At 37.8% G+C, this 144,179-nt stretch overlaps 8 protein-coding genes and 2 long non-coding RNA genes across 19 annotated transcripts; 6 read left to right on the plus strand and 4 right to left on the minus strand.

The window, feature by feature from the left end:
- Positions 1 to 45,303: 45,303 nt before the first annotated feature.
- Positions 45,304 to 52,106, plus strand: LOC122002423. 4 transcript variants are annotated; one of them, XR_006117649.1, is made up of 4 exons: positions 45,304 to 45,517; positions 46,409 to 46,620; positions 46,692 to 46,790; positions 51,921 to 51,967. It is a non-coding gene; the product is annotated as an uncharacterized LOC122002423 (long non-coding RNA). The 4 variants fall into 4 exon arrangements; XR_006117648.1 differs by having other exon boundaries at positions 46,409 to 46,825; positions 51,921 to 52,106; XR_006117647.1 differs by lacking the exon at positions 46,692 to 46,790 and having other exon boundaries at positions 51,921 to 52,092.
- Positions 52,107 to 55,070: 2,964 nt separating this feature from the next.
- LOC122000473 (auxin-responsive protein SAUR23-like) lies at positions 55,071 to 55,765 on the plus strand. The gene has a single exon (XM_042554864.1). It carries the CDS (start codon positions 55,132 to 55,134, stop codon positions 55,573 to 55,575), a length of 444 nt encoding a protein of 147 aa, XP_042410798.1. The 5' UTR covers positions 55,071 to 55,131; the 3' UTR covers positions 55,576 to 55,765.
- A 357-nt stretch (positions 55,766 to 56,122) lies between these two features.
- Positions 56,123 to 57,100, minus strand: LOC121999706 (agamous-like MADS-box protein AGL80). Its single transcript, XM_042554351.1, has one exon. It carries the CDS (start codon positions 56,792 to 56,794, stop codon positions 56,123 to 56,125), a length of 672 nt encoding a protein of 223 aa, XP_042410285.1. The 5' UTR covers positions 56,795 to 57,100.
- Positions 57,101 to 78,435: 21,335 nt separating this feature from the next.
- Positions 78,436 to 85,307, minus strand: LOC122002424 (DNA repair endonuclease UVH1-like). 3 transcript variants are annotated; one of them, XM_042557586.1, is made up of 9 exons: positions 84,366 to 85,307; positions 83,994 to 84,133; positions 83,672 to 83,760; positions 83,145 to 83,312; positions 82,244 to 83,047; positions 81,277 to 81,387; positions 80,949 to 81,209; positions 79,416 to 79,639; positions 78,436 to 78,867 (listed from the first exon to the last, which is right to left on the minus strand). In XM_042557586.1, exons 1-9 carry the CDS (start codon positions 85,238 to 85,240, stop codon positions 78,657 to 78,659), a joined length of 2,883 nt encoding a protein of 960 aa, XP_042413520.1. In that variant the 5' UTR covers positions 85,241 to 85,307; the 3' UTR covers positions 78,436 to 78,656. The 3 variants fall into 3 exon arrangements, with proteins under 3 accessions (XP_042413520.1, XP_042413519.1, XP_042413521.1); XM_042557585.1 differs by having other exon boundaries at positions 83,994 to 84,220; positions 84,366 to 85,303; XM_042557587.1 differs by lacking the exon at positions 78,436 to 78,867 and having other exon boundaries at positions 79,445 to 79,644; positions 83,994 to 84,220; positions 84,366 to 85,304.
- LOC122002426 lies at positions 85,285 to 86,719 on the plus strand. Its single transcript, XR_006117650.1, has 4 exons — positions 85,285 to 85,854; positions 85,959 to 86,044; positions 86,144 to 86,246; positions 86,350 to 86,719. It is a non-coding gene; the product is annotated as an uncharacterized LOC122002426 (long non-coding RNA).
- Positions 86,720 to 88,462: 1,743 nt separating this feature from the next.
- On the plus strand, positions 88,463 to 98,306 carry LOC121999707. The gene is made up of 4 exons (XM_042554352.1): positions 88,463 to 89,170; positions 89,472 to 89,608; positions 97,980 to 98,046; positions 98,193 to 98,306. The coding sequence occupies exons 1-4, from the start codon at positions 88,463 to 88,465 to the stop codon at positions 98,304 to 98,306; spliced, it is 1,026 nt and encodes a 341-aa protein (XP_042410286.1).
- A 942-nt stretch (positions 98,307 to 99,248) lies between these two features.
- On the plus strand, positions 99,249 to 101,779 carry LOC122002427 (pentatricopeptide repeat-containing protein At5g48910-like). Its single transcript, XM_042557588.1, has 2 exons — positions 99,249 to 99,428; positions 99,505 to 101,779. Exon 2 carries the CDS (start codon positions 99,511 to 99,513, stop codon positions 101,413 to 101,415), a length of 1,905 nt encoding a protein of 634 aa, XP_042413522.1. The 5' UTR covers positions 99,249 to 99,428; positions 99,505 to 99,510; the 3' UTR covers positions 101,416 to 101,779.
- Positions 101,780 to 105,317: 3,538 nt separating this feature from the next.
- LOC122002428 (cyclin-dependent protein kinase inhibitor SMR6-like) lies at positions 105,318 to 106,131 on the minus strand. The gene has a single exon (XM_042557589.1). It carries the CDS (start codon positions 105,869 to 105,871, stop codon positions 105,554 to 105,556), a length of 318 nt encoding a protein of 105 aa, XP_042413523.1. The 5' UTR covers positions 105,872 to 106,131; the 3' UTR covers positions 105,318 to 105,553.
- Positions 106,132 to 111,262: 5,131 nt separating this feature from the next.
- Positions 111,263 to 118,553, plus strand: LOC122002429 (VIN3-like protein 2). 2 transcript variants are annotated; one of them, XM_042557591.1, is made up of 4 exons: positions 111,263 to 111,661; positions 112,439 to 113,130; positions 116,714 to 117,021; positions 117,102 to 118,553. In XM_042557591.1, exons 2-4 carry the CDS (start codon positions 112,643 to 112,645, stop codon positions 118,322 to 118,324), a joined length of 2,019 nt encoding a protein of 672 aa, XP_042413525.1. In that variant the 5' UTR covers positions 111,263 to 111,661; positions 112,439 to 112,642; the 3' UTR covers positions 118,325 to 118,553. The 2 variants fall into 2 exon arrangements, with proteins under 2 accessions (XP_042413525.1, XP_042413524.1); XM_042557590.1 differs by having other exon boundaries at positions 112,452 to 113,130.
- A 5,608-nt stretch (positions 118,554 to 124,161) lies between these two features.
- LOC122002430 (U4/U6.U5 small nuclear ribonucleoprotein 27 kDa protein-like) lies at positions 124,162 to 138,685 on the minus strand. Of its 4 annotated transcripts, XR_006117654.1 has the most exons (4): positions 137,933 to 138,637; positions 124,811 to 124,912; positions 124,676 to 124,729; positions 124,162 to 124,604 (listed from the first exon to the last, which is right to left on the minus strand). XR_006117654.1 is itself a non-coding variant. In XM_042557592.1 (2 exons), exon 1 carries the CDS (start codon positions 138,593 to 138,595, stop codon positions 137,960 to 137,962), a length of 636 nt encoding a protein of 211 aa, XP_042413526.1. In that variant the 5' UTR covers positions 138,596 to 138,685; the 3' UTR covers positions 124,679 to 124,912; positions 137,933 to 137,959. The 4 variants fall into 4 exon arrangements, 1 of the variants encoding a protein (XP_042413526.1); XR_006117653.1 differs by having other exon boundaries at positions 124,676 to 124,912; positions 137,933 to 138,645; XR_006117652.1 differs by lacking the exon at positions 124,162 to 124,604 and having other exon boundaries at positions 124,679 to 124,729; positions 137,933 to 138,685.
- Positions 138,686 to 144,179: the final 5,494 nt, after the last annotated feature.

The following is a 144,179-nucleotide window of genomic DNA, read 5'->3' on the forward strand; positions in this document are numbered from 1 at the left end:
TTAAGTTTCACACTTTATGCCATGACATCATGACATTGGCACATGTTTTTACTTATGAAATCATTATATGCCATGTCATCATCTTGTGCATTAATGATCAATGAAATTGATTTAAGGATAAAAGCACATTTTGATATTGAGATTAAATTGGTGTTTAGAAAATGCATGAGAACTTAGTCTAAGTTGACCTTAACCCATATCTCACATCAAATTGACTTGAATGTGGTTTGATACATCTTAGATGTGTGTGAGATATTAGGATCATGAGTTAGGATCAAGGTGCATTGTCCTTGTACCTAGATGACCCTAATTCAAGAAATTAAGGATCATAGGGAAAGCTTGTGTACAAGTCATGTACATCTAGCCCTAAGATTATGGTCCTAAATTCAAATGGTTTTAAAAGCATTTTAAAATTGATTTGAAAAACCTTGATGAAGATTTCCTAGTGATAGCATTCATCATTGAACATTGTGATACAAAGTTGAGTTAAACTTGAACTATTTCAAAGTTTTTGAACTTTGTATCAAGATTGGAAAATGGAAGTTATTTTCAAAGAAAACTATTTTTCCATGATAGTATATGTTATGAGGAATGTATCCTCAAAATTTCACAATTTTTCGAATTTTTTGGAATTTTCTAGGAGTTTCTGAATTTCGGGAAGGAAATTTCAGAAATCTGCCTATCAGAGTCTGGATCGGTCTGGGGACCGATCCAGGTAAGTCCTGATCGGTCTGTGGACCGATCCAGTGAAGCATGGATCGATCTGCAGACCGATCCAGTAAGAACCAGAGAGCTTGGTGCGATCTGGTGAAGGCCTGATCGGTCTGGGGACCGATCAGAGCGTGCCAGTTTCTGATTTTCAGCTGTTGGTCTGAAATTTCAGCTGGAAGTTGGGTTTTGTGGATTTCTAAAGGTTTGGAACTCATAAAGACATTGTTGGTGCAATGGTCAAGGGGGAGTTTTACCTAATTGTCAAGGGGGAGTTGACTGTTGGGGGGAGTTTTTACTCCTTAAGACTTTTGAGGACTAGTGATATTGGATTATCACTAAGTTGATTGTTAAGTTTAGTATCAAGGGGGAAATTAAGAGTTTCAATGAAAGGTATAAGACTTTCATTAGGAAGAAACTCTTGACCTTGATACTCTCCTTTTTCTTTTTGATGTGTGTCAAAAAGGGGAGAGTGTTCATTGGAGAATTATTGGAGAACCCAAGTTAAGTTATCGGATTAACCTAAGCTAGGGGAAGAATGTCAAGGAATGTTCGAGGAAGAACATTGGAATTCTTTTTGATGTGTGTCAAAAAGGGGGAGAATTATTGGAGAACCCAAGTTAGGTTATCAGGTTAACCTAAGGGGAGAATGTCCAGAGAATGTTCAAGGAAAGAACATTGGACATTGGAAGATGGATGGAAAACTTAAGTTAGGTTATCGGGTTAACCTAACTTGATTATGGGTTTTGTCAAACATCAAAAAGGGGGAGATTGTTGGTGCAACCTTAGGTCAAGGTTGACCTGGTTGACCTGACTCGAGGTGACTTGACTCGAGTTGTATTTTGATGTTTGACTTGGGAAGATTGTCGGTGCAACCTTAGGTCAAGGTTGACCTAGTTGAGTTGCATGTTGATGTTTGACACTCGTGAGAGAGTTCTATTCTTGATATGGGACAAGAATAGATGTTTGGGAGGTTGTTGGTGCAACCGTAGGTCAAGGTTGACCTGGTTGATCTGATTCGGGAAAAGTCCAAGCAGGGAGCTTGGCACTGGAAAAGTCCAAGTATGGAGACTTGGCACTGGAAAAGTCCAAACAGGGAGCTTGGCACGCGAAAAGTCCAAGTATGGAGACTTGGCACGGGAAAAGTCCAAGTATGGAGACTTGGCACGGAGAAGTCCCGTGAGTGAAGCCAGGCATGGGAAAGTCCTAACGGGAGGTTAGGCGGTTGGAAAGTCCCGGTGAGTGAAGCAGGTGAAAGTCCTAACTGGATGTTAGGCGGTTGGAAAGTCCCGGTGAGTGAAGCTAGGCAAGGAGAAAGTCCTAGCTGGGATGTTAGGCGGTGTGGAAATCCTGGTGAGTGAAGCCGGTGAAAGTCTGGTAAGTGAAGCGGGCAGGGAAAATCCAGATGGATCGAGGTGATCGGACATCCGGTGATGGGAAGTCCAAGTAGGTCATAGGAGTGACCCGATACTTGGTACGGAGAGAAAAGTCTAAGTGGGTCAAAGGGATTGACCGGACACTTAGCGGGAGTCCTAGCAGGAGGGAGTGACGGATGCTAGGCGCAATGTACCAACAGTCAAGATTGACCGGATGTTGGTTTGGACTTGGTTTGGGCGAAACCATGAGTGGAACGATCCGGTGATCGATCCAAAGGATACCGAGAATATTCGATCGGTGCGGTGACCGATCGAACACATCGAGTATATCAGGTTAACTGATCGATCGGTGACCGATCGTGAGTCGATCGGCAACAAGATCGAGGCGCAAGAGGGGCTGATCGGTCCCTCAGGCTTAGGCCGATCGGTCCCCGGACCGATCAGAGGTTCTGATCGGTCCATGGACCGATCAGGATGGAAACAGCGAGCTTTTTCCGATCGGTCCGCGACCGATCAGATGTTACTGATCGGTCCACGCATCGATCAGGTTCTAGCTGCGACGCAACGGCTAGTTTCTTCGTTGTTTCTTCTTCTTTTCTTGGGGTCGAGGGCTGCTGCTGTATACTCCTCCTTCTTCCTTCTTTTCTCCCTTCTGCTGAAGATTTGTGGGCTGCGATAAGAGGTCTGTTGAGTTCTTCCGAAAGCTTCGCGTGAGCTTCCCCGACTGGAACAGCTGCTAGCTGTTGCTTCATCGGACTCCAGTCGACGAGAAAGCAAGATTGGTAGAGTGCTTGTGTATTCTTATTGTATTTCTTGCTTATTCTTTGTACTTGTACTCCTGTTTGCTGTTGCAAATAAGTGTGGCGAGGTTTCTCCACCCAGAAGGAGTTTTTATTAGCCGGTTTTCCGGGGACTCATCCACCGACGGATTGATTGGGTTCGTCCACCTTACGGACACGCCGAGGAGTAGGAGCATCATCTCCGAACCTCGTACATAGCTGTGTTAAGGTTTGATATTCTTCCTTTTGTTTCTAGTTTATTTTTCCGCTGCGCTAACGAATTGTAGGAAGAAACGAGCGATTTGGGGCGGCTATTCACACCCCCCTCTCTAGCCGAGTACGAAAGATCCTAACAATCATTTCCTAGCAACTTCTGAGCTTTTCAACGAGTGTAAGAGGCTTTTCCGCCTTCAACGAAGGAGATTTTTATTGCGCTTTCACTTGCCTTCGATTAACAACCATCTAGGTTATAACTAAGTAAACATTGTGCCTCTTCTTTCTAGTTGTTATTTTAATTTATCATTATTGTTGCTTTTAATTAGAGTTGAAAGAATGAGAAAGGTATTATTTGTTGGCGTAGTAGGGTGGCAAGAGAGGGGTGAATTGCTTGAAATAGAAAAATAAAACCCCTTCCTAATCATAGGACTTAGACTAGAAACACAATTAAAAATAGAATTAACAACTTAAAAAAATAAGTAAAAGGTCATTATTTACTTGGTTACAACCTAGTTGGTTGTTAATCCAAGCAGGTTGAAAAGCTCACTAAGAATCTCCTTCTCTGAAGGCGGAGAAGCCTTTTACACACACTGAAAGCTCAGAAATAACTAGGAAAGTGATTATAGAAGTTGTTATTCTATTTCCTAGCTCCAGGGGAATTTTTCTAGCTCTTGGAAATCCTATCTATAGCTTGAGGGTGCCTCCAGCGAGGCGCCAAGGGATAGAGTTTTATCCCTTGGCAACGGTCAGTTTTCCTTTCGAAGGCACCTTCCATGCTCATGGTGTAAGGAACTAGCGCGCTAAACATGCGAAAGCGCAGCGGAAAACTTCTAGTTCCTTTATTCAACAGATCCATGCGAAAGGGAAGAATCATTGCTTAAAACAATCTATACTAAGTTTTCATGATAGTGGTTATACCTTTGATGCGTGCTCATGAACTCCAGACAGCTTAGATCTCAACACGATCACACGTTCGCGCCTCTACAGTATCCACACGAACAAGTCTTGCCTTCGTTTATCTCACAAACTCACAAGAAAGAGATGGAAATCACCTAAGGTTGTGCTAGCAACCACAAGAAGGGTTTCGCCCAAGAGAGGGAAGGAGGAAGAAGAAGAAGACTAAAGGTTTTCACATAATGAAAATATCATCCAAAATGATATATATATCCATCTCATGAATACCAAAGGATTTTACCCTTTCATCTTCCAATCCAATGGCTCAAAATTAACTATTCAATCCAATGGTTCAATTTTGACCATTCAACTTCCTTGGTGAACTCAAGTTCACCCAATGAGTCAAACTCATTGATTCTCATGTAATTTCAAATTCAATGAATCACCATTTTAATCATTTGAATTGATTCAATGAGTCTAGTTTGAATTATACTTAATCCAATAATTAAATCCAATTGAGTCTTACTTAATTAGTCCAATTCGGATTAGACTTAATCCAATGAACCCATCTCCATATCTACTTATTCTTTGTGTGTGACCCAATAGGTTCTCATAACGTTAGTAATGTACCCAAATCAACAATTAAATACATAAGCAATGAGTGGCATATAGTGTTGGATCGAGATCGCGCTAGAGGGGGGGTGAATAGCGCTCGCGGCTATTTTGTTCGACTATCGGAATTGTAAAACGTTCGTAGAGTAATTAAAGCAGCGGAATAAAAGAAACAAACACAAGAACACAGTCGTTTACTTCGTTCGGAGCCTAGGTCGACTCCTACTCGAAGGCCCGCGATCCTTGATCGCTTTCTGTGGGCAACAACTATAATTTCGTATGGATATTACAGATGAATTACAAAATGTAACTATAATTAAAATTATACCGACAACAGTAGTAGAAAGGTAATCTGAGCTCCGGGTCGTCGGAATATTGCAACAGCACTTCGGAAGCAGCACTAGAGCAGACCACAGCAGAATGGAAGCTTGTGAATTTTTTCTCAGAGCTGCTGGTCGAGACCTCTTATAAAGAGGGTTCAAGGCGCCTTACACTGTTCATCAAGGCGCCTTGAACGAGCCGAGTCACCCGCGTGGATCAGCACTGACCTGGTCGAACTCTATCTGGTTCAAGGCGCCTTCATCCTATCCAAGGCGCCTCCAACCCCGGTTCAAGGCGCCTGAACCCTCCAAGTCGCTGCGCAGCCAGCTCTTCCTCTACACCCGAGGCGCCTCCAAGCTCCATGGAGGCGCCTCGGACACTGCTCATCCGAGTTGTAACTTGCTCCTTTGTTCCTGCAAAATGTGTTAGTCCCAAAACACATACCCTGCAAAACAAAGTTAGCATAATAAAATAAAGTATAGACAGTCTCCGGACTGTCCGAGTCTGACTGGTTTCCGACCGGAAACCCTAGGTCGACCCGACGCCTACTGTTCCCTCTACGGGAACGTGTCCTCACCTACTCCACTCGGAGATTTACTTGATGCAGCACGATCCTCCAGATCGACGGACTTTTGCTTGGCACTCGATGCTTCCGGACTTTCGAACATCCACTTCACCGGCCAGTTCAGACTTTCACCTGGTTCGCGACACCAGGACTTTCCACCTAGGGTTACCACCCCCTAGGACTTTTGCCTGAAGCCATCGACCTGCCAAGACTTTCCGCATAGGGTTACCACCCCCTATGACCTAGGGTTACCACCCCCTAGGGTTTTACCTTGCCTAACAACAGTTAGGACTTTCCTGAAACACTCAGCAAAAGCTGTCAGATAACAACGCACCTTAACTTTGAATCCTTTGCCATTATCAAAACTTAGGTTCGATCGTCGGATGCTTCCCGCACCAACAATCTCCCCCTTTTTGATTATGGCAACACGTAATTCAAAGTTAAGAAAAATAGGATATGTAATAACTGCATAAAGTTAACCAAGCTTAAATAAACTTCAAATGTAATAACAGTTAAGCTGGAAACTTTTAACTTTGTAATATTAGACTCCCCCTTAATAAAAGCCCTCCTTTTATTAAATACTTTGAATTTTCCTTTAACTTTAATTACCTACTCTCCCCCTTTGCCATATATCAAAAATAAACCAGTTTGAGAGTAGACAGGGAAAATATTCAAAGAGGGAAAAAGATAAGTTTTCTTCTTAGCAAAACTACTTAGCCTTTTGAATTTTGGATTTCGCCAAATTTGAAAATAGTTAGCTATATTTTTAGCTTTGAAATGATCTGTCTTGAGAAAATGTTTTGCCAAATAGCTAAGTTTAGAGTACAATATAACTAAGTCTAGTTAAAATAGTCTTTTAAAAAAATAGGAGTATTTGAATTTTCAATAAAAGGATTTGTTTAGAAGTTATAAAATATGAAGTCACTTAATAAAAACTTTTAAACGGTTACAAAAAGTTGACTAGATTTGAAAATAATTGAATATTCACTACATAGATAAGTTTTCTTAAAAACTGTAATTAAGTTTTGAATACCCATTTTTGAAGAAAATTTGATACTAAGGAAATATTTAGTTTTAGGACAAAGGGAGTAGCAGTAGTTTGTTTTCTAATCCAAGCATGAGTCAAATTAAATTATTGAGTTTAATTTGATTAAGTATCAGAGCCTTTAAAATAATCAGGTAACGTAATTTGATTAGAACCTTAAGTACTATCATGCTTGACCAAAAATTGAAACATACTTTTCCCAATTGTCTAACCTTTAGCTACTAGCTGATTGCCTAGAGGGCAGTAGCTTTCACATGGTTAGTCAAGTTAAGTCCTTTTGTTCCAGTTAGATCTAGAGTGGAAGACTTGACTTGATTACTCTTTATGATGTGTTTAACGCCCAGACTCATATTGATGCACAAATATAAGCATTCCTGAGTCTAGGCTGTACCCTATGCATCTCACGCCTTTCTAAGTTTTTCAAACACAAGCAAGGTAGACCTAGGTGTTTGTGAGATGCTCTGGTTTTAATCTAGGGGTACATGATGTCTAGGGGGAATACCTAAGCTAAATCCAAATTGAAAAAATCTAACAAAATTGGAGTTTTGAAAACTGTTTCTCCTAGAATTTGAAAAGCAAATGATAACTGAACATTGTCTATTCTACCCAACACATTCCTATTTGTCTTCTAAGTGAGCTAAACTCAAGTTCAGGTAAGGGCTTTGTGAAGATGTCAGCTAGATTGGATTTTGAAATAATTTTGAGTTTAAAAATAATTTTGAATTTGAGTTTTAAAATAAAGTTTTAAAATAATTTTGAAATTAAGTTTTTTTTAAAATAATTTTGAAATTGAGTTTTAAAATTAAGTTTTAAAATAATTTTGAAATTAAGTTTTTTAAAATAATTTTGAAATTGAGTTTTAAAATTAAGTTTTAAAATAATTTTGAAATTGAGTTTTAAAATTAAGTTTTAAAATAATTTTGAAATTAAGTTTTTTTTTTTTAAAAAAATAATTTTGAAATTGAGTTTTAAAATTAAGTTTTAAAATAATTTTGAAATTAAGTTTTTTTTTAAAATAATTTTGAAATTGAGTTTTAAAATTAAGTTTTAAAATAATTTTGAAATTGAGTTTTAAAATTAAGTTTTAAGATAATTTTGAAATTTAGTTTTTTTTTAAAAAAATAATTTACTAATGAATGTTATTACTTAGTCATCTCACCCGATCTAAATTTTCAATCAGGGAATCCTATGATTGATGTGAGATGATTTATTGTTGAATTCAGGATTTTGGTTTAACTTGTGTTAGATTCAGGTTTAGCTTTGGGTTCAACAAGTAAGCATTCTTTGGATAAACTTCTGGGCTATGGTGAGTCACAAGGAGCTCATTAAAGTAACCATGCCTTCGAGGTTTTCCAAATAGTCCTACCCATTGAACTTAATACCAATCCTTGGTCTAACTAGTCAGGATCCATTTAGGGGTAGCTTCGGTCAGTTCCACTTGGCCAAATGCACCAGGTCGAAGCCATATCTTCCTAGACATGCGATGCCCAAGCTTCCCTAACGTACTATCATCCAAAAATTTCACCAGTACTGTGGTTCAAGTTAACCTTAGTCCGTTTTAATCTAACCTTAATTACCCTGCCGGGTAATCTACTCTTGTTTTACCCATTTCGGGTAGATTAGGTTCAGTTACCCTGCCGGGTAGTTTAGTTGGGGTGCCAGCGAGTCTGGATCCCTCATCTTTATTTTGAGTTTTACTTTCGAATTTTGAATTTAATTTTGAATTTTGAATTTTGAATTTAATTTTAATTTTGAATTTAAATTTAATTTAATTTTAATTTCGAGTTTTTAAATTTAATTTAATTTTAATTTCAAATTTTAAATTTAATTTAATTTTAATTTCAAATTTTAATTTAATTTAATTTTAATTTCAAAATTTAATTTAATTTTAATTTTGAATTTAAATTTTAAATTCTTAGGATTGTTTTTCTTTTTGCTCCCCCTGGATCATGGCCTCGATATGGTCTATCGAGGTAGTATATTTGATCCTTTGGAACCCAGTATTGTCCAAGTCCAACTTGATTAACCAAGTTAGACTTGGAGACCCATGCTTGGACTGTTTTATTACTTTGTTTGTTTATTAATGATATATAAGATTTATATTTACTTTTGTAACCCAGCCCAGTTCTGTTGTAGATGGCTCTTTGTGTCCCAAGAATCAAGTCCAAATTCTTGGAGCCCAAAGTAAACCGTTCTAAGGTATTTTCTAAATCTTTAACCCGATTTGTTAGACTTGAATTTTCTTCCTCAAGTTTTTGAACTTGAGTTGGAAATTCAGTCTGACTCTGGTCAGGTAAGGGTTTGGTGTTAGCCACTTCTTTAAGGACACTTACTTCCTTTAGAAGTGACTTAACCTTCAGGTTTGACTTAGCTAATTTGCGCAATAAATAGCTAACTAAAATGTTCAACCGGGAGATACTTACAGCGGGGTCTGGTCCTTCGGAAACGGATACGGATCCGTGGCTTTGCTCGGACTCTGCCTCAGACTCGCTCTCGCATCCGGATTCGACGACTTGGTCCCGGGCCATTAATGCAAGTAGACTCGTTTGTTCGAGCTCGTCGTCGTCGTCCTCCGATGAAGATTCGTCCCATGTTGCCTTAAGGACCTTTTTCCTTCTTTGCTTTTTGACCTCCTTCAGGTTAGGGCAGTTGGTTTTGATGTGCCCTTTTTGGTTACACCCGTAGCATGTAACTTCAAACTTCATCTTTGTATTTTGTGGGCCTTCCTTTGATTTTACTGCCTTCTTCAGATCTCTTTTGTCGAATCCTTTCGTCTTGTAGAGCTTCTTCACGAGGTTTACCAGCTCGGTTGTAATGTCACCTTCTTCATCGTCAGAGTCTGGTTCAGCTTCCGATGCTGGTTCGGTTCTCCGTCGTGGTCTCGGTTCCCGGGTTCGGCTTGTACCTGCAACCAACGCAATACCTTTCTCGGTTGGCTGTGCATTAGTCTGCTCATGAAGTTCAAATTCACTAAAAAGTTCATCTAGTTTTAAAGAGGATAGATCCTTGGAAACTTTGTAGGCATCTACCATTGATGCCCACAATGTATTCCTTGGAAACGAGTTTAGGGCATACCTTATTACGTCCCGATTTTCTATCTTCTGGCCAATTCCGTGAAGAGAGTTAAGGATGTCTTGTATTCTTGCGTGAAGAGAACTCGCCGTTTCGCCTTCCTGCATTTTTAGATTATATAATTTATTAAGTAAAAGATCTCTTTTACTTACCTTGGTGTCATCAGTGCCTTCGTGGAGTTCGATGAGCTTTTCCCAGAGCTCCTTTGCAGAGGAAAACGGGCCAACTCTGTTGAGTTCTTCCTTGGTAAGACCACACTGAAGGGTGCAGGTAGCTTTGGCGTCGGCTTCTACTTTTTTTATTATAGGAGCGTCCCACTTCTCGCAGGGTGTGGTTTTGCCGTCGTCATCGACTGGCAGTTTCAGTCCTGTCTTTATGATCATCCATGTTTCAAATTGTATCTTTAGATACGTTTCCATTCTTCCCTTCCAGTAGCCAAAATCCTCTCCGGAGAATAGCGGGGGGCGTACAGTGCTGAAACCCTCTTGTTGGGCCATTTATAATATGTAACAACAAAGAAAGACAGAATATGTTCCAAGACTAAGTCTTGGATTAGTAGTGCTGGAATAAGGAATAATAAAGACGAACTCGAGTGGTGTTGCACCTACTTCGAGCAAAAGTCGATTCGAGGGAAACAAAAAATTAGAATATAGCTATAAGGCTAAATTCTAATTCGACTCCGAAAACAAAACAAAAAAAAACTGCGAAAAATTTGTTTTGAAAGGTGGTTGCACCAATTCAAAACGACCCCGCTCTGATACCAATTGTTGGATCGAGATCGCGCTAGAGGGGGGGTGAATAGCGCTCGCGGCTATTTTGTTCGACTATCGGAATTGTAAAACGTTCGTAGAGTAATTAAAGCAGCGGAATAAAAGAAACAAACACAAGAACACAGTCGTTTACTTCGTTCAGAGCCTAGGTCGACTCCTACTCGAAGGCCCGCGATCCTTGATCGATTTCCGTGGGCAACAACTATAATTTCGTATGGATATTACAGATGAATTACAAAATGTAACTATAATTAAAATTATACCGACAACAGTAGTAGAAAGGTAATCTGAGCTCCGGGTCGTCGGAATATTGCAACAGCACTTCGGAAGCAGCACTAGAGCAGACCACAGCAGAATGGAAGCTTGTGAATTTTTTCTCAGAGCTGCTGGTCGAGACCTCTTATAAAGAGGGTTCAAGGCGCCTTACACTGTTCATCAAGGCGCCTTGAACGAGCCGAGTCACCCGCGTGGATCAGCACTGACCTGGTCGAACTCTATCTGGTTCAAGGCGCCTTCAGCCTATCCAAGGCGCCTCCAACCTCCGGTCCAAGGCGCCTTGAACTCCATTCAAGGCGCCTCCAGTCTGCTGCGCTGGCCTTTTCCTGGCTCGCACCCGAGGCGCCTCCAAGCTCCATGGAGGCGCCTCGGACACTGTTCATCCGAGTCGTAACTTGCTCCTTTGTTCCTGCAAAATGTGTTAGTCCCAAAACACATACCCTGCAAAACAAAGTTAGCACAGTACACATAAAATAAAGTATAGACAGTCTCCGGACTGTCCGAGTCTGACTTCGGGTTTCCAACCGGAAACCCTACCCTCTACGGGAACGCGTCCTCACCTACTCCACTCAGGAGATTTACCTGTTGCCAGTACGATCCTCCAGATCGACTGGACTTTTGCTCGGCACTCGATGCTTCCGGACTTTCTGCTGAACATCCGCTTCACCGGCCAGTTCAAACTTTCACCTGGTTCGCGACACCAGGACTTTCCACCTAGGGTTACCACCCCCTAGGACTTTTGCCTGAAGCCATCGACCTGCCAAGACTTTCCGCATAGGGTTACCACCCCCTATGACCTAGGGTTACCACCCCCTAGGGTTTTACCTTGCCTAACAACAGTTAGGACTTTCCTGAAACACTCAGCAAAAGCTGTCAGATAACAACGCACCTTAACTTTGAATCCTTTGCCATTATCAAAACTTAGGTTCGATCGTCGGATGCTTCCCGCACCAACATATAGCAAGGCATCATTGCTACCCAAGTGACGAGAAAGTCGAGATCCGACCTGACCTGTCCGTGGCTATTATCTTGTATGACTTGGTCCCTCTATCGTTGATATCTAGATTGATCAATGAGGCATAGACCGTGTCATCCTCTTAGCAACTTTTGTGTTTCTTGATCTCTAAGTAGACACACATAATCAAATAAGCTCAATATCTAATATTGACTTATTTATGCATGACCATGTTTTCTTGTGTTCTACTAATCAAGGGGCTCACAGATATCGCTTCCATTATATGGAATGGATAGATCCCATCTACATCACTCACATCCCTCCACATAATTCATTGCATACCCAGTGATCGACTTTATTGTCCACCTTGTTATAGATAACGTTTGTCGATACCAAAGTATACAACTCCTTATGTAGGAAACCGTAGTGACTTCAGGTCAAAGGATTAATCATACCAATAGTCACATGCGAATATTTATGACACTCATATAACGATCCATGAAATATTCTCATGATGGGTCATTCAGTATATATTCTCTAATATACGCCCATGTGTCAACCTGATATCTCATATCCATGACTTGTGAGATTAAGTCATTCGTTGACTTACATGCTAGTCTCAACGCATTAATATTGTCCTTTTATATTAATGCTTGACTAGGAATAGTTAAGAGTAGTGTTCTATGTACATTTACAATATCTCACTATCAATTCAACCAATTGATATGCTGTAGATAAGAACCTACTACCCAAGGATATTATTATACTTATTCATCCATCACTGAATTTAAATAAATATAATAACCAACTTTACCTTTTATTAGTAATGAAATATGATACAAAATGAGTCATTTACAATCATCTCATAATTGGTACTAGGGCTAATACTAACAGATGGAGGGCACCTTCCATGCTTACGGAGGGTGCCTTCCATGTTCATGGGAGGTGCATTCCGCCTGAAGGTGGCAGAGGCGCGTGGGCGCCTTGGAGGCGCCTTCAACTCCTATTGAGGGTGCCTCCAGTAGTCTTCATCAGCTTCTTTCGCTCTTCTGCTGCTCTGATCACCTGGGTGATTACGGCCAATCGAAATAGGGCTCACCCGAACCCAATTTACTGTTGGATCGAGAAGTGCTAAAGGGGGGGTGTGAATAGCGCTCGTGGCTATTTCGTATGATTTAGAAATAGAGTCGGAATATGCAGCGGAAAAATAAAAGCAAACACACACGCAAACACAAGTTGTTTACTTGGTTTGGAGCATGTGGCGACTCCTACTCCAAGGCCCACGCTCGTTGAGCGTTTATGGTGGGCAACACTTATAATATCGAAAAGATGTTACAATTTAAGTACAATAAACATAAATTAAATATACCAACGACACTGGAAAATAGCAGATTCAGAGCTCCGAGTCGTCGGGATGTTGTTGCAACACTTCGGGATGGACTCGTTAGAAGCTGGATGCAGAAGGATTGCTTTTTCGAAGATGTCCTAGACTGCTGCTCGAGACCTCCTTTTATTCACTGCTGAAGGCGCCTTAAAGCCCATCCGAGGCGCCTCCAACCCGCCGAGTCAGCCGCGTGGATCAGCACTGATCCGGTCACACCTCATCCACTTGAAGGCGCCTTCAAGTCACTCCAAAGCGCCTCCAAGCCGCGGTCCAAGGCGCCTTTAGTCCCCATGAAGGCGCCTCGAGCTCCTCTGCACAACTGGCTTCGGCTTGCACCCGAGGCGCCTCGGACACTGTTCATCCAAGGCTTAACTTATTCTTTTTGTACCTGCAAGATATGTTACTCCCAAAACAACACCATACCCTGTAAAACAAAGTTAGAACAGATATAAACATATAAATTAAGTGGTTGACAGTCATCGGACTGTCTGGGTCTGACTTCGGATTTCCGACAGGAAACCCTAGGTCGACTCGATGCCTACTGTTCCCTCTATGGGGAGCGCGTCCTCACCTACTCCTCTCAGGAGAGATTACTTGGTGTCAGTCCAGTCCTCCAAACCGACTGGACTTTCTGCCTAGAGTTATCACCCCCTAGGGATCCACCTAGGGTTACCACCCCCTAGGACCTAGGGTTACCGCGCCCTAGGGTTTTCCTCCACCTAGGGTTACCATCCCCTAGGACCTAAGGTTACCGCCCCTTAGGATTTCCCTTCACCTAGGGTTACCACCCCCTAGGACCTAAGGTTACCGCCCCTTAGGTTTTTCCACCTGCCTAACCGCAGTTAGGACTTTCCTGAAAACCTCATTTAAGCACATTAGATAACAAGGAATCTTAACTTTGAATCCCTTTGTCATTATCAAAACTTAGGTTTGATCGTCGGATGCTTCCCGCACCAATAATCTCTCCCTTTTTTATTATGACAACAAAAAAATTCAAAGTTAAGTAAAACAAGATGCACAAATAAACATAAGCAAGCTATAAATAGTTTAAGTGCAAGCATGATTTAAGCTAAAACATAGTGTATAAGGATCCCCCTTAATGAGAGCTTTGTTTTTCTTATCACTTAATTTGAATTAGTATTTTAAATTTGTCCTACTCTCCCCCTTTGCCATATATCAAAAACCTTTGTAGGAAGAAAGAGACAAGATGAAAGGTCTAAGTTTTTATGACCAATAAATTACGTTTTCAACCAAAAAGTTTTACTTTAAAACAACATTTCTTGTAGGTTTTACTTTAAAATTACTTTAGTTTTGAAGAACTCTTTTTACTTAGCCAAAGTTTGTGCAAAGTTAGGTTAAATTTTGAAAAATTGGAACAAACGATTTTCGAAGGGCAAGTTTCGAAAATAGTAGGCTAAGTTTTGCAATTAAAAAGATTTTGAAATGCTTTTTTGAAAAAATATTTCATTAAATTCTTAAAGCCTTTTAAAAACTATTAATTTCGAACAGCTTTTTAATAATTTTAAAAGCTTCTAAAAAATTGGGTTAACTTCAGACCTTAATTTTTGAAATAAAATTCAAAAAGTCTTTTGATATGACTTAGTTAATTTTGAAGACGACTATAGAAGTCAAAAATTTAAAATTTTTAAGAATTTGAAAATCCTTAAAGGCAACGGAGGAGCAATAAGCTTAAAACCCTAATGTCCAAGCATGAGTTGAGTTAAAAAGATTGTAAATTAATCAATTTTCTTTAGCAAGGTATCAGAGCCCTAAAGTGCAAGCTGAGTCAATTTGAAATTTTAAGATCCTTAACCAACTGTCTAACCTTTAGCTACTGACTGAATACCTAGAGGGCAACAGTTTTCACTTGATTAGTCAAGTTAAGTTAGTAATCCAGTTAGATTTGACTAGGGCTTGATCATTTAACTTGATTAATGTAAAGTTAGTTTTTAACGCCCAGACTCACTATAATGCACAGAGATAAGCATTCTGGAGTCCAGGTTGTACCCTATGCATCTCACGCCGTTCTAAGTTTCTTTCAAACACAAACAAGTTATATCTAGTGTGTTTGTGAGATGCTCTGACTGAAGCTAGGGGAACATGATATCTAAGGGGAAAATCCTAAGCTAAGTCCAAATTTTGAAAAACTAAAAGGATTGGGATTTTGAAAACATTATTTTTCTTAGAATTTTGAAAGATAATTTTAAGATGAAGCAATTTTGAAGATCAACAAATTTTTTTAAAAATTAGATGTAAGAAATTGGTTTGAAAGTCAAGATCTATTCTACCCAACACATTCTTATGTGTGCATAATTAAGCAAATAAAAGAATAAAAAAACTGGTAAGCAGAAATAAGCAGAGTAATTGAATTCTACTAAGCACAAGTACAACTATACTAGGAAATGAAAGTGGATGTGTCCAAAATCCAAGGTACAATGCATGAAATGATAGTGTCAAAGAGTAGGATCATCAGCTGGAGGGTCGTCAGCTGGAGGTGGTGCAAGGGGTTACTCGGGTGCAGGCTGTCCCTGCCGACGTATCTCATCCTGGAGAGAGGCAAATCCGGCAGCTATCTCAGATCGGAGGGATCGGAGGGATCGGAGGGAGTGATGACTATCTAGAACAACCCGTCGCTCTGAATGGACTGAACCTCGAGACGAGCGAGTTTGTCCTCGACGGAGAGTGGTGCCGAAGTCGAAGGCCCGGCTGAAGTGGAAGGCTCGGCGGAGGTGGAAGGTAATGGATCTCTGAAAAACTCCTCGACTAAGAAGTCGGGCCACTCCTCTCCCTCGCCCGAGACAATGTCGGGAGGTGCATCCTTGGCCTCTGGATCAATTGGAGCAACGGCTGGCTGTGGTCGACCCCTCCAGGCTAGAATCCCCTCATCGGTGATGTGAACATGGGCTAATCTAAGATTGCGCTATCCAAACTCGTCATATAGGGTAAGAGGGATCACTGTCTCTCTGGTCGTGTCTATCCTAAGGGTCGAGAAGATGTAGGTCAAAACATGACAGTAGGGCATATGGACTACATGGGATGTGCTGTACTAGATGCATAAATAATGTTCTGGAACATATGTAATGCTATGTCTATGTTTAAACGACTCAAGGCATACAAAAGGAATGAATGCCATGGTCGCATCTTCGGGGCGTCCCGAGATGAGATCGGCAAGATACAGGCTGTCAGGACTCTATACATCACATAGTCCTGAACCCTAAGAGAGATTGACTTGAACTCAATCAAGCCAAGTGGTCTCTCCTCCCTGAAAAAGTACATATAGATGGTATCTAATGTAATATGGGAGTAGGGGTTGCCAAATGACAGATCCCTACTAGGGTAGCATAGAAAGGGGCATGTAGATGCCCTAAGCTCTAAACTAGTGCGGATGAGTGAGGGGTAAACTGGATGTCTGTCCCACCAACTCTGGTAGAATAGGTACTGTCATCAACCCTCTCGAGGTTATGATAGAACTGTGCACATAAATCATTATTTACTGCATTACTGTAGTAAACTAGTCTACCTAGTTGGTAGTACTCTATCATCTGGACTGATAGGTGACAAAACTGATCAAAAAATGACCTTCTTAGATACCAAGGTTTGATGGTTTCAAATGTGTATCTAGCAAAGTTAATCCTATGTTGTTCTGAGGGGAATCTGAGATCCGTGGATGGGGTTCTAGCCGGAGTGGGATCAACATTGCGACGTTTCCTATTTTTGACAATATACAAGAAAAATAGCAAAACTAGCACTAAAATCATGTAGGAGATGATTAAGAGTAGTTTAAAATATACCTAGGAGGCATTGCTAGGTGTAGAAAGGGAAGAGTTGGGTTGAAGGCGCCTTGGATGATGGATTAGAGGCAAAATCGGCATGGGAAACTCATGGAGAACTTCGGCAAAAACGAACAAAAAGACCTCTGTTCGTGGAGAAAACTTCGGGTTTAAGGCGCCTTGGATGCGTTTTAAGGCGCCTTAAACAGGCTCTTTGAGGTGCCTTATCTGCTGTGTTAAGGCACCTTAAAGGGAGTCGGTGGGAGTTTTCCCGCCGCTGTCGAGGGCGCCTTCCTTGTGTGGGAGGCGCCTCAGATAGGCTTTAAGCTTTTTTTTTTTTTTTGAATGATGAACTTTTTGGTTAATTTATTTTGAAAGAATTTTAGGTTACTTAATTTTGAAAAATATAAATCTATTAAGTTAATTAAATTTTGAAAAAATATTAAGTTAATTAAATTTTAAAAAAATATTAAGTTAATTAATTAAAATTTGAAAAATATTAAGTTAATTAATTAATTTTTGAAAAAATATTAAGTTAATTGAATTTGAAAAATATTAAATTTGAAAAATATTAAGTATGAAAAATATTAAGTTAAGTTAATTAAATTTGAAAAATATTAAGTTAATTAAATTTGAAAAATATTAAGTTTGAAAAATATTAAGTTAATTGAATTTGAAAAATATTAAGTTAAGTTAATTAAATTTGAAAAAAATATTAAGTTTGAAAAATATTAAGTTAATTGAATTTGAAAAATATTAAGTTTGAAAAATATTAAGTTAACCAATTTTCAATTTAATTGAATTGAATTAATTTATTTTCAATTTAATTTAATTTAATCGAATTTCAATTTAATTTCAATTCCAATTCTTAATCATCTCACCTGATCTAAGTTTTTCAATCAGGGGATCATATAATTTTGTGAAATGAATTAGGTTCAATTATAGGGTTTGGTTTAACTTTATGTTAGATTCAGATTTAGCTTTGGGCTCAAAAAATAGACATTGTTTGGATAAACTTCTGAGTTATGATGAGTCACTTGGACATCATTAAAGTAACCATGCCTTCGAAGTTTTTCAAATAGTCCTATCCACTGAACTTAGTACAAAACCTTGGTCTAACTAGTTAGGATCCATAAAGGGTAGCTTCGGTCAGTTCCACTTAGCCAAATGCACCAGGTCGAAGTCATATCTTCCTAGACATGCATAGACTAAGCTTCCCTAACGTACTATCATCCAATACTTTACCAGTATCGTGGGTCAAGTTAAACTTAGCCCTTTTTATTCTAGTCTTAATTACCCTACCGGGTAGGTTGCGTTTTATTACCCTGTCAGTAGATTCCTTTTGGAGGTGCCAGCTATTCTGGAGCCTCCATTATTGATTTTTCCTTTTAACTTATTTAATGTTTTAATTATATTCCTTTTAATTTTATTTGTTAAGATAATTTTTATTTATTAATTTGTTAAGATAATTTTTCTTTATTTATTTAATTATTTATTAGTTAAGATAATTTTTCTTTTTACTCCCCCTGGATCATAGTCTCGATAAGGTCTATCAAGGTAAGGTACTTGATCCTTGGGAACCCAATACTTACCAAGTCTAACTTGATTGACCAAGTTAGACTTGGGTACCCATGCTTGGACTATATTTGGTCTGTTAACTAAGGATAGATAGGATCGATATTTCTTCTTGGTTTTGAAACCTAGTCTAGTTCTATTATAAACGGCTCTTTGTGTCCCAAGAATTAGGTCAAGGTTCTTGGACCCCAAAGAAAACCGTTCTAAGGTCTTCTCCAAATCCTTGACCTAAGTTTTCAGACTAAAATTTTCTTCCTCAAGCTTTTAGACTTGAGTTGAATTTCTAGTCTGAACTAGGTCAGGCAAAGTTATGGAGTTAGTCGCTTCTTTAAAGGAAGTTACTTCCTTTAGAAGCGACTTGATCCGAATTTTAGATTTAGCTACTTTATGCATTAAGTAATTAATTAAACTATATAAACGACATTTACTTATAGAGGAGTTTGGCCCTTTGGAAACAAATGCAGATCCGTGGCTTCTCTCGGGCTCTGCTTCCGATTCGACCTCGCTTTCAGATTCATTGGTGTAGTCCCTAGCCGTCAATGCGAGAAAGCTTGCCTTCTCGACTTCTTCGTCGTCGGATTCCTCGGAAGATGACTCGTCCCAAGTTGCCTTCAGGGCCTTTTTCCTCCTTGGTTTCTTTGGATCCTTTTGGTTCGGGCAGTTCGTCTTGATGTGCCCCTTCTGATTGCACCCGTTGCAGGTCACCTCGAATTTGACCTTTGAGTTTGGTTGGGCTTCTTTAGACTGGATGGCCTTTCTGACATCCTTTTTGTTGAAACCCTTCTTTTTGTAGAGTTTCTTTACCAGGTTGACTATTTTGGTTGTGAGCTCATCGTCGTCGTCCGAATCTGGTTCTTCTTCTGACTTTGGTTCGGTTCTGCATTTTGTTCTTGATTTGCGCGCTCTGCCCGTACCTACAACCAAAGCCAACTCTTTCTCGGCAGGGCGTGCATTAATCTGCTCATGAAGTTCAAATTCTGCAAAAAGTTCATCTAATTTAATGGTAGATAGATCCTTGGATACCTTGTAAGAGTTTACCATTGATGCCCACAAGGTATTCCTCGGAAAGGCATTTAGAGAATACCTGATAATGTCCCGGTTATCTACCTTCTGTCCAATTGCATGAAGCCCGTTGAGCAGATCTTGTATCCGGGCGTGGAGTTGGGCAGTCGTCTCACCTTCCTGCAATTTAATATTAAATAATTTATTGAATATTAGGTCTCTTTTACTTACTTTGGTGTCGGACGTTCCTTCGTGAAGTTCGATGAGCTTCTCCCACAGCTCCTTGGCACTGGTGAAGGGGCCGACGCGGTTAAGTTCTTCTTTTGATAGGCCGCACTGGAGGGTGCAGATCGCCTTGGCATTTGCTTCCACCTTCTTAATCAGCAACGCGTCCCAGTCCTTGTATGGTAGTGGCTTGCCAGCGCCATCAGTTGGTAGTTGGAGCTCGGTTTTGACGATCATCCAGACTTCAAAATGAGTCTGGAGATACGCCTCTATCCGACCCCTTCCAGTACCCGAAGTAGTCTCTTGTGAATAGCGGGGGGCGAGCTGTACTGTAGCCTTCTTGAAGGGTCATTTTAGATCTAGTATGTAGAAGATAAACAACAAAAAAATTCCAGGACTTGATCCTGGATTAGTAGTGCGGGAAGTATATGAAATGAAAAACGAACTCGGGTGGTGTTGCACCAACCTCGAGCAAGAAATCCGATTACGAAAGAAACGGATTAGAAAACGGCAAGAATACCGATTTCGATCGACTCCTAAAAACAGAAAATACCATGAAAGATGCTTGATTAGTGGTTGCACCAAATCAAAGCTACCCCGCTCTGATACCAATTGTTGAATCGAGAAGCGCTAGAGGGGGGTGAATAGCGCTCGTGGCTATTTCGTATGATTTAGAAACAGAGTCGGAATACACAGCGGAAAAATAAAAGCAAACACACACGCAAACACAGGTTGTTTACTTGGTTCGGAGCCTGTGGCGACTCCTACTCCAAGGCCCACGCTTGTTGAGCGTTTACGGTGGACAACACTTATAATATCGAAAAGATGTTACAATTTAAGTACAATAAACAGAAATTAAATATACCAACGACACTGGAAAATAGCAGATTCAGAGCTCTGGGTCGTCGGGGTTGTTGTTGCAGCACTTCGGGTTGGACTCATTAGCAGCTGGATGTAGAAGGATTGCTTTTTCGAAGATGTCCTAGACTGCTGCTCGAGACCTCCTTTTATTCACTGCTGAAGGCGCCTTAATGCCCATCTGAGGCACCTCCAACCCGTCGAGTCAGCCGCGTGGATCAGCACTGATCCGGTCGCACCTCATCCACTTGAAGGCACCTTCAAGCCACTCCAAGGCGTCTCCAAGCCATGGTCCAAGGCGCCTTCAGTCCCCATGAAGGCGCCTCTAGCTCCTCTGCATAGCTGGTTTCAGCTTGCACCCGAGGCGCCTCCAAGCTCCATGGAGGCGCCTCGGACACTGTTCATCTGATGCTTAACTTGTTTCTTTTGTACCTGCAAGATATGTTAGTCCCAAAACAACACCGTACCCTGCAAGACAAAGTTAAAACAGATATAAACATGATAAATTAAGTGGTTGACAGTCATCGGACTGTCTGGGTCGGACTTCGGATTTCCGACCGGAAACCCTAAGTCGACCCGACGCCTACTGTTCCCTCTACGGGGAATGCGTCCTCACCTACTCCCCTCAGGAGAGATTACCTGGTGCCAGTCTGGTCCTCCAGACTGACTGGACTTTCTGCCTAGAGTTACCACCCCCTAGGGTTTTTCTCCACCTAGGGTTACCACCCCCTAGGACCTAGGGCTACCGCGCCCTAGGGTTTTCCTCCACCTAGGGTTACCACCCCCTAGGACCTAAGTTACCACCCCTTAGGATTTTTCTTCACCTAGGGTTACCACCCCCTAGGACCTAAGGTTACCGCCCTTTAGGTTTTTCTACCTGCCTAACTGCAGTTAGGACTTTCCTGAAAACCTCATTTAAGCACATTAGATAACAAGGAATCTTAACTTTGAATCCCTTTGCCATTATCAAAACTTAGGTTCGATCGTCGGATGTTTCCCGCACCAATAATTACGACATTCTCCTCGAGCAGGCTTTCGCTCTGGCTAGCTTCGCCTGGGTGATTGCGGGCATACATTCTTCTTGTCCACTGGTGTACTCTTCCATAGCACCTCGTCCTTCGGATGCACCGAGCCTGTCAACTCCCTTTTCGTGTGATGCTTCTCGCTAATTGCGTCTTCCGCTCGACTTCCTGTGCTCCTAAGCTCCTGCACACTTAGACACAAGGATCAAACCAAAACAGGACCTAACTTAACTTGGTTGATCACACTAAAACAACCAAGGGGTCCAATAATCTTCCTCCTTTTGATGTGCATCAACTCAAGTTCAAGTTAGGGTAATAACGAATAAGATGCAATAAAAGAATTTGCAAAGCAAACATTTTAAGCATAAAGTTGCAAATAAAAGAAATGACAACATTTAATAAAATAGAGTTAGTAGAATTCAAAAAATTTTAAATCCCCCTAAACTTGTACCTATTCCTCCCCCTTTGATCACATAAAAAAAACCACGGGATCCAACAATAAAAACATAATAGAGTTAGCAAAATTTAAAAAATTCTAACTCTTCCTAAACTTGTATCTATTCCTCCCCCTTTGATCACATCAAAAAAAATAGGGTATAATAAGAAAATAACTTGATTTTTTTAAAAAAAATTAAAATAATTTCTAAGTTATGAAGTTTTCAAATAATTGATAAAGAATGAAAACATTTCATTAATTTCACAAGTTTATCAGTTTGTCAATTAAATATTCAATTTAGTAATTGGCTTCCAGGCTATGGCGAGACACTAAGCCTTCTTGATTATTGGATTATCAACCACTTCTAGACAAAGCCTCTTAAAGAATTTAAACATTTAACTTTTTTGAAAGCCTTATATTCAAAGAAAAAAATATTAATCTAAGTATGATTTTGGAACCCAATATAGGCTCCTTCCTACTGGGTTAGCTAAGAATGTAGGGAGTACATATCCTTTGGGAATTCTTCTAAGTTGTCCCAGATGTTTTCTAATGTATCAATTTAACCTTCCATAAATTATAAGTTTTGATTTTTGAAAATTATTTGGTTTTAAGCATGCACCTTTTTTTTAATTTTTTATTTGTATTTTCAATTTATCATTTTCTAACTTTAAATTATTAAAAAATTCTAAGGGGCATGTCTTAGCTAAGTTCAATTTTAACTCAACATTTTTCTTTTCTAACTTCACTAAATCTTTAGAAAGAATTTTGATAAAGTTAAAAGATTGCTTGGAATATAGAACACGTACCTTACTTACCTCAATTTTTGATGCTCCCCTTCATCACTGCTTTCTTCTGGTGACCCTTCCCCTTCATCGATGTTCATCTCTGAGTTGGTTTCATCTTCTACTTGATGGTTGGCCATTAGGGCTAGTCTTGAGAAGGCCTCAACCTTGGACTCAGAGGATGATGATTCATCTTATGTGGCCTTTAGGTTCTTGTGTTTGGAGGATGTTGGTCTTTTGTACTTTTCCTTTTCCTTCTTCTTTAGTTTAGAGTATTCATTCTTGATGTGCCCTTCTTCATTGCAGTTGTAACAGCGGACCTTCCTTTTGCTTTGATAATCCTTATTCGTCTGTGATTTAAATTTATTAGATCGAATATAGTTATTAAACTTTCTTACCATTAGGGCAACTTCATCTTCATCAATTGATTTTTTGGAGTAGGAATCGTTCGTTCTTACCTTTAGGGCAATGTTCTGGCTTGGTCTCTTTTGTCCTGCACACCGAGATCCGTGTAATTTAAAAATGGAAAGGAGATTGTCTAGTATACTTATCTCGAGATCCTTTGAGATACAGTAGGGGTCTACTATAGATGTCCATTCCAGTGTTCTTGGGAACACATTTAATGCATATCTTTGTGCGTCCCAATTCGTTACCGTTTCTCCGAGGTTTGATAATCCGGTGATTAGCTCCTTAAGTCTTTTGTGTAGTTGTGCTACTGACTCTCCTTCTATCCGGAGGTTCGTCAGTTGATTCCAGAGCACATCTCATCTCACAAGCTTTGTTTTAGAAGTTCCTTCGTGCAATTCTAGGAACTTCTCCCAAAGTTCCTTTGCTGAGTCATAATCTCCGATTCGATTTACTTCCTGGGGTGGAAGGACGCTGAGTAGGTAGAACTCGGCTTGTTCGTTTGCTACGAAGTCTCCTTGCTCCTTCTTGGCCCACTAATATTCTTCTTTTTCTTCTCCTTGGGGGATTTTTGGAGCTACAAAATCATATTTAATTATTAGTAATATTTCAAAATCGATTTTGAAGAATACCTCCATTCGTTTCTTCCATGACACAAATTCTCCCTCGAATTTTAGTGGGCAGATTGTTGATCCGGCCATCATCTTTGATCTTTGATACTTCAGTCAGCGATTAGTCCTTCTGAGGCGGTTGGACTCTGATACCACTTGTTGGTACAGCGGGCCGGCAAGAGGGGGGTGAATTGTCTGAAATAGAAAAATAAAACCCCTTTCCAATTCTGGGACTTAGACTAGAAATGCAATTAAAAATAGAATTAACTTAAAGAAATAAGTAAAAGGCCACTATTTACTTGGTTACAACCTAGTTGGTTGTTAATCCAAGGCGGTTGAAAATGTAACTAAGAATCTCCTTCTCTGAAGGCGGAGATGTCTTTTACATACACTGAAAGTTCAGAAATACTAGGAAAGTGATTACAAAAGTTGTTATTCTATTTCCTAGCTCTATGGGCCTTTTTATAGCTCCTGGAAATCCTATCCGTAGCTTGAGGGCGCCTCCAAAGGGCTTCGAGGGTGCCTCCAGCGAGGCGCCAAAAGATAGAGTTTTATCTCTTGGCAATGGTCAGTTTTCCTATCGAAGGCGACTTCCATGCTCATGGAGGGCGCCTTCCATGCTTACGGAGGACGCCTTCCATGCTCATGGGAGGCGCCTTCCGCCTGAAGGCGGCAGAGGTGCGCAGGTGCCTTGGAGGCACCTTCAACTCCTGTTGAGGGCGCCTCTAGCAATTTTCATCATCTTCTTTCGCTCTTTTGCTGCTCCGATCGCCTAGGTGATTGCGGCCAATCGAAATAGGGCTCACCCGAACCCAATTTCTGGTCTTCTCCTCGAACAGGATTCTGCCCTGGCTTCTTGTCCCTCGAACGTCGCGTACGTTCTTCTCATCCACCAGTGTACTCTTCCGCAGCACCTCGTCCCTTGGATGCACCAAGCCCGTCGACTCCCTTCCCGTGCCATCATTTTCGCTAGCTGCGTCTTCCTCTCGACTTCCTGTACTCCTAAGCTTCTGCACACTTAGACATAATGATCAAACCAAAATAGGACCTAACTTAACTTGATTGATCACACCAAAATAATCACAGGGTCCAACATTATTTTCTTTGTCAGACAATTCACTCCTCTCTTGTCGGCCACCAACGGTATAACAAGTGTCATCATAGCCGAACCACCACAGAAGAACTAACCGCTGACTGAAGAATCGAAACAATGGCCGGACCGATAATCTACCCGCCAAAATTCGAGGGAGAATTTACGTCTTGAAAGAAATGCATGGAGGTATTTTTTTCAAAATTGATTTTGATTTATTGTTAATATTAAAATATGAATTTATAGCACTAAAAGATAAAGAGAAGTGTCAATGGACCAAAAAAGAGCAAGCAAATTTCGTGGCAAATGGATGAGTCAAATTCCATCTACTGAGCGTGCTACCTCCGCTAGAAGTCAACAGAATCGACACCTATGAATCAACAAAGGAACTTTGGGAGAAGTTCTTGGAACTACACGAAGATACGTCCAAAGCCAAACTCGTAAAACAGGATCTACTCCGGAACCAAATAAACAATCTCTGAATGGAAGAAGGTGAATCAGTTGCTCAACTACACGGAAGAATCAAGGAGCTAATCACAAACCTAACAAACCTCGGAGAAACGGTAACCAATCGAGGAACGCTAAGGTATGCTTTAAATGTGTTCCTGAGAACACAGGAATGGGCATCTATAGTAGACTCCTACTATATCTCCAAAGATCTCGAGATGAGTACTTTAGAAAACCTTTTCTCCACTTTTGAATTACACAAATCTCGATGTGCAGGACAAAGAAAAGGGCTGAACCAGAACATTACCCTAAAGACAAAAATGGATTATCCAGACTCCGACGAGTCAATTGATGGAGACAAAGTAGCTCGATGGTAAGAAAATTTAGTAGATACATTAAATATAATAAATTTAATAAGTCACAAGCAAAGAAGCACCTTCAGAGTACAAGAAAGGTCCAATGCTACAACTGCCAAGGGGAAGGACACATCAAAGATGAATGCATAAACTAAAGAAGAAGGAGAAAGACAAGGGCAACAAATCAAAGCACAAGAACTTGAAAGTCACATGAGATGAATCATCATCCTCTGAGTTCGAGATCGAGGCCTTCTCCGGACTAGCCCTACTGGTCGACCACCAAGAAGAAGATGAAAGTAGCTCATAAATGAGCATCGATGAAGGGGGAGAATCATCAAAAGCAAGCTACGATGAAGGGGGAGCATCAGAACATGAGGTAAGTGAGATACGTACACTATCTCCCAAGCAGTTGTTTAATTTGATTAAGATTCTTTCCAAGAATTTGGTAAAATTAGAAAAAGAGACCATTGATTTAAAAAGACAATTAGATAGTTTAAAACTAGAAAATGATAAGTTGAAGATGCAAATCGAAACTTTGGAAAAAAAAACATGCATGTTTGAAATTAAGTAACTTTCAAAAATAAAAAATTAAAAATCATGATAGGATAAACTAGTATTCATGATTTCACAGGGGCCAAATTAGAAAGATCCCCAAAAGTTATATACCTCCAAAATTTCTGATTAATTCAGTAGATAGAAACCTATATTGAGTTCCAAAATCATGCTTAGACTAAAATTTTTAAAATAGGGTTAAAATATCAGAAAGGAAATTAAATATTAATTTCTTTAAAAGGCTTTGTCTAAGAAAATGGTTGTTGTTCCAATATCTAAGAAGGTCTAGTACATCTCCATATCCTAGAAGCTAATTATTGAATTTAATGTTTAATTTACTAACTGTTAAATGATTTACTATTATAATCATTTAACAAATTTTAAATTTTTTTTAAGGATTAGTCGAGTCTTTAAAATTGATAAAATGGTTTCTTTAAAATTCTTTCTTGTCAAATACAAAGTATAACTTTATTAAAAAAATTTCAAGTCCCCTAAAATTTATTTCAAACTTTCTAACTTTTTATGTTATTTTTCTATTTTTTATATGATCAAAGGGAGAGAAATATGCAATAAGCACAAGTTTAGAGGGAGATTTTAAAATTTTGAATTTTGCAAATTTTGAATTTTGCTAAAATTTTAAATTTTGCAAATTTTGAATTTTGCTAAAATTTTGAATTTTGCTAAAATTTTGAATTTTGCAACATTATACTTAATGTTCCTAAAATATTATTATTGCAATTTCTTTATAATACTTTTATTGCATTGTTTTTACCCTAACTTGAACCTAGGTTGATGCACATCAAAAAGGGGAAGATTGTTGGAACCCCATGGTAGTTTTGATGTAATCAATCTGGTTAAGTTAGGTCCTGTTATGTTTGATCCTTGTGTCCAAGTGTGCAGGAGCTTAGGAACATAAGAAGTCGAGCAGAAAACGCAGCTAGCGAGAAGAATGACATAAAAAGAGAGTCGACGAGCTCGATGCACTCGAGGGACGAGGTGTTGTAGAAGAGTACACCGGTGGACGAGAAGAGCGTGCACGACGTTCCAAGGAACAAGAAGCCAGAGCAGAAGCCTGCTCAAGGAGAAGACCGGGAAATGGGTTCGGGTGAGCCTTATCTCGGATGGTCGTGATCACCCAAGCGATCAAAACAGCAGAAGAGCAAAAGAAGGCTGGAAATACTGCTGGAGGCGCTCTCAAAGGGAATTGAAGGTGCCTCCACGCGTCTCTACACCTTCATTATAAAAGGCGCCTTCCATGGCTAGAAGACGCCTTCGATGAATAGTATGAAGATGTCTTCCTGCACTATGGAAGTGCCTTCGACCGAGCAAAATTTATCGTTGTAAGAAGATAAGGTTTTATCCGTACTTACTTTGCTGGAGGCACCTTCAAGCTCGTTGGAGGTGCCTTCCAGTATCAGATAAAGTTTCCCAGGGATTAGAAAAAGACCCTTGGACCTACGAAATAGAGATCAACTCTTATAATCATTTCCTAGCAATTGTCTGAGCTTTTCAACGAGTGTAAGAGACTTCTCTTCCTTCAACAAACAAGATTTTTATTGCACTTTCAGTTGCCTTGGATTAGCAATCATCTAGGTTGTAACCAAGTAAACTTTGTGCCTCTTCTTTCTAGTCATTATTTTAATTTATCATTATTGTTGCTTTTAATTAGAGTTGAAAGAATGGGAAATGTATTATTTTCTTTGTCAAACAATTCACCCCCTCTTACCGGCCACCAGCGGTCCAACAATAAAAAATCCAAGCAATTTGCCTACATATCTCACATTATTTTATATTTTTGAATGCACAATCAAGGGAGTCCTAGTATGTTTATGAGATGCTCAAGTCCTAGATCTATAGGATCATGCTTTCTATGGATTTGATCTAGACTAAAGCTAAAATCAATTTTTGAAAACCTAAGGAATTGGAAATTTTTAGAAAAATAAAAGTAAGAAATTTTTCCTATAATTTGCAAATTATTTGGAAAATATTTTGAAAATAGCAAGTCTAGTCTCATAGACATAATCCTAAATTACCCAAATAAGATGACAAAATGTGGACAACTATATATATCCAATCAATTAAGTATATAAAGTATGATAATGTACTAAGATAATCAAGTCTGGTCCTCATCAGCTGGAGGGGGTGGGGACTGCTCAGGTACTCGTAAGGCTCATATAATCTGCTCAAGTCCGGTGGTCATCTCCTCCCTCCGGGAGGATAATCCGGTGGTCATCTCTTATTGAAGAGTGTTGAATTCGTCCGAGACTGACTACTGGAGCTGTACGGAAGACTCCTCAAGACGTGCTAGTTGGTCCTCGACAGATAGTGAGGTCGAGGGCTGGGTCAGAGTCAGAGGCTATCCAAAGAGCTCCTCGATCGTGAATATGGCAACTCCTCTCCCTTGGTCGAAATAATAGGTGGGAAATCATCCTCGGCCTTGCCTGGTATCTCTAGTTGTAGTCCCACTATCCATGCTAGTCCCCCCTGAGCAGTAACCTTTATATGCACTATGCACTAGTACAAGCTGTTGCTGACCAATCTCGTCATATACGCTATGTGGACTGAATGTACCCTATGTCATATCTACCCCTATGGTCGAGAATATGTATGTTAAAATGTGACAATAAACCTGACTTCTGGTGATGAGACTGGATGCATGAATGGCATTATATGTGTGATGCGATATCGATGTCAAGACGCTAACAAAGTGCATATAGGAAGGAGTGAGAGGATTGTATCATCACAATATCGCGAGATCTGATTTGCAAAATGTATGTGATCAGGACTCGATACATGACATAGTCCTGGACCCTAAGAGAAAATGACCTAAAATCAGTCACAGTAGGTAGTCTCTCCTCAAAAAAATACATGTAGATAGTATCTAATATAATATGGGAGTAGGGTTCGCTAGATGATAAATCCCTACTAGGATAGCATAAAAATAGAAAGGATGACCTCCAGAGTCCTAAGCTAGCTATCATATAATAGAGTGGGGGAGAAGTGAAAGTCATTTCCACCAACTCTAGCAGAATAAGTCTGGTCATCAATTTTAACAAGATTGTTATAAAATTATGCACATAAGTCTAGATTTACTACATGGTTACAGTAAACTAGTATATCTAACTAGTAGTAATCAATAATCTCTACAATAGGTGCACAGTATTTGTTGAAGAATGTCCTACTCAAAAACTTAGATTTTAGTGCAGCATATGTATGCTGTAGAAAATCTAACCTAAGTCGTCTAGTGGGGAATATAGCATCAACAGATGGGGTATTACTAGAGCTAGGATTAAGATGTCATCATTTTCTAAAATAATTTATATATGCAAAATATTCATATAACAGTAAATAAATAACCAAAAGGAGTTATATAGTTAAGTTAGGGTGTACCAAGGAGACATTGTTGAGGTTTTGGAGGCGAAAAGATGAAGAAGTAGTGGAGAATGACGGTGGAAGGTGCCTTCTCATGGCTAGAATTGTGAATAGAGTGTCACTCTGTTCGCTGGAAAAATAGAATTGAAGGTGCCTTTAGCCTCATCGAAGGTGCATTCAAGGGGTTATGGAAGGCGCCTTCAACCGACTGAAGGCGCCTCTAGTTGGTCGGGGTGAGAAATATCTCGCCCTTGTGAGGGTGCGCCTTTAGTGGCGCAATTTTTTTTTTTTTTAAATAATTTTAATATAAATTTTAGATTCTTAATTTAAGTTTTAATTTAATTTAATTTTAATTTTAGTTTTAATTTAAGTTTTTAATTTAATTTAATTTAATTTTGAGTTTTAATTTAAGTTTTAAATTTAATTTAATTTTAGTTCAATTTTAATTTTAGTTTTAGTTTTAGTTTTAAATTTAATTTAATTTTAATTTAAGTTTTAAATTTAATTTAATTTTAATTTTAGTTTTAAATTTAATTTAATTTTAATTTTAGTTTTAATTTAAGTTTAGATTTTTATTCATCTCACCCAATCTATATTTTCAATTAGGAAATCCTATAATTTTGTGAGATGTGTTTAGGTTGGATTTCAGAGTTTAGTTTAACTTTGTTTTAAATTCAAGTTTAGCTTTGGTTCAACAAATAGATATTTTTAGGATAAACTTCTAAGCTGTGGTGAGTCACTTGGACATCATTAAAGTAACCACGCCTTTAAAATTTTACAAATATCCCCTATCCCCTGAACTTAATACAAAACTCTGGTTTAACTAGTTATGATTTGTAAGAGGTAGTTTCAGTTAATTCTACTTAACCAAATACATCAGGTCGAAGTCATATCTTCCTAGACATGTATAGGCAGAGCTTTCGTAACCTACTCTCATCCAAAACTTCACCAGTACCATCTATCAAGTTAAACTTTTGTCTCTATTTAGATTAGCCTTAATTACCCACCCAGGTAAGTTGTTGATTTTAGAGGTGCAAACTAGTTTGGAGCCTCCCCCTGAATTGTTGGACTTTAAGTTTAGGTTTTAGGTTTATGTCGATTTATTTTATAGTTATAGTAGACTTGGTTATAGCTTGAGTTTTAATTAATTTTGTTGTTATTTAATTTAGATTTGGTTATTAGTTTGTTTGATCTTATTGAATTTAGTTTAGTGGGTTTAACTTTTGAGGTTGACTTACTTGCTTTATTTGGTTTTAGATAGTGTATTGTATTTTTAAGTGCGTAGTATTGATTAATTCCTACTTGCATGGTTAGACACACTTTCGGAACCCAAGCCTTGGTTTGAGTTTTATTTTGATTGACAAGAGTTATAAAGGTTTTGTTAGATAAGCTGGACTTATATCTGAGTCCGGATTTATTGTACACAGCTCTTTGTGATCTAAATATCATATCCAGATACTTAGATCTTATTGTGAATTTTTCTAATTGTTATTTTAGTTCAAGTATTTCACTTTTCAATATGGAATTATCCTCCTCAAGTTTTACAACTTGAGTTGGGATTTCAGGTTGAATCGGCTCGGTCGTTGAGATAGATTTTAGTTGATTGTTAAGTATTTTATTTTCCATACTTAGTTTGTTTATTTTATTTTCAGACGTACTTAATTTTTTATCTAAACATGCAATGATTTTAAAAAATTTCTTGCTAAGAGTAGACTGTACCTCATCGGAACCTTCGGAAATGAGTGCAGACTCGTGGCTTGATTCGGGTTTAGACCTGTCTTCTGATTCACTCTTTGACTCTGGTCCATTTGCCATTAGCGCGAGGTAGTTGGCATGCTTTGGTTCATTACCGTCTGATTCCTTTGCAGACAATTTATCCCACGTTGCTTTGAGGACTTTCTTTTTCTTGAGATTCAGGCAATCATTCTTGTAGTGTCCCTTTTTATTGCATCTAAAACACGTGACGTTCGTCTTATTGTTGTTGGAGTTATAAGTAGAGTTGATCTTCTACAGGTCCTATTTGGTGAAATTCTTCTTTCTCCCGGTGAACATTTTTCTTACCAGGCTCACCAGGTATTCTTTATCATTTGAGTCTGGGTCAGACTCAGCTTCGGGTTCTGGTTTAGTTCTTTTTTTGACGTTCCTGCAACAAGAGTAATACCTTTCTTAGGTTTGGCATTAGTCTGTTCATGTAACTCTAATTCATAGAAAAGTTCATCTAATTTAAGTTTAGATAGATTCCTCGAGATTTTGTAGGCATCCACGATGGATGCCCACAATGCATTTCGAGGGAAGGTATTTAGGGCATACCTTATCAAGTCTCGATTCTCTATCTGATGACCAATTGTGTGGAGCCCATTGAGGTGTCTTTTATCCTTGCGTGAAGCTAACTAGTGGATTCTCGTTCCTACATTTTGATATTAAATAATTTATTTAAAAGTAAGTCTCTTTTTGTTACCTTTGCATTACTGGTTCCCTCGTGTAATTCTACAAGCTTGTCTCATAGTTCCTTTGCATTTTCATATATGCCGATGCGGTTCAGTTCCTCCTTCATTAGTCCACACTTGATGGTGTTGAGAGTCTTGAAGTCAATCTAGGCCTTTTTCTTCATCTCCGGATTCCAATTTTCTAGGTCCATTGGAATTTCAGTGTTGTAGTCGGCTGGTGCCTTGTATCCTTTAGTGAGCTGAACCACTATTGAAAGTCGATCTTCAGGTAGACTTCCATCCACTTCTTCAAATATGAGAAATCGTCCCCGTTGAATAAGGGCGGGCGAAGAGTGTTTTATCCTTCGTTTTGAGTCATTTGTCACTGGAATATAAAACTAGAGAAAAGTACCAAGACTTGGTCTTGAATTAGCAGAGTTTTAAAAAAATAAAGTATGTTGAGGAACTTGACTGGTGTTGCACCAACTTCGAGTAAAAATCAAACGAAAAAAATTATTTGAAGAGGTAAACTTTTACCGATTCAAATAGAATGCGAAAAATTGAAATCCAAATAAAATAAATCAATTCCCCCTGGCTTGATTGGTGGTTGCACCAATTCAGAGCAGATCTTGCTTTGATACCACTTGTTGGATTGAGTCGCATGTGAGAGAGAGGGTGAATCATGTGGTTTTTAAAAATAAATCTTTTTCATTTTTAAGAACAAAGTGTGCAACGGAAAACTACTCATACAAGAGCAAGTACAAGAGCACGCGTTCAGTTTTACTTGGTTCGGAGCCTTCAACGACTCATACTATAACACTCAGGTCCCACGGACCTATTGATGTGTAATTCACTAAACAACCTCTTCCGGTACTCCCGGAAAAGGAAATTGAGTACAAAGAAAGACATAACAAGTGCAACACACTGCAGTTGTCCTTTTTACAGATAAGTAAGTACACAAATTACAAGTTCGTTACCCAACACCTCTGAAGATTGTTAGCTTAGGCTCAGTGTCGATTGGCTCCTCAACAGTAGTCGAGCATAACAAAGTTGTAGCAGAGTCACAACAGGAAGCCGGAGTAGTTGGAACCTCAAATGGACGCGTAGAAGCTCGTATGGAAGTTGTTGTTGAAACTTAGGTCGAGAAGCCCTTATAAGGGTTGTAGAAGGCGCCTTTAAAGGCTTTGAAGGCGCCTCCAATGTGGCAATTCTGATCCTGAACAAGATGCCCCTTATTTGCAACGAGGTCTAAACTTTATCCTACGGAAGGTGCCTTCCATGCATTGAAGGCGCTAAGGCACCTTTAATCCCTTGGAAGGCGCCTCGGGTAATGTTCACCCGAGGTTTTTTGTGCTCTTCTTATCCTGCAAAGCGTGTTACTCTAATAAATCAAATAATAACATACAAGATAAGTGTTAGCACAATAATACTGAGTAGTAATTAGATCATGTTTCTCCTGAGACCAAGATCTAGTCAAGTTCTCAGTTTAGGGATCCGAAATGGACCTAAACTAGACCGACGCTTATTGTCTCACAACCGGAATGTGTTCTCACCAAGTCACTCTCCTCCAGTGACTTACCTTTATTTACCAACTTGTAGTCGGTTGATTAGCCTCTTGACTCACCAAGTCTTCATGTCAGTTGTCAGATCCGTAGACCCAACTGAACTTCTGCCGATTGTCCACCAGACTTCCTGTAAGATATCAAGTCGGCTCGTTGGCCTATCTGGACTTTGCACCAGCTATCCAGTCCCATGGACCTAGCTGGATTTCAGCCCAGTGTTTGGTCCTTCAGACTCGTCAGTTTCTACATGCTTAGTAAAGCACTTAGATCACAAATACACCTAACTTAACTCATTTGTCATTTATCAAAATCTGAGTTAGACCGTTAGTACAAACTGTACCAACACTAATCACTAGATTAATGAATTTTGGAGAAATGGTAACTAGTCAAGACTCACAAAGGTATGCATTAAATGTATTCCCAAGAACACCGGAATGGGTGTCTATAGTAGATTTTACTATATATAAAAGGACCTCGAGGAAAGTACTCTAGAAATCCTATTTTCATCATTCAAATTACATGAGTCTCGATGTGTAGGACAAAGAAAGGAGTCAAGTCAGAACCTAGCTTTGTAAGCTAAGAAGGACGAACCAAATTCTAACACATCCCCCAATGAAGATGAAAGAGCATACATGGTAAGAAAATTTTCAAAATTATTTAAGTCTAATAGCTTTAACAAGTCATAGGCTAAGAAACTTTTTTGAATAAATGGAAAATAAGATGCTACAACTACAATGAAAAAGGACACGTAAAATATAGCTACCCAAAACTGAAGGAGACACACAAGGACAAAAGGCCAACACAAACAAAGCACAAGAACCTTAAGCGATGTGGGATGAATCGTCATCATCCGAATCAGAGGTCGAAGCATACGCCGGACTTGCATTGATGTCGAGTCAGTAAACGGAGAGCATCGATAAAGGAGGAGCTACTTCAGAGGAAAGCAACGATGAGGGAGGGGAGAGTCAAACTTCGAGATAGATATAATAAGTAAGGTATATCTTCTTCCTCCTAACCAACTTTATGAAGGTATAAAATTAATATCTGGATCTTTATACAAACTTAAAACTAAGAATAATAAATTAAAAAGGGAAAATTTAGATTTAAAAACTATTTTAGTCAAAGCATGTCCCTTAGAAAATTTAGATAAACTGGAAATTAAAAATGATAAACTAAAAGAGCAAATAGAATTACTGAAAAAGAATGATGCAGAAATAATGCATCACTAAACTAGTATTTTCAATATCACAAAGGTCAAATTGTAAAAGTAACATGAAAAAATATTTCAAAAATTTATCTTATTAATCTATTAGGTAGAAACCTATATTGAGTGCCCAAATTATCATGTTTAGTTTAATTTAATTAATTTTTTTTGCATGTTAAAATAAAAATTTAGTTTAATCTTGTTATTGATTAGGAAAATTAATTATTTCATATACCTATTGTTGATGTTTTCTATTAAATATTTTTTTTTGATAATAAATTCATTTTCTATTAGATTAAATTTTTCCGAGATTGTTTGGTAATTATCTAATTTTTTAATCAAAAAATGTAATTTAAAATTTAAAATTCTTTCTATGATTAATTTTGAAATTTTTAATTTTTCTAGAGATTACCTTCTATTTTGAACATTGAGAAAAATAGTAAGATTTTTTAAGTTAAAAATATATTTTTAAACATTTAAATTTAAAATAATTAGTTCTATTTAAAAATAAGTATTTTAGTTAAAATAAAAAAAATTGTCATAAATTTTTTTTCCTAATCCTAATTTTTTGTATGACCATGACAAAATTGTTTAGCATTTTTTTAATACTTAAAATAATTTTTAAATTATTCTTTTCAAAAATAAGGTTTAATTGACAAAAATTATTACTTTTAAAAATTAATTTTGAGAAAAAACAATATTCCTGAAAACTCTATTTTAAACCCCAAGATTTTTTTTTCAAAATGTTTCTTTAAGTTTCATATTTTTTTTCCTTATTTTTTGATATCGTCAAAGGGGAAGAAAATTTAGGGAGAGATATTAAAAATATTTTTTACAAATTATGTTTGCATTATTGCAATTTCATTTTTGTACTTAATAATTGCAAAAAAGAATTTACTTAATATTTCATATGTTATTTTATTATTTGTTATCCTAACTTAACTTAGGTTAATACATATAAAAAAGGGGAGGATTGTAAATATCCCGAGTTGGTTTTGATGTGATCAACCAACTCATATTAGGTCCTGTTGTATTTAATACCTTGTGTCTAAGTGTGTAGAAGTTTAAAAACACAAGAAGTCGAGCAGAAGGCGCGGCTAGAGAGAAGAATTGCACGGGAAGCGAGTTGATAAGCTCGGTGCATCCGAGAGGCGAAGTATTGCGGAAGAGTACACCGGTGGAGGAGAAAGACGTATATGACGTTTGAGGGACGAGAAGTCGGGGAGAAAGCTTGCTCGAAGAAGGTCGAAGTTGGGTTCGGATGAACTCAACTCCGAATAACCGGAGCATCGCCCAAGCGAGCAGGATCAAAGAAGATCAACTTGGATGTTGATCTTGAAGATTCGAGGCACCTCCCTTGTGATAGAAGATGCCTCTATTGAAGCCACCCAACAAAGGCACGAAGGCGCCTCTAAGGTGTCTGAAGCGCCTCGGATGAAAAGGCACAAAAACGCCTCAAGCAAGATCGAAGGTGCCTCAAGCAGAGGCACAGAAGGGCCTCCAATGACATTAAAGGCGCCTCCAACCAGTCAGTAGCTGTTAGGCTACCGTTGAGAAGAGAATAAAAGTTTATCCTCTTGGAGGCGCCCTGGATCCCCTTGGAGATGCCATCAAGCAAATAGAAACCTTTTCCCATAGACTATAAAAAATCCCTAGAACTAGGAATTATTCAACAACTTTTGTAATTAATTCCTAGTTATTTTCTGAGCTTTTCAAAGAGTGTAAGAGACTTCTCTGCCTACAACGAAGGAGATTCTTTTAGTGCTTTCATTACCTTAAATTAACAATCAACTAGGTTGTAACCAAGTAAACTCTGACCTTCTTACTTATCTTTAAATTGTTTCTTTTATGTTAATTACTAGCTTTAATTAATTATATATCCTTGCTAAGTTCGAAAAGCAAGAGAAAATTCTAACTTACTTGCAGGGTTATTCACCTCTCTCTAGCCGGCCTACGCAAACCAACATTTACTAGCTGCCTTGAGTGAGAATATTACCCATTTGATTTAGTTTGATTTTTGACTCATGTATCGCACTAATATTGTTTGTTGGTTGGTTTAATGTTGTAGGTTCTGAAATTGTGTGATTTTGAGGTAAAATTTGACAACTCTAAAATTATGTCGAATATTTAGTTGTAATTATTTGAGTTGCAATAATATTGGGTGATGATGTTTGTGAATTTTCATGTTAAGATTTTTATCCTAAAAATTTATTATTACAAATTTTGGAAAAATAATTCATTGGTAGCGATATTTATTTGATGAGATAAATGGAGAGAGGAGGACACATAGAAGAGGGGGTATATTTGTAAGTTCATCGTGCTCCTCTTTTAGAGTTGAATGACGAAGGAAAAAAGGAGGTTGGCTTCATTTTTTTTTTTTTTTTTTTTTTTCGCTTCCGTCGGATCTCCCTGTCCCTCCTCTCCAATGTCTACATACATCCACCCGCGACCTCTGTGCCATCAAGAATCGGCCATCGAAAGCCTCCTCTTCTCCCTCTCTCCCAAGCGCACCACCACCGCATGAGATCACTGTTGCCTCCTCTGTCGATGGTCAGATATACTCTCTAGTCGTCAGCTACCGTCGAATCCGCTCCATTGCCTCTCTCTCTCTCTCTTCCTTCTTATGCACATCAGTAGTCTTGCGCAACCTCCTTGTTTCTCATGTCATTGGACACCACGAACGTCCTCCCTCCTTGCCTTATGCTCTCTGTCAGTAGCCCCTTTGCCAGATCTGCTCTCTAGCACTGTCACCGCCACTGCGACGAGGAGGCCCCACAGCCGCTTGCCTAGCACTGCCACCTCCTTCTCCCCCTCGCTCCAAGGCCTCCGTGAATAGCCCCGAGTTGTCGGCCACGCCCGCACTATAGCTCCTTCCCCTGACTGCTACCTCTCTGGCAGTCGTGGTATCCTATCCGGCCTTCAGGCTGTCATTGCTATGCACCCCCTGAGGTGCTCTACTTGACTACCTCATGTTGCTTCTGGCACCTCCCGCCTTCCAATCGGACCAGTCGACAACCACCGTCTCCAAGCATTTGACGTCGATTCGACATTGTTACCATCCAACCTTCATTCTGCTGCTGATGTGTGTTGGTGCATGGAGCATCAAACGATCAAATCTGTGTTTTGATAATGACAAAGAAGTTCAAAGTTAAGCTGTCCTATTGTTTAACAAGTTGAACTAAGTGTGCAGGAAAGTCCTAAGTAATCTTAGGCAAAGGAAAGTCCTAGTTGGGGTTAGCCAGTGGAAAGTTCTAGCTGCAGTTAGGCAACAAAGTCCTGGTCCGGGGGACTGGGCGAAGTGTTGGCGGGTCGAGAGTTTTGGGTAAAATCCTAAAGTCAAGGAATCTAGGTGAAAATCCTGGGGCTCGTGGACACCAAGTAGAAAACTGGACAGATCGTGGATCAGACATTCAGCATGAAGTCCTGAAGTCTCGGACGCTGAGCAAAAGTCCAAACGATTTGGAGGACCGTTCTGGCAAAAGGTAATTTCTCCTAAGAGAAGTAGGTGAGGATGCGTTCCTTGAAGAGAGAACAGTAGGCGTCGGTCTGAACTAAAGTTTCAGCAAAAAAAGTCAGGATTGGATAGTCTGAAGGCTGTCAAATATTGTTGTTCTTTACATATTATTTGCCTAGACTGACTCTGTTTTGCATGAAAGAGGTACCAAAAAGGGGAGTCTGGGCACTCGGAAGGGATCCGGGCACCCGGACCAGTTTTGTCTGGGTGGGTGCCACATACACTCAAGCAGTCTGGGCGCTCGGAGCTGGTCTTGGCACCCAGACCAAAAAAGTTATCCCGAAGTTGAGTTGGAGCGCAACGACTGGAAGAACCCATGTCAACTGTCTAGGCGCCCGAAATGGGCTATAAAAAGAGGCTTCGACCAGTGGCTCAAGTACATATTATTTGCCTAGACAGACTCTTTTTTGCAGGAAAGAGGTACCAAAAAGGGGAGTCTGGGCACTCGGAAGGGATCCGGGCACCCGGACCAATTTCATCTGGGTGGGTGCCACATACACTCAGGCAGTCTGGGCGCTCGGAGCTAGTCCTGGCTCCCAGACCAAAAAAGTTATCTCGAAGTTGAGTTGGAGTGCAACGACTGGCAGAACCCATGTCAATTGTCTAGGCGCCCGAAATGGGCTATAAAAAGAGGCTTCGACCAGTGGCTCAAGTACATCAATCCAAAAAAGTTCTTCTCTTGCGGGCTACTCAGAAAAAGCTTCCACGTCGCCCGAAAGTTGCTCCGACGATGACTACATTGAAGATTTCACTCCAAAAGTTGTCGATATTTTTATTGTTCAAATTATGTGTAATCATTAGAAACTATACTTGTACTCATTACGATTGAGTAGTGATTACCCATCAAAAGCACTCTCATGTGCTGGACTTGGAGTAGGATTCGTCACAAGCTCCGAACCAAGTAATTCTTGGTTGTGTTAGCGATTGAATTGTTTTTGTCTTTATTTTGCTGCCTTTACTCCGATTGATTTAAACAAATGTGAAAGTCACGAGTGTTATTCACCCCCTCTAGCACATCTTGATCCTACAATTTGAATCAGAGTCCGGACTGCTAGAATGGCTAATTGTAGATTGTGCATAAGAGTCATGGTCCAATCAAACCATGTAAATGGAGTATTGACCTCGAATGAAAAAAGTGGGGGCTCCTGTGTTCAGATCAAGAGGACTAGATACCAGGCTAGTGCCCGACCCGAAAGATTTTTTGGGCAAAACTTCAGACGTTGGCAACAACGAATAAAATTTTGGCTTACTACACTAGGGCTATTCTCCGTTATAGAAACAGACCCTCCTTCACCCAATGAAGAGGAACCTGCCCGTAGTGTTGTCTTAGAGAGGTTTAAGCAGAGGGATTATCTCTGCCATGGGAGAATCCTAGCTGCCCTCTCAGACGCACTATTTGATGTGTACTGTTCAACCGCTTCAGCTAAAGAGCTGTGGAAATCTTTAGATAAAAAATACAACTCTGAAGATTCTGGTTTAGAAAAGTACACTGTGGCAAAATTCCTAAACTTCAAAATGGTTGAAGGTAAATCTGTGATAGAGCAGATACATGAATTCCAAGTCCAAATTCATGGTCTTGCTGAAGGAGATATGCCATTACCTGAAAAATTTCAGGTCTTGTCAATCATCGAAAAATTACCTCCGAGTTGGGAAGATTTTGGCATGACTCTTAAACATCGGAGAGGTAAAATCTCTCTCGAAGATTTGATGATTGCCTTAAATATCGAAGAAGAACATCGGAAGCAACATAAAAATGATGATACAAGAATGCCTATGGATTTTATTCCAAAGGAGAATGTAGTAGTCTCATCTGACAAGAAGAAATTCAAAAAACAGAAAATGAAAAACAAGATGAAACCCAACCCAAAGGTTCAAAAGAAAACTGGAACCAAACCTAAGCCTTGCTGGGCATGTGGACAGGTTAGACATTATGCCAAATTCTGCCCTAAGCGAAAGGACAAGGAGAAAAACCAAAGTAGTACGTCCAAGGCACAAGTAAATGTCGTGACTGCTAGTGACGACACCAGCGATAGGTTTGTTACCTTCAAACCCGAACTAAACTTGATTTATCAACCCAATGAATGGTTAGTTGATACAGGTGCTAATGTACACTGTTGTGCTGATCGCTCAGCCTTCCTTACTTATCAGGTAATTGAAGGCACTTCCGTGATCATGGGGAACCATTCTGCAGCTAGGGTGTTTGGGATAGGACAAGTTGACCTGAGGTTCACCTCTGGAAAAGTCCTGTCACTGCATGAGGTGCATCACGTTCCAGCGGTCCGTCGGAATTTGATTAGCGGATCAAAGTTAGTCCGTGCTGGTTATGAGTTGAACTTTAAATGTAATAAAGTTGTAATATTACATTTAGGAACCTTTATTGGAAAAGGTTACCTTAATGAAGGTTTATTTAAACTCAATGTAGAAAATGCTACTTTAAATAAATCTTCTGATATTGGTTATTCATATAACATTGAGTCTTATGATCTATGGCATGATAGATTAGGACATGTCAATTTTAATACCGTAAAAAGGATAATGAATCTTGACATGATCCCTAAGCATGCTATAAATGATAAGAAAAAATGTGAAATTTGTGTGCAATATAAACAACCTCGTAAACCCTTCAAATCAGTTGATAGAAATTCTGATATTTTAGAATTGATTCATACTGTCTGTTGTGAGTTTAACGGTGTAATAACGAGAGATCATAAAAGATATTTCATTACCTTCATTGATGATCACTCTCGTTATTGTTATGTTTATTTGCTAAAAACCAAGGATGAAGTTTTAGATAAATTTATGATTTTTAAATCTGAAGCTGAGAATCAAACCGATAAAACTATTAAAAGGTTAAGGTCGGATAGGGGTGGAGAATTTACCTCGAACCTGTTTCAAAAATTTTGTCAAGATACAGGTATAATCCATGAGGTAACTGCTCCATATAGTCCTCAATCCAACGGTATAGCAGAACGGAAAAATCGAACCCTTGAAGATATGATTAATTCCATGTTAGGCAGTTCTGGGTTACCCAACTTTATGTGGGGGGAGGCTCTATACACTGCATGCCATGTGCTAAATAGAGTCTCAATGAAGTCAATGGATAAAACCCCATATGAGCTTTGGAAAGGCCGAAGGACAAGTTTGAAATACCTTAAAGTGTGGGGGTGCCTGGCAAAGGTACTAGTACCTGAACACAGAAGGAAAAAACTTGGTCCAAAGACCGTAGATGGTATCTTCTTGGGTTATGCTCAAAATAGTATTGCATATAGGTTCCTGATTATTAAATTAGAAATTCCTGGAATAGATGCAAATACTATTGTAGAACTTCGCAATGCTACATTTTTTGAGGATATATTTCCTATGAAGACGAGAACACCTCAATCTAGTATTCCTACTAGAAATGAGCCTTCTTCCGTAGAGGTCCCACTATCCGTAGTGGGTACACCTTCCTCAAGTCACTCTAGACTAGATGAATCTAGTGAGTATACAGAACCAAGAAGGAGCAAGAGGCAACGTGTGTCTACGGATTTAGGCCAGGACTTTATCACCTATAATATAGAAGGTGATCCTGTGACATATAGAGATGCTATGGCTTCTCCTGAAGCTAAACACTGGAAAGAGGCCATTAAAAGTGAAATGGACTCTATTATCTCTAATGCCACCTGGGAGTTGGTAGATTTACCTCCTGGGTGTAACACTATAGGATGTAAATGGGTGTTTAAAAAAAAACTAAAACCTGATGGGTCAGTAGATAAATTCAAAGCCCACCTAGTTGCTAAGGGATTCAAACAGAAAGAATGGATTGACTATTTTGACACTTATTCTCCTGTTACTAGAATTACTACAATCCGAGTGTTAATAGCATTGGCGTTCATATATCATCTTGAGGTCCATCAAATGGATGTCAAAACGGCATTCCTTAATGGAGATCTTGAAGAAGAGATATATATGGATCAACCTGAGGGATATGTAGTTTCTGGAAATGAGAACAAAGTCTGTAGGTTAGTCAAATCTCTTTATGGTTTGAAGCAAGCCCCAAAGCAGTGGCACGAAAAATTTGATAGAGCTATGTTATCATTTGGCTTTGAAATGAATAACTCTGATAAATGTGTGTATGCTAAAATGAAAGGTGATAATTGTATTATCTTATGTTTGTATGTAGATGATATTCTACTGTTTGGTTCTAACATTTCTATTATTAATGAGACTAAGACCCTCTTAAGTGGTAAGTTTGATATGAAGGATATGGGTTGTGCTGATATGATTTTAGGGCTGAAGTTGACTCGTTCAACTGATGGAATAGCAATTTCTCAATCACTCTATATTAAGAGAGTATTAGAGAAATATGGCTATAGCCAAGTTAAATCTATAGTCACATCCTATGATCCTTCAAAAACTCTCCACAAGAATAAGAGTGGTGTGGTAGTGTCTCAATTAAGATACTCACAAATAATAGGTAGTTTAATGTATTTAGCAAATTGTTCTAGACCTGATATTTCTTTTGCTATATCGAAATTGAGCAGGTTTACCAGCTGTCCGGACAGAACGCATTGGGATGCATTAGATAGAGTACTCAGATATCTGAAAGACACTATATCCTTGGGCTTGTGGTATGGGAGATTCCCTGCAGTCCTGGAGGGATATAATGATGCCAGTTGGATAGCTGACACTGCTGAGTGTAAAGGCGTTACTGGTTATGTCTTTATACTTGGAGGCGGTGCAGTTGCTTGGAGGTCTGTTAAACAGACGATTATAACCCGTTCTACATCTGAGGCAGAATTGTGTGCTTTGGATACCACAGTAACTGAAGCTGATTGGCTTAAGGGTCTTCTTTCTAAAATTCCCTTAATGATGAAGCCAATACCTTCTATTTCAGTGCACTGTGATAATCAAACAACAATAGCTCAGATTAGAAGCTCCAAGTATAACCAGAAACAGAAGAGACATGTACGAATAAGATTGAAATCTATTCGTGAGCTAGTATCTCTTGGAGTGGTGTCATTGGACTTTGTAAGTTCAAAAGACAATATTGCTTATCCATTCACTAAAAGACTTGATTCTGAGAAAATCAAGAGATCCAGTAAGGGAATGGGACTGAGGCCTATCCTGGTTTTATCTATAGCGGCAACACAACCTATTTGATTGGAGATCCCAAAAAGTAGGTTCAATGTGGTACAAACAAGCTATAAGGGTGAAACGTAAGCATCAAATTGATTGAGATGTAATCTCATAGTCTCTTCCCTGGATAGATGCTTGACTGCTAGTAAGGATGAGCTTAGGAGCTCTTAATGAGTTCAAGGTCTTAATGACAGGATGCTTGCAGTACATCCTTGGAGAACTCACCTATGTAAGTGTAACTGTGAGGCCGCAGTGTGGGGGGTCTAGGCAACTCTCCTTAGCACTTATGAAACAAGATTTGGTGGCATGGTCGTAATGCACCAACCCAGAAGGATTCAACCGTCGCCAGTGATGAGTTGTTACCAATTGATCTTCACATATAAAAGGTTTAAGATCAAGACTCTGTTCTCTTCAAACCTATGTGAATAAGATTGGTGTATTTAGGTGAAAATTCAAACCGGAAGGTATTTTCACTGAAAGCTCATTGCAACCAAGTCTCAGAACATATCTTTGTTTTTGACTAAAATGATTTGAATTTGTGGGGGATTGTTGAATTTTGTTTTTAAATTCAAAGCATTTTTTGTAGTGTTTTTAGTCCCACATTGCTAAGTGGAGAAGCTTGGAAGGGCTTATATAGGAAGCCCTTCCATCCTTGCTTAGCAATGATAAGAGGACCTACACGCATGCGCGGGCCAAGCCCAAATCGAGTGGATTTGGGGGGTTCGAGCCGGAAATCCATAAACCGGGCGTCACGTGCGCGATTAACGCGCGCAGGGGGGGTGCAAATCCCCAACCCGTGGGCCTTGCGCTCACGAGCGGCCCGATCTGTTTTTGCCGGTTTGGTTCAGTCTGAACCAAACCAGTTTGGTTTCCGGTTCTGGTTCGATCTGAACCAAAACCAAACCAGAGTTTGGTTCCGCGTAGCGCTTCGGTACTGTCCGCGACGCGTGAGGATGCGAAACAACGCATCCGCGCGTGAGAAGAGGAAGCAGAAGCAAAGTGTGCGTCCCTTCCTCTGCACTGCTTCAAGTGTATAAATACACTTCCTCACTTCCTTCTCAACTCACTCCAGAAAGCAAAGCATTCTTTCTTCCTTGCTTTCTACTTCTTCTTCCTTCTTTCTGAGTTCTGAGGCTTGGTTCGCGATCTGAGGTTGAGTCCGAGTGCGACGCTCGTTTTGGAGTGCACCTACGAGCGACGCGAGCGGTTGTCGGATCTTGGGAGGATTTTGTCGGAGAGTCTCTGCACCGTGGGCGGCAATCAATTCTCTAAAGACAGTCGGCACGTCCGACGCTTCGACCGGAGATACACAATTTCTTAACCCTTACTGTTATTAACGTTTATTGCATGCTCGTCATTTATTGGTGCAATTATAGATTACTGTATTAGTGTAATTAGTTCTATTTTGGCTTACTACACTATTTTCTAACAACTTTGCAGGTAATATTGACCGAAGATTTTTGGACACCTTCGGCCTTGCTCTTTTTTGGAGGTCTAGTGACTCAGTCAATATAGAAACAACACATCACTCCTTTCCCCTCCAGATCATGATAACTCAGTCAATATTCTAGTCACATCACTGACAAATTTATCCTTATCAATTTCTAGATGAAATCAATATCGTTTACATATATATTGAATCTAATATATTAATTTAATTGGAAGGTTGATTTGTCTTGTTTTAAGACTTCCCATTTCAATAATAATAATGGAATGAATATTTTTAACTATAAAACTTATTAAAATAATTTTTCATAATAAAATTAAAAAAAGAATTTTTAATAGATTTTATGATTTATATTCAACGGGAGTTAGGTTGAAAAGATTGATAATAATATAATAATTAATAATTTTGATTATAAGATGGTGAATTTTGAATCTGGCTTCTCTCTATCTTTTAGATTTATCTTGATGGTTAGGTTAAAAATAATAATAATAATACCTTGTAGTTAATAAACATGAGATTAATACTAAAATGATTAGCAATTATTGAACCTGATTCAGCCAAATTTAGATAGTCTCTCAGCGCATCGACTCACATACAGGGCAAAAGTCGAAATGCTGAAGATGGACAACAGCATTGAGGTTGCAACGTTGCGACAGACCGCAACGAGGAGAGGCGCCAGAAGACAACGGCGACAGAGAGCGCCATGAGAACAACGGTCTTGGCGATCGGTCTCAGCAACTCGCCAAACCCTCAATCGCCAAAAGCTCCGGGTATTTTGTCTTTCTCGATCCTGCTCTTTGAATTTATTTTGCTCTTTCCCATTTCATTTTCAAATCTGAAGTGGGATATTAGGGCATTTTGAAAACTTTAAAAAGTGTCTAGAGCTTCTTATCCATCGTAATATTTCTAATGAAATATTAGGGCATTTTGAATAATGAAGCAGAGTTTCGTTTAGCCTGCTACTTATTAGCCTTCTCTTAAAGCACAGTTTAGCTATCCCTTCATGCATTTATAGGCCGACCACAGATGTTTTGTTGTCATTGTTTCTTTGTTCAATAGCCTTTGTTCTTTTGTTTATAAGTTAATTTGTGATGCCACATTATATCAGTATATACCAGATTCCAACGTATAAAGTGGTTTAGCCTGGTTGGTTTAATATGTACTGGATCACCAGTGCGTGAACTATAAAGAATATATCGAGCACAAGTTTATAGTGGAATTTATTTGGTGATTTATCTTTTTGTTATCTTTTGATTTCAAGATTTTGAATTTCCTATCCCACTTTCTTCACTTGTGTTTTTGTACTTTCACTGGCTATCATTTCAGTAACTCGTTGAATGTTCTAAACGTCACTTTGGGGTACACTATTTATCTGAAGTTCCTTTACAACACCAATGTTAATCATTACGTTTTTTGCGTTCAGATTGAAGTTAATAAATCTCATTATAACTTCTTGGAATTTTCCTTTACATATACTAAATGTGACCTTTTGTTTGTAACTGAACTTTTTTAATTGTGATAGATGTTAGCATATTCTATGAAATTTCTTTATCTTGGTTTTTTATTTTTTATTTTTTTTTGTTCTTAAGTTTATAAAAATTCCTTAATGCATCACTTTTGGTCGTGCTTTGTTATTGACCAACATTTCCTATCTGTCGCAGTGGGCTCTTATGACACTTCAAGATCCAAAGGCTAGTTTAGCTAACCTGATTTACATTGGATATACTGGTGATCCTGCTTCAGTATTTCATGTAACAAGAAAAAGGCGTTTGGATCGAAAAAAGCTATGTACACAAAGAAATGTTTTTCAATGCTTTGTCTTTGTTCCTAAACATGCAGGGAAAACCACATTGCTAAATTCCTTTATTGGAAGGTGAGCCTTTACTTTTTTGATTTTTTGAATAATTGATCAATTAATGTCTTGTTGTCTCATACTGTTCACAGGTGCAGGAAACTGCTCACAAAGTTTGTTATCTTTTAACATGGCTTCTTAAGGATTATATCTTTATTTCATCCTTTGTCACGCGGGACATTATCTGAGAAGTACTTCTACAACATCTTATTATAAGTATTCTATGGTAATTTTGATATGATGAATCAAGTTAAATTAGATTCTGTTGTGCTTTGATCTCCGTATGTCTAAGTGTGTAAAAATTTAGGAGCATAGGAAGTCGAACGAAAGACGTAGCTAGCGAGAATGATAGTACGGAAGAGAATCGACGGGCTCGGTGCACCCGAGGGACGAGGTGCTGTGGAAGACTACGTTGGCGGACGAGAAGGAGACAGATGACGTTTCTGAGGGACGAGAAGCCGGAGTGGAAGGTTGCTCGAGAAGGTCGGAAGATGGGTTCGAGCCCTATTCCGGATTGCCGAAATCACCTGAGTAAGCGGAGTCGGAACGGAAAACCCGGACTCAAGCAAGCAGAGCTGGAGCGGAGTCCCGGACCAAAAAAGTCAACGAGGTGTTGACTTTTGGGTCTGCGCGGCCGAAGCTATTTTGGGCGCTCGGACCACCTGGGGCAACCAAGGTGCCCCCGTCATGCGCCTTGGTCGAGCCCAGTTCAAACCGATGAGGGCGTCCGAAATCCCTCCGAGCGCCCGAACCAAAAAACTTATCGAAACGCGCACTGTCGCGATCTGGTGCGACGAGAATAAAATTTCATCCCCTTCCAGGTGCCTAAAACTCTTCCAGGCGGCCCAATCAGGGTTATAAATATAGTCTTGAACCCATAAGCTCAAATCAACACTTGTAATCAATTCTAATTGAGTTTAGCTTTGTAGTTGTGAGCTTTGACTCCTGTAAAAGGCTTCTCTGTCCGAAGGAGATTTTAGTGAGCTTTAATTTCCTTGGATTAGTAATCTGCTAATTGCAAACCAAGTAACTCTTTCTGTGCCTCTTTCTTTTAGCTTTTTAATTCTCGGACTTACAAATTTCGGAGAAAAGGTAACTAACTAAGATTCGCTAAGGTACGTGTTTAACACATTTCCTAGAACTTCTGAATGGGTATCCTTAGTAGATGGGTATTACATCTCTAAGAATCTAAAGGTAATTACTTTAGAAGAGTTATTTTCTACATTTGAAGTTCATAAAACTAGATATGCAGATTTGAAGAAGGAGCTCAAGCACAACATTGCCCTAAAGGCAAAAATGAATGAACCAGATTTTGAAACATCCCTCGACGATGACGAAACTACGTTCATGGTAAGGTAATTTAAAAAGTTCTTTAAAACTAATAAATTTAATCAAGTGCAGGGTAAAAGAAAGAAAAGAAAGATAAAATGCTACCACTACGACGAAGAAGGGCACGTCAAAGACAATTGCCCAAAGTTGAAGAACAAGGAGAAGAACAAAAAGCCAATTCAAACAAAGTATCGAAATCTAAAGGTAACGCGGGACGAAACGTTGTCCGAATCGGAAATCGAAGCCCTCGCTGGACTTGCACTAATAGCAACTCACCAAGAAGAAGAAGACGAAGCAAGCTCATCTGAAATGAGTATCGAGAGCATTGATGAAGGACGAGCAATGTCGGAAGGAAGCGACACTAGGAGGAGCTTCAGACAAAAGAGAGGTAAGTCAGGTACGATCTCTACCTCCTGACCAGTTATTTAAATTTATTAAAATTTTATCAAAGAATTCTTGTCAATTAGAATTAGAGAATAAGAAGTTATTGAAAGAAAATAATGAATTAAAAGTAGCATTAGCAACATCTTGTCGATTGGAATATTTCAACAAGATAAAAATGGAAAATAAAAAATAAAAAATAGAAATAGAAAATCTAAAGAATTATGCATGTTTGAATATAGCTATTTCTAATTTAAAAAATTATCAAGGACTAAACTGACACTTTAGATATCATAAGGGTCAAATCAAAAAATTATCAACAAAATATATCCCTGAGAAATTTTTGATTAACCCAGTTGAAAGGAACCTATATTGGGTTCCAAAATCATACTTAAATTGAAAAATCATTATGCATGTTTTATTTTTAATTTGATTTCATATTCATGCTTAGAATTATCAAATAAATTATTCTGCATAATTTCTATTAGAAATTAATTAAAATTAAATTGTTCGAGAAAGAAAATTTCATTACTCATCTATAGAAAAATTTTAAATTTTTTGACTGTTGTATTATTTTTCTATTAATTTTTTAACAAAATTCATATTTTTCATTTCAAAATATCTTGGAGTGCTATTATTTGCAAAATTTATTTTTATGTGAAACTTTATCTTTTTCTCTATCTAAGAAAATTTTCTTGAAATTTTTTTTATCGTTAGTGAATTTTCTATGAATTATTTATCTAAATACAAATTTTGAATATTAAAAATTTTCAAAATTGTAATTCTTAAAAATTTATTTTTTCTGAAAAAAATGTATACTCTATTACATTTTTAGAAAATATTTTAACATTTTTTTGACGTTAATAATTATTTTTAAGTATTTTTTTTAAATATGTCTTTATGTAAAAAACTATAAGAATTTATTTCTGCTTAAAATAAATTTTTTGTTAAAATTTTATATCTGCTTTATATATGGTTCTTCAACTGTTATAAAAAATTTTCAAAATTTTTCCAAGTCTATTTTTTTTATTTTTTTCAAATATAGTTTATCAATTACAAAATCCAAATTAGCGAAACTTAAACTTCCTCATATTTTCTGGATAATAGTCAATTTTTTAACCCTTAGACTCTATTTTCTTTCAAGTTATTTTTCTTGAAAAATCTCTATTTTTAATGTGATCAAAGGGGGAGAAGTGGAGATTAAGTCTAGGGAAAGGGTAATTTATCTAATTATCTAATTTTTGCACATTTTGTACTTGCAAAATTTATTACCTTACTGCTATTTGTTTCTTGATTTACTCTAACTTAACTTGGGTTGCTCACATCAAAAAAGGGGAGATTGTAAGTACCCGTGGTAGTTTTGATGTGATCAACCAAGTCAAGTTAGATCTTGTTGTGTTTTGATATCCTTGTGTCTAAATGTGCAAGAACTTAAGAACATAGGAAGTCAAGCGAAAGACGCAGCTAGCGAGAATGATGGCACGGGAGAGAGCCGACGGGTAAGGGTGTAATCGAGCGGAGCCGAGCCGAACTCTTGAATGTTTGAGTTTAGCTCGTTTATAATCGAGCCGAGCTCGAGTTTTATTTAACGAATATATGCATATCTCACGAACTTATTCGAGTTTTTATCGAGCCTAAACGAGCTTAATAAATATAAATTATAAATTTAAATATTCATTAAAAACTAAATTATATATTTAGAGAAAATTATAATATTTTTATTAAAATTTATAATTTTATTCTAATAAATAAATTTAATATATTTGTTTATATGTTTTATAAGTAGAGTGTAAAATCTATAAATTCAATATCAAAATTAATATTTTTTTATTTAAAAGTTGATTCATGAGCTTAACGAACATGTTCACGAGCTAACGAGCTGAATATTGTGAAGCTTGAGCTTGGCTTGTTTATCTTAACGAGCCTCATTAAACGAGCTCAAACGAGCTTTTATCGAATCGAGCTTCGAATAGCTCACGAGTGGCTTGATTCATTTACACTCCTACTGACGAGCTCGGTGCGTCTGAGGGACGAGACACTACGGAAGAGTATGCCGACGGACGAAAATAAGGCGTGCGACGTTTCCGAGGGATGAGAAGCCGAAGCGGAAGGTTGCTTGACAAGGTCGAAAGATGAGTTCGAGTAAGCTCTATTCCGGATGGCCGAAATTACGCATGTAAGCGGCTTGAGTGGAAAACCTAGACCCAAGCGAGCGGAAGTCCCGGACCAAAAAAGTCAATGAGTTGACTTTTGGGTCCGAGCGCCTGGATCAAGTCCAGGCCCTTGGACCATCTGGGGTTGCCAGGGCGCCCCCGGTACGTGCCCTGGTGGAGCCCAGATCAGCCCGGTCCGGGCATCCAGAACCCCTCTGGATGTCCGGACTAAAAAACTTATCGAAACGTGCACTGTCATGATCCGGTGTGATGGGGATAAAGTTTTATCCCTTCCAAGTACCTGGAATCCTTCCAAACACCTCGATTAGAACTATAAATATAGCTCTGATCTCAAAAGTTAAAATCAACATTTGTAATCAATTCTAATTGAATTTAGCTTTGTAGTTGTGAGCTTTGACTGCTGTAAGAGGCTTCTCCAGCCGAATGAGACTTTAGTGACCTTTAATTTCCTTGGATTAGTAATCCGCTAATTGCAAACCAGGTAACTTTTTTTGTGTCTCTTTCTTTTAGCTTTTTAATTCTTTTTAAAGCTTATAAAGATTGGGAAAGTGTATTGGTCCTACACTTATAGTTTTGCTGCAAATGTTGTTGATCTTCACAATGTAAGTGCAGCTGAACAAAAAAGCACCATTTGTTTTATTACTTTCTTTTGTAGCAAATATATGAATGCTAAGATGGATCTATGTAGCTAAGGAAAAGACAAAAAAAAACTATATATATATTTATTAGAAGTAACTCTAATAGATGGTACAATAAGAGAAATCAGCTTGAGATGAGATGCACAGGTTCATAGGCCGACTACAATTTCTAGTGGGTTCAGGACACAAAATTGTTATCTAATATGATATGCCTGCAGAACACTCTGCATTTGCTTGTTGGTCTCGTCCTAAAGTTTATAAATCTTTATTTCTTTGTGTAAGTGTAAGGCATTGAGTATAAATCTTTATTCAACTAGCTCTTTTTTACCTTTATAGGCATTGAGTATCTGATTACTTTAGAAAATCCGTCCTCAATAATCTGAAACTCTGGTATTTTAGCATTCGATAGCCATGGCCACTTCTATTTCCTTCTCTTTAATTCCTAATCATGTTCTAATAATATGAAGCAGTTAACAATTGATGTTTCCGAGAAGGTAAAGTTCTTATTCTTTGAATCTAATATCCAAGTTTTGCCTTTTGTTTGGTATCTCCCCGTAGTTCCATATTATCAATAATCAGTCTATTTGATTGCTTTTTAATTGATAAATTAATTTTTGTTGTTTGACATTCAGAATAAATAAAAAATTGAGTAGTTTATGGCAGATTGGACAAAAAATCATTTTAAGGCAACTTGTACTGTTACTCTTAGTTTGCTTAGGAAGTGAAAAGAAACTGTTTGATATGATAACCTGGAGTTTTCTTATGGTTTTTTAAAGTTACTTCTCTTACCCATTTTCAGGATTTGTTAAAGTCTAGTCAGGCAAAAAGAGCACTTCACTACTAAGCGGGTTAAAGAAGGTGTTCTCTTACCCATATGTAGCTTATTTTTTTTCCTTTGGTATTGTAGTATTGTCCAAATAATAAAGAGACAATATATAAACTTGATTAAGTAAAATCAATAAGTGAAGATGCAATATGGTACTTATATATGAAATTGCATTACAACTGAACTTCTTATAACTAAGCATAGCTTTTGGAGATTTGGAAGATTTCGAGAGGCTTGCATCTGTTTGTGGTCACAGTTCTATTGAGAATTATGAGTGCAGTAATAAATAAAAAGCCAAATAGATTTTTTTTTTTTTTTTTTGAGCTTTTGGAGAATGTCAACATGTTGTGTACCAAGATTTTAGATAAATAAATATTTTTGATAAAAATGGATATGAATTTTACAAGTTTAATGATTTTCATATAATCATCTTCAACTAATGGATGATATTTTAGTATATATGGTATTTTGATTTTTATTAGCATTTATTAATATATTTATAAAAAATATATGCATTTCATCTTTAATTAATATTTTGGCATGTTTTAAAATATGAATTGCGTATAAGTAATAATTATGAAAAAAAATATCTATATAATGATGAAACAAATACCTTGGACGATGGTATCTTTGATCATCATTATAACTTTAACAAACGTTAAACGAGATTAAATCACTAAAGATGGTATATATAATTGTTATATCGTTATCATACACAACGGTATATATAATTATCATCGATATTATTAATGATAATATATACGATCATCGTTCATTTATGATGATATATAAATCCGTCATTACTATCAGTAATGACATTTAAGAGTTATTAACAATGATTTTTTTTTCATCACTAATCATTTTTTGACAGGGCCTTTTAGTGACAATTATTTGATTGCAGATTTTTTGGACCATACTTGCGATCCAGAGGATGGATCAGTTCATTCATAGATGAGGTTCTATTGACCCCACCTGTTATACAAGTGGGATCCATGGAACCCCATCTATGAGCGACCATTGGTCTAGAAGCGGACCAAGGGTCATGGTCTAGAGAATCCCGCCTACAACGATGATATATAAATCAATTGTTACTATCAATAATAATGGTATACAATATTGTTGTTAAGAGCTATTAACAACGATATTTTTTTTTCCGTCGCTAATCATTTTTGGACGGGGTCTTTTAGCGACAATTATTTTGGACCACACTTTGAGATCCAAAAGATGAACCAGTTCATTTATAGATGGAGTTCCATTGACACCGCTTATTATACAAATGAGATCCATAGAACCCTATCTATGAGTAATACTTGATCTAGAAACGGACTAAGGGTCTCAGTCCCAAAAAAAAAAAAAAAAAAAATCCTGCCTGTAACTAGTTAATGTTGTTGGTGAATTTAACGACGGAAATTGATTAAAGGGTCACTGGATTCGCAATTCGAAGATGACTCAAACTCAAGTGAAGTTTCGTTGGTCCAAATAAGAGTTTGGCTCTTTCTTACTCTACACACTAGCCATTGCAATGATTCAATTTTCACTATCCTCTACAAAAGAAGAGAAGATTTTACAATTTAAATTTTAGATAAATAAAAAATATAAAGATGTGAATTATTTTAGGCAAAAATTTAAATAATATTTTTTTTATTAAAATTATCAAACTAATATTTCATTCTGCTTCAGTATATTTTTATTCCTTAAAATATTCTTATTTTTGATAATGGTGTAGCGCAACTACGAAATTATATTATAGCAGGTCCAGTTTATAACTTATAATATTATCACTTCATATTTAGTCAATATTAATTATAACATTTACAAATTAAATCGTAATTTAATTTATTTTTTTTATTAATATTGGTTAATATTATATTATAGCAATTACAAGATTATAAAAAATAATCTCGTAATTTCTGTAATAATGTGACAACTATTATAATATCATAAAAAATAAATATATTTTCAAAAATAAAAAAGAGATTGAAATGGGATGAAATGATATTTGATAATAAATTAAAATAAACTCCTTAAATCGGAGAATTGATGAGAGGAAGAGAAGCATCACCACCAAAGGACCGCAACTATAACTTTCACCAATTTAACTAACTTGTTTATTAGTCGGTGCTTGTAACAAATTTAGAAGCTAATTTTCTAATAACACTGAAAGGTGTCTTAAAATTTATAATGAGGATTCAATTGCACACGACAATCATGACGCATCGAATAACTGTATTTCCCAGCTCGATCATTTTTCTTCTATATTTATTATTGGAAATAAGTTCTACAACTCACGAACTTGACCGTTCAATTTTAGATCCGGTTCGCAAGATTCCCAATTCTACACGACGCGCCTACGCGTCGGACTGGGTCCGCGTCAGACTTCATCGCCCTTTCGGTAGATAAGAAGTTAGAATAAATTAGCTTATTAAATAAAAGTAAAATGCTTTAAAATATATTAAACAAGCCGTCCAACCTATTTTTAATGTAAATTAATAACATAATAATATAGTGTTGGTGTATGTGCTGACTTTGAGCAACTGTTATCGTATCTAATATTTGTAAAAAAAAAAAAAAAAACAAGATTACAAATGATACAATAAAATGATTTTTTTTAATAAAAATTTACAAAAAAACGATATATTTGGTAGCTATTGCACGAGGAGTTATGGAGCATATTGACAAATAAATAATAATTATAAATATTTTAAAAGATAGTCTTACATAAGTTTACTTTAAATAGGAGGAAGACCTCTATCCATCTTCAAAATTAAAAGAATAAAATTTAAGCATCTAAATTATTATTAGGTTAATCTTACATATTATTTTGATGATTAATAAAAAAGATTCATGATTTTAATAAAGAGTAAATTTTGTTGGCCAAAATATGACCAGCTAAAAATCTCTATCTCTCAATTAAAATGCATGCATAGGCATGCATATAATTAATGTGGTCATATGAAATTACTAAAATACTCATGCATATGTATGTATGCATATATTCTAGCTGGCCAGATTCTGACCGTTTAGCAATACCCTTTAATAAAAAAGTGGTGTATTGTTGTTAGGTTTCAGTAAAGCGGTAGTTTACTAGTTTATAGCCTCTCAGTCCAAAGCCTCTTTGTCTTATAAAGCGCTCCACCTGTTCGCTAAAATTCCTGAGAGAGAAAGGTAGGGAGAGGGGACGGCGATGAAGGTGGAGCGGGTCCGGCAGATCGCGCAGCTGAAGCAGGTGATGCGGCGGTGGCGGGTGCTCAGCCTCCGCCGCCGCCTCGTCGAGGATCCACCCCCGGGTTTCCTCGCCGTCTACGTGGGGGATGACCGGCGGCGCTTCGTCATCCCCGCTCGGTTCCTCAATCTCCCGGTCTTCGCCGCCCTCCTCCAGCGCGCGGAAGAGGAGTATGGCTTCCCCGGCTCCGCGGCCGGGGGCCTCGCCCTCCCCTGCGACCCGGCCTTCTTCGGTTGCGTCCTCGACGCTCTCCATCTCGACGAGGCTCGCTTCCGCAACTTACCCCTCGACGCCTTTCTCGTGCTCTTCGCCGACCGCGGCCGCGCCGCCTCTTCCTCTCCTTGCCGGGACTCGTCCTCGTACAACAGCTTCTCACCTCTCCTCCCCAAAGCCAAGGCTCGATGACAATAACCATCTCACATGCTCTCTCCATCTAGTTTCTTTAGCGTTCATCCATGGCTCCTTACGGATCTACTCCCCAAAGCCAAGGCTCGATGACAATAACCATCTCTTTCTCTCTCCATCTAGTTTCTTTAGAGTTCATCCATGTTTCCTACGGATCTCCAATGAGATGTGATCCTTCCTTTTCCCCGTCTTTTTCTGGAATTATAAATCAGGAGTTCTGATGGAGATTTTTTCCCCCTCTTTCTCTTTTTTTTTTCTTTTTTTTTTTTGTGAATTATAAATCAGGAATTGGAACCGGATGAATCCTGATGTGCACGATCTACTGAGATGTTCTACTCTGATTAAAAGTAATTATGGTCAATAGTATTGCATGCTTCTCGGCGTTCTGTTTTCTCTGTTAGAAGTAATTATGGTCCAGAACGAACTAAAGATGGTTTTTGATGTTGAATTCTAGCACATTCACAGCAGCGATAGAAAATGGAAAATGGAAATGCATGCGCAGAGAAATGCTATTAAGAAGATAGAAGGCGACGGTAGTTATTGAATCTCAGTTCAAAGGGTAGTAACTACTGTTCAGCCACGAGTTGATTTTGCTATCCACTATTACATGGTCCGCCGGCACGCCCTCGTAGCCGCCGATGTCCATCGCCTCCGCAAACCAATCATGGGTCGGGACCACCACCACCTCCTTTCCCTTGCGCTCCTCCGCCGCCGCCGCTGCTGCCGTTGCGCTGGCGTTCCTTGCCTCCTCCTCCTCCATCCGCTCCCTCACTTTGCCTATCTTCGCCTCCGTCATCCAAGCGAGCGCCGAGACCTCCTCCATGCCGACGTCGTGCAGGCCACGCCGCCCCTCGAGGCACTGCTGCATCAGCAGCGCCGTCTCCAGGTCGTGGTTCTCCTTCTCGTGCCGCTGGAACTGCTCCTGCAGCTTGCGAAAGCGCTGCTGCATCAGCTTCTCCTGGTTCATCATCTTCTTGCTCTGCTCCGTCTCCGGCAGCCGCTTCAGCCGAGAGAGCACGCGCATGGCGTCCGGCGCCGACGGCCACACCTCCGCCGCCTGCGCCTCCCCCGGCGCGTACACGATCATGCACGCCTTCACGTCGCACAGCGTGCTCAGCTCGCTCACCTTCTTCACCAGCCCCTTCTTCCGTTTCTTGAACGTCGCCTTCCGCGCCGCGTCGTTGGCGATCCACTCCAACTTCACCTTCTTCCTCGCCATCAAATAACCGCTCGATGGATCGACCGAGGAATAGGAGGTGGCTTTTATAGCGGTGGAAATGGCAAGGCGACGGAGCCGAGAAGAATTAAGAAAGAGGCGGATACGGAGGGATCGCGGCGATTGTGATTTGGTATTATTATTTACGTATTTAAATCATTGATTTGATTGTGATTTGGTATTATTATTTTTGTATTTAAATTATTGATTTGATCTGAGTCAATTGATTTTGGTAAGTGATTATCCAATTAATTAGGATGCGCGTCTCAAATTGGAAGGGAGCGCCGAAGCTGAATCTTGGGCAACCTGTTCAAAAATTAAAATTATTCAATTTGATTTTGTGCTTTTTTTTAAAAAAATAAAAGTATTTAACGACCAAATGAGTACCACTGTGAAAGAAACGAACCCAACCGGACCACACCAACCTATATCGTCTCTTTGCTTTCTGTTCGGTTCGGATCTTGTGGTACACAGTTCCAGCTCACCCCTAATCAGAGTGAGTAAAATTTTAATTAAATCGAATAAATCAATTAAATTAATAAAAATTTTGTTAAATCGAATAAATCAATTAAACTGATTGAATTTAAAAATTCGATTCGATTTATTTAGAAATTTAATTTTTTATTTTTAAAAAATCGATTAATTCGATTTAGATTTAATTTTAAATATTTTTATTCAGTTAAATCGAATAGACTGAATAGATTGAATTTTTGAATTAAATCGATTTTTAAATCATAAATTTTAGATTGAACTAAATTTTTATTAAACCAAATTAAATTTTTAAAAAAAATCAATTTATTCAATTTGTTCGATTCGGATACGGAGGAAATGCCTTGGCGATTGTGATTTGGTATTATTATTTTCGTATTTAAATCACTTGATTTGATCGAGTCAATTGATTTTGGTACGTGATTATCCAATTAATTAGGATCGCGATCGGCGTCTCAAATTGGAAAGGAGCGCCGAGGTTGAATCTCAGATAACCTATTCAAAAATTAAAATTATTCAGTTTGATTTTGTACTTTTTTTTAAAAAATAAAAGTATTTAACAACCAAATGCGTACACTGTGACAAAAACGAACCCAATCGGACCACACCAACCAACCCTAATTGGACACATGTCTATATCTCCTCTTCGCCTTCTCCCTCAGTTTTTGTTCGGTTCAGTTTTTGTTCGGTTCGGATCTGATGAGGAGTGAACAAAAGTTCAGTTAAATCGATTAAACTAATTAAATTTAAAAATTCAGTTCGATTTTTTCATAAATTTAATTTTTTATTTCTAAAAAATCTGTTAATTTGGTTTGGATTTTATTTTAAATTTTTTTATTCAGTTAAAATAAATAGACTGAATTTTTGAACCAAATCAATTTTTTAAACCGAACTAAATTTTTATTAAGCTAAACTAAATTTTTAGAACAAATCGGTTTATTCGGTTTGTTCAGTTCGGATTGTTCAGTTTTATTGAAAATTTGATTTTGTTTGGTTCGATTTTATCGGTTCGATTCTATTTGTTCGAAAAAAATCGATTCGATTTAATTTTAATCGAATACTCACCCCTACTCTTGATTTTTACAAACTTCATATATCGTTTTATTTAATAAATTTATCAAATAAAAATATAAAATGTCTCAGTTTTATATATAAATTATAAATTTTTAATATACTTTTATCTTATAAATATATTTAATGAGAATTTTTTTTTTCTAAACTTTAATTCTTGAAAAAAAAAAACCCTCATTAAATATATTTATAAGATAAAAAATACTAACAAATTATAATTTAGGCCGAAACTAAAGCATTTTAGATTTTCAATTTTTAAGATGAATTTACTAAATAAAACGACATTTAAAGTGTGTAGGGACTAAGGGTCAAGAATTATGAACCAAAAGATCCGAAATGATTTTTACTTCACCGTTCGCTTTGCTTCCAATTATACCATGGCGGCAACGTGAAGCCATGGAAGGGGAGCTTCACATTGCGTCGCCTAGTTGGAAATTAAATTTTTTTAAAATAGAGATAAAGTTAGAAGATAGGGATAAAATATCATGGATAGAAATAAAATAGATGAGGTGTTCGTGAGATAGAGATAAAGTTAGAAGATAGAGATAAAATATTATGGATGGAGATATAATAAATGAGGTGATAATTGTTAATAAGAAAGGATTCGTGATAAAAAAAATTAAATGATCTAGATTCAATATATTTGAGATTAGTGGTTATCCAATAATCCTATAAATATGTTACTTTTCAATAAATGAAATGAAGTTGAGTTCGCATTTCTTTTATTATTTTCCTCTTCTGCGTAGAGTCCATTTCTTCTCCCATAAGTCTTTTTTCTAGCAAAGTGATATTAGGGTTATGACTCATGGAGGTATGACTCCCTTACAAATTTCGGTGCTCAATACGAGTAATTATGATAATTAGAGTATCAAGATGAAGGCGCTTCTTGAAGCTCATGATCTTTGGGATGTTATGGAGAAAGAATATGATGAACCGCATAAGGGAAAAATCTCCAAGTCTCATATTAAGGAGAGGAAAAAGTAAAGAAAGGTACAAGTTCAAACATTAAGAAGTCAATTTGATGCTTTTCATATGAAAAGAAGATTATTTTTTCTAGTCTATACCATTTCCAATTAACTAAAGAGGAATGACAAGAAGTAAGATGAAGTAAATATCATTGAAATTTTTTTTTCGATCATTGGATTCAAAATTTGATAGTATTACAATCATCATCGAAGAGACCAAGTATCTACAAGCCATGACAAACTCCTAGGTTCATTATAAGCCCATGAAAAAAAAAAAAGATAAATGAAGAAATTACTTAACAACTCCTAAAGATAACTCTTCAACCGACAAAGAAAGATGAAACTTTCAGTAACAATAGAAGTCAACGTGGAAGAGGTCGTGGATATGGGTGAGATCGTGCTAATGAGCAAGGATGGATTTTCAACAATAACAATGAAAGACGAGAAAATTCAATAAAAGAACATGGAAGAGAGCACACAAACTCGAGTTACAATAAATCTCAAGTGCTACAATTGTGATAAATTTAAGCATTATGTCAAATAATATAGATCGTCCAAATATGAAAGAATTTAGGAAACTTTTTTTAAAAAATAAAATATTTTATAAATCTAAAAATTTCAAAAAGGACAATTTCTATAATTTAATTCAGAATATCGTAAATTTGGGTTTTTTAAAAATTTCAGAATATTTCTAAATTTAGTATTACCTAACAAATTAAGAAAATTTTCAAAAATATAATATTTCTTAAAATTTTAGGAAATTTCAGAAATAATAATTTCTAAATTAGTAGAATATTTTTAAATTTATTTTTTTTAATTATTTTAGAAACTTTTCAAAAGTGAAATTTCCTAACAATTTAGGAAACTTTCAAAAATAGAAAATTCTTAATAATTCTAGGAAAATTTCAAAAATTAATTATAATACTAATTACGAACCGTAAAATAATTTTACGATCATGTTGAAGCACGATCATACTTTGATACCACTGTAAGGATATGCCCGATATAGTGTGTGCTAAAAATAAGTTTTATAAATATGCACAGTGGAAGACTTAACGATAAATAAACTAATATATTACATTACACATACCACATGCATGCACGATACAATCACACGGATAAGATTATAAAATAAAAATGAAATCGAATAACAATTATTCTAGGTATACCCTACAGATGACTTGTAACGAGAAAGGCATCAACCTTTGCGACGTTATCGAACCTCGCCTTTATTCGTATCCACACCGAGCTCTTCAAGACAACTTCAAGTGAACAAGCTTCGCCTTCGGAAGGTACTAGCCACGAGCGAAAGAGAAGGATCAAGAAGAGGAAGAAAAAGCAAAAGGAAAATCTTCTTCCTTTGGGTGGCTCACGGCAACAAGAGGAGAACCTCTTGTTATGGTTGGCGGCAAGAGAGAAGGAGAGGGAGAGAGAGGTATTGGGTTTAGGTTTCCAAAACTTAATTAGGCCAATAATGAATTGTGTATTAATTTTCTCTTAACCATATCAATATATAGTTTTCTTTAATGAGTTGAATTAGAAAGCGTAAATCCAACCTATTATATATCTTAACAAAAAATTAACTCATTAACCCCTTAGTTTTGTTCACAACTAAATTAAATTAGCTTATAGCTAAACTAAATTGGTTTATGGCAAAACCAAATTGGTTCATGACTAAACCAAATAGGGTATAACTCTTTCATAAGAGATTTAGCACATCCGCACTTCCTTTCCGACAAATATTTCTATATTTGTCTTATATATGGTCCAACCAAATATTTATCTTTTGATCTATGAATCATATTCTCTAACTTATTTTTATATTTTTCAAAGACTCGTAGTGTGTGTAACCCAATAGGTTCTCAATTTATCTTGACCTTCCATAATTAACCACTTAATTATAGAACAATCATGAGTGACACCTAGTCGTACATCATGATCTCCAATTAACTGAAAAATTATAATTGATCTTAGAACTAATTCTCAATCCTTCGGCAGCTGTAATGAGTCATGTCTCGTTCTTTTCACTTATTTTATAGTCACTTGATTCAGGACATGGTCTATATGTCTGCCTTCACTAGGCTGACTACGTCACACCTAGCCCAAGTAATACTTTTTCACTCTACGGATTCAAATTACTTGAACATATGTACAAGAGTCTCATACTCTTAAATGTGATATTTTGGCCAAAGACTTTGAGTAATAATCCTAACGAGTGGTCATATGGTATATATCTCCTCGCAAGGAGCAGTGAATCCTCTATGAGCTATCTAAACACCTTCGGCCACTTTGACTTATATCCAATCATCTCAGGTCTACACCTCCAAGAGATGTTTGCTTAAGATGTCAAAGTATAAGCCTTCATAACCAAGATGACTTGTATAACTCAAATCAAAGGAAACTTGCACTCGAGTTGCAGTAAGAACTTCATAGATATATCCATATATTTAGAGAACCATATGAAGTCTTACAGCAAATTACTCCAATGAAATAGTTATCATAATTAGAATTCATGTTTAACTCTCGACATCCCAATGTCTCCAGCTAGTAAGTGTTGGGGTTGCAAGGTTGCAAACATAGTCCCACATTGAAAACACATGGAAAAGATCATGGGTTTATAAGAGAAAGATATCTCCATTAGCATGAGGCCTTTTGGGGAGAGCCCAAGAGCAAAGCCATGAGGGCTTAGGCCCAAAGTGGACAATATCATGCTATTGTGGAGATATATAAATTCTTTTCGATCCTACAATTGGTATCAGAGCCCGGACTGCCAGAAGGTTTAACCGCCAACTGTGCACAAGAGCTATGGTCTGATTGAACCATGTGAGTACAATATTGACCTCGAACAAAGAAAGTGGGGGCTCCTATGTTCTGATCAAGAGAATCAGACACCAGGCAGGAAGTCCTAGTTGCGGCTAGGCAAGGAAGTCCTAGTAGGTCGGGTGGACCGAGGGGCAGGAAGTCCTAGTTGCGGCTAGGCAAGGAAGTCCTAGTAGGTCGGGTAGACCAAGGGGCAGGAAGTCCTAGTAGGTCAGGTAGACCGAGGGGCAGGAAGACCTGGTGAGTCGAGGATCGGACGTGGGAAGCCCATGGTCCTTTGTTTGAGGGGGGGAGTGTTGGGGTTGCAAGGTTGCAAACATAGTCCCACATTGAAAACACATGGAAAAGATCATGGGTTTATAAGAGAAAGATATCTCCATTAGCATGAGGCCTTTTGGAGAGAGCCCAAGAGCAAAGCCATGAGGGCTTAGGCCCAAAGTGGACAATATCATGCTATTGTGGAGATATATAAATTCTTTTCGATCCTACAGTAAGAAATAGCTGTTTGGCTAAACTAAGGAGAGTATAACCCGTGCTAGTCTTACATAATTGATGATGTCCAAATGCACCAATTCGATGATTAGGGAAATTCCAATACGTTTATAATTGCACGTGTAGATAATCACAAGTTGTGATCCAATTACAAATTTTTTCATACTATGAATTATATTATTGACATTCACTAAATGAGTTTAAGACTATTCAAACATATAATATATACTCAAATAGTGAATCTATATTTATCAAATAAATAGTAAAACCATAAGGCGATTGTCTTAGAACATCCCTCAAAATCTAACACATGCACTATACATTCAGAATAAGGATACAAATGTTTTTATTATATGCCTATATATCGATGACTTGATCTTCATAGAAAGCAATCCAAGTATATTTGAAGAATTCAAAGAAGCGATGACTGATATTGGGCTCATGACATACTATTTGGGCATTAAAGTGAACCAAAGGGAAGATGAAATTTTCATTTCACAAGAAGGTTATGTAAGAGAGATATTAAAGAAGTTCAAGATGAATAACAGTAAGCTCATAAATACCCCAGTAAAATGTGGAGTCAAGCTATCAAAGCATGATGAAGGAGAAAAAGTTGATCCAACATTTTTCAAGAGCTTGGTTGGAAGTTCATGATACTTGACGTGCACAAGGCTTGATATTCTTTATGCTGTTAGATTTGTTAGCCACTACATGGAAGCTCCAACTACCATCTACTTTAAGATCGCTAAGAAAATTTTATGCTATATTAAAGCTATGATAGATTTTGGATTATTTTATTCATCATCTAACAATTTCAAACTTGAAGGATATAGCAACAATGATTGAGGTGGAGATATAGATGATAGAAAAAGTACTATGAATTTGTGTTCTTTATGGGAAATACAACTTTCACTCGAATGTCACAGAAACAACTTAATATCACACTTTCTACTTGTGAAGCGGAGTATATGGTTGCGACCTCATGTGTTTGCTATGCTATTTGGCTCAGAAATTTATTGAATGAGCTAAATTTACCACAAGAAGAGACAACCAAAATTCGAGTTGATAACAAGTCTGTAATAACACTAGCAAAAAATTTAGTTTCCCATAATAAAATCAAGCATATCGATACGTGCTATATCACTATATCATATAGTGCATTATAAGAAAAAAGGTGCAAGTGAATACACCAAATCTCAATATTAAGTTGCTGAAATCTTTACTAAGCCTCTCAAATTTGAAGACTTCATTAAGATACAAAATTTACTCGGAGTCGTAAAATCAAGTTTAAGAAGGGTTGTTGGAAATTAAACTTATTTTTGGATAAAGATAAAGTTAGAAGATAGAAATAAAATATTATGGATAGAGATAGAATTAGAAGATAGAGATAGAATATTATGGATAGAGATAGAATTAGAAGATAGAGATAGAATATTATGGATAAAGATAGAATAAATAAGGTGATAATTATTAATAAGAATGAGTATTCATGTGGCAAAAGGCGATTCGCTCGCCCCCAGAGCCCCCGCCAACTCGACCCTAGGCCAATACGGAGGAGGTAAATCACGAGTGACTACTAGCCATTAGTGCAAATGGCCAAGACATGGGGGAGGTTATGCTCGGTCACGCTGAGTTTCGACCCCAAGACCTCATATGGTAACACCCCATATCTTAACCATCGTACCGCCCCGAGGGGACATAAGAATGAGTATTCATGATAAAAAATCAAATGGTTTAGATTTAATATATTTGAGATTAATGGTTATCTATTATATTTGAGTGATTCAATTTCTTTTCAAATAATTCTTTTTCCATTAACTTCTCCATCGTCTGGGACGCGGCGGCATGAAGCAGTGGCGACGATTTCTTTACCGGCAAGTCATTCTTTATCTTCTCCGGTCATCCCCCGACATAACCATAGTTGCTTCCGTTTTCATCTCGTAGTTGAGGTTGTTCCCACTCTTAGAGTTACATCTTTATGTCCAATAAATTTTTCTTCTTATTTTGTTATGCAGTTCTTCGTTGGCTTGGTCATCTTTTGACAGAGGGATATTGTCAAATACCTAATTTCAACGTAGGGTTCTTGATTTCGACCATATTGGTGAAGAGTCGTTAAAGGCAAGATTTATTAGTTGGTAGATGGAAGAAAGCGTAGTTCCTGGCAAACGGAAGCTATTGGTGCAAGAATCTGATAACAACTCTGCATCTACCTAGGTTCATGAAGTTGCAGTGCCAAAAGACTATACTTCTCCTACTGATGATTCCACTAATGGAACCCTTTCAGGCCCTGTGTATAATGGAAGGATGGCAAAGACCTATCCATTTCGGCTAGATCCTTTCCAAAGAGTTTCAGTTGCTTGCTTGGAGAGGAATCTGTATTAGTCATTGCAATGTCATTCAGAGACAAACAAAGGGCCATATACACCTCCGCTAAAGGCTCTGAGCAGCCAGAAGTACAGAGAGCTCAGCCAGGAGTTTTCTGATGTTGGTCGAATAGCCAGTGATGTTACCATTATATTGCACCAAATGCGAGTTGCTTGGTCATGACAACAGAAATTTTGAGAGGAATGTTGTTCAAGGGTGCGAAGGTGATAAAGGAAGTAACTTGGGTTATCTTTGATGAAATTCACTATATGAAAGATCGTGAAAGGAGAGTTGTATGCAGACCGTGGATCAGTGGATGGTCTACAACCCAATTGTGGTTGGATCGTGATCGCAATTCGACCGCAATTGATTGTGATCCCCTTAATTCACCTTTCTATTTAGGTTATAGTTTGGGTTGGAGCAGGTGGAAGTAATATGGCAAAAGGTGATTCGTTCGCTCCAACGTCCTGGTCAATCCATCTCTAGGCCAACACAGAGGAGATAAATCACGAGTGACTACTAGCTATTAGTACAGTGACTCAGGCATGGGAGAAGACATGCTCAGACACGCAGAATTTCAACCCTATAATTTAATATGATAATATCCTATGCCTTAACCACCACACCGTCCCGAGAGAACACAGTCAGGTGGAAGTAAGAGTGGCGTGAAGGTGAGTGGTAGAATTGCAAAGGGTGGGACTGCTTCTGGTGTTTCTGACATATAGAAGATTGTGAAGGTACATACTATGGTGCTGAGAAGAGTTTACTGGCATGCAAATTTTCTTGAAACCTATTCTTATTTAAGATTATTCTGATTCTATTGCATAAAATGCTGATTCATTTACAGGATTATGACATGGTTAAAATTCCAGCATTGCTTGAAAGCTAAAAGTGATTATAAAAAGGGTATAAAATGTTGTTTAAATCTTGTGAAATTGAATATCAACATAGTGGTGCTGTGTTTATATTCTTTAGATATGGTCAACATAGGATTGTAAGTGATGAACTTATCAAAGGTCATCGCCCAATAGAGTAGAATAATGAATCTTAAATATTACAATCATGGCTCTGATTATCATTCCATGCTTGTCTACATGGCCAAAACATTTTGTTTTATAGGACTTCCAACACAAATAATGTGGCAAGACATGGAACTGATTTGTTTGTGACACCCTACCGTCATTTTCTTTTTTCTTTGTTTTACATCGAGCTACAAATTAATCTCTTTTTTGCAGTTCCACATTGAGACATTCCACTTACGACTTCTTCCTCCATTCCCTGTTTAGACACCCCAGCTTTCTCTTATTTTTCCTCTGTTCTGTGCTTGGATTTCCATTGTTGTCCTCTTACAAGATCATAGTTGTGAGGGATCTGTCTTCGTTGTTCGATAACAACTAGCGAGAATTCCTTTCAACTTTAATCGATTTGAATCAGCCAAGGTTTTGAGTCGATTATCTCACTCAATACTATCCTAAATCATTTGAGTTTCACCTGATCTTGCTATTGCCAGCTGATTCTTTATTATGAATCAAATTTATTTTTAAAAAATTGGATAATCTTGGATCATCCATGAACAATCCTAATCTAACCCAACAAGTTCTTGCTACAAAGGTTCATAATATCTCACTCAATACTATCCTAAATCATTTGAGTTTCACATGATCTTGCTATTGCTGCCTGATTCTTTTTTATGAATCTAATTTATTTTCAAAATATTGGATAAACTTGTATCATCCATTAACAATCCTGATATAATTCAACCAGTTCAGGGTCATATTGGTGGAATTTTCAAACTAGAAAATCTGAGTCATCATCATTAACTGCCCAATTTAGGTAATTAGTCAATTTGCAATGGGTAATTACTTAATTTGACATGGGTTGAATGGTATAGCTTAGAATTGGCCAATGCTGATTAGAATATTCCTTGAGCAATCAATTCTCTATCAAAAAGTGCCTGAATGTCAGAAATTTGGTTGAAACCTTACGCGCGATTGAAAATGGAAATAAAGAAGTTGGCCCTCAACTTGAAATAATTCAAACTCAACTTGAAATTGATTGGTAAATCCTCTTGAAGTACTATTGCTTTCCCTTTGACACCAAATAGGTTAACTTACTACAGGTTTCCCCTCTTGATGTAGATGCTCTAACAAGTTAGTATGCTTCCGAACTGGATCCCAAAGCTATTTCTTTTCCTTCATTTCATCCTCCCTTTTAGACCTACAAATTTGTGTAGATGCCCCCTTCCTAATTAAGTCCTCAATCTGGAACTTTAAGTGAATAAACTCCCTCAGGGATGTATCAAACTCCCATGGGATGACTTTGGGGTAACTTTAAAGATAATCATCAAGATAGTTAGACTAGAGTTGTATTTACCTAGTCACCTTGAGAAACTTCTTCAAAAATTTCAAAGAAACTAATCACCTCCGTTTGTCAATGTCATCAAAGTACTTGCACTTTGGGGTATTCTGCTATGGCCAACAAAATAAGCCTTGAAGTTATGTTAGATCCTGAAGCTAGCAATTCCTCTTAATGGCAATCGAGAAAATCATCAAAGTGCTACCCTTCACAATGTTGTTGGAAAAACTTGACACAGCAGTGCATTTAAAATCCTGTACAAGGACATTTAGGATTTAAAAGCATTGACATGTTCAAAGGTGTCTGTGCTCCAATCACAAGTGTGAATGTTTGGAACAAGGAAATACTTTGGAAGATTTCCTATACTTTCTTGCCCACTGTCTACACATGATGTTTGATATATATGATACATATTGTACAAAAAATAATGTCCCAATTTCTTCATTGTCTATACATGATATTTTACCTACACATGATGTTTGATATATATGATACATATGGTACAAAAAAAATAAGAAACCAATTTTATAATTATAATGTCTGAAAAGCATAACAGAATTATAAGAAGTCCAGAGAGATATTCTTTCTTTAAATTCATTACATGTAACTTTCATACTATTATATTAGAGAAAATTTAACGAGTATAAGCTTAATCTCATATTTCTAAATTCAAATACTAACTCCTTGGAAGCTATAGCATCATAATAAAAATTCTAATATTGTTTTAGACAATTCTTAGGAGAATGAACTTATCGATGACGTTTATAAATTGAATGAATCTAGTATTATTTGTCATTTATATTATATGCCACTTTAGCATTATCAGTTCTGAAAATTTTCAGGTTTGATGCTTTTTGATGGGAAATCGAGTGAATTTGAGAAATCTCATAAAGTTGTTAGAAGATTGTAAAAATTTGGTTGGATAAACAAGACATGCAGAAAGTTGAATCTCATAACCTTAATGAAGCAAATTAATGAGGGTTAAAATGTTAAATAAAGCAGTTAAGATATCATGTCTATGAATATAGAATGCAACTTCATACAAAAAGTAGGTTGACACAATTAGACTAGTGTATATTTTGCGATGACACCTTTGAGTGAGACTATTACTGAAATTGAGAACCTTTTCTAGGTTTTATGTAGAATTGGTTTGGAGTTAGTCTTGTAGATGTGGAGTTCGTGTATCTAGGGTTGAAGGAGAAAATGAGATTCAGGCATGTGTGTGTGTATATATATATATTTCTCTTATTCCCTAGATATTAGCCAACCCAACATAGTGAAATAAGGTTTGGTTGTTGTTCTTTCCTGGATGTTCTTGTTTCATATCAATGGTCTTTTTTTAAAAAAAACAAAAAGAAAAAAAAATGTAAAACCTCTTTTAACTTCTCTAGTACCTCTAGATAAAACATTGAGATGGTGCTTCACACATAGACATTGACAAATGAATTAGAAAGGTAAGTTCTTATTGTGGTTCAAGATCCATAAATTAGCACGTACACATGCACACACACAATTTGTTGGGAAATATGTGCATTTAGTCTTTGCAATTCTCACATCAATCAATGTTTTGAATTTTATGGTGCCCATATTCCACAAGATGAAATTTATTCATAAATCATCACCTTTAACACCATCATGATATATGTTTATCTGAGGTGTTAGATGGAAATATATTGAATAAACCAACATTACATCATCTAAAATCTTATCTCAATAAGTGGTTGTCATTGGTAGCCAGTTCACCACCAATGAGCAAATAAGAAAATAGGGATGTGAGTTCATTATGATAAATGTTTAGTGTTAGAGGTTGTCATTCCTAGTAGCGGATGAGGTTCAAATTTCGCATTGGGTATTCCTGAACATCTATGGAGATTGAGCCATTGGTGACGCTGTGGTACCATGCCAAGACTCACCTGCGCTTCCCGAATTTACCTGATGGCCGTTTCATGGGGCCAGACCATTCACCTCTAGGATTAGTTGGACCGAAGGTCCAGATACTTAGATTATCAAAAAAAAAAAAAAAATCAAGGAAAGCAAATATTTTGGTCTCCCTTTTGGGTTCTATAGGGAAGTGACAACAAAGGCCATGAGGTAAAGCTAGAATTGATTCTTTATCAAAAAGTTGTGGAGTGGTTTTTTTTTTTTTTTTTGTTATACAGTGTTAGATATGACTGTATTTATGCATCACTTATTTGCCTTCTGACGGAGGGAACCACGCTGTTACTTTAGTTCACTTGTAAATAGGTGCCTGGCAATGTATATAGTCAGAAGACTAGTTAGGACTGTGGTAGAAGTGGGTATTCCCACCTTTAACAGTAATCAGCAACTGTTGGATGCCAGAGTATTGGCAGGAAGATATGGAAGACGTAAGTAATGAGATTAAACTTGTCTAATGAAGAAATATTCATGAATCTTAGATGCTGCTGTTTCTCGTCATATCTTTTTAAAGAATTTGTTTTGTCATTTTTTTGCAGGATATGGGTATAAATGAGCCTGAACTTGTTAACATAGTTAATCAAATTGAAGAGCTTGAGCAGAAAATATTTGCTCACTCATTGCATAAGGTATTTCTGTTGTTTGTTGTGTTTGTGGGTTGCAATCTGGTCAAACTGAGCAGCAATTCAAGTGGTACCAAAGAAAAGATGAGGTGAATCATGAAATACAGCAGCTCAAGTCAAAAATTCGTGAATCGCAAGTATGAATCCGTAAATTTGTGCTGATTTGTTCTTTTCAAATGTAATTTTTACTCCGAATGGTTTCATATGCACATGCTTGGGTCCATTCGTTGGGGTCCTAGCACAACTTCAGGACAGTGCTAGGAGAATTGCACAGGTTTATAAAACTTTTGCTGTCAGAAAGAGAAATGTAAATGTTCAATATTGATAGCATGCACGATGAAAATGTAGATGCAACGTGAATGTAAATTGTACGTTGATGTGGGAGAGTATGTCAAATCAACTTCTGGGCCATACTTGATGGATGCTAATATATTGTTGGTCAAAGCTGCGTATTCATATTATGCATGCTATCAGTTTAACTATCACTAATACAATAATTAAGTATAATATATTCTTTGACTTGTTCAGTGTAAATCTATTATGCATGAATAGTGATTATTTATCAGTTTAAGCTTGTCATCCAGGAGAAAGGGTGTTGCAAATATTGGAAGTTTTCCTTTTCAAGATATGTTTGGTTGGAGGGAATGGAAGTGAGGAATGGGAATGAGATTGAAAGTTAGGGAGTGCTTGGTTGGAGAGAATGGAAGTGAGGAATGGGATTGGGATTGAAAGTTAGGGGGCGTTTGGTTTAGGAGAATAGGAGTGGAGAATGAGAATGAGAATCATTGATTGTCATTGTTAATGTTTGGATTATAGGAAAAGGAATACAAATAAGGGAATGAATCCTTGAAACTGGGTAATAACTCATTCCTATGTACCTCTCCTTCAATGAGTCATTATCCTATTTTCATCAATCAAAATATTTCCTTATTTCAAAAATACCCTTAGCCTAAAACTAAAATTTTCTCCCTTAATATCAAATATCAAAATTTATTTATTTATTTTTTCTTTCATATCACTTCTCTCTCCTTGTTCTCTCTCATCATATTTTCTCTCTCGTCATTTTATCACACACTTTCTCTCCCCTTAATCTCTCCTATCACACTTTTTTTTCTCATTACACTTTCTTTCTCTTCATACTTTTTCTCTTCTCAATCTCTTCCATCGCACTCTCTTCCTTTTTTTTTTCTCATCATACTTCTCTCTCATCAATCTCTCCCGTCACACTCTCTTTTCTCTTTTTTTTTTCATCACACATTCATACTTTCGCTCTCATCACACTTTCTCTCTGCTCAATCTCTCTTGCCACACTCTTTTTTTTTTCCTCAACACACTTTCTCTCTCATTATACTTTCTCCCTCATCATACTCTCTCTCTCCTCAATCTCTCTCATCACACTCACTGTTCTCTTTTTTCTCATCACACTTTTTCTTTTATCATACTTTTTTCTCTCACTATACTTTCTCTCTTCTCAATCTCTCTCATCACACTCTCTCTCCTCATTTGTTCTCATTACATTTTCTCTCTCTTCATCCTCTCCTATCATACTTTCTCTCACATCATATTTTCTCTCTCATCATGCTCTCTCCTATCACACTCTCTTTTCTCATTTTCTCTCATCACACTTTCTCTCTCTTCATTCTTTCTCATCACACTTTCTCTATCATCATACTTTCTCTCTCATCATTCTCTTTCATCATATTTTTCTCTCACATTCATCTTTCTCTCACATCTAATTTTTTCTCCTATTTTCCTTTAAGGGTAAAAAAGGAAATTTTGATTTATTTCCGATAAAAAATATGCAACTAACCAAATATTACTTTTAAGAGTGATATCCATGCTCATACTCATTCCCATTCCACAATACAATGATTCTCATTCTGATTCCTATTCCTAGGAAAGAACCAAACGCCCCTAAGTGTTTGGTTTAGGGTATTGATAGTGGGCCCCACGGATTCAAACCCCCAAATATGGGATTGGGTCATTACCAAGTAAAATGGGGGGAATGAGAATGGTGGGTCCCACGGATTCAAAACTCCCCATTCTCATTCTTTACTTCAATGAATCTCATTCCTATTCCCATTCCCTTCCACAAACCAAGCACCCCTTAGTGTTTGGTTTGGGGTATTTATGGTGGGTCCCACGGATTCAAACCCCAAATATGGGATTGGGTCATTACCAAGTAAAATGGGGGGAATAGGAATAGTGGATCCCACGGATTCAAAACTCCCCATTCCTCTTTTTTACTTCAATGAATCACATTCCTATTCTCATGCCCTTCCGCAAATCAAGCGCCCCCTAAAATTGTTTATTTTCTCTTCAGGGTGCATCATTTGCTGAGGTGATTAGGATGACGGAGAGAAACTGGCATTGCATACTTGTAGCACTACTGTAATGAAACTGGCTTTGCATATTTGCATGTAATTGTAAGTGCGGGATTCTGTACCATGTATTGCATCTTTGGCTATGGGTGGTCTCCGGCAATGGCTATGGGTGGTTCTCTAAAATGATTTTTTTTTTTCTTTCCATTGTGGCAAGCTACAATAAAGAGAGCATGCATGATAATTGAATTATTGTTTTAACACTTTTGACTCTCCATTAGCTTATTTATTTATATAGAAGTTGCATTTGCTGAGCTACTAATGATCTTTGCCCACTTCTTGAATGAGAATAAAATAGGAAATGACAGGTTAAAAATGCATGAAGATTAATTACATTATTGTTACAAAGCCAGGTTAGCAAAGATTCTGTTCTTATAGATTAATTCATTTATTCTGGCATGAGATGTATTCCAGGGCAGAAGCTGGATGTGAAACAATGAAACCAAAATGGAAAAAAAACGGTGGATGTACGAGCAAAAGGGGTGGAAGCGTGAGCCTTTCAAGCAAACAAAAGATAATGTACAAAAGAACTAGAAAGTACAAGACTTAAGTTTGTAAGAAAGGAAACTTGAAAACTTGAAGAACCAAGGAACTTACCGAGAACTCAGAGTAAGACTTGTCGGTAGCTCGACTTGTCTTGCAATGAGATTTCTAAGTGCTAATAAAGAGAGGAGAAATGATGAATAGGGTGCTCATTGGGCCCTATCGTCATTCTGTCATATCTCTTTTTACAAACTTTAGCTAGTTGCCTAGTAGTAGGCTTATTAGATGCACACACAGCTTCTTATCCTTTGAGACAGGTGGACGGCTGCCCTAGGCTCAGCCCATCGAATCCAAAGTAAAGTTGCCTTTATTATAGTGGCATGCAAGGCTGGCAGTCACCTTTAAAGTTGGATTGTTGGGCTCACTATCGCTTCGAACTTATGGTGGGTTGTCTCTTACCCTTTGGATTATTGCTTGTAGTCGAATAAAGGTCTCCCGTAGGTCCAATCGGGCTTTTGTGAAAGCTGGTAAGGCATCTTTCCAGTAAGTGCTTTGTCCTTCATGATGACTCCTCCGTCTGAAGTCGATTTCTTTAACTTGGCAGATAAGCTCCATCTCTCAGAGGTTGTTGATGACATTGAGAGCCGCTGTCCATTCAATGTCGGTCATATGGGATCTTTTGTCGTATTCTTCTAGGTGAAGGATGCTTACGTCCTGAGCAGGCCAATTCTGTGTATTGTTCTAGGAGGTGATAAGGCCCGCAAGGTGATGGGAGCCTTCATATTGGGCTTGGCCTTGATTTGTAACAGTGCTTCTTCGATATGGGTTAATAGAAGAAGATCCTTCTTCGTCGGAACCCATGGTCCTGCAATACGACAAACCAAACGAGAGAGGGTGTTAGCAAGTAGGTTGTCTTTACCTTCGATATGTTGGAATTGAACATCGATGCCTAGCCCGGTGATGTAGTCAGTGAAGGCTAACCATCTGACCCTTGATGGTTTGTTTTGTGTTGTTTTATTAAAGAAACTTATAATCGTCCGGCAGTCCATCCAAATAGTTAACTCAGTTTTGTCCAAATAATATATCTTGAAACTATTCATGCTATTCATTACGGCATGAATCTCTGCATCAATCGTGGACTTGATCGGACTGTATTTGCCACTTGCATAGGCCTATATCTCTGATTTGGGGTCGTACTTTTGAGGTTTCCATTTGCATATACCTCCCCATCCTTCCATGCATCCATCAGTTTCCAGTATAATATAGCACCTTTCTGGAGGGATTGCAAGGTCAGGTAAATCAGTTATCATCTTCTTGACCTTATGAACTAAGGCCCAATCATGAGAGTTCATCTTCCTTTCACCATTTGGGCTGGTTTTTGAATATAATGGGCCAAGTAATCTACCAAGGTTAGGTATATAACTTCGACAATAATTGAGAAGGCCTAACCAGGAACGAAGACCCTTTGTAGTTGATACCTCTTGATCTTCAAAATTGGCAACTTTTGAGATAATGTGGGCTTGCAGCTTTATTGTTGATGGCCCAATAACCGCGCCTAAGAATTCGATTGTAGGGATGCCTATTTTCATCTTTGTTGGGTTGAGAATGAGCCCATTCTTTTTGCAAATAGACAATATCTTCCTCAAATGCTCTTTGTGTTCTTCCTCTATTTTAGAAAACACAAGTATGCCATCAATGTATACCGCAATAAAATTTTCTGTACCTTTGAAGCATTCATCCATCTTGTGTTGGAATATAGCGGGGGCATTTTTTTAAGCCAAATGGCATCACCAGCCATTCATATAAGCCATCAAGCACCCAGAATGCTATCCATTCAATTGAATTTGGCTCCATTGCAACTTGGTGAAAGCCTGATTTTAGGTCAAATTTTGAATAAATATTGCTGCCTCCTACCCGCTTGATGATTGTGTTGATTCCAGGAAGGTTGTATTGATCTTTATGTGTATTGTCATTCAGCCTTTTGTAATTGAATACCATACGCTCTTTGCCTTTAATTTCACGCTTGGTTGTGGGATCAATAGTGGTGCCAGAATTGACGATGATTGCTGTCGTTCGGTGCCGACTTTGGCTTGGTCGTATTACTTTGAGATCCAAGAGGGGTTGAACATGTCTTTTGAAGGCATCTTGCATTTGGGGGGTTATATGTTTTAGCGGTCTGTCTTCTATGGTTAAATTTGGACTCTTGATAGCAATCTTACATTTGACTTGGTTCTTCTCCCAGTACCGCATAGGGTCATTTCTGATGTACCCTGCTTCTGATAATTCCCTTATAATGCCTTCGATCTTAGTTCCTGTCTGCCAGGTGCAGACTTGTTCCTTTATTTGATAATATTCTTCTTCTTCAAGATCAAGTTCTTCAATAGCGGTAGCTGTAGAAACATCTTGATGAGTTTTAATGGTAGTAATATTTTTGTAGAAAGTTACCTCATCTCCTTCAATTCTGATGCCACCATAAAGAGATCGGATGAAATTACACCCGATTATCATAGTGATGTTACCTCCAATTGATAAAGGAAAAGCATATGTATATAGTATCCTGAAGAAATGTGCACCGACTTTCATATTGTCATTCTTTAATTTTTTTTGGTTGTTGTCTTTGAATTCATGCCACTGAAATTGACTATGAATGTGTTATCTTCAACTGCTTCCTCTGGGATTGATGTCTGGTCAATATAACATGTAGTGGCTCCTGTATCAAGGATGACATTTACTCTGAATTTTTTTATACCAGGGATTGATATATAAACATCAAGGTTGAATAAGCCATCTGTCTTTTTCTTTGAATGAGTTACTTCTTCTGCCGAAAAAACTTTCTCATTCCCTTCTATGATCAATGCATTTATTTCTTCTTCAATTTATGGGAACTCTTGTTGAATTCCGGCTGCTCTTTTTGTAGCAATCTTTTTAAATCAAGATTTTCCAATTTCAAGGCGTCAACCTTTAATCTTAGCTCCTCGTTTTCAGTATCTACTTCCAATTTTTATGCTGAGAAATTTCTCCAGAGCTCTTCTACTTTTGATGAGAACTCCTTCTTTAGTTGCTCAATTTGGAGGTTGGCTAGGGTTTTGGCAGTTTCTACTTCTTGTTGAAGTCTGGTAATCTCTGCTTCTGCCCAAGGTATATAGGTCTACTGCTCTTGCATGAGACCGACAGGATTGTATGGTGTAGGTGTTGCACGCTGTACATGTATCGTTATATCAAAATAATTACTTGTGCACATATTGCATGATGTAATCTTGCATATGCTGCAAGGAATGCGATGCTTCTTCATTGTTTCTCATTTGCAGCAGTGACAACGTTCATAGGGTGGTGGTATCTCATCATTTATCATCCACACATGATTGCAATCATGTTATTCTTTTGAGATTCGTACCATTGGTTGTCATCCACCGATTTTTCCTATCATATAGCAATTTCGTTGTTCTATAAAAACAAATAAGGATTCTGTTGCAACAGTAAGTACCTACTGGTCCTCTCCCTCTGAGATACTATAGATTGCATCTGATTGGTCTTCTCCTTCTTGGACAGACATTATCTCATATTCTTCTAGGAGCTCTAGTCCTTCAAATATTGCAACTCTTTTTACATTTTTATACTCTCGGGGACAATCTCGGGCAAAATGCCCTTCTTCGCCGCAAAGAAAGCATTTGCATTTATTATTTCTGATAAGATGTTTTTTCTTTTCTATTCTTGCATGTGACTGATGCGGCTTTCCTTTGTAAGTGGTAGATCTTCTAATTCCATACTTTCTTCTTGTATTCTGATAATAACCTGGGATTGGTATTTGGCTACAGAATGATAAGTCTTTGAGAGACCTACTAAAAGCGGCCTTCTTGCACTCTTCCTCAAGGTATTTGTAAGTAAATACTACCCGAGGATGCATGTCCATTGTATTTCCTGGATATATTTCCTCAAAGGTTGTCTTTATTCTTCTGCCGAGATCTCCAAGAAGCTTTAGCCAAAATTTTTCAGATAACTCCGACCCTGTGAATAGTTGCCCTGCCTTGACAGTAAGATTCATATATTCATTTATGAAGGATATAATATCTTTTATCGGTGGGCATGTTAGACGTTCTAAATCCCTATAAGCTTTATCCTGCATATCAGTAGATCCTTGAAAGGGGTCTTCAAGAATAAAAACCCTTCTAATTTGGGAGATTATATTTTACGAACCATTGCGGCCTTCTGCTGATTTTACTAACTCTTGGTATTCATTTGGGAAGGTCATTCGCCATTGAATCCAGGTTAACCTTTTGGCTTCTCCCAACAGGTTTTCAATGAAATCAGCCTTGTCTTGAGTATCCGCAAAATTTTGTAGGGCGACTACGTTCTTTGTGATTGCTTCCCATCGTAGGAAAACATCTTCTATCTTCCCCAGTTGCGTTGGTAATGTTAAGATTGCTTTGGTTTGCTGCTGTGCAGATGGTAAATTCCACCATTCAGATGTGTTATCTTTCTTGAAATTTCCTCGTCCTTTTATATGAATTCCTGGCTCAGCTGTTGTGCTTACAGGTTCAAGTTTGGGCCTCCTTTCTATTGGGGGATAACCGATCGGGTTTATAGTAGCATCGGCTGGAGGACGATATTGGGAAACCGCTTCTTGAGAATAGATTTGTTCAGATAGTTGCTTTAGTTGCGGGTATTCCATTAGCCATTCGGGTTCAGGTTCTGTTGTCCCTACGGCAATAATATTCGGAGCAGCAGCATCGGCATCGGCATTAGTTGGATCGGCATCTCTCCCACCAGCTTCCATTGCGAGGGGATTAATAAATTCTTCAAAAGAGTATCCTGTGGAAAGATGTTCAAAGGGTCGTGAAGCTAAATATTGTAAATATTGAATGTAATCATTATCATTGGACTCAGACTCCTGTGTTGTTGTGTCTGAAAGAGTCATGCATAAATATTTGCTGGAGGATGTTGTTGGTAGGGAGTCCAATTGCTTTTGTAATTCAGCACGATATACTCTGGAATCTCTAAGTATCCGATAAGTGTCCTCAAAACTTTCTCCGTAAGAATACCACTCTGGTTCATCCAATGTCTCGTCGTGTATAAATGCCTTTCGAGCTTGGATGCGAGCCTGGCAGTCTTCATCAGTTGTGTGTTGGATTACAGCTCCTAACTTGGGTGGTTGGTATTCGATATATTTACGATCATCAATATAATCAGGGTGAGGTGCCACATAATATTCATATGGGGTTACGCTTTCTGTACCATCATCACAATTAGGACACCCATCACAGAATGGGTTTGCTCTGTTAATAGTACATGGATACTGTTGGCTTGTTGAGCCAAAACTCTTATCTTGCCGTTTTGTTTTGTCAAGGTCATGGACTTGAATGATTGGAGGAACCGTTTTGTTTTGTCAAGGTCATGGACTTGAATGATTGGAGGAATCCTATAGCACTCTAGAATGAATTGGGCAACTCTTTCTCCTTCTGCAAAATCCATATCATCATCAAAATAATTATAAACAAGGATTTTAATTCCACCATATGGGCAAGCCATGTTAAACATGAGTATTAACATCAAAGTACCTAAAGGGACTTATGCTCGAATAGCACCAAGATCCAATTATGCCATGAGAGGCAAGATAATCGGAGGAGTGGTTGACCCTGATTATAGGAACAATGACCCACTAGAAACTCTGAACACTGCAAAGTTTTTTTTTATCATAATCATTTAATAAAAATACGGCGCCCAATGGAACAAATTTAATATCCTGGGCATACAATAAATAACTGAATTTAGCTAAAATCTAAGAATTAATTGTCCTAAATAAGAATAATAAAAGCGGGTGAATTTCTGGGTACTTTGCTAAAGCTGTCTGTCCCTGATGCGACAAGATTAGAAGTTGGAACTAATTGGATCATGACAAGGTTGGGCACTTGGCATCGAGAAATTCCTTCAACGTCCGAGCTGCTTTCTGACCACCCATGAGTTCTGCCAACCTTTCAACAGGTAGCAGAGCAAGTTCGGCCAAGTTTTTACATCCATCCATCAATGCTCTGTAATTTGTGTCTGTCACTCCAGGGAGACGCCTCAAGAACTCGATCGCAGACGTATTATAGTTTTCAGCCCTGAGATGCAACACAGTGAGTCAAATCACAGAGTATCCAATTGAACTGCCAAGAAACTAATGCAAAGGAACTTTTTGTGCACGCTACAATTTAAAGATGACAACTTGCTTTATTTAAAAGCCACGAATGATTGATCATTCACAAGCATCTAAACATTATCCATGGAATTGGATTTTATGAAAATCGGATGTCGAGCATCTAAACATATCTTGTCAACATTATCTACAAATGCATATCTTGAAAATTGGATGTCGAGCATTTTCTATGAGATTCCATTAACTAAGAGACTTAATATCCCCATTTGATGCAATAGATGTAAGCAATCATGTAACATGGTTACATCCTTATAATTTGATTGGGATGCATCAATGTTTTTGCTACATGGAACAAAATGTGTGATTTTGGAAAATAATATCTATGAAGTCTATGTATTACTGCAAATGCAGGCTTCTACAACTACATAACTTGCAGCATGCAATAGCATGAAAATTCCGTACAGATGCAATATTGCAATTTTAGTTTGATAACATAGTTGCCCATGTGTTTACCTTACATCATTATCCACCACACCATCTTCTGATGGAACACCTACTCTGATTGCCTTGCTCTCATCTGGTTCATCCTGATTTTGTTTGAGTGATGCAAATATTTCTGCTGTGGCATGCACATTGCGGGACCAAACCAGGCGCAAGCGAGGAAAATGAAGAACAAGCAACGAAAGCTTTGAAATTATGTTTGTTGGTGAGACATCATCACCGATATCATTTGTGGACTGCACTAAGGCATGAAAAAGTTGATCCAACCAAAATAATGTCAGCCCCAAGAAAAAAAAAACTCAAAAATGCTGAATAGCCTACTAAGGAAACTACACACATCTTTGACATTCACCTAAAAGTATAACATGGAGAAGAAAACAATCTCTTTAAGCCTAACACCACATATGATGCCAAGTGAAATTACTCAAACCTGATCATTGATCAGTAGTCACATTCATTAAAATTGATAGGAAAATGGCTGCTCAATAACCATAAATTGATGGGGATCAAAGTCAAGAAGCCCCATAGATGATCGTAGACCAGTAGGTTACCCAATATTTCAATAGCAAGCACCAACAGTCCATTATGAGTTAGAATGTTGAAATGAAAGTGTTAAAATGGATGTGTGAGATTATCAGAAAAGAGAGAATAAAAAGAATACTACCAAAAGCAATTAGTTGTAAACTATACAAATATATATACATAATATATAACCTATATATTGCACCCACACGCGTGCGCACGCTACATACCACATTCCTTGATTCTATAAAGGTTCTGAAAACTCCAGTTTAATTTTCAAGCTAAGGAATCAATAACAAATTGGCAGTATCAAATATTTTGTATGATAGGTCAAACTTAGAAACTCAAATATAACTGCCACGATTGTCAGGAAGTTGTTTACAAGAGAAAAACCAGCATTCAAGATATAATAGTGCTGCTTCAGACAAACTAAATTTCAAATATATAAAAATTAATCTTATAATTCTCAAATTGAAAATTTACCAAAGTGATTCAAGATATATGGTAGATATAAACTTTGTGTGTGTGTGTGTGTGACATATGACGTTATACATTATTGTTAATATAGCTAATGTTTCTATTTACAAAAATTATATGAATTGCATATTTGCCCATATATGAGTCCGGATATACATCCACATGAGATACACCAGTTTGATTCCATATCACTGACTTTTTGAAACTTTGAACACTATACAAGTCATAGCTTTTGTTTGTGAATTTTACTTTCAATTATTAATAGTCTCTATTGTTAATATGTCGAAATAGTGAGATAACTTTGACCTACGAACTAATAGTGATGTCCTAAGAGCAACTGTGTGATGCTTCCTTAAAAGTAACTTTTCAACATCAAATGTTGTACATTTGAAATTAAAAAATGAAAAAAACAATATACCAACAAATTGATGTCAACAATATGACAAAACCATTGAATTGCGAATCTTATGAACCCCTATTTTAGCAGAAACTTAAGAGACATATGTGAAAATTCACAGAAGTAGGCTCAAGGCCCATTTCAAGTACCTGGAAGGAGAAGCTTTTGTCCTGTGAAAATTCTATTAGGAGGACAGGCATTTTGTAGTAACGAATCATTGTTTCCACCTGATGATAGAGACGACCTGATGCAAAACTTTGAAACAAGTCTGCAATGCTTTTCCTTTCAACACAAATCATGGGGGAAAGAACATAGTCACCAACTTCCAGAGTAACAGGTATGACATGCATGCCTTTCAAATGAAGAACGTTAGGAAGACTGCTCATGAACTCCCTCATATCAACAATAACCTGTCGAAACAATTAAAGTTCAATCAGTCTCTTCAGATTCACAACCCAAAAGAACAAGAGAGATTACCTGCATTTTTCTGCCTTGTGACATTCTACCACCTGCCTTTCTTGTTAATGAATTCTGTAAAATAATTGACTCTGTTTCGCTGGGAGTACTAGCTCCAATACAACGCCCATTCTGGAAAGCATTGAAAAACACAAAAATACATCACAAATATCCATATCGGCAAACAATACATGACATATTTTTCTAATTTCACTAAATGTGAGCCTGAAACAATCCAAAAGCGTAAATCTATAGCCTCAAAATTTCCTCCAGTGATTTTGCACCCCATAGTAAAACACCTAAAAAAATACTCCATATGAAAGGAAAGAGTTCACACACTTCGTTATTTTTTTTCAGAATTGATATAAATATATTATGACAAATGGAAGCAAAGGACAAGCCATATCTTATGCAATTCATGCTAAAGAAGATATTGAGATTGGGACAAACAAATGCAGCTTTCCTCTGCTTGGTAAAAACGGTTTAGCGTGTAGTTGCAATTGCCTTAATTTATATCTTAAGTCATTTTAAATAGAGCATTCCATCCAAATAAACTTAGTTGCATTCTTTCTACGATGCACTGTTGTCCTTAACTTTGGTGATCATAATAGAACTCATAAACAGTTTAAATCATGTTGACAAGATATGCATCAGATTTGTAGTTGAATGCCTCTTCCATTCAAAAAATTACTGAAATAGATGGTCTAAACAACACCATACACCACATTCCTTGATTCTATAAAGAATCTGAAAACTCCAGTTTAATTTTCAAGCTAAGGAATCAATAACAAATTGGCAGTATCAAATATCTTGTATGATAGGTCAAACTTAGAAACTCAAATATAACTGCCATGATTGTCAGGAAGTTGTTCACAAGAGAAAAACCAGCATTCAATATATAGCAGTGATGCTTCAGACAAACTAAATTTCAAACATGAAAAATGAATTCGAAGGCAAAGAAAAGGTAACATGCATGGTAGTGAACTACCTGATCCACTGGGATCATCATCAGTGATTTTTGCCGGATCAAAGATTCAAATGCACTATTTTCCCTCCGTATGCTTGCCTCAAATTTTTGCACCTCAGCTGAGTCTTCATAGAATAAAAAGTAAACCTTTAATTTTTTTGAAGGATTCTCTGCTTGATAAAATTCTATTTCCCTAACAAAGGTCATGTTTGGATGATATACAATAATTACAGATGGCTTCAGTGCATTAAGTATCTGTTGATCACTGTCCAGAGCATAGAATTGCACAGGTGGAAGTAATTTGGTTTGACGGGATGCTGCAGGAACTGATTCTGCAGCATGTGTTTGAATATCACTTCTATCTATACAAACATTCTCTAGAGAACTTTCTTGATCATTCTGCATGGATCCTGTTGCAGGTTGACCTAGTGCACCATTATTCCCTGAACTAATATTTTCATTTGTATTAATCTGATCTATCTTAAAATTGAAACCGGGATTTCCAGTCATTGGCTTGCCTTTGCTTCTTGTTTTTTTCCCTCTTGTTTTTTTGTAGCCCTTCCTTCTACCATCTGATTGATTATTCTCCTCAAGAACAGATTCTTTATTAGCTGGAATTCTAAGCTCAGAGGCTGCAGCTAACAGAGCATCATTTTCAAATTTGGATATGCTGCTAGGGTCTGTGTTATCAGATGATCCAGCAGTGACAATACCATCAAGTAAACCAAAGCCTTTAGGTTCCTGAGATTTTTTCTTATTCCGTTTTCTTAGATTGTGTAATTCAACTTTACCTAGCAGATATTTCTCCCATTCGTCTCGCATAACCTACAATGAAAGTTGTAAAAAAGTTAGCTAGCATCATGTAGTGAAGTGTAAAGGACAATCAAAACAAAGTTTAATCCTTTTATTTGAGAAGCAACACCTGATGTGGTCCTTTTAAGATGCAATCCTCCAATTGCAAGCATGAGTGCTCATCTTTACAGGCCACCAAAACAATATCACTCAGGTCCCCTGCATCTTCAACTTTTGTTTGTCCTTCCTCTGACTGATTTTCCTCTCTTCGCTCAGCTTCTATTTCCTCAAGAAGCTCCTATAAAAGTACCTTTTCTTAGTTCCCCTTCTGTTTCCAGAAAAATAAAATACATTTCATCTACAAAAACCTTTTTTTTTAACCTTTTTAATCACGGAGTGGAAAAGATAAATGACAGGAATAGATCTAATATAGACTTTAAACAGGACATTAATATGCATTTTACATTTTCCAGAAATAATCATAGGTACAACGAATAACCCTGTTCTAATAAGAAAGAGCATTTTGAAAAGATACCAATAGCAGCCACATGTTTTACAAAAAATGAAGAAGGATGATAAGAAAGAAAAAAAAAGGCCACTAAGCTAAATGATCTTAAAGAATAATGATAATAATAATAATGGGACTCACTCACTCACACGCAACACCTTCCACTTAGGAGCTTCTTCCAGGACTTCTTCCAGCATTATGCCAACATTAGCATCCACTTTCCTTCCATCTGCATCATCTGCAGAAGTAGATCCAACTGATGAAATAGTGACTTAATGTTATTCAATAATCAATGATCTGTTAATATCTTCATTGAAAGGATGAATTAGAGACTTTCTGCTGCCAGCCTATTTTAAATGAAAGAAGAAAAAAATACTTCACCGTGATGGAAATGCAGTTCAGCAAGACAAACAAAATGATCAACAAATTAAAGGGAAACAATAAAAATAAAATAATACTGGGAGGACGCACCGCCTTCTGATTCTTTTTTTCTTTTGTCATTAACCCTTCTTTTCTTGCTAGGGGTGCTTTTATCATCTAGGCTGCTTTTTGTACCATCTGCTCGAACTACTTGGTAAACTCGCCTCTTTGCGAGCTCGAAAATCTTATAGCTTGAATCAGCAAAAATCCACATCGATTGAACACCTTCTGAAACTCTCAGGGTATCTAAATATTTCAAGTATAAGACCGCATCATACCTGAGATATGACGATCCCAGTTTCCACCATGAAAACATCAAGAATCAGTCTCCTCAGAAAATACTATGGATCAGGTTTTACAACACTATTGTTACAAATAATAGTTAAAGGTGAGCAGCAGAAATTCCACAATCATCCTTCTTACCTGACAAGGTAATCCAGCAGTTTCCTCAGGGTCTTGAGATCACTAACCAGCTGCTTGGTCTTCTTCCCAAGAGTGTGCCAGATCGGGTCTAACTGCCGCCTCACAATCTCGTCAAAAGACTTGAAGAGCCCATTCTCAACCGTGAGGTCTTCGACATCAACCTTGTTGGTCCTCCTCAGCTCCCTAAGGCAGGCATCCATGGACCCAAGAATCGCATCTTGGATTCCCTTCATGGCAGCGGACATGGGTACCCTGACGTCGACGACCTCAGGTGGCGTTCGCTCGAGGTCGGAGGAGACGAGGACGTGGAACCTCGGCCAGAGGTGGAGGCGGCGGACGAAGAGGGACTTCATAATCCGCTCGGCCTTGGAGAACCCGGAGACCATGGCATGAGGGCAATCGGTGAAGGCGACGATAGGGGTAGAGGGCGAGTAGGAGTGAAGGATGCGAGCGATGAAGGCCTCAGTGGAGGTATCAGAGAGGCGATGTGCGTTAAGGACGACGAGGGTAGCGACGGAGGAGGGGGGAACGCGAGAGGTGAGGAGGTCGGCGACGAGAATGCGAGGTGTGACGAAGAGGGCGGCGCCGGAGGCGTAGAGGGCAGTGCGGTGATGGGAGGGGAGATCAGAGGGTAGGTCGGAAGGAAAGGGAAGGGGGTCGGTGTGGACAGGGGCAGCGCGGCGGAGGGCAGCAGAGATGGCGGACTTCTGAGGTTCTGAGGCCGAGAGGAGGAGGAAGGAGCCGGCAGAGGGGTGGTGGAGGAGGAGCAGGGAGGCGATGAGGGAGGAGAAGGGGAAGCCAGAGGCGACAACGACGAGGCCGCCGTTGCGGTCGTCGAGTAGGTCGGAGATAATCTGCTCCTGGAAAGGGAGCATCCCGTCGGGAATCGGGAGGGAGAAGGTCAGACCGAAAGGAGGGGGCCGCGGCGGCGACTTTATTTGCAATTCCAAAATTTTCTTGCAAATTTAAATTCATTTTTTTAGGAAAAAAAAATAAAAATGGTTTTTTAAAAATCATTTTCTCGAATAAATTATTATTAAAAATTTATTGCACCCTTATTATTATGATTTTTATCAAAATTTGTTTTTTTAAAAAAAAATTAACAGCTATAAATATCTATTATATTATAATATAAAATAAAATTATTCCAACGACCTTCGAGTCGACGCCATGGTGTCGCTCTCCTTCTCTTCTTCTGTCCGCCCTTGATCTGCCATCCTTTTGCCATACCCGTCGTCGCCGCTCCTCACCAACCCTAAACATAAACTGCAGCCCCTACCGTTGAAAGCTCTGTTGCAGGTTAGCGAGGAGAATCCTCTTGGTCGTCGCCTTGTCTGCTCCGATCCAAGGATCGGAACCATCGAAAGAGATGGAAATGGAAGTGATGGACCGGTTCGTGGGGGTGGCCAACACGTCGCCGCTGCTGCCGGGGAGGTGCTTCGGAAATACTTTCGCCGGAGCTTCGTGATCATCAATAAGGAGGATCTCAGTATGCATCTCCCTCTTCTATATATGTCTTCTTCTTCTTGGATTTATATAAATTTTTTGTTTTGATAGATTTGTTTTAATATGTTGCTCCTCCTGTGTTCATAGGTCCAGTGACGGTTGCGGATAGGGAGGCGGAGGATTCCAATTTCCATCGTTTCAATCATATTGGCGAGCTTTCCTAGACATGCTATGTGAGGAAGTTTTTTTTTTGTTTGTTTGTTTTGTTTTTCTTGTCCTGCCAGTTAGGAATCAAAAATACGGATATTGAAATGGCCCGACATTTCGTGCAGTTTGGGGGAGGAGAATGGCTGCAGATCAGCAGATGTAAGGTGGAGTCTGCTGACTACGTTTGGGTTCTAGATCCAATTGATGGCACCAAGAGCTTCATTACAGGTGAATTGCTTAAGCTGTTTCCTGGTCAATTATTTTCTATGAAGATGCGTTAAGAACTTGGGAGTGTCTCTGCTGAACGCTTTTCTTATGCTATGGTTTGCAGGGGAACCTTTGTTGGGAGTGTCTCTGCTGAACTTGGAAGATGTGTTAAAATCTTGTAAGCTGCATCAAAGTGTGTTGGACCTGGAGAGTGCATAAACTGACTTGCAATGCTAACGCAAAAGCTATATCAGGTCGAGTATGTGAAAGGTAGATAAGTCGATAGTTGTCATTAGCCCCAATAGCCCTCGCTATAGCGAATAGCGAGGCGAGGCGACGGCTAGGGGCGATGAGGGGCTATGCGCAACGATATTGACGATTGCGATCGCTATTGGCACTATCCTCGCTATAGTGAGGATAGCAATAGCACCCGTAGCAGGGCTATTGCAAAGTGTAGCACAGATTTATTTTTTTAACCCTTTTGCATAATTTTTTAGGCCCATTTTTTAAAGGCCCATTATATAATTTTTTTGGGCCCATTTTTAAAAAAAATTAGATAGTTGCTCTCAAACCCTCCTAAGAAATCCTACCCATTCTTTTTTTAAAAAAAATTGGATCGCTGATTTCGCTGCTCTCCTAAGAAACCTGCGCAAGGGACGACTACTTCTCCTTTCGTCTCTGCCTTGCCTCACCTCCCTCTCCTGCTTCTTCCACTCTGCGTAACCTTCTCCTCCTTCTACTGGTTGCGCGCTTCGTTTCTGAATATTACACGGTAATAAACACACCCAATTCCTCACTATCTGCACCTGTTTGATGAATGAGTGTGCACATCTTGAAATAAATGTTTCTAGATTCTGGAACATTTAATCTTACAAAGAAGATATAAAAATAAGGAAAAGTTATGAACAAAGAAGATACCTTGTTCAAAACAGACACCTTGTTAATAACAAAGAAATATAAATGAAATATATTACTTTGTTTTTATATCTTCTTTTTAATCTATCCAGAAATATATATTACAAGAATCCAAACATATATTACCTGGGTAATAAACACACCCCATTCCACATTGATTAAAATTTTGTTTTTTCCTTATTTTTCAGAGTTTAAAAGATGGAAAACTTACAAGAAGATATGAAAAAAAAAAAGATATTGGATGGAATTATGGGAGAATGGTCAACCCAGACAAGATTGTTGATGGAATAATATGCAAACTTTTGCCAAGTTACAAAGGGTGGGATAACAAGGCTCAAACAACATCTTGTTGGAGGATTTAAAAATACAAAACTTTGTCCAAAAGTCCCAGCAATGGTTAGCAAGAAATGAAAGATCACTTTGAAGAAAAGTTAGTCTAAAAAACTGTCATGGATTCCGTACCTCACTTTGATGATGTTTTTGACATAGAAGAAGAGCAAGGAGATGATATTGACTCACACAGAGATCCCTCTAGTAGAAAGAGGTCGACATCTATGTCTTCCTCGGTCAACTCGTCAATATTACAGCCCTAAAAACCTCGGCAGTTGGGACCTATAAATGCTTTCTTTAAGCTGGATGCCAAGAATCAAGGTGGCAAAGGACCTTTAAGGAAGTAAAAAAAAAAACTGAGGTTTGATGCAGCTCAAAAATTTGCAAGGTGGATGTATGATGCTGGAATCACATTCAATGCGGTCAAATATGACAGTTTCAAGCCAATGATCGAAGCAATTGGACAATATGGTCCTAGGATGAAACCACCTAGTTATCATGAGGTGAGAGAACCTTCTTTGAAAGAAGAGATCAACCATACAATGCTGATTTTGAAACAGAATGAAGAAGAGATGGCAAAGAATGGTTGTACTTTAATGACTGATGGGTGGAGAGATAGAAAGGGAGATCATTTATCAATTTCTTAGTGAATACTCCAAAAGGCAACATGTTTATTGAATCAGTTGATGCATCTAGCTACTCTCATACGGGTGAGAAGATGTTCGAGTTGCTTAACAAGTTTGTGCAAAATGTTGGGGTGCATAATATTGTTCAAGTGGTCACCGGCAGTGTATCGAATAATGTTTTTGCCAGTGAGAAAATCTAATATACTAACTTACATAATCTTGTAAATTTCATAAATTAGTTTGATTAACTAACCTATTATGCTTTTGTTCTTTACAGGAAAGAAGTTGATGGATAAATATCCAAACTTGTATTAGACCCCGTGCGTGGCACATTGTTTGGATTTGATGTTTGAGGACAAATTCAAAATGCCGGATTTGAAGAGGACGCTTGAGCGGGCAATCATTGTTAATGGATATATTTACAACCGAACTATGTTGTTGAACATGATCAGAGAGTTCACCGAACAAAGAGACCTTATAAGGCCAGCTAAAACTCGTTTTGCCACTGCTTTCTTGGCTATGAGAAGCATTCAGCAGCATAAGCAAAATTTGAAAAAGATGTTTACTTCAGAAAATTGGAGTAAAAGCAAATTCGCGAAGGAACAAACTGGTAAGCAAGCACAGAAAATTATATTGATGCCTTCGTTTTGGAATTCTATCATTTATGCTATGAAAGTTGGTGGCCCATTATTGGAGGTACTTCGGTTGGTGGATGGGGAGAAGAAGCCTGCCATGGGTTATATATATGTGACAATGGATAGGGCTAAGGAGAAAATAGCAAAAGCCTTTGGTAATAATGAGGATAGGTACAAAGATGTTTTTGAGATAATTGACCATAGGTGGCAGTTGCAGCTCCATCAAGACTTGCATGCAACGGGTTATTTCTTGAACCTCAAGTTCTTTTACTCAAATTCTGAGATAGAACAAGATGAAGAAGTAGTTATGGGGTTGTACAATTCAATCAGTAGGTTGACTGATGATCCTGAGTCAAAGGGAACAATACATACAGAGTTGTTAAAATACAAACAAGCCGAAGGTCTTTTTGGGAAGCAAATTGCAATCCAAATGAGAAAGGTTGTATCACTTGGTATGAAAATATGTTTACTCCTCATTTTTTTTGAAATAAATTCAATGAGAAATATTAATATAACTATTGTTATTAACTAGCTGCATGGTGGAACTCGTATGGAGCTTTGACACCAAAGTTGCAAAGACTTGTCTAGAAGATACTCAGTCTCACTTGTAGCTGTTCTAGTTGTGAGCGCAATTGGAATGTGTTTGAACATCTAAGCCTTTATAATATTACACTTTATTTTTTATTACTGTGAAATTTTAAGAATTCGTTCTCATGTCTCGTGCACAATTTCATTCCTAGAAAAGGAATAGATTGGAGCAAAAACGCCTGAATGATTTGGTGTTCATTAAGTACAATAGAGCTCTGAGGCGTAGATACGATAGTCGTGATACCATCGATCCTCTCATATTGAGTGAAGCAGATGATGGAAATGAATGGTTGGTAGGGAGACTGGAGGATGAAGAGCTTGACTTTGTTCATGATGGTGATGATTTGACTTGGCTAGATGTTGTTGGAGTAAATAAAGCTCCTTATGTTGGACCCCGTGGTTGTTTTGATGTGATCAACCAAGTTTAGGTTAGGTCCTGTTTGTCTGATCCCTGAGTCTAAGTGTACAGGAGCTTAGGACCGCAGGAAGTCGAGCAGAAGACGTAGCTAGCGAGAAGGAAAGCACGGGAAGGGAGCCGACGGGCTTGGTGCGTCCGAAGGACGAGACAGCTGCGGAAGAGTACATCGGTGGGCGTGAAGAACGTGCACGACGTTCTAGGGACGTAAAGCCGGGACGGAAGACTGCTCGAGGAGAAGGTCAGGAATTGGGTTCGGGTGAGCCCTATTCCAGTTGGCGAAATCACCCAAGCAAACTGAACCAGAGCAAGTCAACCAGGAGTTGACTTGACAAGTGTTCGGTCGACCGAACCCCATGATCGGTCGACCGAACCCCTATCTTCAGAAGCCAGCTGTTCCAGCCACGTCAGCAACCGGCAGTTAGCTGATCGGTCGACCGAACCGAAGATAATCAAAGACTTGGTCGAGCGATTTGATCGGCTCAGATCGAGTGGAGACCGTTGGCTGATCGGTCGACCGAACGCGAGGATCGGTCGACCGAACCTAAGCTCGATCCAGAGAAGACTCCACCTGGACGAAAGACTGGGCAGGTACAGCAGGTTCGGTCGACCGAACCTGGGGATCGGTCGACCGATCCCTCTCGAAGTCAATACCTGATCCCGAAGATCAGATGATCTGATAAGTCTTTGAACCCCTATATAAACAGGTCTCTAACAGCTAAACAGAACAACTCTTGTATTCTCATTTTTCCAAGCAATAGCTCTGTGCTCTCCAAGTGTAAAAGGCTTCTCCGCCTCTAGAGAAGGAGACTTTGTTAGTGTGCTTTCCAACCGCCTTGGATTAACAACCGTCTCGGTTGTAACCAAGTCAATCGCTGAGTCTACTTTTTCTGTTCTATTTTAGTTCTGTTCAATTTCTTAATCATTGCTTATATTTGAGTTGAAAGTTCTTGAGGAGGGTATAATTTTTGTTTACAGGCAATTCACCCCCCTCTTGCCGGTCCCGCTGCACCAACACCTTTTACATTGAGAAAATCCAAAGGGGCCTCGAAAGTGACCCCTACATCTACGCAAGCCTCAAACATGACCACATCTACCCGAGCCTCAAAGATGACCACATCTACACCTACAGGAAGTTCGAAGGCGTCCACATCTAAGTCTAGAGGAAAAGTCCAATAGGAACATCTACTACACTTAATCTTGTAGATGAAGAGGATGAATTCAATTTTGATGAAGAAAGTGAAGATGAGAATGATGCCGAGCGTTATGCAATTCCAAATGAAGAAGATAGTCTTGATTTTGATGAAGAAGATGAAGATGAAGATGAAGATGAATTTTAGATTATGTTTTTTTTATTTTTAGAATTGAGGTTTTATATGTTTTATATATTTGTTATTTAAGTATGAACTATTGAATTGATGTTACTATATATTGTATGTTATATATTTATATACTTGTGGTGCTATACTTTCAAATAACCCTCGCTACGCTATTCGCTATGTGCTATAGCCACGTGCACCCTTTGCGCTACAAGGTGCTACACCCGATTGACAACTATGGATAAGTCTCCCAACTAGCCGTTGGTACTGATCTTGTTAGAGATACAATCAAAGTCCCAAAAAAATATAAAAAAATTCATCAGTTTAAAAGGATGTAAGATATCTCCATTGGCATGAGACATTTTGGTTAGAGCTCAAAAATAAAATCACGAGGCCTTAGGCCCAAAGTGGACAATATCATGTCATTGTAGAGATATATAAATATCCTTTAGACACAACAAATGTTATCAGAGCCATGGTCTCGACCAGATGTCATGTGGGGTGGCCTTAAACGAAGTTGGGGAGAGGCTTGGAACAAGTTAGGGTAACCGGATGCTTGAGGGGAGACTCGAAGTAGATCATGATCGGATGCGAATGCTTGCCACCACCCAGAGCAGGTCAGGATGATTGGATGCTCGCGGGGAGGCTCGAAGTAAGTCAAGAGTAATCAGATGCTTACGGAGAGGCCCGAAGCAGGTCAGAATGATCGGATGCTCGCGGGAAAGCCCGGAGCAAATCAAGGTAACTGGATACTTACGAGGAGGTCCGGAGCAGGTCAAGGTGACAGGATGATTGCGGGGAGACCCAAAGTAGGTCAGGGTGATCAGATGCTCACGGGAAGGTCCAAAGCAAGTTAACAGTGATCGGATGCTCACGGGGAGACCCAGACTATAAGAGTAATGGTAGTTGAGGGGAGGATTGTTGGGGATACAATCAAAGTCCCACATTGAAAAGATATGGAAAGGATCATGAGTTTAAAAGATATAAAATATCTCCATTGGCATGAGACATTTTGGGTAGAGCCTAAAAATAAAGTTATAAGGGGTTAGGCCCAAAGTGAACAATATAATATCATTGTGGAGATATGTGAATATCCTTTGGACACAACAGATCTTTTCTATAAACTTCTTCAGGTTTGGCTGGTTGGAGCTTAATATTATACTCCATGGGTGTCTTAACTGCCCTGCAACCTAGTAGACATGTTTCCTTGAGAATGCCTAGAATATATTTCCTTTGTGTATCCAGTATATCCTCTTTGGATCGTGCGAACTCCATACCAAGGAAGTATTCCAATACTCCTAGTTCCTTGATCTCGAATTCATTGGCAAACACTTCTTTCAATTTTTTAAGCTCAACATGATCATCTCCAGTTAAGATTGTGTCATCCACATAGACGATCAGGATGTTAATCTTCCCTCCTTTAGAGCATTTGAAAATCATGGTGTGGTCCGCTTCACTTTGGCAATGCCCTTGACTTTTAAGAACCTTCCTAAATCGCTCAAACTAAACTCTTGGTGACTGCTTAAGTCCATAAAGAGCTTTATTTAAGGAACATACTTTATTTCCGCCATATTTTTCCTTGAACCCTGATGGCAACTCCATGAACACTTCCTCTTCTAAGTCTCCATTTAGGAAGGCATTCTTCACATCTAATTAGTGTAAAGGTCAATTAAAATGTACTACCAGAGAGATAAGAACTCTGATTGAATTTATTTTTGCAACTGGCGCAAAAGTTTCTTGATAGTCGATTCCATGTATATGTGTAAATCCCTTAGCTACGAGTCTAGCTTTATACCTTTCTATACTACCATTAGCTTTGCACTTAATGGTAAACACCCATTTGCTGCCCACTATTTTCTTTATAACTTGTAAGTCAACAACCTCCCAAGTGTCATTTCTCCAAAGAGCATTCATTTCTTCTAGAACTGCTAACTTCCAATCAGGTGATCTAGATCTTCCGAGATGTTTCTTGGCACAAACAGGTGAGTAATATTTGAGACAAAGGCCCTATAATTGTTGGAAAGCTTATGATACGACAAATATTTGGCAATAGGATGATTAGTACATGTTCGAACACTGTTCCTAATGGCAATAGGTATATTATTGTCAACAGGAAGCATGGTTGCTGGAACAGGAGAATTACCTGTAGAATTTTGAGTGTCCAATTGACCCAACTCCGGAAGTGATGATTGAACTTGCACAGGGGATAGTTGTATGATCCTCACCCTTTTGACGAAAATGTTTCCGACTAAAAACACGAAACTCAAAGGATTAGGAATCTTTGGTAGTATTTCTCCCCTTGTAAATCATCTACACTTGACACCAATAAACTAGGGTTTTCTTTATTTTCATTAGATAAAACTCGTGTCTCTTGGTTTGTTTCAAAATTTTGGTTGAATTCCGAAAAAAACACATTCGGCATACGTACAGATGTGTGCCAAAATTGATCTTCACTCTTTTCTATCTCCTCCGGAAGATTATTTTGTTTAAAGAAGGGTTCTTTTTCCCAAAAAAAATGACATCCATACTAAACTAAAACTTTTTTTGTCTTTAGATTCAAACATTTGTATCCTTTTTTATTAGGAGCATAGCCAAGAAAAATGCACTTTTCAGCCCTAAGAGCAAGCTTTGAGCGCAAGTGATTTGGTATGGACAAAAATAGTACAATCAAATACCTTTAATGGCAAAATAGAAATGATTCTATTTTCAGGAAAAAATATTTTCAGACTCTGCAGAGGTGTTATATATTTAAGATACGTGTTGGCATCCTATTAACCAAATAACTTATTGTTAGAACTACATCCCCCATAAATACTTTGGAACATGCATAGAAAACATTATTGCTCGGGCAACTTCAAGTAAATGTCGGTTTTTTCTTTCAACTAGTCCATTTTGTTGAGGAGTAACACGACAAGTGGATTGGTGTTCAATGCCTTTCTCTTTTTAAAAGGCCCCTAAACATTCGTTAAAGTATTCAGTACCATTATCAGTTCGAAGAATGCTTATTTTGGTTTGAAATTGATTTTCAACCATAGTGTGGAAATCTTTGAATAATTTTTCAACTTCAATTTTTCATTCATCAAATAAATCCAACAAAGTCAAGTATGATCGTCGATAAAAGTGACAAACCATTTTTTTCTAGTTGAAGTAGTAATTTTTTAGTGACCCCAAACATCACTGTGAATCAAATAAAATGGTGTTGATGCACGATAAGGCCTTGACTTATATGAAACTCGATGACTTTTTGATAAATGACAAACATCACAATTAAAGGAATTACAATCCAACTTCTTAAATAAATTTAGAAACAAATGTTTTAAATACGAAAAACTAGGATGTCCTAGTCTATGATGCCAAAGCATAATTTTTTCACAAACAGAGGTAGAATTAGAACTACCACTTAAGTCATGAGTTTGTTTATTGCAAGAAGAGTTGTCATCAAAATAGTAGAGGCCTCCTAACATCCTAGCACTGCCAATCATCATCCCAGAATTCTGGTCCATAAATTCACAGTGGGAGTCAAAGAATACAACACAACAATAGAATCTTTCGATAACTTACTAATAGATAAAAGATTGCAAAAAAATTTAGGAACATGAAGGATGGAATTCTGTTCAATTTCTTCTAAAATTTTGACTGAACCTGTCCCTGCAATAGGTGAAAAACTCCCACCTGCAATTCTAACTTTCCTATGGCCAGAGCAAGGAAAATAAGATTCAAATAAATGGGATAGATTTTTCATATGATATGATGCACGAGTCAATGATCCAAGGTGTGGAATTGAAGGTGCTAGATAGAGCTGTGGAAATATTATCATGTCAGATTAGATTTAAGTACCTTCAAGAGTTGATCTACCCGCTCTTTGGTGAAGAAACTGGCCTTGACTTCATTTTCTAAAGGAGTCACAGAGCTGTTTTTGTCACCAGATTTGCGCCCTTCAAATTTGCTAGTTTCCCATGAAGCTTCCAGCAAGTATCTCAAGTATGGCGTGGTTTATTACATTAATCACACCAAACTCGAGGTTTTCCTTTAGTTTTCCACTGATTATTGTTTGACCGAGCAGCGTTAGCATCAGCAACAGTTAATGCCGAGCTTTCAAGGGATCCACCAGTCCCCTTTTTGCCGAGCATGACATTCTAATGACTTTCCTCTCACCATACTTCAGAAAATACCTCTCCAATTGATGGAAGGGGTTGTCTGCCAATTATTCTACCCCTTCACAAAATTCAACATTCAATCTTACCAAAAATTTATAAATCCTATTATTCTCCACCATCTTTCGATGATGAATGTTATCTTCAGTACTTTTCCATTCATAATCATCAATAAACAGATCCAAGTCCTGCTACAGGCCTTTCAGGATATTGAAGTATCTCATCGCACTATCTCCCCCTTGCTGAATCTCTCCACGACACAACTATAACTCATAAACTTGTGACTGGTTGCCAAGATCAGAATATATCTGACAAATATTATCCCAAAGTTCTTTGGTAGTGTCGTTGGCACTAATGTCTTCCTCCATAGAATTGACCAACCAAACCATTACCATGGAATTCTCTGCATCCTACGTTGCATAGGCTGGACCTATTTTTGCAGGTGCTTTGGTTTCACAAATGAGATATCCGATCTTTCCCCTCCCTCGGATGTACATCCTAACTAATTGAGACCACCTCAAAAAATTACCTTCATTGAGTCAGATTGTGGTGATTTGAAATGATGAGACCTAACATGGGAATTCTTGATTTCAGTGGTTTTAGAAGTCACAATAGGAGAGGAATTGAGAACTTTAGACATGGTGAAAGAAAGAAAAGAAATTGGCTGCTAGGGTTTTTAAAAAAAAATGCGAGAAGTAGCCCTGATACCAAATCCTGTATTTAAAGATATACAAAGGAACTAAAAAAGGAAATAGTTAATTACAATTAATTAACTTTCCTAAAAGCTACATATTTGTACAACTTGAATATGCCTAAGATCATGCCAATATCTTGTCTAATTGATTTTATTTTCAACACTTTCCAACAAAGAATTTAGTATCCGGTGCGTTTTCTTATAAAGAATAAAGGAAATCTAGGCATATAAAAGACATGACAAAGTAGTAATCATGAGGTTGGAATGACTAGATCAACATCCTTTATAGTTGAGAGTCACCCATTTGCCAGAATAGTATGAATAGGATTACATGGCGGTGCAAGACAGAGAAATGGGATATGATACCGGATGCATGCTCAGAGGCTTCTGAATCCAAGTTGCTTGATCCAGTAATCTATATTATGAAAGCAGTCGAATCATGAAACAATGATGACACAAATTGACTTAATGCGCCTTGAATGGCAGACCATTCAAGGAATTGTTGGTACTTAGTTGATATACCAAGGGTAAAAGCTCTGTTTCTAAGAAAACCATCTGGTTTGAGTCGATTCAGCAATACCTGAAACACTTGGTGGCGATAACATATGGAGTCTACTGCTTGCTGGAAGAAGTTTTGCAAAAAACTGATTTAGAGTCTGCAGAAACTTCTCAATAGTAGAAGGTTTGCTTTCTGGGAGAAACAGAAACATGTCTGAGAAACAGATTTGGAAGACACAGGAGAGCAGAAGAGCAATTCTAATATGCTTATGTACTGAAGATCTGGAAACATATGCATTAGGAAGTGTGAGCTGGATCATCAGCAGCAGATTGACGCATCTCAAAAATCCAGTGTCTCCAGGAAGTGGAAGAAATGCTGGGTCATATGCTGTTCATATATATATATATATACACACATTTGCGTCCCTGCTAGAAAGAAATGTGACGAAGAAATCTAAGAGAAATGGGCTGAAGGAATGTGCCAATTTTTTGAAACCATGTGAAAACAGAAGCTCGCTGAAGAATAAAGCAAGAAATTTGAAATCGTGAATAGCAGAAATAAACACACAGCAGAGAAGCAAAGATGCAAATGCATGAATCCCAAACAGGGAGAAATCTGAGAAAATTAGATGTGGTGGAGAAGCACGGCTGTGAGGTGCCATGAGTAGGAAGAATCAATGATCTGCTTAGTGATGTAACAATGACTGAGACCAAGACATTAATTCCAATTCTCATGCCTTGTTGAATGGGAAAAATTAAAATAGATTATTATTGTTGTTATTTTACCTCTAAGGTTGGTATATTTACAATCAAGCCCTATTCAATTTAGAATTAAGTCCTAAACAATTTATATTGGAGTCAGATTAACACCTATCAGACTGTTAGGCAGGAATAATTGTGTTGCTTTCCTTTATTCATAGACTGAACATTACATTCCTGTGTTTGTACATCTTTGTAAGCAGTTTGTTTTTCCTTAGCTCATTATAAAAAATAAGGTTATGTTTATGTTGAATTTCACTGTTCTCTTACAAAAGTATCGCATAATTGTTAATAATTTTTCTTTTCCTTTATCCCTAGACTGACCTGAGCTATTATTTTCTGTCCTTGTTTGAACATCTTTGTGAGAAATTCTTTTTCTTTTTCCCTTATAAGAATTAGAATTATGTATAATGTTGTATGTTATGTTCTCTTGCAAAATTATTCCACAACTATTCTATTATTGTGGTTTAAAATGTCACTGATAAAATTATTCCACGACTATTCTCCATGTAGTCTGATTTATTGCAATTATGAGTTAGTAGCCTTCCACATAAGTTTTCTTCTACTATTCCAGATTCTTAGCATTATTGATCAACCAATTTTAAGAGAAAGATGGGTTGGGGTTGGTGGGAGAAGAACAACAATGAATGAACAGGCTGTTTCGACACATGCATGTAGCAAACTATCCCAAATTTGTATGCAGAATAAAACTTGAGAAATACTAATTTTACATCTAACTAGATATTGAAACACTATGTAACAAAAGCCTTGGCGCAATGAGGGATAATACCTTGTATAAACTAGAATATTTCTTCTTACAGGTGCACAACAAGGCCTCATCTCTTTAGTGGGGATGCAGAAAAAGCAATTTGGGATGTAAGAGACAAGGTCAGATAGTCATTCTTTGTAATACTCTTGATTGTTCATTAGATGAGCAATTGCCAAACCATTGTCTGGATTTCTGTCAAACAATGAGATAGATACATGTGATGAACACTTACTCTTTGATTTTGGTTTTATGTATTTTATGCCAGGTAAAAGTTCCACTATATGGATGTGATTGCTATGCTTATGCTCTTCTAGCTTCTGGATTTGTCGATCTTGTTATAGAATCTGGGCTTAAGGTGATTACTTCAGTTCTCAATTAAACTAGCTATTTTATGCCTAGGTTTTATGGAATTTACTGATACAAGTCTGCGCAGACGTAAGTGCAACACACCAACCCCTGTCAATGTGTGAACGAGTCACCGTTCATAACCCTTCTTTTTACCCAGATCATTTAATCAAAGCGCATTTGCTAATCCGTGAAACCTTCATCTAATTCTTACCTTGTCTGCTTTTGAACTACATGAACTTTTGTCGTATAAATAGATAAAATTGAAATTGAAGGTTTCTTAACTAGCAGTGATTTGGTTTATAAACTTTTGCTAAGACATACTTCAAATGGCATGAATGCCATGCATCCTCCAATATTTCTCATGTAAAAGACTGTTAAATAATGAATGTAATACAAACTACCATCGTGAGAAATATCCAGTGTTTTCTGCTCATTTATTGTCTCAATTCTCATCCCAACGACGTCCTCTCATTAGTGGAATAGAAGGTACTGGGGGATCAATAACTGATTGGAAAGGGAATAGCGTTCACTGGAATGTCATGCCCAATTCACTACCAACGAGTATGTCTTCCTGCTCTTTCTGGCCTTGATTTGCTCTCTGTTGAAGTTATAACTCTTTTTTTCTGCAAAACATCATACGTTAATTTCAGACGCCCCCACATGATCAGTCATAGTCATCTAAAGTAAATCAAAAAATCAAACAAGTCATCACATGGAAGGTTATTTATGCCAGCTTTATTGGAAATTGACTTTATCCATTTCTATAAATCTATCATAATGACCAATTCAGTTATGCCCCCGCGGCAGTTAATAACTCCTTTCATCTAATGCAAGAGTTGTTAAAATTCCACCGATACTTTCTGTCCATGCAATTAAGTGCTTTACTGAATCCCACTGAACTCGTCTGTTGAAAACACAATCGTTCACTTCTCTGCCTGAACTTTGCATAGTTTGATATTAACTACGGTATGGAAGGATGGGTGCCCTTACGGTTGCAAAGTTACAGTTGCAAAGTGCGGATGAGGAAGGGAAAAAAGTTTACGGTAGAAAATTATCCGGAGAAAGGGAAGAAAACAGAGTGAAGAAATTACAGACCGGCTTTGGATGAGATACAGTCGAAGTACGCTGGTTTTAACACTGCGGGCGGTCTTCCGTGAGTTCTGAATCCTTCTAAAATTATTTATTTATTTATTTGTCAAGCTTATTCCATGTCTCTTTGTTGACTACAGGCAACCATGCAGACCCATTCCGGCCACTCCCCTCCCCTCCTCTCCGTCCCTTTTCCTCCCATCACTCCTTCTCCCTCCTCCCTTATCTCCCTCCTCAAGCTCTCCAGCTCCCTCCATGGCGTCCGTCAACTCCACGCCCTCGCCATCAAGACAGGCCTCTTCCGCGATCCCCTCGTCGCTGCTGAAATCCTCCGGTCCTCCGTCCTCTCCCAGCGCCGCGACCTCCGCTACGGTCGCTCGGTGTTCGACCAAATGCCCGATCCCAATTGCTTCTCCTGGAACACCCTCATTCGAGCTTACGCTGAGAGCGAAGAGGCACCCTCCCACGCCCTCGCCCTCTTCGCGCAGATGCTCCTCTCCAGCACCACCACACAGCCCAACCAGTATACCTTCCCGTCAGTGTTGAAGGCTTGCGCTTGCATTCAGGCAGCTGAAGCAGGAACGCAGATCCATGGCCAAGTTGTCAAGCTCGGTTGGAGCGATGACGCTTTTATTCTTACCAATTTGGTAAGGATGTACTCGTCTTGTGGGTTCATGCAAGATGCCTGCAAGTTAGTTGACAGCTCGTTGTTGCCTGACGCCGATGCCAGTGTCGTCTTGCATAACACTCTGATCGATGGATTTTTCAGGCTTGGCATGGTTGAACAAGCACGGCAATTGTTTGACAGAATGCCAAACAAAAGTGTCATTTCTTGGAACGGAATGATATCCAAGTATGCACAGATTGGTTTGTTTAAAGAAGCCATCGCTCTTTTCAGGAAGATGCAAATGGAAGGCATGGAGCATAATTTTGTCACTCTTGTTAGTGTTCTCCCTGCGATTTCGCATATGTGTGCCCTTGAATTGGGTGAATGGGTCCATGCATATGCCGAGAAGAACGACATAGAAATAGATGATGTGCTCGGGTCTGCCCTCGTCGACATGTACTCCAAGTGCGGAAACATTAACAAAGCGATTCAGGTATTCGAACAGCTACCGAAGCACAATCCTATTACATGGAGTGCTATGATTTCAGGGCTAGCAATGCATGGTAGGGCAGCAGAGGCACGAGATTGTTTTCAGAGGATGGAAAAAGCTGGAGTAATACCAACTGACATTGTTTTTGTTGGAGTTTTGAATGCCTGTAGTCATGCAGGCCTGGTGGAAGAAGGCAAGTCATACTTCAGAAGAATGGTAAATGTGCATGGTCTAAGACCCAAACTCGAGCACTATGGTTGTATGGTTGATTTGCTCGGTCGTGCGGGGCTTCTGGAAGAGGCTGAGGAGCTTGTGCTTAGCATGTCTGTGAATCCAGATGATGTTATTTATAAAGCGCTGCTATCATCTTGCAAAATGCATGGCAATGTTGAGATCGGAATGAGAGCTGCCAAGCGCCTTATGGAGCATTTCTCCTCAGATGGTGATTCAATGGTTCTTTTATCGAACTTCTACGCTTCCTTAGGGGACTGGGGTACTGTTTCCCAGGTGAGACTGATGATGAAGGAACTGGACATAAAGAAAGATCCAGGTTGCAGTTGGATTACAGTAAATGGGAGAATTCATGAGTTTGTTGTAGAAGACAATACCCATCCACAGAGCCGAAAGATCCATTTGATGCTAGCCGAGATGGCTGATAAACTACATGAGGCTGGATACGTACCAGATACAACACAAGTCACGCTAAATATTGAGAAAGAGGAGAAGGAGAGCACACTTCTCTACCACAGCGAGAAGATAGCAATTGCTTTTGGCTTGATCAGCACCAACCCCGGCACCACACTGCATGTGGTGAAGAACTTACGCATTTGTGGGGATTGCCATTCCTCAATAAAGCTTATCGCAAAGGTATATGGACGGAGAATAATTGTGAGGGATCGTAGTCGATTCCACCATTTTGAGGAAGGACTTTGCTCTTGCAATGACTACTGGTGATAGCTCAATTTTCACAGAGATAGCATTGGCACCGCTCTTATTTCGGCATTTCTTCATGGGAGGCAATGCTGTTCTCAGCAATCTGTTGTTTAAGCAACAAGTCGATTCATTCAGTGGTTAATCACAAACGTATGCTTCATCACTAGCTTATTTGCCATGAGATCAACCCTAACAAAGGTTCTGTTGTCTAGAAGGAAATGTCGCCTAATTCAGTTGCAACATGCCCTTTCATCACCCATAACAGGTACAACTGTGAGAAGATATACACAAACTGACGTTCCTGTGAATGTACATGTTGCCTACCACTAATTAAAAACTAAGTATGCAACTCCTTCCTCGATCACAGTGGAGAAGAAGAGCTTGAATTATTTAAAAACAAAAAATTATATATATTTTTCAAAAAATATTTCAATATATAATTATTTAATAGTTTAACGATGTTAAACTTATGAAAGATTCGAGCCTCTTGAATGTGTTTTAGACTTGATTCATAACTTTTAAAAAAACTACTTGGACATTGTAGATCTTATAAAGCCATGCTCTTGCTATAAAATTGAGAATGTCATTGAGTTTATTAATAATATGACTATTGCCTAGTGGCGTTAATTTAGGTAGGGTCTATTGGATTGATCTGTCTTGTCAAATAATTTAAATGGATTGAATTAGAATTTTATCAATTCAAGTCAGACACAAGTCGATCCACCTAGAATTGTGACCTGTGCGGGTCAGTCCACGACGGGTTTGGATTGGTTCAGATAAACACATGTAAGTCAAATTTTATATCAATTAATTATTTTTCTTTGTTATAATTTTGAAATAATAATAGTATTTTTTTTTATCAGACATGAGTCTCATTTGTGTCCATTTAAATTTAAAATACTTGTTTCTAAATACATTTAATTGATAAAACTTTTCTGAATTAAAATGTCGAAGATATAAAACTTTTTAAATTTTTGATGCTCGTGAGTTGACCCGTCTAATCCGCAACCCATTTTTGATTGGGTTTGGTTGGAGATTTTTCAATCCACCAAGATAACGAGTCGACTTGTCCCGTTTTGCTAAGTGGCTGGCTCACTATGGGTCAGTTCGTCCCGCCACGGATTAGCCCGTCTGACACCACTACTATCAACATACATTCTTCAATAGGCATACTTCTTTGAGTATTAGCAAAATAGTAAAAGTGTAGCATGCGCATGTCTTTGGGGAAAAAAAATCTCTGTCAACCCTTTAGCCATTTGACAATCAGTTATAAGTTGATCTTATAATTTATTTCTCTTTACATAATCTGAGGATGGACTATGAGAAACGTCTAGATTGAGGATAATCACTTTTTACTATAAAAATAGAAAAGGTATAATGCCCACTTGTGTAAGGGCATCTCCAATCGTTAAAGTTTTGAATAAGGACATCTCCAATCGTTAAAGTTTTGAATGAACTTTTCTTAGAATTCTAACATACCACATTAATATTATAAAAACTCATCGAAACATTCCCAACCGTTAAAGTTTGAGTGATTTTTCTTTTTGTAATTCTCTCCATATGTAGTTGCATGGCTCCATGCATATTACATCAATTTCAATACAAATCTACTCATACAATTTTTTCATTTAATATTTTTATATAGTTTTCATTTAATATTTTAATTAATTATAATCTTTAATTTAATTTATTTATAATTAATAATTTAATTAATTTATAAATTTTAATTTAATATAATTTATCATTTTATTTAATATTAAATTATTTTATAAATTTAATTTAATTATAATCATTTGTATATTTTTTTAACTTATCTCAAAAATATTTATTTTTAAAAGGAAAAAATATAATTTTAATTATTACTAATTATTTGTAAACTGAAACATTATAATTAGCTCATCAAATAATTTATTTTTAAATTATTTAAAAAAAATTAATCATGTAGCTAATACCTTCAAAAGAAAAAATAGATTTGAAAACTCAAACCTATTTTTAAATTAAAAATCTCAAATCTCACCTATACAATCATAAAAACTTTTTTAATGAAATTTTAAATTTCACAAACCTTTGACAAAACTTGCGTCGGAGATGTTCTGATGCAATGGTAAATTACTTTTGCCTACTTGGCTTTGAGTGTTTTCTCTCTCTTACAAAAGGTAAAATCATTATCTTAATGTTCATTTAAAATGCTCCATGCATTCTGAAAAGAGATAAATTACGGAGCTTAATCATCCTTAGTCCAGTGGTTGAGTGCTTTCTCTGCCGAATGAGTTGTTGATCACACCCACGTACCTATCCTTGGCGGAATCCAAGGCAAAGCATCTATGATTAGAATGTATAGATGAAAGGGGTTGCCCTACCAAACCCTCTCCCTTATCTAAACTAGTTTTTATAATTGATTGTTGGCAACCTCTAGTCTACAGACGGGACAAATGAGAGAATTGCAGGAACACAAAGATCCAAAATGAAAGAGAACCCTACAAATAATGACCAACCTAGGCAAGGACCCCCCCTCTCACATTTTCAATTGTCTTTTCATTATCCAATTGTATCATTTGGTCTCCTCTTCTTTGTTACAGCAGAGTTACCCACCATTTCAGTAAATTACCCTCTGTCAAGGCATAAACTAATAATTAAAAAAAATAAATCATAATTATTGAACTCAGTTAAAAAAAAAAAAACATTTTTTTCATTTCATAACTATTCCACCTAAAAAGATGTTTCGACTTTACAACTATTCCATCTTCTCGTTACGGAGTTAAATTTTCTTCCGTTGAGGAGCTTTAGTTTGAGTCATGAAAATAATCTCTTAAATTATTTTTCAAAATTATGTATTATTAGTTTTTTTTTGTTATAATTTCTAAAAAAATTATTTAATTTTCCTAAAACGTATGTTAGATTTTACTACTAAAGTTGTTATTTTGTAAAGAAGTATGTCTTGTAATAGATAAGTTTGAATTTACTACAATACAATTTATATTCTTTTATCTAAACGAGAATAGGTATTTTTCTGAATGAGAAACGTATCTTGTTCTCTTCGCTGTGTTACATCATAAATGCACTCTGTTTTTCACGAGTTTCTGTCTCTCAATTCATAGTAGACTTCCAAGTCAGTCAAGGTGGAGATAGATGTCTACGGAATTCACAGCCAAAGAAAAGATTACCTCAAAACTTTCCAAATGAATAGACCTCCAAAAACGATGATTGCTTTGATAGTCAGTAATAATTTTTTATAGCTTGGATTAAAGAAAAAAAAAAAAAAACTTTCCCTTCCACACGATTCCTCCTCTTGTCTGGACGCAGTAACCAGGCCTGCTACTACTCTTTTCCCAAGCCGTCATTTTATTTTTGCCACAGAATTCACGGTGCAGTTTGCCAACCAAACCCCGCCGACTCCGGCGGCAGTAGCTTTGTCGCCTTCTGCCACATGTCTCTGCGCAGCGGTAGAAATGAAAGAAACAGACACAAGTTACAGTGCTGATCATTGTGTTTCCTTCATGATCTTCTTCTCCTTTTATCGAGCCATTCCGTTGGCACCGTGGGGTGTTGGAAGAGGGAAGACCTTGCTTGGATTGGAAGCCAAAGCGTGATCGAGCTTGTGCCACTGGCTCATGGCAGCTTTTAACTGCCTTCCATCATGTGCTAATTATCCCCTCCCGAGCATTACCTTAACAGCTCTAAAGTCTTCCATTGGATCCCAATTTGCACCAAGAATCACGTTGCAATGGAAGACAACAAAACAGTGGATGGAGGGCGTGATGGTAATCTGACAGGTCGGTATGTTCCTTGGAACCTGAGAAGCAATATTTCTAAGACGAGGCAATTTAGCTCTGAGCTGCAGGAATGATCCATCAGCACGAGCAAAACTCAGATTTTGGAACACATTTTGCAGAATTCTAGTTTGAGAACAGGATTCTGAAAGACAAAATTCTAAATTTGAAGAGAATTCAACGACAGGAGAAGAATTCCTGGTAAAGATTACACAAGAAAAGAATGTAAAATTTACACAATGAAGCGTGATCGGGAGGATACGTTCCCTCGACCTTATACAAAGTGGGGATTTCAATAGGAAGAAAAATTCAATTTTTACCACACAAGAAATTTAAGAGAAAACAGGGAGGATAATACAGAGAGAGAAAGAGGAGAAGGCAGAACCGGATCAGATTAGGCGAATCCTCTTCTTCGGAGGGATAGGGATGAAGATCGAGGTCAAGTCCCGAGGCACGACGAAGAATTCCTTGCAATTCGGCGCCGCGGACGCCGATCTCTTTGCCGGATTCGGTTTCCTGGGTGCCGGCGGGCACACGGTGGGCGGCTTGAGGACGTGCTGCTCCGACTTGGGAGTGACGCACCCGCCCTCCTCTTCGCCGCCCCCGCCCTCATCCACCGCCACGGCGATCTTCTCCCCACCACCCAGCGCGGTCTTTATAGGAAGCAGGAGGGGCAATTCCCCCACGGCGACGACCTCCGACGCCATAGCGGCAGGCAGGCAGGCAGGAAGGCAGGCGGCGATCCGGAATTCACAGCGGACGAAAGCAGATCGGTGGCGGAGCGAGACAGGCAGCAGGTAGGCGTTAAATAGGAACAAACCCGGCCGGCCTGGCCAGCGAGGATAAATCCGGCATCGGGGGGAAAATGTGAAAAAGCCCCATTAAAAATGTATAATTGCAGCATTCAATTCCAAGTGACAACTTTGTCGCCAGTCGCCCTTCTCCGCACGCCGTCGCATCGCCTTCCCTTCTCCCCCGCCCAAATATTATTGTAGCGAGCGAAGCAATGATTGGGAGACCCGCTTTCGTACCCGCCCCCCGACTTGATGCAATTTACGGCGAATTGCCATTCCTGGTTGGGATCGGAGTGTTAAAACTTAAAAGCCCCCCGGACTCTCGACCCACTCTCGACCGCCCACGTGGCGTCGAGATTAATCGAAGAGGGCCTTAATTAATTAGTTAGGGAGGTGATTAAAGGTGGGATTCACGTTGGGCATGTTCAGGCCACGTGATGGTGATTACGCCTTATTTAATTAATTAAGTGGTTTTAGAAGTAGTTACGTATCGAATTCTCTGTTTTCATTTGGGATTGTCGTAATTATCATAACCACCCTCACCTATTTCTTCTAACTAACCCCTCTCTCTCTCCCCTTTGTTCTTCAACCTTCTCAGTTTGATCCCTGTAGTGTAGCACAGTTAGAGGTGCATAATTTCATGATTGAGAAGTCCAGAATTTGATCCTCGGGATATTATTTTCTAGTATTAACGTCTCGGTTATATATTTTCAGTTGTGTATCTGTATTTACCTTTCTCTATATCCGTGAGACCGGCTCTAAGAGACAGCTGATGTAGCGATTCTATATTTTTTTTTTCACAGTTCGATCTCTATCTATAATAAATTTATAGGATTTTTTATCTAAATGAGCGCACAATTAATAAATGCTAAACTTTTTGATTATTCATCGTAAGCGTTTTCTGATTTATCTTATTAACTAGTAAAAAATTTTATATAATCAGACTGATCACTAATTGGATTTATGATTTATTAATTATACTTATACCGTAAAATTTTTATTTAATTTTTATACGTTAAAAAAATATATCAAGATGAACCGAATAAAAATTGAAGAGAAAATTGATATTGTACTTATATTAAAAGAAAATTTAGACACATATATTCTAAATGGTATGGATATATATTTAGAGGATTAATAAATATTATTTAATACTGGATCTAGGACGATGGTCTAATTCTATAAAAAAAATATTTTTTATTAAAAAAAAAATGAAAACTACTCACGACAGATGGTCTAAAAATCTAACATCACACGTTTTATTTGAAATAAAAATCCCTAAAAATACTGCTTAAGTCATAATTTAACACTGCACTTAGAAGATTGATTGTGAAGTGCGCATAAACACTTGATAAAGCAATGATTGCCGTTGCGGCAAGCAATATAATTCTGCCTGAGCCAATCAGAGTGTCAGCCGGTGAGCTGATCACTTGCCCTGGCGCAGTGGACAACAAGTGCCATGCAGGAAAAGGCAGCTCATGGAAGCTGCTGTAACATGCAAATGCAATGCCTCGCCAGAGACCACGTACACCTGCGGCACAAAAAGAGTTGTCCGGAAGGACGAGGCAGGAACAGCTTTAGCAGTTCTCCCTGCAAAAGTGATCTATGCTCTCTTTCAATACTTCTGGAATTGAATGTATCTGCCATCTCCATTAGTAAATATAATACCAATTAAAAGAAAAAGAGTAAACGTAATAAAGAAAGGAGTTGAGCAATGGAAGTAGGCGAGTGTTCGCCACTTTCCCCTTTTAATTAAAGAGAAGTCGCCGGAGTATTGTGGAGTTGTTTACTGTTCCCGACGATTTATCACGTGAATGAATGAATGAATAATCACCACTCCTGAGCATCTTCCTTAATTTACCTGCATCCTTAATCATGGTACGTGGTCGCATTATCAGTAAGCAACTGTTTAATCCGGGTAGATTCATAATAAATGGATATTCATTTGTAGGTCATAACTTCAACTTGATATTTAATTAACAAGTCAACGACTTAAATTGTAATCATTATTAGATGAATATGATATTTTCGGGGGTATAGTGTCACGGTAGGATATTCAAGTTATCATCCAGGTATTTATAGTTCGAACTTTAGTTATGTTGTATTTACAGAAATTTTTCCTCCAAACGGGAGGCACAATTAAAGGGTGTTGGACTTCTGGGTTTGTCTTCGCGTGCATTTCCTGATTTATCTTGGTGGCAAGTAGAAAATTTTTGTGGAGTCGAACCGATCACCTTAGGGATTGTTAATGACACTAATTGTAATTGAGATTATGTTGTTAGATGATTATGATAATTTATTTTTAGAGGATAAAATTAAATTAAAAAAGAATTTCTTTTTTTATATAAAAAGTGTATAATTTAGTTTTAATTTGTTCGTATATAGAATAAATACAAATGATCTCATCTGAAATTTGAAAAGATGGAGGGTCGGTGAGGTAGTTGGAATATTGACAAATGAGAGACTTTGAGTTAGGAGTTGCGGAACTAGAGCTAGGAGTTGCAGTCCTGCGCATACTACAAATAAAGTCAATGGAAACATTAGAGTAAGAATCAGGGATGAGGTCTCTGGCATAGGTACTCCGACACTCAAGTAAGAATAGAAAATAACTGAAAAATACAAAAGAAGATGAATAATATATATAATAGTAGTATGAATGTGTGTGTGCGTGAATGTGTCAACATGAGCGTTTGAGCATACCCGGCCAATGGAGAGCACCTCTTTTATACCACATCTTATACCTTACGCAATAATGAGACGATAGAGAATATCTGGAGTCAAAATATGTCGGGGGATGAAAAATGTACGACATCCTTCTTCATGTCAGAATAAAGGAATATCCTCTGATGAGTGATTGTTATTCTCTAACAAGTTACGATTCCTTGACGATATTATCTTCTAGAGGAGATTTGATCGACTCTAAGATTGGGTGGATGTAACTGGGAGCTGCGCCCAGCAAAGATAAGGAACTGAATCTAGAAGTCCGACCAGCTTTGGGGTCAGGAGGACATAGGATGGGAACCGAGCCCAGAAGAGATGAGGAACTGAGTCTAGAGGTCCTATTCATGATGAGTGGGGAGTTGGGCCCGTAAGCTTGATCTGCGCCGGGGCCAACTGGATTTATGCTGAGAACCTTTCATCGGAGAAGTGGGAAGTTGGGCCCCTAAAGTCCGACCAACGATGGGGGCAACAGGGTTTATGTTGAGAACCTTATATTGGAAGAGTGAGAGTTGAACCCCGTAAGTTCGACTGGCACTGGGGATGACCAATTTTATACTGAGAATCTTACATTAGAGAAGTGGAGAACTGGGTTCCATAAGTCTGATCGACTATGTGACCGCCCGAGTTTATGCTGAAAATCGTACTTCTGAGAGATGGTTCATCCGGATATGTACACCCCCTTGACTTTGACTACCACTACATTTTGACTTTGATCGTCACATCAACTTGACTATTGACCCCCTTTATCTTTGGGGTCACTCACAATACGTCGTATCAACAAAATAAAAAAAAATTATGTTGATTTATAGAAATATTATAAAGAACATTTCCACTTGATTTAATTGTAGTAAAATATGATTATGCTTATTTTAAAGGTTTCTCATAGTCTATCTCCAAGTTATATAAAAGAAGGTAAATTACTAGATCAGCTTATAGCTGATCATCAAATGGTTAGGGAATGAGATGAGTTTTTCTCCCAAAATATGTGCCCGTCTAAAATTAAGATCTATTGACCCTCTAATAAATTGGACACCTCATTAAAACATTCACATCTTCATAACCTAGGGTGACCGGTCGGACTTTACAAAAGTTTTTCATCGGTCACCAGGGTAAATCGAAAAGTTCTCACGGATGACGACTCAAAAGCTCAATATCCTTTTAGAGGAAAATTTATTATAAACGCATCGTCGTTAGAAATTGAGCCATAAATATCTAAGTCACAACTGAATGTCCTTCCACTTTACCATAGCCTTGAGAGTATTCACATCTTGATTTAATATGACAAAAGGTGATTCACTTGCCCTCAATATCCCCGTCAATCTATCTCTAGGCTAATATGAAGAACTATTAATACAGTAACCAGTAGCCATTAATAAAATGGTCAAAGTAAAAAAAAATATATATATTTGAATATCTTAAATTTTAATCTTATAATTAGGGATGACAATTTTCCCCGCGGGTTTGGGGCCCCGCGGGGAAAACTCGAAATGGGGATGGGGATCCACGATTTTTCGGGGATGAGGCGGGTTTGGGGCGGGTATGGGAATACTATCCCCATCCCCGAACCTGCCCCGAATATTATTATTATTAATATTAATAAATAATAATATGATTTTTTTAAAAAATATTAATAATAGTGTTAACATTAATCTATTGGCTTCAAATAGGCAACAAGATCTGTGAGGTCTGTATGTACTTCATGATTTACCTGAGCTATTATTCGAAACCATGTCTTCTGTATTTCCTTGTTTGCCATCCTTGCAGGAAATCAAGCTGAATAAGACTAGCTGGAATGCACTGTTTGAGCCTTACCTTTTCTTTGAGACATATAAAAATTATCTCCAGGTTGACATTGTTGCTGCCGATAGATCATGGAGATGGGGCGGGGATGGGGAATCCCCGAACCCGTGGGTTCGGGTTCGGGGAATCCCCGAATCCGAAAAAATGAAAACGGGACGGGGATGGGAATGACAAATCCACCCCCACCCCACCCCACCTCATTGCCATCCCTACTTATAATCTAATATCACAATATTTTATATTGTAACCATCGCACCTTTCCGAGTGATTATTCACACCTTAATTTAATTGTAGGACTTAGAATCAAATAGATTATCGAGAACCAGAAAAAAAAAAAAAATTATCTCCGGACATATATATTTTGGAAAAATTCTCAGTTTTTTATCACATGTCCAAATTCTGGCATCAGCATGCGTGCAAGCAACTCAAACCTTAGCTGGCCCACCTGCCGACCATTTATTAACTGAATTTCATTTTAGTTTATTTTATTATATTTCATTTTAATTTTTTTTTAATATGTTTAACCATTCGCGTGACGTGAACAACTCCGTCCTCTCGACGGACGACGTCTTCTCCCAAGTCAACTGCCATATGATTTCGAAATAAACAAATATTAAACATATTTTCTTAATCATAAATAATATTTATTATATAGATATATATCCTTCTTAATTGATAGAAACCTACCCGCTCTCTGATTGAACGAATACCGGCACCGGTAGAGGGGGGTAGGTAGGGGGTGTGAAGGAGAAAAAGAGATAATCGTGGGTTTTTATGATTTATGGGGCCTTTAATGGATTCCGGCCGAAACGAGGAACACAAAGAAAAGAGATCGGTTTTCTTTATTTTCGGATTCATTTAGTTGGGCAGTGGCCGCAAATCCAAACCCTTGCGCGCGACCTGCTACATTTCGATCGATCGATCGATCTGTCTCCTCGTGGCGCGGTGCGAATCTGAACGCGAGGAGGAAGAGGAGGAAGAAGCAAATTCGCTCCTTTCTCGAGTGGGGGTATGTGTGGTAACGGTTAAGTGTGGGGGGAAAAAATCCGAGAATTTTAATGAAATTGCCGCTGTGCTTCGTTTTGGATGGACGTATGGCGTCGGAGGGGGATCGGTCAGTTTGAGGATGCAATGTGAAGGGAAGAGGACCTAAGCCGTCCGCCATGGATCCGCCTTTTTCTGGTAGATTTATTGCCTCTTTCTCGAGCTTTTTCTTTTTCTCATTCTTTTCCTTCCTTTTGTTTTGGTAATTGTCGCGTCGGGAGCACCTGATCTGTTCGTTGATGTGGATTTAGAACGGATCGCGTTCGTGGTTCTGCGCAATTTAGAGGTTTCGGAGATATTTTTCCTTTTTGTGTGGTTTTTCTGGTTCCTGGTTTGACAAAGTTGGAAAATTTGAAGGGCTTAGTGGTTTTCTTCGTGTTTGGCATGATAAAGATTGGAGTTTGATAGGATTTTCGGCGTCCTCGTTAAGTTTTCGTATATTGGTATTTTTCTATATCGTTTGCTTCGTTGCATTGTGGGGCTCGTCCAGATATCTCAGTTTGGATAGTTGCAAATTATCTCCAAAGAAACAATCTTTCGAACATCTCCATAATTTGTCCGATGAAAAGAAAAAAAGAATCCTGTTCGCAGCCTGTTTTCACCATTCTTTCATCATCTACAAAACATTGTAGTATTTCTATTTTCTTCGTCCCTATGGAAACCTGCAACTAGCTGATGTCATCTTCTTTAGCCAGTATACTCCTCTAGAAAAATTAAGGTTTAATGTAACAAAATTTCAATTATCACGTTTAGAAGCATTTACGATAAGAAATGTATAATGTGATTTAGTTCATGAATCGTTTCTCTGATTTATAGTTTCCTTATAATCTTAAATTTTCTTCTTTTTACCTGATCGGGTGACGTTGACCTCATTTCTGATTTATCTAACCAAAATATGTTAAACTTGCTTACCAGTTTCACTCTTCAGGATTTGTGCTTGACCCATCTAAATGTAGCCAGTTGAGCATTGAGGAGAAGAGAGAGCTTGTCCGTGAATTGACAAAATGGCCAGAGAGTGCTCTTGAGAAGCTACAGACATGGACCCGCCATGACCTTTCAGACATTCTGTGTGCTGAGATAGGAAAGGAGAGAAAGTATACTAGCTTAACTAAACAGAAAATGATAAATTGCCTTCTTCGAGTAGTTTCTCAAAAGAAATCTGGAGAGAATGCAAACAAAAGGGATTCATCACAGATACCGTCTACACCTAGTCCTCAAACCACAGCTAAGAGACAAAGGAAGAGCGAGAATCCAACACGGTTACCAATTGTCACAAATAACCTCCAGATAAACAATGTAGAAGAAGCTCCGGAGAATCTAAGATATTGCCAGAATTCTGCCTGCAGAGCTACTCTTAACATGGAGGACTCATTCTGCAAGCGTTGCTCATGTTGTATATGTTACAAATATGATGACAACAAGGACCCTAGTCTTTGGCTGTTTTGTAGCGCTGAGACTCTTTCTCAGGGTGAATCTTGTGGCATGTCTTGTCATCTTGAATGTGCCCTTAAGCATGAAAGTACTGGTATGATGAATAGTGATACATGCACAAAATTGGATGGGAGATATTACTGTGTTCAGTGCAGAAAATCTAATGACTTGCTTGGGTAATTTCTTAATCACACTGTTTATTTGTTTAGAATAATTTTCTTAATTCTTCATCTTTGCCAACACCTCTTTTGTTTCTATGCAAACATTCTAAGTTACATCTGCACTTAAACAAAAGCGACAGTATTATTAGGCGGTATTATAGCGTTAGGACTCACAACTGCATAGTTTTCTCATAAGTTTGTTCAGTAAGAAATTTCTGTTGCTTTGGAGTGTAAAATGATGCATATGATGTGTTTCTTGTGCTGTCTTTTCGTCTAGTATCAAAACATATGTTTTGATAAATAACTAGTACTCATTTACACGCAAAAAAAAAAAGAGAAAAATAAGATAACTAGTACTTGAGGAATATTGCTTATTTCAACTGGTATATTTAATGATCCTCCAACCTTGTAACTTCTTTATATAATTGATTATGTATTCATGTACTTGCAGAGAGTAAATCCATCCAAATATCTTGTGTGCAAATCCATATTCAGCGTGTGCCTTACTTTTGTTGCATAGCAGATTTTTAATTCTAGTTCATATGGCTTTCTTCTGGGTGCATATGATGAATGATGAATCTGACCTACTGATAATTCCTCTACATTGCAACACATACTAACTTTCATATTCTTCGTGGATGTTTTGTTTCCTTATCAAGTTAGATTATGTAATCAATACGACTCCTTGCAATGCAATCCAATTGCATATTCTTCTATCTAGGTTTGTTGAATCCTTGCTTCTAAGGAGGCTGAATGGCATATATCTAGTGGACCTTTGTATTCTGATTTATAAACATCTATACAGTGTTTATCTAGAGGATTTCAATGAATATCATGGCTCATTTATGGCTCCATCAGTGGATAAAAACTAGTTTTTAAGAACAGCATAAATAATGTGGAAGTAGTGCATACAAATAAACTACTTTTTGAGAACATGAATATTGTGGAACTAGTAGACAGAGTTTAGCGATAGTTAGGATCTTGGTTGGACTATTAGATATAATTAAGTTAGGTCAGGATGATAACTATGCCATTCACCTGAATTGTCCTAACTATTTTAAATTGACTACAGGAATCTTATCCTTTATTGAGCTTTATACAAGATTATATCACTAATAATATTCAGATTAACAGAACCATTTTTACTACATCGACTTATACTTTTGTTGGCCTCCCTCTATTCCTCATATTTTTGATACCTAAGGTCCATTTACACCCAAGGATGGAAACACTTTCCATGGATTGGCACAAGAGTTTAGGCATGTAAACATTCTTTTCTTTGTTAATCTGGGTGAAAGCTTCTGCAGAACTTGACTAGAAAGAATTTTAATCCAAATTGCTTCCATCCAAAATCAGGAATCTGGCGGAAGAGGTTGGCTTCCACAGAGAAAAAACAAATTACCTATTTTGCTCTGACTAAGGCTAGTTGATGACACTAGTAGGCTCCTATTGCCGTTCTAATATTTTGATATGTCATCATTCAACACTCTGATATGCTGCATCATTCTATTTATTGCCACCGTTGAGATGATTATGTTGTCATCCTTAACCTTGAGGATCTTTGTAAGGAGGGCGGGGCGGTGGGCAGATCAGTCAAGGGTTGTCATTGGTGAGTTGGGAGTTGCCCCCAAAAGCTGGATGCGGTTGTTGCAGCTAACCATTAGCTTAATGCAACTCTGAACACCAAGTGATGCGGCCAATAGACCGGGGATGCAGCTCCCAACACCAAGCGTCATGACATGGTGAGTGGCTAAAATATATTTGAGCAAGAAGATAAGAACAAGGGGTAATAAGGTAATTTTAGTTTTTCATATCTTTACCTCCTTTTTATTAGGTAAAGAGTTTTTTCCCTTCCTTTCCTTTCCTTCTTTTCCTCCGCATTTCCCTTCCCTCCTTATCGATTCAACTCTTCTGCCTCTCTCCCTGTTACATTCCAACCTCCCTGAATATATGTTACATGTCTCCAAGAGGCCCAAATGTAATGAGAAGAGAGGCGTTTTGTTTACCTAATTCAAAAGGATTTTTCAGGCAGGTCAAAATGTAAAAGAGAGTTTCCAGTTATCTCATTCAAAGAGATATTCATGGAGGTCAAAATGTTATGAGGAAAGAAATTTTTTTGTTTATCTAATTCAAATGCAAAATGTAATTGGGGTTGTTAATTCAAAGGGGGCCATTAGGATTTTGATTCCAATCCATATGTACCTAGTGGTAATCCATCGAAATAAAGAGCAGACTTCCAATGACTTAAAATGGTTATTTGAGATAAGCGACAAATATAGTTTTCATTTGGCAACAACTGGAAGAAAGTAACAAAGATTTTGATTTTGGAATGTAAAAGTTATCATGGATTTATTTCATCAGAAGACTTTATATGAAGTAGGTAATAGATTCTGATGACAATTGGCAGGAATAGATGGAAGACTTGGTAAATGACTATAATGCAGAATTAGCATCCTGATGGTAACTGGAGATATATGACTTTTGTGTCTCAAAAACTTAACAGAATGGAAATATTGTGTCTTAGATATGACATGAAGGAACAAAAGTTGGACATGTTGGTTTGCACCAAGAATATTCATTGCCAATGGTTGAACCAATATGGTAATTGTTCCTAATTATCTGGTGATTTTGTGCAACCCTTTCAACTAGTAAAAAGATTGTTCTCCTTTTGGATCAGAGAATCTTGTTTTGCTAGATTTTGGTTAGGTTATTTTATTTTTTTTGAAAAATGAAGTTGATTACATGTGCATGCTTGTGATTAAATTTAGCTTTACATTAATGGGAGCTCTGCTATCATTTTTGTTGAAATGGTTAATTTTTATGTGCTGATAAAAATTATTGTTTGAGAAAAGGCAATGTTTAAGAATAAAAATAGGTAACATGTAAATAGACACAAGATGAACTCAAGAGAAAGGTCTAGAGCAGGCTGTTGAGGTTGTTGGAAAAGTTTCATGGTGAATGTATGCAGTCTTCTCATGGTTGTAGATTTGAAGCATGCACATATTTAGACAAAAACTCATTGAATGAATCATATCTGAATCTTCAAAATGATTGGTGGGAGAAGGCTTCTTATGCTTCTAGATAATTGGTTGAGTTGTCATTGACATCAAGGTTGCTTGCCCTTAAATGAAGCCTATTTATTTTATCCTTTGAATGAAATAATCATTTATAAAATTTATGTTTGTCTACTCAACTTTAGAAAACTATGATGTTAACCAAATAGTGAAAAGACAGTGAGGTTCCATGACCCGGTATGTTTACCATTATCATCTACTCCGGAGCTGCTTTGCCTCTTACTGTATTTTTCTTGGACAAGCAGCTTATGTTAATAACAGCAGCCACATAAAAGTTGCTTATTTTGTTACTTGCAAGACCATTAGAAACACTTAAACAAACTGGAGGAATGGACTGCAGATGCTTTTTGACGGTAGATTTAGAGTAAAAGCAGCAGTTAACTGTGACTTGGCTTTGCGGTCACAGGTTAGACATTGTTATGGATAGTTTTGATAGAAAGGAACACTGTCAGTTGCAAAACACATCAGCACATATTGGAAGACAATATACTAGCTGTATAACCTCAATCTTCACAATTGTGCAGGTGCTGGAAGAAGCAGCTTGTGATTGCAAAGTATGCTCGCCGTGTTGATGTACTGTGTTATAGGATTTCTCTTAGTCATAAACTTCTCAGCTCAACAGAGAAGTACCAGAGTTTGCATGAGATAGTTGACCAAGCATGGAAGAAATTGGAGTCTGAGGTCGGTCCTATTGATGATTTAGAAAATATGGCACGTGGAATTGTCAACCGACTTTCTGTTGGTGCTGAAGTTCAAAAACTGTGTGCCAGCGCAGTAGACTTACTGGATTCCATGCGTTCGGATGCCCAGTCAACTCATTCTCGAGTTCACCGTAAGCTTCGAGTCTCTTGAACATTATGCTATGGTTTGTTTCTCCCACTAATTGTTTCCTTGCATCTTTGCTGTGTGCAGAAATTGCTTCAGTATCCTCTAGCTTCATTAGATTTGAACAAACATCACCCACATCCCTCACTGTTGTTTTTGATATAGAGAATGACTCACCTCTAACTAAAGAACTAGTTGGTTTTAATTTGTGGCTCAGACTAGCAAACAGCCCAGCATACCCTGAAGAACCATCATTTTCTGTGTGTAACCCAAAGAGGAGATTGCTAATCACAGAAATAGCTCCAAATATAGAATATATGTTTAAGATAGAAGCTTTTAGCATTACAAATGATCTGGGGACATGGGAAATTGGAGTAAAAACTCAAGGCAACCCCGTCGTCGACAACTCTGTGGATGTAGCGCTGGAGACAGATGTTTCAGGATCACATTGCCAAAGCCCTAAAGCAACAAGTAGTGCCTTGTCAAATCCCTCTGAGGGAGATGAATCTAATACTAATAGTACAACATGTGCTGACTTGAATAAGCTGCCAGAAATGGATTTTGATGATTTTGAGAAGCCTGAGATTGTTGAGACAGAAAGATCATCAGACCGTACTGAAAAGGATACTAACCAGCAGAAGACTGAATGCAAGGGTATTATTTCTGGAGGAGAAGCTATTGTGCCAGAGATGACACTTGGGCACTCCGAGTCTGCTATAGATGAGGAACCAAACTCGACCATTTGCACAGACTCCACCAAATCCATGGAGAATAACCAGGCGTCTGAGGTCCTGAAATCAGAGAATGAATCTAACAATCCTGTCGGTAACACGATTGCGATTGTGCCATTTGGAAAATTAGATTCCACTCTTCCTGCTGCCCTCTGCAGGGCAGAAACTGGAACAGATGGCTCTGGGAGGTGCAACAAAGGGAAATCCAAGGTAGACATATTTGAGAATGGTTCAACGAAGCCGGACAAAGAACCAGGGAGTTCATCAAAGGAGAGACAATTTGACGTTGTAAATCTTAGCGATAGCTCGCTGGAAGGGACCTATGAGTCCTGTGTGAAGGTGATCAGATGGCTGGAATGCGAAGGGCATATCGAAACCAGCTTCAGAGTAAAGTTCTTGACTTGGTTCAGCTTGCGGGCAACCCCTCAGGAGAGGCGAGTTGTTAGTGTCTATGTTGATACTCTGATCGAAGATCCTCCAAGCCTTGCAGGGCAGTTGGTCGACACCTTTTCAGAAGCAATCTACAGCAAGAGACCACCACCAATGCCGAATGGCTTCTGCATGAAGCTTTGGCATTGAGAGTCCATTCTTGATCCTATTTGATAGTGATTTAGATACAAATTGTCGCATTGATTCTTCAGCGAAATACTTATTCATGGATCAGCCAGTTGAGGTTGAGGTCAATCCCCATTGTTGCTCATTGAAAGTTACACTTTTTATGCATGTACTAGATTCCTTTGACATTGCTGTTATGAAATTATGTGACACTGATCTTTATTTCAAGAAGCTCAAGCATCAATATTTATTATCTTTCTGAGTATTTATATTTGTTACATAGCTAATGGCCAAGCAATGGATCCACAGAAAAAGAGTAATTGGGTGGGCAAAAATGAAGTATTTTTTCTTCATGATATTAAGGATAGATTTTTTTTCAAAATAATGTTTTTTTAAAAAATAATAGAAAATAGTAGTTTTATCTAAAATTATGATATGATTATTTTTTACTTAAATTTTAAATTTGAATATAAATTACGTTTTTGAATTGACTAATTAATGACTTACACAGACATTTCAACTAAAGTTGCTAAATATAACAATGTTTATTATGTAGTAATATTGATAAATAATTTTGATAAAAACAATTAGATTCAGGTAACAATCTTGATCAAAATTGTTACATAGATTGTTAAAACTACTAAATGATGAATAATTTGGCCACTTTTCAAAATTTGATTGAATTTCAATGTTCTTTCAGAATATATAAATTTAAAATTTTGAGTAGAAAATACTTATATAATCATTTTTAACTATAACTATTATATGATTAGATTTGAATTCTTTTATCATTTTAAAAATAGGGATGAACTCCAATTGTCTTTTAAACATGCATCTAAGTATTCTGATTTAAATTTTGGATCAAAAATCATTTTAGTTAGACATTTTAAAAACATAAATGGATTCCAAAGAGGTATTTATATATTTAGATTAAAATTTTGGATAAAAATATCATACCAAAATTGTTATATAGTTATTTTTAAAATTTTTAAAATTATTATTTCTGATAAATTTTATTTATAATTCATGTATCAGTTTAAAAATATACAATAGAATTTGTATCACTTTACTCACATTATTTTATTTTAAAAATTATTTAAGTAAAAATAGTAATATTTTATATTTTTTTAAAAATCAAATAGTAATTATAACTAAAATATTATCTGTTTAATTAAAATTGGTTAAACAATCAATTTAATTTTTTGACAGAAATTTATAATAGAATATTTGAGATAAAATATTTTTTTTTAAAAAAAAGGCTCCATCCATGTTTTTTGGGTAGTGGATGCATGTTAATCATTTTGTGGGTCACAGTTCAAGTGTCTTGTCTTGTTGTTTGGGTCTTCCATCCAATGCCGACCGCCGACAGCATGATATATAATACAATTAATACATACTTTCAACGGTAATTTATGAACGCACTTAAAAATCTGAATTTTTTAAAAAACATATATTAGTTTAATATTTATCCAAGAACATACTTTTTTAAAAATATTTCATATTTTACCCTCCAGATAATTTAACTTTTTTTTACTATTTTTCTTTTCTTCATTATATTTCTCTCACTTCTCTCTCTCCTCTGTCGGTAGAATATAAGAATAACATTAGTCAATTTTTAATCACATTTTAATACATTTGAAGAATTCAAAATAAATAATGGACACCATATTTGGACTCCTTGCAATTTTAGAAATCCACAGGAACTGAAATAGGTGCAATCGGAACTTTCTAGGTCGATCAGTGGGTTTCGGTCAAAACCCACTGATGGACCTAGAGAACTCCGATTGCACTCATTTCAGTTTATATGGATTTCTAAAATTACAAGGAGTTCAAATATGGTATACATTATTTATTTTGACTTTTTATAGATGTTAACAAGCAAAATCAAAGAATCGGCATAAAAGTCCATGTTGGGCCTGATATGAAATCATATCAGGCCCAACGTGGGCCTGATATCATTCCATATCGACGTTGGGCTGATTGAGTCCATATCGGCCCAATGTTTTTTTGCCGATTGTTTGATTTTGCTTGTTAATAAAAAGCCAAAATAAATAATGGACATCATATTTGAACTCGTTGCAGTTTTGAAATCCATAAGATCTGAAATGAGCTCTCTAGGTCCATAAGTGGGTTTGACCAAACCCACCGATCGATCTAAGCTCGATTACACCCATTCGATTCATGAATTTCAAAATTACAAGTGAAAATATGGTGTCCATTATTATTTTCTAGTGGTGGATCAGAGGTTTTGAAAACCCTAAATCTCTTGCTTTATTTTTCCTTTTTTTTTGTTTAGGCACGATATGAAGAGATATCATGCCCACGTTGGGCCCGATATCTCTTCATATCAGGCCCAATGGATATCTCCCCATATCAGGCCCAATGCCTAATAACAACAAAAATAAAAAAAAAAAAAGAAATAAAGAGATTTGGGGTTTTCAAAAAAATGCCAAAATAAATAATGGACATCATATTTTAACTCCTTGTAATTTTAGAAATTCATAGAAATAACGATAAGTGAGTTTCGAAACCCACTAATGGACGCAGAACTCCGATGCACTCATTTCGTTTATGGATTTCTAAAATGCAGTTCAAATATGATGTCATTATTTATTTTGTTTTATAGATGTTAACAAGCAAAATCAAAGAATCGGCATAAAAGCCGTTGGACCGATATGGAATCATATCGGGGCGATGTGGACTTGATATATCAGCCCACGTTGGGCCTGATTTGAGTCCATATCGGCCCAATGTGGGCTTTTTGTCGATTCTTTGATTTTGCTTGTTAACATCTATAAAAAAATAAATAATGGACACCATATTTGAACTCCTGAATTTTAGAAATCCATAGAAATTAAAATGGGTGCAATCGAGCTCTGGTCCATCATGGGTTTTGGCCAAACCCACCGAACGATCTAAAGCTCATCACTCATTTCTATGAATTTCTAAAATTACAAGGAGTGAAAATATGGTGTCCATTATTATTTTTGGCACTCCTAGTGGTGGACCAGAGGTTTTGAAAAACCCTAAATATCTCTTTCTTTTTTTTTTCCTTTTTTTTTTGTTTAGGCTTGATATAAAGAGATATCATGTCCACGTTGGGCCTGATATCTCTTCATATCAGGCCCAATGTGGGCCCGATATCTCCCCATATCAGGCCCAATGTGGGCTGATATGGGAGATATCAGGCCTAATAACAACAAAAAATAAAAAAATAAAAAAAAATAAAAAATAAAAAAAAAAGAAATAAAGAGAGATTTAGGGTTTTCAAAACCTCTGGTCCACCACTAGAAGTGCCAAAAATAATAATGGTTGCACCCATTTCAGTTTCTATGAATTTCTAAAATTACAAGGAGTTCAAATATAGTGTCCATTATTTATTTTGGCTTTTTATATATGTTAACAAGCAAAAATCAAAGAATCGGCAAAAAAATCCATATTGGACCTGATATGGACTCAAATCAGGCCCTACGTGGATATGGAATGATATCAGGCCCACGTTGGGCCTGATATGATTCCATATCAGGCCCAACGTGGGCTTTTATGCCGATTCTTTGATTTTGCTTGTTAACATTTATAAAAAGTCAAAATAAATAATGTACATCATATTTGAACTCCTTGTAATTTTAGAAATCCATAAAAACTGAAATGAGTGCAATCGGAGCTCTCTAGGTCCATCAGTCGGTTTTGACCGAAACCCACTGATCGACCTAGAAAGCTCCGATTGCACCCATTTCAGTTCCTGTGGATTTCTAAAATTGCAAGGAGTCCAAATATGATATCCATTATTTATTTTGGCTTCTTCAAATGTATTAAAATGTGATTAAAAATTGATTAATGTTATTCCAATATTCTGCCGACAGAGGAGAGAGAGAAATGAGAGAAATATAATGAAAAAAAATAGTAGAAAAAGTTAAATTATCAGGAGAATAAAATAGAAAATGTTTTTAAAAAAGTACACTCTTTGATAAATATAAAAGTAATATACGTCTTTTGATAAATTTAGATTTTCACGTATGTCATGTGGTAAATTGTCGTACTCTCAAATGACCTCCCAATCATAACACCATTATTTTATATTAACATGTGCCACGTGGCATTCTAAGAAGAGGAGCCATAGCCTTTTCGTAAAAAAAATGAAAAAAAAACACTCTTATTATTTGTCATCATTTTTAACCCCAAATTGTCTTGCCGAAAAGGTGTATGCATGTTTCTTCTTCCCTCCCCCTTTTGCTGGTCTATTTTGTTATCTAAACTAGCTAGTATATTTTGATTTCTACATGTAATTCCTAAATCGGTCATTACGCTAACATGAGAGCACAGAGGGCCTTGGTGGACAACATTTTCCATAGCATATTAGTCGTCCAATTGTAGTAAAAAAATCATTATATTTATCTTAGACATCCCTTATAATCCGTTTCTAAATTAAATGAAATAAGATAAATTATAAGATCAATTTATAATTAAATTAACTAAGGAATAGAAGGAATTTTTTTTTTGTTAAAAGTATTTGATAATTCAACATGTTTTTAGTTTGCAATCTTTCTTGTAGTATATTCGCCAAGTAGTTTTAGATAAAAGTACTTTGTCTCCTTATGTATGTACTATACTGATCAAATAGATAAGGCCACGTGGTGTAGCTACATGATATCTTTTTAAAAAAATTTTAATAAACGATTAATTTAAGAATGCTAGGTTAATAAACCGCTTTCTGATTTATTCGGATAGTCAAGAAAAATTTCTATGAAATTGAATCAGTTAATCCAAAATTAATAGAATTGAATACATGGTAGCAACTATTAAACAAAAACAAAATTATTTGAAGTTCATTTGTTGTGTTCATTGGAATTCGCAATCATAAAATGCTTGTCAAAGAATTCTGACCAAACAATATTTGACAAATTTAGATTGCTCAAATAGGAAAACGCATGAGCATAAATGAAATATTTAAAATTATTTTTAGTTATAATTGAAATTTACCAATTCATAGTTCATATTGATTATCAAGTAGCTTTTGCCAAAGTAGTTGATAATGTAAAGAAATAAATAATGTAACAGAATATATGAGATCCTAAAGGTCCCTTTAATTTGAATTTATAACTCGCACTAGGTAACATGAAAGCATAATGAGATCCTAAAGGACCCAGGAGTCTCTATCTAGTCATAGTTGAAATTTATCAATACTTATTATTTGTCGACTTATTGTTAGCTAAGAGCATTTAATTTGGTCGCCCTACATTACTTAAATAGTATATATTTGATCATAATTGGAATTTGCCACTATTTACCACTACTTAAAGAGGTACTTGAGGAATTTTGAGTTGACGAAATAAGATGTGCAAAGAAAGCAAGAAATACTCAACGCTCAAAGATCCTATCAAAACTAGAGACACTTGATCACAAGGGTTTGAGGTGTGATAGTGAGAACAGCAACAAATAGAAGTTTAATGTAATAACAAAATCATCACGCTTTGCCCTGCATGTTAAGCATGAGTAAGCTATAACCATCAGGATGGGCTTGTTATTCAAGTCTAAGTCGTCGACTGTTTGGTGAGAAGCACCGATGGACATTGGCAACCCGGTCAATGTATTGCATAACAATACGTTCTAAAAGATGGGATTGGAGTAACTTGGGTCTGGGAAGTATTACTAATAACAAGAAAAAAAATAAAGAATTGAGACTTTAGAAACAATTAATTTAACTATGACCTTTAGAGAGGAGCCTGCCCAGGTTATCAAGGTCAAATTTTAGATGGTTGACTTGCCTTATATTATGAGAATATGAAGCCATGCCTAAATTTTGCTTGAGGGCAACAAAATCTAATGAAATAAACAAAGAGTTTGAATTTAGACAAGATACGTAAACAAAGATAAAATGCAATTAATAAAATTAAAAGAAACAACATAAGTCAAACATAAATAAATTAACATGATTTTTGTTTAATATATTTATCAAATAGTTTATTTTAAAATAATCTTAAATAAAATTGTCATTTGCTGCCCCTAAACTAGAGGGAGAAACTACACACCCATCCAAACCACCAAAACTCGATGATATAGCAGAGCTGTAAGGAGTCTGAAGGCCTAAACAAATGGAATACAACTTGGAAAATAAATTAAGTATGATTTCAAAAACAATAAAAGATTTCTGAAATTAGAAGGGCCAGTAGACCCCAAACTAACTTAATATGATAGATAAGAACATGGCAATCTTTTAATATATACCGAGTCAAAACATTGCGCTGCAACCAATGACGTTTCTATGACAAGGGGCAGAACTGCAGCCAGATTTCTGCACAACAGACTGGGAGGGCAAGTCTAAGTTAGTATCCAAAACTAAATCGAAACCGATATGCAACAATTTCCAGAGCTCACCAATGTATATGAAGAAACTGCATCATAACCAATGGTTTCAGTACAGGAGCAAATCTGTGATGAAACACGTAGTGCTGCTTATCCTAGTTCCATGAAGATGTTTAACAAATAAAAACTAAGTCTTAAATGTGTTACATCAAAGCAGAAAATCCTTGCCCTACGATGACTGGCCACTTTCCTGGACTGAATTCATGAGATTCACAGCTTGTCCAAATCAGTAGGCGCCGATTTGGAGTCCTGGAATAAAGAAAATTTCAGGTCAATAATTTAGTAAACACGCATGCCACTCTCCAAGATAACGAGAGGACGCCCTAGTAAGATGTTCAAAATACTGTTCAAGTAGGATTTATTAACAAAGCTCTCTTCAAATGCTTCTGCATGACCAAATTAAGCTTGCAATTTGATGCCCACAAAAAAAGGGGGGAAAACAGTAAAATATACGTAATTCAGAATATAGGGAATAACAACATAACCAACATGCTCTTCTGATGAAAAGGAGCTATTTTTTTCTTCTGCATGTAGGAATTTGCAGAACACTTTCAAGTTTACTAACAGACCATCCATCCTATGAGAATATCATCCAGTTTAAGAAAATTTTGTTGGATTATGTAAATATAATGAAAATTGAAAAACAATCATTCTCACCACCAACCTCCATTAATGCTATACATAATTTATATATAGCCTGAGTATCTTCTCTCACCAAGGCATCTTATTTGGTTACCTTCTCCCTTTTTCATGTTCTTATCTAGTGAATCTTCTCTGCTTCTAAATAACCTTCTAGAGGATTTCCTTAAAGCTATGTTTACTCCGAAGGATGGAAAGGGGAAGGAAAGGAATTGCCGGTGGGAAAAAATCCATAGGGAAGGTTAAAGAGAAAGGAAAAAGAAAAGAAAAGAATCCAAGGAAAAGAAACAAAGGAAACAAAAAAAATCACGGACAGGCGCAGAAGAGCCGTCGGACTTGGCTGTGTGAGGCTACCTCACTCTCACAGGTTCGTCGCTGCCTCACGCAGGGCTGCCACTTGCGTAAGGTGTCGACCTCGAACAGGGTTGCAAGCGGCGCAAGGGGCCAACATATTGCGTCCGGCCACGCAAGGTCGCTTCCTCGTGCAGGGCCTCCGGTCACGCGAGGTCGCTGCCTAGCACGAGGTTGTCGGCTCGCATGGGGCCTCCGACCGCCCAAGGTCGCCGCCTCACATAAGGCCTACAACCATGTAAGGGGCCTCCGATCGCCCTTGGTCGGTGCCTCACGCGGGGCCTCCAACCGCATAAGGTCGCCGCCTCACTCGAGGCCTCTCGCCACGCGAGGTCGCTGCCTCAAGTGGGGCCCCCGATCGTGGGAGGTCATCGCCTCGCATGTGGCTGCCGACAGCAACTGAGCAAGATTACCGCCTCGCTCGTAGTTGTCGGCCACGCGAGATGGTTGCCTCGCTCGTGGCCGTTGGCCAGGCGAGATCGCCGCCTCGCTCGTGGCCGTCGGCCAGGCAAGGTCGCCGCCTTGCTCGTGGCCGTCGGCAAGGCGAGGTCGCCGCCTTGCTCATGGCCGTTGGCCACACGAGGTCATCACCTCGCATGGGTTTGCTGACCCAATGGCGCTGCGTCGCCATGCAAGAGAGAGGCACAGCATCACGATGCCAGGGACGTTGAGAAATCTGACTGCGCATTGGTTGGACAGTGAGTTGGGAGAGGAAGGAAATTGTTTCCATCCGATTTGGGCAGATAAAAAAAAGATCAAAAATTGATCCACGGACGAAATCATATTTCCATCTGTCTGTCTGGTAAACAAAAAAAAGGAAAACAATTCATCCATTTTTACGAAGTAAAAAACAAGAGAAAATTTTCCATCATGGAAATCTTTCCACAGTTTCTATTTCCGCCCTCCCAAGTAAACAAAGCATAAAAGTTTAACTCAAGTAAACAGAGCATAAAAGTTTAACTTTTCATATTCAAAATGTGTTTACTACTTATGTATTTATAGATATCAGGAATACCAATAATCCCAAAACTAGGTAAATACAACTAGGTAATATTCAAAATTATCTATCCAGCTCACCTTGTTATGTAGAAAAATAACTAAAGTAGAAGTATACCTCAGCCATTTGTTCTTTGAAACATGTGATCTGCATGCTAATCATTTATTTACACGTGAATTTCTAGTGAGGCAACCACTTCAATGTATTTTGTGCACTCATGAAATACTAGATTGTTTGCAATGTAATATACTTGAATGACTGCCCGGATGAATATCCATTAGTATTTTAATATTAAAATCAAGATGAAGATAAGGTTTTTATCCACATCATCTTATAGGTTATACGTGTCATTGTTCTCTATTATTCTTTCAGACTAAATTGTGCAGCCACATTTTTCTTACTCTTCCATAGTACGAGGCATATCCATTGATTCTGTAATGTTAAAGCCGAGAAGAAGAAGAAGATGAAGATCAAGGATTTTTATCTGCATCATCTCGCAGGTTGTTTGTATCATTGCTTTGTATTCTACTTCGACACCAAATCACGCAACCACATTTTGTTTCTTACTCTTCCATGTTACAAGCTTGCCTCTAACATATGTAACAGACTTTAAGCAAGTAACTCTATGTCATATACGTGCAATCATCAACAAAAATTAAACAGAAAAAAAGAAAAGTGACGTTTATGAGAAAAAGGAAGAAGAGGCATGTTCAAGAGTGCTAGATAGTGGATACTAGATTTAGAACATATTTATGAGTGAACAAGGCAAAAGGAAGAAGTGCATTCATGAGTATATAGGAACAATACATAGTGATGCTTACTCAACTTGCATGTTCCATATTGAAACTTAGTTAAGGAGGGTGGAATAGTACGTCTTTTAACTTTTAAAACGCAAGCATGTTCAAGAGTATTAGACCGTGAACACCAGACTTAGAACCTATTTTTGAGTGAAGGCAAAAACGAGAAGATACATTACCTAGTATTAGAGGGAATAGATGCACGGTGATACTTACTACTCACGGGTTTCACATTGAAACTTAGTTGAGGGTGGAATACTATCAGTCTTTAACCTTTAAAAGACAAGGATAAGTGAGTCGACAATGCTGCAGATATTAAATCATAATTGTTGTAGAAAGAGCACTAGGAAAGAAGTGATCATCTAAGTGGAAGACTATATCAGATTTATAACCTCTATTAATCATCTTCTACATTCGCAGATCTTGAAAATTCCATGTAGGATAGAAAATCATAAAAAATTTAGTGATTTTGTAACGGTACTAATTGATAGTAAATTCATAGAAAAGTTCAAAATATAAAAGAGTGTTGAATATTATTGAGGTATATATAAAATTCTATCCTTTAATTGATATAGGAGAGTCATTCGAAACAAAAATAAGTCATATATTAGAGAGAAGAAGGGTAGGAAACAATTTGTAATCACCTGTCATATATGATGATACGGTGCATGATCGTGGGGTCGGCGAGATGAGGTGGTCGCGAGTCAAGACCACAAGATGGTCAAAAGTCAAGCTTACGTATTGGTCAGAAGTCAAGCTTACGTGGGGTCAGAAGTCAAGCGTATGTGGCAGTCGGAAGTCACGCATACATGGAGGTCATAAGTTAGGCCTACGTGGGGGTCAAAAGACTGGCTTGCGCGAAGGTCAAAGATCCGACCTACGTGTAGTGCTAGAGACCTAGTTGCAAGATGGGCTGGGTTAGGCACGAATGGCGTCTTAAGAATGGACATAGCGTACAGGTCAGGATTGGCCAACCAAGGATACAGGTCGGGGCTTCTAGCCTTGTGGCACAGAACATAGCGTACATGTCGGGATTGGCCAACCAAGGATACAGGTTGGGGCTTCTAGCCTTGTGGCACAGGACATAGCTTACAGGTCAGGATTGGTCAACCAAGGATACAGGTCGAGGCTTCTAACCTTGCGGCATATAGCGTACAGGTCGAGTTTGGCCAACAAAGGAAACAGGTTGGGGTTTCTAGCCTTGTGGCACAGAACATAGCGTACAGGTCGGGATTGGCCAACCAAGAATACAGGTCGGGGCTTCTAGCCTTGCGGCATAGGACATAGCGTACAGGTCGGGATTGGACAACCAAGGATACAGGTAGGGGCTTCTAGCCTTGCGGCACAGGACATAGTGTACAGGTCGGGATTGGCCAACCAAGGATACAGGTCGGGGCTTCTAGCCTTGGGGCACAGGACATAGCGTACAGGTCGGGATTGGCCAACTAAGGATACAGGTCGGGGCTTCTAGCCTTGCGGCACAGGATATAGCGTACAGGTCGGGATTAGCCAACCAAGGATACAGGTCGGGATTGGCCAACCAAGGATACAGGTCGAGATTGGCCAACCAAGGATACAGGTCAGGGCGTCTAGCCTTGCGGTATAGGATACATGGACAAGCGTATAGGTCGGGATTGTGTCGACTGACGGATACAGGTCGAGATCCAAGATAAGCGGAAGCCGACTAACGGATATAGATCGGGAGTCAAGATAAGCGGAAGCCGACTGACGGATACAGGTCGGGATCCAGGAGAAGTGGAAGCACACCGAGGCATACAGGTCGGGACCCAGGGTATGTGCAGGTCCAGATGCATAAAGCAGTAGAGGATAGATACAGGTCTGCGCTCACAGGTCGGGACCAGCAAATACAAAGAGCCAGTACAGGGATAACGAGAAGAGGAGGCTGGGCGCTACATGATAAGCAGTCTAAGGAATCGTAACCAACTGTCAGAAAATAATCACTATCTGTCAGAGAATAATCACTATCTGTCAGAGAATATGTCAATGGTCGGGTACTCACAGCACTCTGGTTCCTTCCTGGACTTATAAGAAGACGCCACGTGTCATCCACTGCCAGACAAAGCCTGACATCTGACATTCCCTGATACTCGTCAGACTCCAGAAGCATCTGTTGCGGTATAAAAAGAGATGCTTTGTCCCTTACGCAGGTACGCTCACTCGTCATTTCTTACTCGTCTTTACTTTTCGTCCTTTCTCTGTGCTTCTGGAGAAAAAGTACCTGATTTGAGCGTCGGAAGATCTGACCCGGAGACTTTTTCCCTAGTTTCTAGTCTCTAACGACTTGTGGGCTCGTCTGAGTGTGTGCAGCATCCTTGCTTCACCATCCCCGTCATCTACCCTCGTCATCCGTTCGTGTCAGTGCTCCCGGCGAGTGCCAGATCGACTAGGTCTCACAGCGACTTTCCGTCAACCTCGACTCCAACATCACCCGCCTTTGTCTGATTCAGCTTCCGAACAGGATCATATGACTATATGAGGATGTGTCATAATCAATCTATGAAGTTTACGGTGTTATCACAGGAGAAAAACTATGAACGAAGTTCAAGAAGTCACAATAAAATTGGATCAATTGGAGGAACTATAGTCTAGAAATTGTTCATATTCAATAGAACCGATGGTTACTATTTGTGGCTGCTTAGTTTTCAAAGATATAGATATCATGGTAGGTATGAACACTTATTCCAACAATGTTCTCATGTATAATTAGAATCAGCAAGGTTCTAAAATTCGCTAGGCGTTAGTCGGACGACAAATCAGTGCCTAACGCCTAGGCCGCATAGGCGGAGACTAGGCGTCACTAGGCGAATTCCTCGGTATCCCTTGTTTCATGTGGACTGTGGACAATGTCATATGTAAATCTAAATGTTGTCTTAAACAATCTCATAGCAATGGAGATCTAACTATGTATGCTGAAATAAATGGATACTTTCCAATATCAAAAAATGAAAAACTATAAAAGAAACTAATAGTTTTGTGCAAAGGAAATATATTAGACTCAATAAATACGAGTAAAAGAAACAATTGAATAGTAGAACATGCAGTAAGTTATCATAATCATGTAGTAAACCGTAGAACATATATCCAACTCGAATTTTAAAACCTTGCTATAAGCTAAAACAACTTTAGTGGTGGAAAACATTAGAAAATAGTAACAACAGTTCAATTCAAGATTACAATGCATTGTGAGCCAGTAACCATTAAGTAAAATATAATTATTGAATAACATAAATCATGTCTTAACAAAATGAGTTCAAATTATACAACTAATAATATCTCATAGACTCATATTTATTCTAGTTCTTCTTCTTCATAATTATCAATAACTTGTTCTTCATCAGACACAAACTCAATATCATTATTGTGATCCTCCTCTTCTTCGGATTCAAAATCATCTTCATGAAGTTCTCTCACTCAAGAGCTTCTTTGGAGTTGTAGATTTTCATCTACTCCACTTGCTTCATCAACCATTTGCCAAGTGAGCCCGGAACCTAATTCAACTTCATCATCTTCCCCACCATCCACAATCCAACCTTGTGCATTTGAAGCATCTTTTGCAAGAAGGACATCGACATTTCTTTCTTTTTCTCTTTTTTGTTTGTTCAACAATCTAGCATTAAATTGGACAAATACTAGATTGTTCAACCTGTTGGCATCCAACCTATTTCTTTTCTTTGTATGAAGCTAAAAAAAATAGAGAAAGTAAATATTATAGTTAGTATCTGAATATAGAGTATAGACGTTAAAAATTATAACTAATTTAATTAAAGACTGAAAATTTAAAACTTACTTCTTCAAATGAACTTGTGGTTAATGAAAGTATCCTCAATGTCACCCTTAGCAAGTTAAGTGTGTGAACACCGTCTGTACTCCACCATGCACATGGATCAAATGTATCATCATTTTTTTCACATACTTTTGCTGCCAATGTTTTTCAAAATAACCCAATCTTATCTCTATATTTTGGAAATTCTTTGTTAATAATCGTATCTTGTAAATCTAACTCATTGGCATGCAAAGTTTCCATGCATTCAAAAATCCCCGTCGCGACCTCCTCATAAAGAGCAATAGAACTACCTTTATAGTAAAAATAAGGATTCAACAAAAAAGCAGTGGTATGCAATGATGTATCAAGTCTATCTTTCATTTTTGACTCAATAATGGCTATGATAGGCTGATAATTTGATTCCACGTTGTTCAAAGCCGCCTTGATATCTTCTTTAGCTTGAAGAAGCTCACCATATAGAAACCCCATCGATGGCTTTCTATCTCCATCTACCAATCGAAGAACTCTTACTAAAAGAGCAAATATTTTCAAACAAAGTGTCACACCATTCCAAAAACTCATGCTCATCACTGTAGAGTAAGCCAATTTTCCTTTGTTTGTTTTTGACCATTTACATTTCTCCCACATATCACTTGTAAACATGGCCCTTAAACTAGCTTTTTTTTTAAAACAAACTTTGTAATGTGAGAAAATATGATGCAAATCTGGTAACTCCTGGTCAGACTATGTCTCTCTTCTTCGTGAAACTTCTCATCAATGACAAAGTCTTATAGTGAGCATAGATGAAAATGGTAAAAGACTTGGATTGCTCAATAACCTTTTTTATATCGTGGAAGTTTGCCAATACTTTCAAGCATGAGATTAATTGTGTGAGTTGCACATGAACTCCAAAAAATCATAGGTCGCTTTTCTCTCATCAATTTAGTTACAGTCATATTGTTGGTGGCATTGTCTGTTACAATCTGAACAATATTCTGAGCTCCTACTTGTTCAACACACTTGTCAACATACTAAAAAATAAGTTTACTTGTATGCGCCTCTTCTGAAGACTCCTTAGACTCTAAAAATGTAGTACCCTCCTTGCAATTAACAAACAAATTTAAAAAGCTTCTTCTTTTTCTATCACTCCATGCATCTGTCATGATCGAGCATCCATTCTTTTCTCATTCTTCTTCGTGTTTCTTCAGCAATTATTTTATTCTTTCAACTTCGGCTTTCAATAGTGGCTCCCTAAGTTGATATTGAGTTGGAGGCTTGAATCCTGGTCCAAATTGACCCACTGCCTCAATTAGTTGCTTGAAGTTATCATTATCAACAACATTGAATGAGATTCCATTTTCATAAACCCATCTCCCAACATATTGTTGAAGTTGTTGAGTTCTCTCTTTGAAAAGAGCCTCATTTATATTTTTTTGGCGAAGCACTTTACTTCCACTGGAGTGCATTTTCTGGAGCAATTGTCGATGCATATCTATCCATGGGGCCAAGTGGAAGAGGTTTTTTAATTCCATTCATCCCTTCAATTCCAAGACCTTCTTCGTCTAGAGAAAATAGCCACCTCTGCTCTACAACTTTGTTCTTCCATTATTTTGTTCTTCTTTCTGTTCCTCCCTTTTAAAATAGTCTGTTTGCACTTATTTTTGTCTTCTTGAGATGCTTTTCGACAACCAGATACATTTCTAGGTATATTTCCAATGTGCTCATTTATCCTATACACTCCCCCGACATTGTTTTTCCACATAACTTGCATTTAATTTTGTCGAGGTTCTTAGGATCAATCAATATCTCAAACTCTCATCCGATGTCATTTGACTTTCTTCTAAGAATCCCAGATTCGAGTTAAGTGACAGATGTTGTCGAAGATGGATTGCTTGCCATTGATAACAGATAATCTGAAAAAATTATATATAACAAAACATAACATGATAATAAAATTTAATTATACCATACAATACAAAATAATGAAATATAACATTAAGTCATTAACAAGTCTGAGAATATTTTTTTATATATCTTAATCTAATTAATAAAATTTATTAGATATTTGTTTAAAAAAATTAAATTTTAAATATATTTTTTATATTTTTAAATAGCCCAAGACATGGAAAGAGATATTTTTATGTCAGCAACAGAAGCCCAAGCTCACGGCATTGTTGATCATGTAGAGGCGGATCCTGAGGATTTAGAGGATTTTTTATTGTAAATCTATTCAAACCGTAATTGAATTTTCTGTGATTTTATATTGAATACAAAAAATGGATAATTAATAATTATCAGATGAATTTTCAGGTTAAGATCGATCTAAACCAACCCATTCCATTCTAATTTCTAATTATATATACAACGTATATATAATTATACGACATGCCAACTATTAAACAACTTATTAGAAATGCAAGACAGCCAATAAGAAATGTTCCGAAATCTCCCGCTCTTAGAGAATGTCCTCAGCGTAGAGGAACATGTACTAGGGTGTATGTGCGACTCGTTCAGATCATGAGTTCGAACAAATACAAATGAGAAAATTTTTTATATATAAAATTATAAATTAATAATATTTATTGGAATTTTTAAAATTTAATTTAATTTTCATATTTTTAAAACTGATTTATATAAATAAATAATATTTATTAGAATTTTTAAAATTTTAATATTTATAAATCTGATTAATATAAATTAATAATATATAAAATTTATAAATATGATTTATATAAATTAATAATATGTATTATATTTTTTAAATTTTAAATATTTTTTATATTTTTAAATCTGATAAATGATAATATTTATTATAATTTTTAAATCTGTTATATAAATTAATATTTAATATTATTTATTTAAAAAATTAAATATATTATTTATAATTTTATATATTTAAATCTGATTATATAAAGTAATTATGTTTATTAGAATTTTATATATTTAAATTTGTTTTATATAAATTAATAATATTTATTATAAAAAATTTAAATTTTAAATATATTTAATTGGGATCATAATTTAATTAGGCTTATGAACCCTATTATTGAAAATTATCCCAGTTAGGAATTGTTTTAATTTATTAAATCTAAAAAAATTTAGAAAAAAAAAAGTTAGGAATTGTTTTAATTTATTAAATCTAAAAAAATTTAGAAAAAAAAATGCCGGCGCGGACGCCGCTGGCGCGGACGCCACCGGCGCGGACGCCACCGGCGCCTCGCGAGAGGCCTCCAGCGCTGCTGGAAGCTTCACCGGACGAATCCAGTGCGTCCGGCGAAGTCCGGCGTTGCTTCCAGTGGCGCCAGTAGCGTCGCGGAAAGCTTTTGGCGCAGCCAGAAGCATCGCGACGCTATCGGCGTTGCTCGAAGCAACACCGGACGCGTACGGCGCGTTCGGCGACACTTCAGGCGATGTCTGACGCCCTGCAATGCATCCGACGTTGCCAGAGAGTTGTCGCGACGACGAATCGAGAAACAAAAAAATAAATTAACAGAAACAAAAAATAAAAACTTACCGAAAGCACGCCGCAATCAGAGAAGCTTCCGCCGCGATCAAAGAAGACGAAGAGTCGGCAATGAAAGAAACGAAGCGCCTCAGCAAATACCTAAACTATGCCTAAAATACGTAGGCCCGCCGAGCCCACCAAAGCCCGCAATGGCCGCCGAAGCCCGCCGAGGACCGCCTAGGCGGCCCAGCCGCCTAGGTCTTCTGCCTCGTTGGTTTTCGGCACGGCCTAGGCGACGATATTTCGAACACTGATAATCAGTGTGGTACATTGGATACAAGGGTATTAAGATTTAAGAACTTTCACACCCACATCCATATCATCCACCTCCGCATCTTCATCCAACAGAGTGAGACATGACTTTAGGTGAAGTGGTGATGACACATGAAGGGAATACATGAAAGACCTGTGATAAGGATGAGGGAGGGAGGAGAGGGAAGCAGGAACAAGAGGAGGTGAACAAGGCTCCAATGCCAAGTTGAGGTAAGCATTAATTTTATATCCAAAGGTTTTATACAACTTATGTATTTATTATTATCAAAGAAACGCTTATATACCTATACTAGACAAATATATGACTAGGTAATATGCAATGTCAAGGAAACGTATTATCGCTAGACTAAGTAAATAAATATACACAGGTAATATTCAACTAGGTTAAATTTTATCCTCAAGCAAACCATTCCTCTCTAATAAGCTTCACCAATTAATTGGCAAATTTAGCAAGTTTTTCAAAATTGGATATATGTGTAATTAAATAGGACTTAAATGACAACTTAAAGTACACTTAATTAATTGGATATATGTCTAATATCCATCAATCCAAATTCAATATTCTTGCTCTTCAGCTTACATTACAACATCATTCAAATATCAGAATCCAACTCTTGGTCTACTAGGACCAAGCTAGGTGTAATTGCACCAACACTCTCCCCAATATGACCAAGTTGGAGCCTAATTGCACCAACCGTCTCCTTTTTTGATATTTAACAATATGTTTAAATTAGATTTATCCATCCATCCAAATTCCATCCTCTATCTGATTTCTAACTTAAACACTTCACTTCCCTTCCTTTAACATTAATCAAAAAGTCATCTAAAGACCTATGTCTACTTGACTGTCAAAGTTAAGTAGAGATTCCTATCTTGAATCTCTCACTTCTCCCTTTTGACAACCCCTTTGGTGTACATCACCATTATTTAGAATTGAATTTCTCCTCTTTCACTCAAGAAAGAATCCATTTCTTCATCTCAATGCTCATTCCATGAACTCTTTGTCTCATCAAGGTGGGTACCTCCTCCATGTTCCAAAATAGATTCACTAAAATGCCTGAACATAGTCTTCAATATATGACGATGTTCCACAAGATTAGAAACTTGCAAACATGGCAAAATGCATTATTATTATGCCGTATGACTTGTGTGTTATCCTAGTATCACAGAATAGTTTCTTTGTAAACTAAATTTCTTTGCAACAAATTTTTGAAGCAGATTAGCATCTTGCACACAGTGATGGCTAAATGCATTGTTCTTATACCTTCTACTTAAATGTGATAGAACATCCTGGTTAGCAAAGTTGTATCTAAAATTTTAATGTTAAAGAAACTCATGTTAGCAAAGCGTATTTCTCAACTGAAAATATTTGTGTGTCCTATTATAAGAATCTTAAAAATTTTGGGAGTAAACATTTTCAATAATCAAATACAAGAAGAAAATTGTACAAGACTATGATTCCATACTTCTAGTAATTACAATAATAATTGATGCGGTGATGAAGGGGAGCCCACCAAAGATAGGTCAAAGTAGGGGAAGACCGACTGATGTGGAAGTCAAGGTCAAGGAAAGAGTCAAAGCCAGCTGAGGGGGCGAGTTACGGCTGAGCGGACCGAGATGTCCGAGAAGACGAGCCAAGCTAAACGGATAACTCGAGGTTAAGAGACAAACAGGCGACACATCCCCCAGTCACCGTCCATGCCAAGCGGGAGGCGTGTCCTCCCGGATGAGAGGCAGCCCTCCGACAACAAGAAATCTAAGAGAAGGGAGAATGCTCGGTGCGGCATAGCCGAGCGAGGGTGTCTCGACCGAGCGGATGTGTCCCGACCAAACGACCACGGCTCGGCCTACAGTGGAACCCACCCGTATATCTCCTCGTACTCTTTTAGAGGTTTGTGCCACTGACAACTCATGTTCCGTAGACAAATCATACAGTAAAAGCTTCAGGCTATTACATCAGAGATATGCATGTTCTCTTAAGGAAAGGTGTCAGGGATACTTTTTTTACTTGTTTTTTCTAGGACACTTGGGAAAGCGCGTGCACGCTTTGAGATGTGTGCACAAGCACTACAATAGCACTACAAAAGGGGGGCATCTACAGGAAGAGGTATGTGCAACTTCATCATTCTACACGCTCTTTTGCTATAGTTTTCCTACTGTTTTCTACATCGCTGAAGACTGACTTGAGCATCGGAGGGTCAATGCTGAGAACCTCTTCCCGGCCCGGCACTGCCGCTTTTGTGTTGTAAGAGCACGTGGAGTCTTCCCCAGTCAAATTTCTAGCTACGTCCCTAGCTTTCCGTCTTCTCCGCTTTCGGACAGGAACAAGAATAATATAGAAGAGATAACAATGCTAGATGGGGGTGCATTTAGTCACTGATAATGATAAAATAAAATGCAGATATAGAGAGCAGTCAGCTATAACTCCAGTAGATAATAAGAAGGCAAATAACTTGAGTCAACATGGACATGTTCAAAGACAACCAATAAATTATATACTTAATGTGACAAAAGTGATATATGTGATTTGAATTTTACTAGCCGTATAACCTTGTGTGTAGCTCAATTAAGTGAGAAAATTCAAGTAGCTAAGCCAAATTAGTTGGAACAAACAGACAATGAAATGTAGCAGATATTAGTCAACCAATACAAACATATTAAGGCTGCATATAGCAAACATGGTGCATAACATTATAATTAATGCTCTGAAACGGAAGTAAAGCAGAGTGCCTATTCAGAGCCCACAAGATTATGTTTTCCGTTTTATTGTAGCCTGAGGTAATCATTTTCTCGAGGAAAGTAAAGTTCTGAATAATCATAAACTTGAGATATTAGAGTTCGATGGAAAGAAAGAAAGAAAGAAAAAATGTTTCGTAGCAAACAAAACTAGACGAGAAATTGAAAGGTTGAGCCCGAGACAAACCTTAACCTTCCATCCCGAGATAAGGTCCTAGCGGTTGCGTTCTTGGGGCAACGGACGGTTGAACCCTCCCCTCCGATTCATGTACTGCCTTGGCTGTCTCTTTGTCACCGCTTTCACCCCACTGACGTCGTTCCCTGAAACCGGCTTCCCTTTGGTGGAATCGAACCCCGTTGGGATCCCCATCATGTTCATCATCTCCAACTCATCCGGGTCTATGTCAGTTGTAGTGGCAAGAGCCTCTGCACCCCCAGGAGCGTCTCCGACCTGCTTCTTTTGTTCCTTGGATCCACCGCTAGCGGGAACTGTGGAGGAGGAGCGATGGCGGTCGCGTTCGCCATCGCTGCCCTCCCGACGACGTTTCCGGCGGTGAGCGTCGGAGGAAGGGGACCGGGAGCGCCTGTTGTGACTGTTGCGGTGGCGATGGCGCTCAGTAGACCGGGAACGCGACCTGGAGGGGGACCTGGATCGAGAGCGCTTCCGGTCCCGGTCTCTGTTCCGCACGCGATCTCGATCTCGATCTCGCTCGCGGTCGCGTTCGCGTTCGCGGTCTCGATCACGGTCACGGTCACGGTCACGGTCACGGTCCCGTTCTCGATCTCGTTCTCGGTCCCGATCCCTCTCGCGGTCGCGAAGCTTTTCCCTCTCCCTCCGCCGCTCCGACATCTATCGCTTGGTGCTTTGGTGTGCCCTAAGCTGCTGGAGCTTTGCTCGAGTATCCGAAAAACGCGCTTTTTTCCATTTTATTTTGGAGTAATATCTGGACTGGTTTCTTTCACTGAGAAATATTTTCCAAATTTATCCGGAATAAAAAAAGGTCAATTTAACATGCCGCGTTTCTTATTTAGCAAAATGAGCATCTATTTTTATTATACCCCTATTTTATTAATAGATGATCTAATAATAAATTAATAATCCACTAATATATAGACGGTATTGAATTTTTATGCTCCATTGACTCCAATCGATTGCGTACTATCAAAAACTTGTAATGGTAAAAAGTGCAATGAGATTGATTGAAGTATTTTTAAGCTGTTCCAAATTTAATATCCCAATCTTAAAACTTGAGCAACTTTGGTTTGAACTGTTTTAGATGTGCCGTCGTCAATAAGTTTTGATTAAAAAATATAAAGCTACAATATTTAAAATTTTGACAGTATGAACTAGAGAGTCCTGGGAATCTTTTGGTGAGTTTAATGAGTGACTGTGGTACCTAGGTCCTCTAATGAGCTCGTGATAAAATATCTCAAGATTGTACCAATTTAAAAAACTCATAGCTCTCTATTTAAGTTATGAAATTTATGTCCGTTACACTTAGGAGGATGCAAATAGTGGAATGAACTTGGTTTGAAGTGTTTTGAAATTATCTAAAGTGAGTTTTGGCTAAAATTCATTTGATGACTCTAAAATGTCTAGAATTTCAAAATTTTGAAATAGTGAGTTTTAATAACCCTTTTGTGGCGTTGGTGAGTAAGTATGGCAAGCTTAGACCTTTAATGAGCTTGTGTCAAATTATCTTAAGATTGTGAAAATTTCCAAAACTCACAGTTCTCTATTTAGGTTGTGGAATCTAGGTCCAAAGACATAGTTACACTCAAGTAAGTTGTAAGGAGTGCAATGAACTTTGTTTAAAGTGTCTTAGAGGTGCTTAAGACTATCAATACGTTTTGGCCATATCTCACTAATGACCCTACAATATCTAGAATTTTAAAATCTTGACATGATTTGAATCAGGGGAGTCTAGGAATCCTTTGGTAGTATTGGTGAGTGAGTTTGAGAGGCCTAGATCCTCTAATAATTTCATGACAAAAAACATCTCAGGGTCGTGCCAACTACATAAAACCATAATTCTCCATCTAAGATATTAAATTCACATTTGAGGATATGGTTACACTTAGGAGGATGTAAGGCGTATAATAAACTCGGTTTAAATAAGAGGTACATAAATCTATCAAAGAGTTTAGGACAAAACTCATTCATGACCCTATTATATTTAGAATTTCAAAATCTTGACATGGTGAGTCCTACGAACACTTTGGTGATGTTGGTGAGTAAGTATGATAATCCTAAGTTTTTTAATGAACTTGTGTCAAATTGTCTCGACGTTGTAAAAATTTCAAAAACTCAGAGCTCTCTATCTAAATTGTGGAATATATGTCTGAGGGCATAGTTATACTTAGAGAAATTGTAAGGAGTGCAATGAACTTTGTTTAAAGTATTTTGGATGTACTTAATGTAAGTACACCGGGTTAATTTTAATGTGATCAACCTGTAGAATCGATGCACGTGAAGGGGGGATGAATCACGTGTATTTTAAAAACTTAATCTTTTTTTTATTTTAGAAATATGAGTGCATAGTGGAAAATAGAAACAATAAAATAAGCAAAAAAACACAAGGTCAGTTTTTACGTAATTTGGAACTTTCAACAACTCCTACTCCAAGAACTAGGTCTCTCAGACCTATCGATGGACAACCCACCAAATTTTCTTCTAGAACCACTGGAAGAGTAATCCAAATACAAAGGAAGAAGAAAAGTATAACAACCCGCTACTTTTCTTTTGTAAGTATATAAAAGAAAATGCACAATAAAAGAATTTGTTACCAACACTTAGAAAGATTGAATTTGATCGAGTTTGTGTATTGGTGTTGGTCTGCCAGCAGCGATCGGGTGTAATAGATTCGCAGTAGTTAGTGAATGAAGTAGCAAATTGATTGTTGGAGCTTGTATGGAAGTGTTGTGTGAAGTGCTGGTTGAGCAGATCATTTAAAGGATGTTGAAGGTGCCTCCAATCTCATCTGAGGCACCTCCAACCTCAAAAATAATCTTGAAAAGCTCAACTTCTTATTAGCTTTAAAGTCTGTGATTTTCATTTGCATGAGACCGCCTCCAAGCGCTCTTAGGTACCTCTAATGCATCTCCGAGGAGCCTCCAATGTACTCCAAGATGCTTTCATGCAAATATGCATGCGGGCGCCTCCACTAGGTCCAATGCACCTCCAAGCATTGCTCCGAAGTGCCTCCACATACCTCTGAGGAGCCATGAATACTGTTCATTCGAGGTTGATTTTTGTCATTCATTCCTGCAAGTTCATGTTAGCCCAATAACAAAAAATTACCTACAAAATAGAATTAACATAGTTAAAATAAAATAATTATTAATTAAATCCCGTCTTCTCAAGACCAGGATCTAATCTGGCCTCAGCTTAGACATTCGAAATGGCTCTAAGCTCGACCGCACCTATAGTCCCACCGGGACTCATCCTCACTAAATCACTCTCCTCCAGTGATTTACCTCACTTACCATTTGTCGTCACTTGACTTACCTTTTGACCCACCAGATCTTCCCGCTAGTTATCAGGTCAGCAGACCCAACTAAACTTTTACCGGTTGTCAGGTCCGACATAACCAGTTGGACTTCCTGTCAAATATCGGGTCACTCTTTGACCTATCTGGACTTCGTGCAGTTATCAGGTTCTCAGACCTAATTGGACTTCAGCTTGGTGTCAGGTCCTCTAGATCCATCAATTCCTGCACACTTGGTAACAAGGTTAAATAAATATAACACATAATTTTAATCTATTTGACATTCATCAAAATCTAAGTTTGACCATTGGTGCGTGTACTAACACAACTGAGATAAGTTAAGCTTTGCAATTTTGATCCCTTGTGTCTAAATGTACAGGGACTTAGGAATGCAAAAAGTCGAGCGGAAGTCACAACGAGCGAGAAGGATTGCACGGGAAGCGAGTCAACGAACTTAGTGCATTCGAGGGATGAGGAGCTACAGAAGAGTACATCGACAAATAAGAAGGGCGCGCACGACGCTTTCGATGGATGAGAAGTTGAAGAGGAAGACTGCTCGAGGAAAAGGCTAAAGTTGGATTCAGATTAGGTCAATTCTAGATGGCAGGAGAATCACCCAATCGACCGAATGAGAAAATAGTCAACTTCAGAGTTAACTGTGTCTAGGCTTGTAAACTTGTCATATGGGCCAACCTGTAGCGGGGTGGGTTAGCCTATGGCGCAATAGTCATTTGGTGGGGTGGGACGGACTGACCCGTCATCTTGGCACATTAAGAAATTCTCAATCCAGACCAATCTAAGGCGAGTTGTCGGGTAGATGGGTCAATCCACGGGCTCATCAAAAATTTAAAAATAAATAAAATAAGTTTAATATCTTCAACATTTTATTTTGAAAAGATTTTATCAATCAAATATATCTAGAAATAGATATTTTAAATATAGATGGATACAAATAAGTACACATATTTGATAAAAAAAATACTATTTTTATTTTAAAATTATAATAAAAAATTAATAAATTAATATAAAACTTAACTTATATATGTTTCTCAATCCGTGGGCCAACCCAAGCCCATCGCGGGCCAACCTGCGTGGGTCGCGGGCCTAGGCGGGTAGGGCCACAGCGAACTTGGGTTGATAAAATTCTAACCCAACCTGCTTAAATTGTTTGGCAGGGCGAGCCAACCTGACAGACCCAACCCAAATTGATAGCTCTAGACGCCTGGACTATGGCCAAGCACTCGAAATCCAGGCGCCCAAACCAGGTCTAGGCACTCGGATCATTTCAGCCATGTTAGTGAGTCATTGTGAAGAAAAATGAATATTAGAGTTCACGTCAGCCAATTCCAGGCGACCTGACTGGATCTAGGCGACCGGGAAGCGAAGATCCATTGGAAAGAAGTTGTTATAGAGTGTATCGAGTCCACCAGTCCAAGTGCTCAGACCATATCCAGGCACCCGAGAGGTGCTACGTCAACTAACGACTAATTTCGACCAGTGAGCTATAAATAGAGCTCTGGTGCTTGAAATTCAGAAGAACACACTTGTATTTTATTTTGTAATTTTTTTCATTTTGTTCATGTTTTAATTTCTATAAGAGGCTACTCAGCCTCCGATGCTTTGCTCAAAGGAGTCTTTAGTAATGTGATTTACATTGTCTTGTATTAGCAATTTCCTTGGTTGCAAACCAAGTAAGTCTGCCTCTTCACTTTAATTTTATGCATTTCTTTTATTTTAATTAGCATGTGTTTGTTCTTGCTAAGTTTAATAGCGAGAGAAGTGTTAACTTTCTTTTCTAGGCTATTCACCCCCTATAGTTGGCCTACTTGGACCTACACTTAAGGCCATCAGTGAGTTTTGATGAAAACTTGCTGATGACTCTACAACGTCCAGGATTTCAAAATCTTGACATGATCTGAGTCAAGGGAGTTTTAGGTGTTGGTGCAGGGAACACCAGAATTGAACTTATGTTTTGATGTTGCCGAAGGTTTAAAGTTAAGTCTTGTTATGATCTAATATATTTAGAGGATCAAGTGTGCCGACTAAAAAACTTAGTGGGTGTAAAAGACCAAACACTAGGCTGAAGTTCAGTTAGGTTAGAAGAATCGGATAACTGGCATGAAGCTTAGAAAGGTCAGAGAGGACCAGATATCTAGCAGGAAATCTATTTGGGTCAGCAAGACTAGACTGGCTGAAGCTCAGATGGGTATATGGCAAGAAATCTTGGTGAGTCAAAAGATCATATGTCAAGAAAACAAGTCTACAAATGGTAAGTAGATGTAAGAAACTAGAGAAAAGGTTCCAGTGATGACAAATCCCAATGGGACTATAGGCGTTGGTTCTGAAGGATCAAAATAGCAATAGAGGAGGGTAAATATCACTCATTAAAAATCATTTCTTTTATTGTAAAAGTGAGTCAGAGTAAATAACGGAATAAGATAGCACAAACAAAACACAAAAGATATAATTAGTTACTTGATTCGGAGCATATATCGACTCCTACTCCAAGACCCGTGATCCTTAATCGCACCGTTGGGTAATTCACTAAAATTCTCTTTCTAAAATCTTCGAAAAAGAGGTAATTTGTATAATGATGTTTACAAGGAATTATACAAGCTAAAAGTAAATGTACTGACAATTAAAATATAAGATGAAGATCGTCGAAGTTTTTCAGCGTCGCTTATACACTGAGTTGAAGCGTATAGTAGTACGAACAGAGAAGATCATAAAGTTGCACAGCAGAGACAGAATTATCAAAATCAAAATGTTATTCTCGGCTTGAGCCTCAAGGGCTTCTTTTATAGGCTTCGTTCGATCGACCGAAAAAGTTTTCGGTCGACTAATTAACCAACCTTCATTCTTCGCCGAGATCTGATCTTCATGTCATTAATATCATTTAAAGTTCGATCAATTGATCCTGGTGTTCGGTCAATTGATCTGGCTGAT

Source organism: Zingiber officinale, chromosome 7A, assembly GCF_018446385.1.
Source record: "Zingiber officinale cultivar Zhangliang chromosome 7A, Zo_v1.1, whole genome shotgun sequence".
Classification (NCBI taxonomy): domain Eukaryota; kingdom Viridiplantae; phylum Streptophyta; class Magnoliopsida; order Zingiberales; family Zingiberaceae; genus Zingiber; species Zingiber officinale.

Coding starts and splice junctions, on each gene's coding strand:
- LOC122000473 (XM_042554864.1), top strand. CDS start 55,132: ATGAAGGTGGAGCGGGTCCGGCAGATCGCGCAGCTGAAGCAGGTGATG.
- LOC121999706 (XM_042554351.1), bottom strand. CDS start 56,794: ATGGCGAGGAAGAAGGTGAAGTTGGAGTGGATCGCCAACGACGCGGCG.
- LOC122002424 (XM_042557585.1), bottom strand. CDS start 85,240: ATGCTCCCTTTCCAGGAGCAGATTATCTCCGACCTACTCGACGACCGC. Junction 83,761..83,993: donor AAAAAAAGAATCAGAAGGCG/GTGCGTCCTCCC, acceptor CTACTTCTGCAG/ATGATGCAGATGGAAGGAAA. Junction 81,388..82,243: donor TGATGATCCCAGTGGATCAG/GTAGTTCACTAC, acceptor AATGCTTTCCAG/AATGGGCGTTGTATTGGAGC.
- LOC121999707 (XM_042554352.1), top strand. CDS start 88,463: ATGCCGGATTTGAAGAGGACGCTTGAGCGGGCAATCATTGTTAATGGA. Junction 89,171..89,471: donor TTGCAATCCAAATGAGAAAG/GTTGTATCACTT, acceptor TTTCATTCCTAG/AAAAGGAATAGATTGGAGCA. Junction 89,609..97,979: donor GCAGATGATGGAAATGAATG/GTTGGTAGGGAG, acceptor TTCTTCTTACAG/GTGCACAACAAGGCCTCATC.
- LOC122002427 (XM_042557588.1), top strand. CDS start 99,511: ATGCAGACCCATTCCGGCCACTCCCCTCCCCTCCTCTCCGTCCCTTTT.
- LOC122002428 (XM_042557589.1), bottom strand. CDS start 105,871: ATGGCGTCGGAGGTCGTCGCCGTGGGGGAATTGCCCCTCCTGCTTCCT.
- LOC122002429 (XM_042557590.1), top strand. Junction 113,131..116,713: donor AAATCTAATGACTTGCTTGG/GTAATTTCTTAA, acceptor ACAATTGTGCAG/GTGCTGGAAGAAGCAGCTTG. Junction 117,022..117,101: donor AACTCATTCTCGAGTTCACC/GTAAGCTTCGAG, acceptor TGCTGTGTGCAG/AAATTGCTTCAGTATCCTCT.
- LOC122002430 (XM_042557592.1), bottom strand. CDS start 138,595: ATGTCGGAGCGGCGGAGGGAGAGGGAAAAGCTTCGCGACCGCGAGAGG.